The sequence below is a fragment of the Corvus cornix genome, chromosome 5 (genome assembly GCF_000738735.6).
Source record: "Corvus cornix cornix isolate S_Up_H32 chromosome 5, ASM73873v5, whole genome shotgun sequence".
NCBI classification, from domain to species: domain Eukaryota; kingdom Metazoa; phylum Chordata; class Aves; order Passeriformes; family Corvidae; genus Corvus; species Corvus cornix.
The window spans coordinates 40,682,291-40,802,701 of NC_046335.1; the positions used below are offsets into that span (position 1 = coordinate 40,682,291).

At 46.1% G+C, this 120,411-nt stretch overlaps 2 protein-coding genes across 9 annotated transcripts; one reads left to right on the forward strand and one right to left on the reverse strand.

Moving 5' to 3' along the window:
- Positions 1 to 3,732: 3,732 nt before the first annotated feature.
- On the forward strand, positions 3,733 to 24,243 carry SYT13 (synaptotagmin 13). 2 transcript variants are annotated; one of them, XM_010410105.4, is made up of 6 exons: positions 3,733 to 4,263; positions 9,341 to 9,563; positions 11,473 to 11,613; positions 13,139 to 13,452; positions 17,381 to 17,510; positions 18,304 to 24,243. In XM_010410105.4, exons 1-6 carry the CDS (start codon positions 4,081 to 4,083, stop codon positions 18,606 to 18,608), a joined length of 1,296 nt encoding a protein of 431 aa, XP_010408407.1. In that variant the 5' UTR covers positions 3,733 to 4,080; the 3' UTR covers positions 18,609 to 24,243. The 2 variants fall into 2 exon arrangements, with proteins under 2 accessions (XP_010408407.1, XP_010408482.1); XM_010410180.4 differs by having other exon boundaries at positions 11,479 to 11,613.
- Positions 24,244 to 28,547: 4,304 nt separating this feature from the next.
- Positions 28,548 to 77,976, reverse strand: PRDM11 (PR/SET domain 11). 7 transcript variants are annotated; one of them, XM_039551933.1, is made up of 8 exons: positions 77,803 to 77,976; positions 59,899 to 60,017; positions 59,413 to 59,516; positions 58,248 to 58,510; positions 57,274 to 57,341; positions 42,383 to 42,570; positions 38,647 to 39,297; positions 28,548 to 37,808 (listed from the first exon to the last, which is right to left on the reverse strand). In XM_039551933.1, exons 2-8 carry the CDS (start codon positions 60,012 to 60,014, stop codon positions 35,644 to 35,646), a joined length of 3,555 nt encoding a protein of 1,184 aa, XP_039407867.1. In that variant the 5' UTR covers positions 60,015 to 60,017; positions 77,803 to 77,976; the 3' UTR covers positions 28,548 to 35,643. The 7 variants fall into 7 exon arrangements, with proteins under 7 accessions (XP_039407867.1, XP_039407866.1, XP_039407868.1 ...); XM_039551932.1 differs by lacking the exon at positions 77,803 to 77,976 and adding an exon at positions 77,295 to 77,555; XM_039551934.1 differs by lacking the exon at positions 77,803 to 77,976 and adding an exon at positions 77,153 to 77,217.
- Between the last annotated feature and the right edge of the window lie 42,435 nt (positions 77,977 to 120,411).

A 120,411-nucleotide genomic window follows, 5' to 3' on the forward strand; every position in this document is an offset into this window, starting at 1 on the left:
AGGATTATTTCAGTGGTTTGTTAATACTTCACCATCTGGTGGAGGAATACTTCACCACTTGGAGGAAGAGAGAATCTCTTTCTTAAAGCTTTTACTACCTGAGGCAACAGCAAACAAAAGCATAAAGAGTTAGATGCAGTCTTTGCAAGCACAAGCCTTTTACCTTCACTTTTGTTTTCACAATATTTCATTTACTTATTAAACAAAATGCATGACAGCCATATGTGGTCTTCTGTTACTAACTGACTATTTCAGTGCCTGAAGCTGGATGATACAAACACCTTGCAATGATCTGGAAAGTTATTTTGGACCAGCATTCTGTTCATTCTGTCCCATTTCTGTGGCACAGAATCACATAACAAATTAATACAAGTGAAAACAGAAGCTTACACCTTCAGGCTAAATCTGACTGTCACAAGGATTTCCCTGAGAAAAAAAAGAAAAGCCCCAACAACTTTCTTTCCCATTTCCATCTGTTAACTCACACTTCTGCCTGGTGAAATGCCTCAGTGAGAAACAGAGTATTTCTGATACCAGCCCCTGATGGAGTGGAGTAGGCTGAGTCAGGGAAAGTAGTGTGCAAACATCTTTCATTCAGATGTATGTCAGCTTTTCCTTCTGGATTCTGGAACTTTAATTTGTGTCTTCAATTGTCAAAATAAAAGTTGAAAATCCCACCTGCTTATTCAAGTGGCTGGCAATTATATTAAAGGGCTTTTTTTTTTCTGTTAAAGCATGAACTACAGCTAGGCAATGCAAAAGCTCTTGTAATTCTCCATGGGATCTATACTACCTAGTCTTCATTCAGAGTAAGCCTCTTTTATAGAGCCAATGAACAGAAAGGCCCAAAATATCAGCAGAAGAACTCAGAGCAGGAACAAAGAATCAATAGGCTAACTGGTACCTTATATTTTGTCATCACAGAGTATTCCTGTCTGAAATACCAGAAGCTGAAAAGCATGTATATGCTTTTGCCATTATTATACATGTCTTCTATCAGAATACAGAGAAAATATGTGGATAGGATACCAGTAAAATATGTTGTCAGGCCTGAACCTGCCCCTGAAGTCTGGATTGCAAAAACAGGCTTTCATCTTTCTGCCTTGGCAAGTCTCTTTCTAATGGCAGATGTGACAGATAAAAAAGCTATGTGATTCTGGACAGTATCAGTGTAACTGGCCAGTGAGAAAGGTCATTAGCTTGACCCCATTTTATCCCACTACTGCTTTAAAGAAAAATAAGCTATTTAATTATTGCGTGTTGAAACAAGCAAGTGTAAAGATGACTTTGAAACACAGTTATGGCCCGATTATTTTTTGGAGCAGAATGTGCTAAAAATAAGCAACCATGATAGATAGATGCAGTGGCAGTACATGCCAAAGCTACAGTGAAATTATGTATCTGTACATGCATCAGTACACACAAAAATCTGAAATCTTTGGCCTGTCACTTGTAGAAGCTCACTTACTGATAATATTCAGTGTCTGGGGAGAGCTTCTTTGTTTTCCTAGCAATAGCAGCAAAAGGCTGCTGCCTGGCTGTTATTATTAAAATATGATATCTGACAATGATTCTGTACCTATTACATTTCACAGCAAATATGATTTCTGGCAAGGAAAACTTAATCTTCATATATAAGCAGGCAGAAAATATCTCAGAGAGTATGCTATTAAACTATTGTCTTGTGGAGATACTTTGGTGTGACCTTCCTTCCATGGCATGCTGTAAGCAGTCGTTGTATAATTCTGAAAACAGCTTGTAGGAAACACATCAAGATTGCATCTCATGAATGGGCTGAATGCCTTCTCCACTCCAAATCTCTCTCACTGTGTTCTGCCCTTAACAGGACCTTCTTCCTTTTCATGTGGTTTCCACATCTCAAGGGTCTCTGACCTAGTTGTGTTAGATTTCATTAGCACTTCTAGGAAGGAACCATCCTGTGGAGGAAATCGAAGGCATCTAAAGAATGTGTCCATCTTTTTTGTCATCTTTCCCACTCTCCTCACTTCTGCTTCTCTTGAGTGGTGGTAGGAGTCCATAACAACATGGTTCACTCTTCAAACTCAAGATGAGACCTCATGGCACCATGATTACAATGTTACCTGTTCATATGCGGGCTGAATTAAGTAGCTGAGTCAGCAAATGTTTGGAACAGTCTACCTGCGGCAGAGAAAATTCAGATCGGAAGAGGCAAGCACAAGGATGCTGCTCAAGGCTTTGGAATCTCCTGAGCCACAGAAAGCAAAAAGCAAAGGGATCATTTAGTCAGATTTCTCAATCTCCTTTGTGTGATGTTCATCCCACTGCTGCACACAGGGAGAGGTGTGCCAGTCATCCAGCCTGGTGTGCCCACCTTTTGTTCTTGTAAAGATAGAAGACAAAGCTCAAGGTTTTCCTTTTATGGGCTGAGCTGAAAGACCAGTTTCCACGGGCTCAGCGCTTTCTTAGGGAACTGTCTCTGCTTAAGGAGTCCATTGGGACTTGATTCTTGATGGAGGGTCAGGAGGCTTGGAAGTGAGGAGTGAGACGTCTGACAAGCCTGGTAGGGTGAGGAGAAGGGGAATGTGCACTGCAGCCATTAGGATGCTGCAGTGCTACAGAGGAATCTAACAATTAAAGTGAGACTCAGATGTGTGAGGGAAGTTTTGTACCAGAGAGGTGAACATGTCACCAAGGAACAAAGGCTGAATGAGTTGTCATGAGTAAGATGTGAAACCTCAAAGAAAAAAAAAAGTCAAGAAAAATCTATGCAAAACCTGAGCTACAGAAAGATCAAAACCCCTGAATTTCTAAAAATTTCTCTGTACATAGTTAATTTGTTTTTCTGATCCATGGGCATCAACTATATTCCAAAACAGAATGACAAACTCCCAGTATAATCAGTAGAACTTGTTATTTTTTGGAATATTTTGCATTTTGCTTACTAGTTTCACTCTGGCCCAGAGATATAGTGACCAGAATTACAATCACCTTCTGCCCACTAGATTCTCCTTGTGAAGTACCCAGAACAGGGCTGTACACGCCATTAGAAACACATCAAATGATGGCATTTATTATCCTCTTCCCCAAGCTGGGCATTCTGAGAACTAAGGCAAAAATGAATGAGTCAGAGAAAGATAATCACACCATCACCTCAACAGAAAACTGGGACGGACATCCAGCTCTTCAAGTCTATTCATGCAGGTTCTTCTCCTGTGCTCAGCAGCCCACTGCCTAACACCAGTGTGGTAAGCACTATGACTAATATCTAGCATATGTTGTTTGCTTTCTCATTCTCTCCAGAGGAAGCAGCATATGCCCAAGTGTGTCTTGTTTGGTAGGATTTTCTGCTCTTTTTTTAAATAGAGGTGCTGCTCTGCATTTATCCTACAGAAAGCAGCTCCAAAAGGTTCAGACCCTGTGCTTTGAGGGGCAGGTGGTGAGGCATGGGACAGGGCTTAAATCTTGCCTGTGTTTGTTCTGCAGCCTCTGAAGAATGAGAAAGTTTTGCCTGACTTATACAGAGGCTTTACTGTGACTACAGAGCTACCGTGCAGTGCTGTCATAACAGGGCTTCTCAGGCCAGCAGCTTTTGGCAGTCACTATCTTTGCCTTAAGGCAAAAAAATTCAACCTCTTGAGCATATCAGCAAGCCAGCCCCGAGAAATATTGCTGGAGAGATGATCAAACATTTGGATGCACTTTCTGTGAGTTAGCTAGCAAGGCCAGCCCCTTCTGCTGACGTCTTTCCTCTCTATCACACATCAGACTTTTCCCAGTGGAGCTGGAGAACAGGCTTCAATGAAAACTGCCTGTTTGCAGCTCTATGATTGCAGGCACCACAGTTACTATTTCCTCTCCCTGACCCGGAGCAGCAACTCCATCATCAGGATAGAAAGGTAGCTTGTTGCCTAGCAAAGGTGGGATGATTTATCTGTGTGTCTAGATTGGTCCCTTTGCTGCACAAGAGAATTGCTTTCAGACTTCCAAGGAGAATGAAGCCAGGCTAGAAATCGGAGTGGATGTGGGAGAGCTGCTCTCCCAGGGAGTAGAAAGAGTCACAGGGTCTCTGTGCTTTCTGTTCCTGTGCAGCGCAGGACAATGGTTTTGTCTGCTCCAGTTATAGCCCTGGGGGCTACCTTAGGGACTGCAACTAGCATCCTTGCCCTCTGCGGTCTCACCTGCTTCTGCAAATGCAAGCAACCTGGGAAAGGACTCTCAGAAAAGGACCAAGAGGAGGAGATGGAAAATACTAAGCCCAGTGTGCTTCAGCCAGTCCAGCAAGTAAGACACAGTCTCTAATTTACTCTGTGATTTTTCTTTAAATGCAGAGGGTGGGGATGCAACTTCCCTGTTAGGCTACTCAGCATGTGATTTATGCTGCCTGTTTATCTGCTTTCTGTGTTCAGGATATAACAACATGCCAGTGGGAGGAGGAGTGAGGGAAAAACAGAGATGAGCTGGGTACCACAGAATTACCGGAGCAGGAGACAGCTGCCACGGAGCCAAAGAGAAAGCTGCTAATGGCAGAAACAGGAGATGAGGACTGGAAATGCTGCTTAGTTGTTAAGATAGCTCAAAAGAGAAATAATTTCCTAAGAAGAGAAGACTGGATGGTACCAGGTGGCACGCAGCACTGTGAAGAAGAGATGGCTCCTGCTGAGATCTTGTATAGCAGCTATTTAATTCTATCCACAATATCTCATAGTTCCTGCAGGATAGTTCCCTGTCAACAGCTGGTTTCCTGTGAAAACCTTCCCTCCTCCTCCTCCCTCTGCCCCTCTGAGGGGATTAATTATGTGTGAAGTTAAAACAAGGCATTGAAATCATAATAAAAAGCAAGTGAGAATCTAGACTGTGATGACTGGACAATCTCATCACCCAGTGAATTTCTTTTTCACTTACTGTAACAGGATTGTGGAGTATGGATAGTGTCAGGCATCCCTGTGTGCTTTTTCATTCTTGTTAGAATCCAAACAGCCTGATTTACTCCTGAGCTCAGTGCAAGAGAGAGCTAGGGGAATTATAGAATGTTTCTAATATACTTATTAATGGGAATCTCTTTTTCAAAGCAAAATGTTTGGTGATTTCCTTGGTTGAATATGGTCTTTAGCATGAGCTATAGCACTGGTCAGTTTCTGAAAGTATTACCTGTTGGTTGTTGCTCCTGATATTGGGATGTGCCTGCGTCCTTTCCACTTTCACCTAGACATTCAACCAAGTGTTATGCCATAGTAGCCAATTCCAAAGGCCTGTGATCCATTGTATAACAGTCTTTGTTTGCCTTTTAATTTTTTGAGCTGACTATTTTTTTATATTCTTAAAGAGTGTAGCAGGAGTCCTAATTGAACTTCTCTGTAATGTTTGTAATGAAATATTCAGTCGTTCTCTGGCTTCCACTCTTAGGCTCTTAGTAGAAAAGAACCTCGGCATCTTCATGTTCCTGTTGCAGTTTATTCTGAGGAAAAATGACCAAATCTACAAACAGTATTGTAAGAACTGGTACACAAACATAGAATGGCCTTAGCAGATCTTGTGGTTGCTGGAGGCGGGAGGAGTGGTGTGGGAGGATGGCTTCACTGACCATGGATTAACACCTGCACAGAGTTTAGGACTTCTCAAGAGATTGCTGCTAATTCTGAGCCTCCCTCCATAAGCATGGTGAAAAACTCCTAGTACCTATTTGCACTTTTCTAGGATGAATTTCACCTGCTATTCTGTTTGATAGCCCAGTCATGTCCCTTTCAGGCTCCTTTCTTGTCTTTTCTACCCCATACAGGGGATTTGCTAACACCTGTATATAAGAATGTACAATGATGCAGAGATTTTCCCAAGTTTACTGTTAATGTGAATGAAAAATATGTAACTTTGACAGCCACATCACTTTGCATAGCAATTTTTCTAGCTGTTGTCTGCAGCAACACAACCCACAGATAACTTTACCATCAGGCTGTTTCCATGAGTTTGATATTGTAACCTCCAAGCTCAGAAACTACTCAAATCTTCATTTTAACTCCATCCTTGGACTGGGCTTTCTTTTTCTTTTATAGAGCCTTTTGGGAAACATCTTGGGAAAGTGTTAGTCCATCCTGGATCTTGTCCACGGGGCTGTTATCCTGTTTGCAGTACTGAAATAAGCACTAAGTCTCCATATTGTTCAGTTAAGCCTCCAGTACCCAGCAGCTACTCAGTTATAGTCCTCACTATATTTCTACACTCATCAAGTTTTGCCATGACTTGATTCAGTATTATATCCCAACAGGGGATCAAATTATTCTACCTGCCCTAAATGTATCACTATTACCTGAGTGATTTCGTTCTTTCTGCATTGTAGACTTTTTAATTTGAAGTATTATTTCCAATGTTACTGGCTTTATGTTTTTTTTTTTAAAGAAATCTGGCCATATTATAGCAGCTGAGTGAACATTCTGTCACAGAAAGTGCAAAATGTTCTTGGTTTGCATATTCCATATGTTTAGCAATTCTTTCCAATTAAAATAATTTTCTTGCCAGGGACATGAATTCTATGCTGTCACTGATTCAGAATCAGCCTCTATACCTTCAAGAAATGAATCTCAATTTGAGTTCTGAGCTTGTGAAATTTTATTATCTCTATGTTTGTAAATTGTTCTGTTGGGACTTTTTTTCTGACTACATTAGTGCACAGTATGTCCTAGTCAGTGTTTGACATACTTAATTATTGAAGCCTGTCAGGGCCACTGATTCTGATAAACACAGATGATAAAAGGAAGATGTAGCAAGTCTGCATTTTACTCACTTGGCATGTCTCCCATGAGAATGATGCTTGTATTTGCTATAGACAGAGGCTCCCCATGGACATGCCCTGCATATGTGAGGAGGAAGAGTTCAAACACAAACACACATGGACAGAACAATGAGAAACTGCTATAAATTTGCAGAGTCTTAGCCAAGCCTGTAGAATGAAGATTCCTGAGCACATCCAGCAAGGGCAACAATCTGGTGCTTTGAGTGACACTGGGCAGGCACACAGAAGGGTCAGTTGCAGCCTCCTTGCTCCTTTTGGTTTATTTGCTTTCATGCATTTTTGCAGAACTATATGAACCCTTCTGCTCTTGTCTTTATTTAAGACACAACTGCTGAGTTGCAAAGGGAACTTCCATAGGGCACTGCTATGTAACTGGATTAGCAGACAGCACTTGGGAAAAGAGCTGGCAGCAAAATAATAAACAGAGGCAGATGCAGTTGGAAGAGGGGGTGGGCTAGTCCCACTGTGCTTGCATATGTCTCTCATCTCTAACTCTGCAGAGCAGACAGACAAGAGGAATATTTAGACCCAATGGAGTTCTTAGATGCTGTGTGCTGATGGATTTCCTGACTAAATACCTGGCTTTTAGCAAGAGGAAGAAAAGATTGTACTAAGAATACCTCAAATTTGTGTGGTGTTTTTCATCCCAGAGGATCTTGGAGTGCTTCGTGTGCTGGCAGCACAGAGCAATGCAGGCAGGAGGCTCCAGTGTGATGACCAGTGAGTGGTAGGACAGCAGCCTGACACAGCAGCTCCAGGAGAGAGAACAGCAGAGGCTGACCCCCACGTCAGGCACTGTGTGTGCTGGATGTAATGCCTCTGCACTACAAAAGTAACCTGCCTTTCCTAGCTGTTGTCCAGTGACTCCTCACATATTCTGCTTGGTTCGTTTGCTTTAATTTTAGAAGAATGGAAAACTGCATTTAAGGTTTGGATCAGTAACTTCACATTTCCTAGGTATTTTAGGACTGATGAGGCTCACATCTCTGAAAGAGGGAACTCACTTACAGCCCCACACTGTGTAACTTACATAACATCTAAACTCAGCTGAATGCTAGGTGAGGATGGCACACAGTGACGTCTTTCTGTCTCAGCCCACTTCTCTTTCAAAGCCCTTAAAATTAGACAAGACAAAATGCTATGTTGCAAAGTAGACTTCCTAAACACCGGTGCGCTGGCTGCCTTGAGAAGACAGTCACTGACCTAATTAGTTCCCAACCACTGCCAAGTGCATGTAACCTGGATCTCCATAAGCAGAATATGACTAAGCTAACATCCAAGACTGCTCTCTTTCTTCAGCTGTTTCTTGAGAGATTGTTATGCTTCCTCTGGACATACAAGCTGGCACCAGGAAATCCCAACACAGACAAATGTTTCAGGGCATCATCTACATTCATTATTAATAGGAAACAATAAGACTAATGAAAAACTTTAATTAAAGTTATGAACCTTTTCTGTCTCACCCTCAATCTTGACACAAAATAGGTTGGCAGGCAGTAGGCTGGAGATAATCCCACTGCACAATAATCAACCAAAACAGCTATTTTACTTTTTTTTTCCTCTCATGTTTTGGAAACAATAATAAACTTGTTGCAAGGGTTGGAGTCATTTGGTAGTCAGCTTTTGTTCTCCCACATTAATGAATCCAAACATAAATGAATCAGGAATTATTTCAGTTATAAGCAGACAGGATTCTTTCTTGGGACATAAGGAATGTTCTATTCCACTAAAATATTTTTCTTTGTTTTGGGATGCAAAAAAGGCAATGCTTTTTTTGCCAATCTTTGCTTGGACTGCCTGAGCACTGCATCATCTTGCAGGCTCTTCTGCTCATCCCATGTTCATGATTCAGTGAGGAATTGAAGTGTTAAGAACAAAATCAGACACAAATCCAAATTTCAGTCCCGGTGTAATAAGGGGCAGATGTGTGTCTGAGGGTCAGATGGAGCTCTGGTCCACAGAACCAAGAGGCTGAGATGACCACTGAATCAACTACTCTTGGTTTGCCAGTCCAGGGCTCATTTGTTCAACCAGTTCTCCTTAGTCTTATTGCACCATGGTCATACTTGCTCCAGGTGACAATATGATTTATATCTTTGCATTCCTCATGCTTTCTGCATACTCACATAAAATATTCTGGAATCTGTGAGATGGCGGTAGCCTCTTGCTCTTGGATTTGACTTCAAACATTACGGTAAAAATTGCCATATCTCAATCATAGCAAAATTAACTTCATGGTTAATTTCTTTGCTAAGATGAAAGGATTAACTTATGAAAAGATTAACTGGTACCAGAACAGAGGAAAAATCAAATCATAAGAACATATCTTTTTCTTATTGCAATCAAACATCTGTAGAAGAATAAATCTGAAAAGACACACACCAAGTAGAAGGTATCATCTTTGGCAAGAAAGTCTCCAAACACACAGGCAGGGGTTTCTACAAGCCAAGAAAAAATGATTGTAGGACTCACCAGAGGCACTGCTTTTTTCCTATCTCAGCTCATTTAACATTAAGAGAATTAGAGGAATTAGTGTAATTAGTGCAAAGTAATAAACAAGGTTTTAATTTTCAGTTCAACGTCAAGAAAACCGCAGAGCCAGTCCAGCCTCGAGCACTTCTGAAGTTTCCCAACATTTATGGCCCCAAACCAGAAGTAACTTCACCTGAAATTGTTAACTACACACAGTACTCTCTGAAGACCACAGAAGAACCAGCTACCGGAAAACATACTGCTTTGGATGAGAATAGGATGAAGATACAAGTCAATGAAGAGCTGTTTGTTCTCCCTCAAAACGGTAGGAGCTTTTGGTCTTCAGACTAACAATTGCTTCAGACTAACAATTGTAAATCTGTAATACTTCTGAGCATACTGTGATTGTTGTCCAAGAAATAAGTGTGAAAGTGAAGGCATAGGATGCTTTTCACTTTCTTACCATGAGCACTCTGATTTCTGTTTTCAATTCATTTGTTTGATAGAAGGTAGCTGTGGAGCTCATCAGGATATTCTGATAACAAAGCTGCAGTTGTACCTTGTTGCAATTTTTTTAACCTAAACATCTTTTGTGTTGAAGAATCTGGCTCCCTGGTAGCAGACATTTTGTAGAAAAGCACATTTAGTGGTTTTGCTGAGAGCAGTAGCCAGAATATGTGTGAAATATCTGGCCAAAATTAGGCAGAGTATCTCCTCCAGGTCAAATGCTAGCTGTCCAGCAACTGTCCTTGTCAGGGACAGTGGGGGTCAAAGCTTCTAATTTTCTCTGCTCCATTTTTTCCACTGGTTTGGTGAGATGTTCTTGGCTTATTGTAATGTGCAGTGAAACCAGAGGCTGACACCTCAAAGGTTTCTGCCAAACAGAATTTCTGTTTCCCAGCCAGCCCAAAGGTTACCACTCCAAATCCTGAAACACAAGATTTCTGGAGCCTGAGAGAAAATGCAATCTTAATTACATGCATCTGGCAGCAGGTCTGGGTTTCTTCCATACTGATTTTTGACTTCACAGCTGCCTTTTAACAGAGTAATTTACTCTGATGGTTACCACTTTAATAAAACCTTCCTGAAGATTTGCCAGAGAGAAAATGCCATCTGCCATTATTTTTATTGAGTACTCTTTTTAGTTCTTTTTAATTGTTAGACATAATATTTTTGCCCTTCTAGAAGTTCAATTGCTACATTCACCCCTCCATCCTGAGACTGGTGAGTATGGAAAAGAAAGTACCATGGGAAGCAGATGCATTGGAGGAAGAGACTGTCTGAGCCACATCCTTAGGTGTCAGGGAAAAGATTATAGGGTGGAAAAGATGAAAGATGATGGCTGCATTTAGGCTAAAGCTTTATATAAGTGTTGGTGTAAGAGCCTCTCTGCACTGCTAATGGCACAAGCAAGTTTCCTTCCTGCTGTGCCTGATTTTATAGCTCGAGTGTTGCTAAAATTAAGCAAGAATTGTTGTGTTCTCCTTTTGATGCCACAATGAACTGGTCTGAACTGTCTCTGAGATTTTTATGAGGAAATGTGCTGGTCCCACTATTGTTTTCTGTGTGAATCAGAACTGACCTTGCAGATAACAACTTTGGATGACAAAAATCTCTGGCTTCTCTTTTAGTCTTGCAACTTGCTTTTTATCAGTATGAAATACGTACTCAACCCCAAAATCACACACGGAGAAACTGCCTTATGGATTCCAAAGTTCATTGCCTTCAACCTGGTCAGGTGCTATGGAAATAGATGTCTTTTGCATGACAAAGACTTCATTGTTAAAATTTAAAAAGAAAACCCAAAATGTTTAGAGAGGTCTGACCTAATGCAGAGTTGCACAGCAGCTCAAAAGCAGACTCATATTCTCATTGCAGAGAACACGAGATATAATTGAATAATGCCAGTTAAAAGAATATAAAACAACATAGCAAGTAATGAGTGTCGTGTAGACACCTTGTCCTAGTCATAAGGTAAAAGGGCAAGTGTGTCAACTATCATAGAGCACAAGGTGGTGGAGAGCAGAAGTCTTGTCCAAATGCTATAGAAAGAGCTGAAAGTGCAAGTAAACAGAGCAAAAAGGCTGTATGATGACGGAGGAAGAAGGAAAGTAAATTATAGCCTTGCATACAAAGTGCAGGAATAGTGAGACATTTAGAAAAGTAAAGGCAAGAGAAGGTGGATTTGTTCTCTTGGGAAGGGGAAGAGCTGCTTGCTAAAGGGACTGTTTCAGTTCCAGGTGTGGTAAAGGACGTGTGTGTCACAGAGCACCTGAAGCCCGAGCGGGCAGCCAGCTGTAACCAGGCCCCCGAGCTGCACTACTCCCTGGTGTACGACCAACAGCAGGCCGAGCTGCGCGTGGCCCTTCTGGAAGGTGAGGCACACATCTCCCGGCCTGAATGGGGCAAGACACCTGCTGATTACGCTTAGAAAAAGTTCCCCTCCTATCTTAAGACCAACAGGTGCCTCCAGGACCACTGGATGTTTCACTCCTTCTGGGCTTGCAGAACAGGAATACCTGTCAATGTCACTGCTTGAAGAGGGTGTAGCTTGGGAACAATTGTTTGCACAGCTTTGTCAGGAACCAGGATGGGCTCCTTCAGTCCCAGCCAAAGCAACCTCTTTTTTGCATTTTTTCCTTTGGGGCAGAAGGAACGAGGTTACTATCTCCTTCCTCTCTATACCTTTCATTCTTCAACCTAATCCACTCCATATTGCCTTTTCCTCAAGTAAAGTCAAAGCCTGAGCTGGAGATACCAGACTTATTTTGAGGAAAGGCCCTCTGGCAGTGCCTGGCCAGGCAGCCAGGCTCCGTGTCACACTCTGACAACTGTAACAGCTTCTCCACTCAGGGCTGGAGCATCATCAGTTCCTCTGGGAGAGTAAAATAAGCTGACTGAATAATTCATGCACAGTCTAGGTCTCTGTGGAAACCTAATCAAATCACACCCTCTGAGGCGAGCACTGAAAGGGTGCTGAACGGCAGCCACTGCTGTGGGCTTCCTGCCAGCAGCCAGCCCACAGTTCCCCTCCAGGATGAACACCCACGCCAGCTGGCTGCCACCCTGGCACCCCAGTGCACGGGACCTGGCTCTGCTCCCCTGAGAAGCCAGGAGAGCCCTGTGACCCATGGGTCCTGGCAGTTCAGGAGCAGCTGTCCTTGGACTGGCTGCAGTGAGGATGAGAGTCTTGCCCTCAAAGCCATGATATTCAATGACCCCTTGGAGGAGGGTGTATTCCTCTTGCTGTGGAGAAGGCAGTGCAATTCTGTTACTGAAACTGAAGAGGAGTGTGAAATGCCATTCTCACTCTAGGTTTTTCAGCATAAAAGGGACTTAAAATTAGGGATGAATGTCTCTTGACACAAGTCTTTTGGGCTTTGGGATGGCTTCTGATAGATTCATTTACCAGAGGTTGGACCAGCAGAATACAATAACCCTTAGACATCCCACGCTGGCCTGCAGGATGGGTGTGTGCCAAGGGAAGCTATATCCATCTCTGATGTCTGTGACTGACCTTCCTGCTTTTAAAGCCATTGTAAGAAGCCTTTTTTGTGTGCAAAGATAAAAGTAAATGAGAACTGCCAATCCCTGTTTCACGCTGCCTTATTTCAGAGCTGTTCTGCATCTTTCAACAGAATGTGTTTCCTTGAACTCACCTGTTGCTCTCCCAAACACTGGCAGCATCCTTCTGCAGTAGCAGAAGGACAGGGACATTGTGCAGCCTGAGGAAAACACCACAGCGTGGCCTCACAGCTTAATCTGCCCCAATGCAGGCAGGAACAGGGGTCAATGTCTATGCAGCTGTTTTATTTTATGGCTCTCATAAAACCAGCAATGTAGCCACAGATATTTCAGGGTTGTCTTTTGTGAGACGTCCTTACCACCCATCTTTTCCAGCTCTGCATGGCAGAATGAGTGGGGACCAAGATGCTGGCTGCCATTGCTACATACTGGGCACACTGGCGAGCAAGTCTGGTATTGCTGAGGCCCAGACAGAGCTGAAGAAGAAGGTACTTCACACCCTTTGGGAGGAAGCACTGCGATTCCCATTAACAGAGGAGGAGATGCCAGGAGGGACACTGACTCTCACTCTGAGAAACTGCGACAAGTTCTCCAGGCACAGCATTGTGGGGGAACTCAAACTGAACCTTGCTGAAGTGGAGGAATCCTTTGGGAAGGCCCAGTGGGAAAGGCTAAAGAGCCCAGAGAAGGTATGGACTCAGTCTGTGTCAGTAGTTCAGAAACCCTAATGATTAAGAGTTTGGACAAGAGAAACCCTTTTTCTAGATGGCTGCATGTGGGTGGGTGGCTTTATTTGTTTGGAGCAGGTTTAGAGGGGTGATGTGTGACTGCACAGATCACTCAGCACAGCTCTGTGCTGGTCTGTAGCTCATCATATCAGAAGCCCTTCCATCTGTTGCTCCCAATAGTTAATGTGTCACAACTCCCTCAACTCCTCCCCAATTATATGACAATCTGACACTGGCATCTGTAATTCAAATGCTGTGTCTAGAAAAAGGTGTGTGAGCTTCTAAGAATTAGCAACACAGGACCAGAGTGGCAAGAGCTGAAATATCAGAGAGTGCCTACAGAGCCCAAGGGAGGGACTCTGCAAAGCTGGGTGTGGGTAGGGCATACAGTGGCACCCCAAGGAGCCTTAAGCTAGGAGTGGAATACATTGTTAGGAATGAAATACTGGGCTGAAGGACACTTATTCTTACTGGAATCAATCCTCTGCTATTTGTTCTGGGAGATGTCAAAATATCATTCATTGCATAGTGTTGGTTTCCTTAAACATCAAAACCTTTATTTCCTCCCTTATCCACATCTTGCCAGCTTCACAGACAGGGAAAATGGAGGGAAGGGTTCCAACAGTTCTTGAAGTGGGTACAGGGGATGCTTCATGTGCACTAATTTCTTGCATGTTTCCTCAGGAGCCTTTTCCCTGCCATGAACTAGATTATTCTTCTAGCAGCAGCAATTCACTTAACATGGCAGCAGGATGCTGCTTCTGCTGCTGCTTGTTCATCACAAGTGGTACCTCTTGTAGTCTGCTGTGGTATGGCTGAGCAATGCAAAACAACACCAGCACCATCACTAAGCACGATGAAATAAATTATTGCCTGTCACCATCAGGGGTGAGGGCTCTCCACCGAGCTGGCCATAGACACAGAGTACCGAGTTAGCACTTCTGATTTCCAGTGGTGCTGATTTATCTGATAACCACTTGAATACTAATTGGACTGTCCACACTAAAAAAAATCTGTCAGGGACAGAGGCAGCAGACACAAATGCGTGGTCTGAATGAGTTTAGTAAACTTCACACATGAGACTGAATATTTGTCTAATAGCTGTAGCCCTCTAATAGCTGTAGCTGTAGCCCTCTCCCTCCATCCTGAAGCATCTGGTTTTTTAGCAATACCCAAGAAACAGCCTGTTCACAGCAATGATAAGTTGTTACTCCAGTGCACCTGATGGAATCTGGATATACTGGGAATTCTGCCTTGGTCCAGCTTCACAACCACACACAGAAACAGGACAGCATTCATTTCTTCTCCAGGCTGACAGCACAAGGTTAACACCAGCAGTACTGCTGAACAGTGCCCCAGTTTGAGCTGAGGATGTGCAGTGAAAGCTGAATTTGCGTCATCTGGGACCTGAGAGAGCCAACCATTGCACAGATAGCTTATGTATACAGATCCTGAATCATTCATTGAGAACCAGAGAGGGAGGGAGTGAGGAAGAGCTGATCAAAAAAGAGGAGCTATTTTTGACAGCATTCATCCAGGAACAAAGTTACTGAGCTTTGTCAAAAGTGTGACATTTCCTTGAAATGCCAGGAAAGGCAGAAATTTCGTTCTTACCTTCCCAGTAATTCTCCCACACACAAGGGAAGGAGCTCAGAGCAGAGCTTACAGCTAACCAGGTACTGCAATTAGCATTCAGGAATTCATTGAGTCCTGTGAGCAATGCAAAGAGTAGATACTGTAGACTGATATCCTTATCTTGTCTTCCTTCCCTCCCACTGCTTTGCTAATGACAGTGATGATAGTGGGTTGATGATAGTGTGTCCTTGCATAGCAACTTCCCTTTTGTGATTTCGTGGTGCCCTGCACGTAATTCATTGGTGACCCCTTGTTGCTTTTTATCCATATCGAATAGAAAGAAATACTGAAGCTCTGATGGTTGTCTGGATTTGCAGGATTGCAGCACAAAATGTAGGTTATGGATTTAATAGGTAAAAGGAAACAAAGAAAACAAAGCCCCGAAGTGGGAAGGAAAAGTACCTCTGGTTTGGTCTGTTCACGCAGAATTCCAGCAGAGACCAACCATTGTAGGTTTTGTTTTCATGTGGATACAGGCTGGCCAAAAATTTGATCAGCACATCAGGAGCTAGAAAGTCATAAGCACAAGATGTGATCTGAGTACAATGTGTGTGTTTGTGCGTGTGTGCACATCTACAGAGCCCCAACCCCTCCCAATCTCCACTGCATCTGTCTGTGCCTGGAGCTACAGGAACCAAATTCTAGCCACGAGCTATAGAATGGTACCTGCTGAGATGTAGTGGGGATAAATAAACAAACACAGCTTATGACATGCCTAAACTCTGGGTTTGCATTGGGGTGGTGTGCTTGTCCCTCGGTGTACAGTTCTTTTGTAGCGGGCAAACAGGCATTTGAAACTGCCTCTTTTTATGTGTGGGCTTTTTAAAGGTCCACTTAAATTTAAGACAGGATTCATGTAAGTGAAATGCATATGAGCCCTTCATTGCTACCTGAGTGCACAAAAAAAGATTCACTTGGGCTGACTTAGGATTGAATTTCAGGCTTCCTTGCTAATGGCTTCCTACCTGATTTGTGCAGGACAAATTAGTCATTTGAACCAGACAGTGATGACAGCCATGTTTTCTGGAGAGTCAGTCAGCTCAAGGGGAGCATACAGGGGCTTGTCCTTGCCTGTTTCGAATAACTGGTTGAAAACTGAGTTTGAAATATTTATGGCTCACTTAGTAACGACACTGCAGAGCACAGAAATGGCCTGGAGAAGGGCTGTCTGTCCTCGAGGATGTAGAACATGCTAAGGAGCCCGGAATGAATTTGTTGAATTGACATTGGCTTTTTGGGACTCTTCTGGGTCATTAACCTCACACTAAACCAGATTTCTGTCACAAGCTCCCACTCACTGAGAGAATAACTGCTCCCCTTTCGTCCCTTGCCATGGGCTGTCAGCTCTGCACACAACGGTGTGGGATTTCTCTCCTTCCCTGCTGGCTCCCAAAAAGGAAACAGCATTACTCTCCCAAGGGAGAGCAGTGGTGGTGTGACTGTGTCCCTAGGCTTCATCAACAAGGGTTGCTTGTCCAGGGCAAGTGGAAGTAAGGGGAAAGGGAAAGGGAAAGGGAAAGGGAAAGGGAAAGGGAAAGGGAAAGGGAAAGGGAAAGGGAAAGGGAAAGGGAAAGGAAGTCTCCCACAGGGACAGCAGGGAGAGCTGCTCACATCCTGATGGAAGGCAGGTGGGAAGGAAGAGTAATGTACTGTGTCCAGCTCCTGGAGAATTTCAGCTTGGCTGGGTTTTTTTCTCATACCAAATAGGGTGTCAGAGAAGGTGTAGCTCCAGCTCCAGGTCAGACTCAGCCCCAAGCATCACCTCTGCTTTCCCAGGGAGCCCTACACTCCTGCTGGGCAGTGCAGGCTGGAGGCTGAGTCCAGTCAGAGCCTTCTGGGAAACGGAGCACCTGAAACCAAAAGTGAATTATGAAAAGAAGTAAAGTGGACATAAATACAGGGCAGCTAGGTGGTCTCTCAAAATAGGAATATCTGACTTTTTGCATTGTATGTCAGTCCCAAATCTTCTTCTGACTAAATATTCCACTAAAAGTTGACATCACGAAGCAGTTATTTTCCAGTGGCATAAGGATTCAGTAACTCACATTATCGGAGCCTTATGAGTAGAGGAGCCTCTCAGGCATCTTTGCCAGGTTTATTCTCATCCAGCGTAACTGGAAAGATCTCCTGTACAAAGACAGAGACAACTTGGTTGGTCCATCACCTTCCACCCATCAGTCTTCTACTGTTGTTTTCCTACTGTTCTGGCCAAGATTATATAAAAAATTAACCCTTTCGGTGTCTCCATTTCCAGGAGCCATCCACAGGCCATGGGGAGGTTCTGCTCTCTATCAGCTACCTGCCAGCAGCTAATCGCCTGCTGGTGGTGATTATTAAGGCCAAAAACCTCCATTCCAAGCAGCTGAAAGATCTACTTGGCAGTGGTGAGTATGATAGCAAGGAAACAGAGACTGTTGTTTCTGCTGTTATGTAAATCTAGAAAGAAAGTGGGAAGGGTGATTTTTGGCAGGAAAAAAATAGATGTCTGGATTAGAAAGCCAAAGAGATTTGAATCATTTCTAAAAAGTGAAAACCAAATACCGCCGTAATCAATATATCTTATGTTCTCTCTCTCAGTTTGATGTCACCAGTGTAAATTCTCTTGCATTTTTGCGTGCAGATTCAGGCATCACAATATAAAAAAAATAAGGTATTAGAGAATGTCGAAAGGAGGGCCATAAGGATGGTGAAGGGTCTGGAAGAAAAGCCATATGAGGAGTGGCTGAGGTCACTTGCTCTGTTCAGCCTGGAGAAGAGACTGAGGGGAAAGCTCATCGTCATCTTCAGCATCCTCACAAGGGGAAGTGGAGGGGCAGGCACTGATCTCTTCTCTCTCTCGTGACCAGGGACAAGACTCAAGGAAACAGCATGAAGCTGAGCCAGGGGAGGTTTAGGTTGGATATTAGGAAAATGTTTTTCACCCAGAGGGTGGCTGGGCACTGGAACAGGCTCCCCAGGGAAGGGATCACCAGCCTGACAGAGTTCAAGAAGTGTTTGGACAATGCTCTTGGGCACGTGGTGTGATTTTTGGGGTGTCCTGTGCAGGGCCAAGAGCTGGACTCAATTATACTGATTGGTCCCTTCCAACTCAGCATATTCTAGTCTATTCTAGTCTATTCTAGTCTATTCTGTGTTGCATACTCATTAATATGGTGTCTCTCTCCACTCCCTATACAGATGTTTCTGTCAAGGTGACACTGAGGCATCAGTCACTGAAGCTGAAGAAGAAGCAGACCAAACGTGCAAAACACAAGATCAACCCTGTGTGGAACGAGATGATCATGTTCGAGGTGCCTCATGAGCTCCTGCGTGCCTCCAGCGTGGAGCTGGAAATGCTGAGCCAGGATGGAGCTGGCCAGAGCCATGTGCTCGGCAAGTGCAGTCTGGGCTTACATGTCACAGGCACAGAGAGGAACCACTGGGAAGAAATGCTGAGGAACCCCAGGAAACAGATAGCCATGTGGCACCAGCTCCACATGTAGGCTCATCATGGTTACTGACAACAAGATTCCCACCAGGCCTCAGAGGCCGGGGGAATAAGCTGGATTTCACCTTCCACCTTCACCTCCACGAAGTTGCTCAGCACAGCACTCTTACTACACCACCCTTCTCTGATTTTCCCACCCATTCAAGCCCAGGGAACTGTCTGGAAAACGTATTTAAAGGACAATCTCTCACCTAATCAAGTGGTTGTCTCAAACAAGGGGTTGGCAGCCTGGATTGTTTGAATTAATTTTATTTGCCTGCCCACACTTCTGAGAGGTCCCTATTTCTGCAGAGGAGCAGAGGGGAGTGCAGAAGAGCAAAGTTATCATGGAAATGTAAGCCCTTCATTGGCATCTAGCACTGTCACCCAAGTCCCTTGATGAGTGCTGGCTCCATAACCACAAACACACAACTGTTTTACCAATCCCTGCTTTTCATAATACTCTACAAGACTGAGCAATGAAGATCACAGTGCTGTCATGGCAGGCACAAAGAATCAGTATGAAAGAGAGAGGGAAGCCAAAATGCAGTAAATGGATACCCAGAAAAAGATACAGAACTAAGGGAGGGAGCAGAGGAAGAAGAAAGGGCGAGACAGTCAACACCCTCATCCTGTGCAGCCTTTGAAGCAAACACTGCCGAGCAAGAAGTCAAATACCTTCCTTTACTTTTGTTTCCTGGAGAGTTTGATACCTTGTATTTAAGATTAATGAAAACTGCTGAAAACACGAATGTTTCAGGACCCTTTAGCAGAATCTAAATGTATCTTCTATCTTTCTATGGTGTCATCCAGGAAGACCCTAAATATGGACAAAAAGTTATTGTTGATGTTACCTCCAAAAACTTGGACCAAATCTTTCTGTTTACTGCCATCTTTTCTGTTTGGGTTTTTCCCAAGTTTCAAGTATGCTAATTATATTCCAGGCAACATCTAAAATTAGGCAAAACAAGTGGGATCATTCCATACCTTAGCAACTGTTAGATGGTTTTGGTTTGACAGTTAACTGTTGCACTCAAATACTCATACCAGCATTACTCAAAGGCAACTCTTATTAACTGCCGTGTATTTCATCACTTCCAGACAGAAGGAATTCACCAACCAGACAGACTCTCCAGGGCTTGTTTTTCCTGTGCACTTTCAAGATTTGATGTGGCTTAAATGTTACTTTTGACTGTCCTTTTTTTTTTGTGTGTCTAGATGGACTGAAAGTCTGGCGTTGGCAGTGATGATGTCATCACCCCAATAAGCACACTGCTTGTCCTACTACATTTTTTCAAGTAGTAGACACAACTTTAAGGGACTTCCATGGGGACAAGGCATCCAAAAATCTGAAAACAGAACCATATAATCTGTAGCCCTGAAAATCTCAGAGGACTTCATATTTGCAGGGTCAGATTGCCCCTGGTTTAAATCAAAATATTAAGCTAAGCTTTATCTAGTATCCATCCCACTTTGATGGTGAAGTCAAATAAGCCAAGCAGCTTGTCAAGGGAAGGCTGCCATCCTGTCAGCAAAGGGAAAACACCAGAACCAGTGTCTGAAAACTGGCTGAAGCACCAGGCACAATGGGTTATGAACAGGGAAATGAAGTCCAGCTGGAAGTCAGTAACTAGTGGTGACTGGGGCTAGTCATGAGACTGACACCACTTAACACCTTCATAAATGACCTAGACAGTGGGGCAGAGCATGGCCTCGGCAGGTTTGTAGATGATGCAAAACTGGGAGTAGTGATTGATACACAAGGCAGTTGTGCTGACATTCAGACAGATGCTGAGAGGCTGGAGAAGAGAGCTAACAGCAACCTCCTGAAATTCAGCAATGAGAAGTGGAAATTCCTGCACCTGAGGAAGAACAATCCCTTGCAGCAGTCCAGGGGTGAGGGCCAACCATCTGTAAAGGAGCTTTCCAGAAAAGGACCTGGGTGTCCTGGTGGACACCAAGTTGAACATGAGCCAGCAGCGTGGTCTTGCAGCAGAGATGGACAACAGTGCCTTGTGCTGCGTTAAGCAAAGCCAGCAGGTCAAAGGGGGGTGATTCTTCCTTTCAACTCAGCACTGGTGAGGGCACTTCTGGAGTGCTGTGTCTGCTGCTGGGCTCCTCAGTGAAAAAAAAGATACGGAGTTTGTGGAAAGAGTGCAGCAAATGGCCGTGGAAAGAGTGCAGCAAATGGCCATGAAAAGGTTGAAGGGACTGGAGCATCTTCTGTAAGAAGAGAGGTTGAGAGAGCTGGAACTGTTTATATCAATGTGTACCGACACCTGACCTGGGAGAGGACAAAAGAAGATGGAGACAGAATCTTTTCACTGGTGTCCAGTGACAGGACAAGAGTCAAGGGCACAAGTTGCAATGTAGGAAATTCCATTTGAACACATGAAAAATACCAAGAAAAAACCCCATTTTTTTACTGTGAGGATAATCAAACACTGGAACAAGTTGGCAGGAGAGGATGTTGGGGGTCCCCATGCTTGGAGACAGTGAAAATTTGATGTGATACGGTGTGAACAACCTGCTCTAGATTATCCCATTTTGAGCAGGGGTGAGTGTGGACAATTATGATCTCCAGAGGCCCTTTCTATCCTCAGCAATGATACGATTCTGTGAAGATATTGACAAGGTTGATGCACACTGAAAACTGTTATCTTTACACTACTATTTCCTTTGTGGGTGGTGTAGACAGGAGTTACAGGATTATTTTGAAGAGAGCAATAAAATCAGCTTTGAGCAACCAGAGAGACAGAAAAGCTAACTATGCCCATGAATCTTACACCCAATATTTTAGTCTCTGATATTGATCTATTGGCTAGAGGGCAAAAAAGAAAATTGGTTTCTTGTTTTGCTCTATGGGGTTTTGTTTACTAACCAAAAGCTGTAGGATACTGTGAGTAAACTGGACACAGTGGTCTAGTTGATAGTGAATTTTTAGTGCTTACTGTGATCCAGATTCGCCTGTACATATACCTATAGGTTTGGAATAATTATTTCCATATAAGTGCAGAATTTATTGGAATGTTGGCCTAGTCCACATATAGGTTTCAGGCAGCACTGTGATTTTTTGGGGGATAATGATAAGAAGGATAACTTCACGGTATGATGCTATTTGGCTGGCACTGGAAAGCCTGAAGGGCCAAATATTTGCCTTGCTGCCAACTCCTCTAGTTTTGCATCCTGCTTGTTTCACTGAGCCTTTTATAACATCTTGATGACTGATTGTAAACAGCATTATCTGCCTGTGCCCTGGTGATTCTGGCACACCCTGTAATAGATATCCGCCCTATGGCATTTAAAAGCATAGATCCTCAGAATCTGACTTAGCTATGGCAAAACAATGTCCTCTTTTACAGCAGAAAAATATGTGTATACACACTACTTAACCACAAATCTGTCTTAGGAGCAAAGTGGTGCCATCAGTGTTAATGGATGGCATTGTTGCCTCCTTTGTTGCAGTGGGATTTAAAGGGAAAGGGAGAAAGAATGAAAATGCATACGTCTTTCCCGGCTGGATTATTCTTGCTGTCTGGCATTCTAGCCTGGAAAGAATGCTCCTCGCCATCAGCACAGCTTGAACAAAGGCTGCCAGGTGTCCCTGGGAGGCGGCAGTCGCTGGCCGGGGCTGACAGCGGGCACGTAAAGGGGACAAGGAATGCTGTGTACGTGTGGTACCCGAGGGGCAGGGACGCCCAGCCCGGCCTTTTGAACTCTGCTAACAGGAGCTGTGTGTCATCGCATTCCAGCGTCTGCCCAGGGTCCTCGTCCCTGCGAACAGCCTGTGCAGCAATACCTGTGTGTTCCTGAGCCTCAGCACCCCAAGGGCCGAGGTGCTAATCCGTCCCAGCAGACAGATGGCTGGGAATGGTTGTGGCAGGTGACAACGTTATGAAGATAAATCCGAAGTATTTGGAAATGCTATTGTATCAACCAGCTTCAGCAACTCGAGCTGTCAGAGTACCACTGAAATGCAATAAGGATGGAGCCAGACAGACCCACGGTTTTCAGCTCCTGAGGCTGAAAATGCAGGAGCATCAGCAAGCACCTCTTTGTATTAAATTAAAGGATGCTGCTTATAAATTGCATCATAAGAGAAGAAGCAAAAAAAAATCCAGTTATGGCAATTAATGTTCCTAAGCTATATGTGTGACCAAAAGCAGCCACAAGAGTCCCCAGGGGCTAGTCAGTGGCTGGACTGATTATTTTGCCTGTTATAACCATTAACATGAAGAAGCTGAAAGCTAAGATACTGTAGGGAGGAAGGAAAGAGGAAAAAAAAAAAAAAAGACGGTGTGGGGCAGTCTACCTGGTCAGAATGAATGATCCTTTTCAATAAAGGCCAGAGTTGTGAGTTTAAGGACAGGGATTCACAGTCCCTCATCCAGTGACAAAACCCAAACAACCTGATTGCTGTAAAATAGCTTGAGAAATGCAGTTCCCGTGTTGTACCCAGCTTTGCCTGGGAAAGGTGGTCTCCTGATGTGGCCTCTGCTCAGAGGAGGGGACTGAGAGGCGGGAGGAAATGACCTGTGACTATATCAAGGAGTTCCTCTGTTAAAATATAGGCTGTAGCCATATGTTGTTTTGCCTCAACCTGCCCTCAGAGCTAGATCTTCCTCCCCAGAAATTATCTGGTTTGATTATAAGCAATTTGTCCTAGAGTAGAAGGATTAATAAGCACAAATCATCAATAGTCACTAAAATATATGGGATGTTTCAGGCTCATTACTACCCTCAGCACCCTTCCCCGGTCGTAAGGGGAGTGGTTACAGCTGGTGCCCTGTAAGGGTAACATTTTTTCAGTGCAGTTTTCTCCTCAGTTGTTGTCCCAAATATCCTTGCATGGTGATAAGAAACATGTTTCCTTTGCAAAGAGGTAAGGTAATACATGAGAAGAGGTAATGCATCAGAAAGTAATGGAAAATTCCCTTCAACAGGACTGGGAAAATTTTCAGGCTTAACTATTCTCCCAGGTACTGATGGGCTTTCAATACCTTGAACAGCTGTACCTTGCATTTTGCTAGCATCTGTCATCAGTATTATCTGGCAGTAGCATTCAAAACCACTCTTTTTTTTTTTTTTTCCCCCAAAATGAAGTAGGTTGTAGTTTGGGCTCTAAAAATACAGCCCAAGGTTTGCCCAAATTTTCCTGGTATCTGAGATGAGTTGACTACAATGACATTTAATAAGAGCTGGAAGCTAAAGTGGCTTGGACCATGCTTCTTGCACTCTTTTGAAGGTCATTTTGATGTCTGATTGAATTGAAGGACAGAGCTCTGACAGCATTTTTATGTGTTTCAGAATTTACCTAGGTATTAAAATGTATTCGGTTCATTTGTTGAAAGATAAGCATGATGAGTAAATAGTAACACTTGACACTTCATATTATTTCTTCTGTTTTCAATAGGCACAAGAATAGTAGCAAAGTGAAACAGTGATTTGTGGCCTCCAGCATGAGGGGGCTTTTCTGCTTACTTGGTCCTTTAGTGTCCCCGTGTGTTTATTGTACAGAGACAGAAATTGTCAAGACTATATTGTTCTCACTATCCAAAGCACAAAACCAGAGCATGATGCTCAGCCATTGTGTCTAATATTACAGCACAACCTGTAAAACACTGCAAGTAAATAATTCCAAGCTGTTACAACACCGTGTCTGCATTGTTTACTCTACAGTAAGTCCCTGCTGCCTGCAGCTCATGTCAGGGGCACAGAGTGCTGGCATGAGTCAACAGAAGATGCTCTGAAGGGTGTCATCAAGGGATGGGTGTACCATGAGAAGGGGAGCAGTCAGCAATAGAGTCCTATCCGGGGCAAGCACAGGAAATCTATTGGCTTTTTCATTGAGGTGGCAGCTAAACAAAGCTCTAAAGGCTTTCCAGCAGCTGCAAGGAGATTAGGGAATGGGATCTGGGAACCAGGTTCTTCCCAGATACTGGCTGCATCTCTGAAACAAAACTAAGAAGTGAATTTAGATTATTTTTAATTTTGTTTTTTGCCAATCTCAGTACTTTCAAGTTGGTGTTGATGATACTCTGTAAACCATGCATTTGCAAGGAGGAAAACATACTTGGCTGACCCAATACCATCACCAGAATTAGCTGGTTCCTAACAAGACACACAGATCAAAACCTGCAGATGAAAGTAGAAGAAAACAGAGTTTTGGAGCAGGAGCGGGAAGTATTTACCTCGCTGACAGTTTGGGGGCACTCTCCCACCCATCACAGTCAGTGTTAAAGCACAAGGAGAAAAAACAAAGCCAGTCTGCAGAGCCCCAGGCTGTTGCTGACTTCGAAAAGAGGGGTGCCTGTCAGCTGCACAGCGAAGCTGATGACACTGAAGCATTTGCTGTAGAGATGAAGGAAAAAGCTGTATTTTTGCTGCACAGTGAGTTGAACATGGGTGGTGCATCTGCCAGGGACAATCCTTCCTGCCTGGGGGATTCACGCAGGGTTACCCAGAAATTCCCAGCTCAGCATATTGAAAAGCAGCAATAGCTGCCACAGAACCATTCTTCTCTTAACCCTGATGTTCATTGTCACTTCAGATTTATTAGAAGTTTTTTCCCCCTACGGTATTTAAAAATTAAACTGGGACTGTCCTGTAATCCTCTGCCTGCCAAGAGAGAGGAGCACCTAATCCAGCAGCTATGTCACAGCCACTGCCAGTGCTAATTCTGAAGGTCTGCAGCCGGTTCCTCCACTTCCCTGAACCTGATCACTGAATGTGGAATAAAGCCAGCGAGGACAGGGCTCCAAGGTGCCCCTGAGAAAACAGGTCACACCTAAAACCAACACACTACCCAGTTCTCCAGACAGCTCTCCTGAACACCAAAGTGCAGTGGTGCCCTGGAGTGCAGCTCTGCAACCCCTCACCCTCTGTTGCACATGGCTCCACACCCTACACCTGGCCCCTCTGCGAGGCTCTCCCACCCCTGCGTGCCTCCAGAGGTACCAGGAGTGTCCCCAGAAACAGGGTGTCTGGCAGCCATGCAGACAGCACGCTTGTTTGTCTCCTTGATCAAAACAACTTCAAGCAGGAGATTTCAGAGAGTCAAAAAGTCTAGCTAGCACGTATGCTGTGCTGTGGGAGCCTTTGATTATCCTGCAGATATTTTTAGAGCCCTGTGTAAATGAGCTGTGGCTCCACTCGTGTGGCGTATGGCAACAGCTCTGCCAGAAACAGCCTCTGGTCCCCTGTGCCCACCGCTCTGTGCCACCGCAGAGCTGCACCTGGCACTGCACAGGCACCTGCCTCTGCCCTCTGATTTAAACATCTTGGGGGGCACCTGTTTAGACCCACCCATGTGCTCAGCTGCCTGTGCTTTTCCTTCCACCTCAGGAGAGTCAGATAGGGAAGACAGGCCCCAGGAAGCGCTGCAAACCCCCTCTGGTTATGCCTGCAAGCTCTTGGCATCATAGGCTCCACACCTCCTGCTTCCAGGAAGAAACATGCTCAGATTTTTTGCTAAATGAAGTTTCTAGTGCCAGCTGCTAACAACAGCCATCTCCATGGAGCATATCCAGGACACCAGCAGAGCTGGGGAAGTGTGTGTCAGGCTCTAATGCTATGACAACCATCGCAGAGGAATTTTTCAATTTCCTTTTCACTCATACTGACATGAGAATCAGTGGTCCTAAAAATGAAGGGCACCTTTAGCCCTAGATCAGATGAATTTGTGCAAGCTTTCCTTCCTGACAAAAGCTCGGATCATGCAATTTACTTGAAGGGATCTTGCTTTTAAGTCCTTGGCTTGAAGTTACCAGCAAGGAGGCTGATCAGCGCCAAGGGTGACTAACAAGAGTCCACAGCACAAAACTGCCTGGAGGAAATGAATTACAATGCAGCGATGCATTTCACAAGCAGCTCTGACTCTTTACACATGGCTGAGCTGCTGAAAGTGAAGCATTGTCCCGCTTTCATGCTGTCAATTGACCAGCAAAGGCAAAAACCCCAGAGATGAGGTTTTCACTGCTGACTGACAGGTGCCCAGGAAACCCAACTGAAGCTAAGCCCTGACAACCACCAGGATTTTCTGGGCTTGCTTACTGCTCAAAAATAAGCAATTTTAAATCTCTACAGAGAAAGCTGCCAGAAAATGACAAACTGTGTGCAATATATGGACTGCTTGATGAAGTGGACTTCGAGGAAGTCAGTAAAACACCCTTTCCTATTGGACCTATTGGATGACTAATTTGGGGCTATTTGCACTTCTCAGCCTAGAAACTGCCATTCACTTCTACCCCTGTGGCTACTCCCCATTAAAATTTGGAGGCATTCACTCTGAAACCAAAATTTCTGCAGTCCTTCACCTGTGGGGATTTGATGGGTCTACATGCACACTTCCCCTGGGCCCAGAGCCCTTCTAAGCCCAGACCTCACTCAAAGCCAGAATTTCCACCCAAATTTCCCTTCGTTTGCAAGGACTGGCAAGTGGTGCGGCACTGGCAGCCTGCAACCTGAACAGCCTCCAGAGCAACACAGCTGGGCACCAGGTTAAAGCCCAAGATTATGAGCACCCACATAACTGTGCAGCCCCAATAGGGAGCAAACCCCTTTTCATACCGTAAGTTCCCATGGCATTAAACCATTGCTAGAGGGGTAAACTGCTCACCCACTGCATCTAACACTTGCTTATCCACTGGTATCCATTCCCAGGACCAATTGGAAAACTGGGATTCCTACAGACCTGATTAAAGAGCCAGTCCTGTTGATGCTTCCATCCCTCCACACTGAAGCTCAGCAATACTATCAGTATCAACACTCACAGTATGCAGTGCCACACCCAGGATCCACACCGTCAGCTGCACAGCTTGCTCCTGCGTTTTCTGCTTCCCTCCACTGCCACATGGACACACTTACAGCTGAGGGAGCAACTGTTTGTGCTGGAAGGGCTTTGTTTTCTGCCTATGTTTCTCTCTAGCTATAGCTGCCACCCAGGGATGGACTAAATCTTTGCAAGGTTGTCCATGCTTGCACTGCCATGCAAACCTGAGCCGCAGTGAAGGAAGGATGATCCGTAGTCCCTGTGGTGCCTTTGCTGTGAGGTGTATCCCCAGCAGCAGCCAGACTCAGCCCACAGAGGCAATGTTTTCAGCTGTTTGGTCAGCAAACACAACCCACAGCCCAGGGCTAATCCATGGACACATGTACTTGTTTCAGAGGTTGGCTCTCTTGCCCACAATGATTTAGCAGATATAACACCGTCCATGTACAAAATTACTCTTATTACGCTGAACTGTTTTAAAAGTTGCACCTTTAGTTAACCAACTGCAAGCCCAGTGTCAAAGAAGAAGAATCCAAAGTTAAGTCAGCCCTCTCTTTTAAGGACAGAAGAAGCCCAGCTACGCCTGGATTTAGAGCATTTAGAGCTCAAGAAAAGTCTCTCCATCCTTCAAACAAAACCAGACACATATGTGAAGTTTTGTCAATGCACATTACAAGCCCAGCCCACCACACCAAAGCCAATGATAACAGCACTCTACCTGACTAGAAAGGGAGCACAGAGCCTCAAGGGCACCCACTCTGCATCCCTACCCAAAAATAGCATGTGCTGACGCAGCTGCGCCAGCGCTGACCCAGAGCAGCCCTGGGCTGCTGGGAGGTGGCAGCTCCTGGAGTGCCTGCTGCAGCCTTGGCACAGCACCGGGATAACCCAGCCCATGGGGAAAGGATGCAGCTCCATCACAGGACATGCTGGACTTGCTCACCAAGGGGCGGACGTCGAGGGGCTGCAGTGACACTCAGCACATCAGGAAGCCAGTCACTCAGGAGGGAGAACTACCAGCATCTCAGGGGGCTGCAACTGATCCTTCTGGATTAATCAGCATTGGATCTGCTCCTTACAGTCCTGGGCTGGGGGAAACGGGAGTGCATCAGCTTAGATGCCCTTGGTCTGGGAAAATGACATTAACCTCCAAGAACAATTTAAAGAATTAGCAACCCAACTTGATAAATTTAAATGGTTTTTTTTTATTAACAATCATTTTACATTACAAGGATAATATGACAAAAGGAAAGTTCTCGTGTACATACTATGATATATCAACATAGCTCTATTCGTATCCAGTGTCCTAGGTCCTTTCACACAGGTACTATAAAGCATAGTCTGTAAAGTAATAACATTTTAATGTCTCCAAAAGAGTGATATTAACATATTAATACATATGTAGTAATAGACGTCTAGATATTTTTCTCTCATTTCATAAGTGTGTGTGGTGAGTGAGTGGGTGGGTGGGTGGGTGAGAGATCACTTGAAACAGTTCAGTAGGGCTGTGCTTGGATGTGGACACGGAGAGGTTTGAGACAAAACCTCGTTTTCTGGAAGTAGAAATGCCTTTTTGCTAACTGTCGGGTGAGTTTATGAGGATGCCATGACTGGCAGAAAACTCCGTAGCCCTCCTGTAGCATATGGGACATTACAGCATATGAGACATGGTTCCCCCGTGTAGCCCAGCGAGCTTATTCGACATGAGGTGCAGTGCATGGGAGCCCCTCGCCGGGCGGCAGCACCACCAGCAGGGTGGGTGGGAGGTGAGGCCGCGGGCTGGGCGCATGCGAGTGTCAGTGGCATCGGAAGGAGGGGCTGGGAGTGAGAAAACTGTCTCTGAGGTTTGTGAGGAACAGGTGCCGAGAGCTCCCCGCCGGCGCTGCGCGGCTGAGGGGCTGCGGCAGAGCGGGGAGCCGCCGCCGGGCAGGGGCGGCTGAGGTGGATTACCAGTTGTGTGGAGGAGAGAGGCCTGGGAGAGGGCACTGAGGTGTGTGACAGGGCTTGGGGGCAGCTTGCACAGCGTCTGCTCGTGCAATACCAGTGTAACGAGCCATTCGGATGTTGGAATTACAACTCACCCTCCTCCCGACCGAAGCCAACAAATAAAACAAACGGCAAGGAGTGCAGCGGTTGCCAGGCCTGGCGCAGAGCTGCAAAGGCAAACCTCCACGCTTTCCCTCCAACCCTTGTGGGGAAGCAGCTCGCTGACTGACCACCTGCTGCCAGACTGGCCAGAGGCACCTCTCAGGTCCTCTCAGGTGTCAGCCAAAGGCTTCAGGATGCAGCAGGGCCAGTGTCCTACGAATGGCTGTGCGAAGGGAGGGATGGAGGGATGAGACAGCTGTCCATCCCACAGGCATCAGCAGATATTCAGGGAGGGCTGATGCACTGCCCAGATCCACCCCCATCCCAGCACAGAAATGCTGGGCATGGGAAAACAGGTGTCTCTTTGCATGGGCAGGGTAAGAGGGCTGCACCCTTTGATGCTTCAGCCTGGCAAGGTCTGAATGCTGTATGCTGAGGCCCAAAGGCACACATCCGACACTGACCATGTCTTCCATACAATCACATAATTTCCTTTCCTCCAGAAAGCCTCCCTGGGCCCCTGGCCAGGCAGGCTGCTCATGGGCTGAGGAGCGGCTGTGAGACCTGAGGGAGCGGAGTGGCTCCTGCAGCAGAACAGCGGCCAGCCTGACCCAACAGAGCAGAATGCGCCTTCCCAATGGGGATTGCATGCTCTCATCCTTATCACTCCGACTTCACGGTTCCTTCTCGTTTCTACTGTTCCAGCTCCATACACCATCCCTGCTGTCTCCAACTGCATGGCTGTAACCCTTCCTGCACTCAGTACCGCCCTGGCTCTCCTGCTGCCTTTACTGCAGTGCCACGGCTGTGTCGCTGACCGATGCCCGCAAGTGCACCCATGCTCTCGCTGGTGCCGCGAGTGCCGGCCAGCACAGGGTCTCCCTGGCAGTGTGTCGGCGACTGCCGAGGAACGCCAGGCAGAACAGCAAAAAGCCACATCTCCATGGTGCCAGTGCCCGCAGTTGCCAACCGCATCCATGCAGAGAGACAAAAGTGCATATGAGGGTGGGATATGTATCCGTCCAAGTGCGAACACACAGGACCTCAGCAAGAGGCTTTCTTGGGAGAAGGACACTCAAGCATTTTCCCTTGCCAAGACATTCCCCTATTAAATAAACCTTATTTATCACTTGGTTAACATACCAACAACGAAACCCTTGCCCTAAACACAGCCAAGCCCCTCTCCATAGAGTGCTACACATGTAAATGCAGGCCTCAGTGTATGGCTAAAACCATCCCAAAGTCCAAAGTTTTCAGTGTTACGTGCCTTGTGCTAGAACACAGGGCCAGCCTTACACAAGGGTGGTTGAGTCTATCTCTATATTGTATCTTTATATCTATTGAAAACATAGAAATATATAAATATATAGGATTTCATTTATAGATATATAAGCATGTGATTTTAATCTTTTTTACTGTGTGTATATGTACTGGGATGTGCGTATATACAATATATAGACCATATGCGTATGTACTGTATACATACACTAGCTTACATGCACACACATCATACGTGTCTCCAAGGGAGACAGGAATTGCATAGGCATTACTGCATTGGATACAATGGCTGGGGGATTAACGTACCATTTCTCTGCTTTTAAGACCTCTTTTGACAGGGCTGAGAGGGGAATCTGTGAAAGCAGAGGCTGTTGCTGCTTATTTGCAAGCCAGCTGTCTGGGCACTGGTCAAACAAACAGCAATCCTCATGAGATAAGAAAGGAGGGGGACTCCAAAGACCCCACGGGCCATCTGGTTGAGTTTGTGCTGTGAGAAAGAGATGGACCGAGCCTGAATCATGTCTGAACAGTCATACCAGCAAAAGCTTGATCAGCACGGGGGACATCACTGCAACTGGCTCAAGTCCCAAGGCAGACAACACATGAGGACCCTGCCCACCGTGTCCCCTCACAGCCCCCATAACTTCTATGTGCTTTTGCTGGTATGGGAAGAGCTTTGGTCTCTTGTGAGGATTATCCCTGCTGAGGTCGGTCTCGTGGCCGGAGGGGCCGGACCCCTGCGGACACCGGTGAGCCCTGCAGAAGGACATGTCTAAATGTGCTTCACAGATTTCTGCTTCACAGCAGGGTAAAAGAGGCAAGGAGCCTGAGCAAAAAGTGGGGAAGGGAAATTGGCAACCAAAAATCCCATGGGCTAGAAATACAAACCCGAGGGTCTGGAGAAGTGTGCATTATTCACAGTCAGATGCCATAGCTAAGATGCAGGGGAAGGAGACAATAAAGAGCTCATTTGAGAGAAACGGAACCCTCTGTCTTTGCAGCCTAACCAGTTTAAGGTGCTGTGAGCAACACGTTCAAAACAACTCCTCTCACTCTCTCGGCACAGCAGGAAAGGCATTGATTAAACCAAACACATGGCAATCTTGGAGCCACAGAGGCCTCCCTCAGCACCCCGCTGAGCCCTCCCCAAGCCTGGTGTTGCCTCCTGGCCTCACTGCCACCAGGCTGGGCCCAGGCAAACAGAAATGCACCTGCTTCCGGGAAAGGTTGGGGAGCCCTGGGAAGCCAGGGGTGCTTTGCATTGGTATTCCTCCCTCCTCCCTATCTTGTCTATGCTGGTAGTCGTGTTTCCACAGACTATCCATGAAAGTAAGAGCTACAGATCTGAGATAGGCAGGTAAAGCTGGAGGGAAAGCTTGCAAAGCACCTGCATTACCTTAGGACAAAGGCCAGGTTTATTTTCTGATGTGCGGGTAACAGGGAATTGTGTTGGAGGAGCTGGGATGGGCTGGGCCGGGCTAGCTCCTCTGCCAAGCTCTTGTCTACCTCCATCACCAATGTAAGGGGTCTCTGAGCTTTCCCATCACGGATATCCACAACATCCAGTGGCAGGGAATCACCGTTTGCAAACCAAGTAACTTGCTAAAGAAACAAGTGCTCTGCCTGCGTCAGCTGGCTGCCAGAGAAAAACCACCGCATGCTGCACATTTCACTATGCTATTAGAAATAAGAGCTGCCAGTGAAAGGTGTCACTGATGAGAGCAGGATTTGCAAGAACCAAAGGGAAGGAGTGACAAATTGGAAAAATAATTTCTGAACAGGCCTCTGGCAGCTCTTACCTTGCCATTTCCTCCCCAGTGGCAAAAGCTAGGAGGCTTGGATCAGGAGTTGTAAACAGGCCTCTCGGGCTGCTCAGCACAATCCCTGGGGGAGCATTCCTCTCTCCAAAGGTGTCTGGAGACTGTCCCCAAATGTTCCTTCCCTCCATGTGGGCCAGGCACTTTCATGGGCCTCCGTGCCAAGGAGCTTTTGCTACTGCAAACAGAAAGGCAGGTGATTTTTCCCCTCCACCCACGAAGAGCTATGGATTTCTATGGATTCTATGATCTATGTTCACCTTGCCCATCTTCAGTCAGAAACTAATGGAGCAGCAATTTTTCTCTTTTTTATCTTTTTACATCTCCTCAAGTTTTAAAAAGGGAGGAAGCCTGCCACCTCCCTGGCAGCAGTAGCTCCATGAGCTTTGTGGCAGCACCCTGAGCAAAGCCAATGCACCAGGCCTGGAGAGCTACGAGCACCTTGTGTATAGAGGTCCCTACTTCATGGTCAGGCAAACAACCACCCAAGTCTGCACAGCTGGCAGAGGGTTTCCAGTTTAATTTTTACTCCTCTAGATGAATGCATCAATTTGATCACATCGTTTCTAAGGAAATACAAGAAAACATGAATGCTTTCTAGGTGTGTCGTATCAATGCCCTGTGTTGCAACTGTGTGATGCCCTGACCTAACTTGTGACATTCCCATGAGGACCATGAGGAAGAGCACCCAGCGCCTGCACCCCTGGCGGCAGTTTGGCAGCAGGTGGGTGGCCCTGGCGCAGGTGCCCTCTCCTGCCTGAGCCAGCCTCAGGCTGCAGTGCTGTCAGAGGTAAGGCAAGGGGTAAGTGCTACAGAGGGTGCTGACCAGCCCTCACTGCTAAATTCACAGGGTCCGCTCTGCTCTGCTCGGACCGTCTGACTGAAGGGCCCCGTTTTACAGCAAAGGGGCGTGTCAGGACACGAGGACAGGCCACCCCTCGTGCTTTGGGTGGGCTCAGTCCCTCCTCAGTCCCACAGGGACAGAGGAAAACACTTCCAAAACCCTGACCAACACCAGTCTAGCTGTTCCTGTGGGGTGTGAAAGCTGAATCAGTCCGTAGTGGCTTGGCTGCACACCTCTGCCAGTGCTGGCTGTGAAGTTCTGCTGAAGGCAAAGGGGTTAGCAGGAGGTGAGTGAGACCTAGGTAGAAGTGTGTGTTTTCCTGGGGAAGACAGTGCGTGAACCCTGGCAGTGAAAGTGACTCAGAGAGAGATCGGTTCCAAACATGCTACATCTCCATTGAAAACAAACAAAAAAGTTTAAAAAATAAAATAATATTATATATATATATATATATATATTTTTATATAAATGAAAAGCTATCAACTAGCAGCAACGGTTCTAGAGATATCTTAGCACCAAGACCAAGGGCAGGGGGGTAACAGGAGAAAGGAAAGGTTCAGTGTTGCTGATACCACCATCATGTTTCCAAACAACACAGCTTGGCACAAAGCTCATCCCTCTGGGAAGTGAGAACATGTTGGCTTGGACACCTTTTGGCCAACACATCTCACTCCCACGATGGTCTGGTCAGGTTGGTGCTGTCCATGCCACATCAGCAGGGCAAGGCACTAGCATCTGTGGAGTTTTTGCACCTTTTTTGTTTGTGTGGTGTTTTTTTTGGTTGGTTAGTTGGGGTTTTTTTTGTGAGTTTTTTTCTCTTTTCTAACCTGAAGTGATATTGTGTGGATGCCTGGAGCTTGTTTACTTTAAAAGAATAAAACAAAGAAGAGCCCCAAGCCCACAAAACAATCTCTTTGTGATGGAAGGTGCAAGTCCCCCATTCACATTTCAGCTGGACTCTGCATTCCTTCAAGAAAGGAAGAAATATGTCGCAGGAAGAAGCAGAACATCCCTTCTTCCTGCTGTCATCAGTCTGCTGTGCTGTGGAACATGTTACCTTGGTCACAAGAGAATAAGTGAACCTTTGTAGGACATCACACATGAATATAATCCAAGATAATCTTGCATTGATAGCTCCTGCCACCAAACTGCAGCAGGTTTTTCTTTCAGTCATTCCAAACAAAACAAAACAAAACAAAACAAAACAAAACAAAAACCCCACAACAATCTAGGATTATAAAGACATAGTATAAATAATGTAAATTAGAATATAATTTTTTAAGCCTTTGAATCTCCGCCCAGAGGTGGCTCTTGACTCATTGGCTGTCTAGCTTCCACAGCAGCCCTGGTTTTGAATGAATAGTTGTATATATATATATATATTTATCTCATACAATATAAAAATATAAATGCAAAAATTTCCCCCTGCCTTCTCTATTTTGCTATTTTATAGTCTGCACATGACATCATGTTATAACATACGTATGATAGACCGGTACTATGGTTATCATAAAAGGAGCTGAAAGCCAAGTATTACTCTACAGCCCAAAGGTACGGAGAACTGAGATAGCAGTATCACAGTTTAGTGGAGGCATTTGTTTCTAAATCAGAATAAAAACCCAAAATCATGCCCCCAGCCCTTCTCTCCTGTCAGTAATCTCTTGAGTGAAGAAAGCTTCCACTCAGCTGAAGAGAACTGGGTGGAGCTGGGGGCAACATATAAACATGCAGGATGCTCTGTTGGAAATCAGAAATCTGATGGTTGCCAACAAAAAGCTCAAATGGCTCAATAACTGGGCTGAACAATGGAAAGAGAGGCAGAGATTGAAACTGAGGGGAAAACAAACAAACAAACAAACAAGCAACCCCAAAACAAAACAAAACAAAAAACAACCCAGCAAACGACAACACACATACAAAGGAAACTGCAGGGAGGATGAGGCTGACAAAAGACCCGTTGTCTAGCTTATAGGTTGTTGGGTTTGAACATGTAGAGTATGGCCCCAGCACATGCTTCTAAAGAATGAAATGTTGCCACCTACATTGCAGCTGCCATGGTTGGAGACACCAGTTAATGTCTAAACGTTGTCTCAATCTTTAAAATTCTGCTTAGCTTCTATCAGACGCACATCGTCTTAACTTTTAAATTTTCAGTGTGGGTTTTTCCTTAATATAGATAATATATATTTTTTATATAATATATCAAAGTTTAGAGTATAGTTTAAAAAAATTATCTGATCTGAGGCATTCCTTCCTAAATATCAGGGTAAAACTCAGAGCCGTGGTCCATGCTCTGCAACATTGGCTTCTGGTCAAGAGATGACATCCTGCTCAGCATTTCAGCTGAGAGCGCGTAACTATTGCCTGACTTCTCCTCAAACCAGCTATCGAGTGCCCTTTTGCAATCAAAGTTGGCAATGGGTGGCCCGTTAACAGCAATCGTCAACAGGTCACTGAGTTGCTCCAGCGTGAGCCGAGAGCGGTTGTTCTTGCGCACTCTCTGCAGGGCGGTGCGCCCCTTCTCACAGCAGGCCGAAGAGGTGGGAAGGACTTTGAGGATCTGAACTATTTTATTTAGGAGGGGAAATCTCTGTTTGTATTTACAAATGTGACTGAGCAAGTCTTTAAAACCATTTTTGGTATAATAATCCACCTTGAGTTCTCGCCACTCCATCAGCAGACTCCCTCGGGTGTCCATCCCCTCTCTGCAAACCTCTCTGGAAAATGATGGAACTGTCTCCAGGTGTTCAAATATTTGTACCATATCCTCCTTCCCATAGCTCATGAGCTCATCAGTGCTTCTGGGCCAAGCTGCAAGGTCAAATACCTGACAGGCCTTCACAAATGTCCGGCTGCGGGAATCGAACCTTTGGGCTAGGATCACCTGGGTCTTCTGGCAGATCTTTTCTCTGATCGACTGGAATTTGGCTTCAGCCACCCGTAGATTTTTCACAGCAATGCCATTAAAGCTTTCACGAAAGTTTTCCTCAAATTCCTGCAAGTACTCCCCAGGGGAGTCTGCTAGCCGGCTGATCTCCTGGATGGCCTCCTCTATCTTATCGTCCACCTGCGACACAAGAAGGTACTCCCCTTGGAAGACATAGGCAAGGCGTGAAAGCACAGCAATCACATCCAGCAGGAAGTAGATGAGTTTAATCGACTGGTAGTCCATCAGGAACTGCAGGAGGGCCAAGGCAATGGCAGAAGCATCTGCCCTTTGGGTCTGGCCACTGACATCTTTGAGATGGGCCACAACCTCAAGGTAATCCTTGATGAGAGCGTTGAGCACATTCTGCTCCCCAATGATCCACTTCACTGCTCGAATGTCCCCCAGGAACTCAGTCTCCTCACACAGAGTGGCAGCAGTGACCCTTAACTCGCACATGAGGCGGGGAGAATAACGATAGAAACTGAGTAGTTGCTTCAAATTGTTTTCAAGCTCCTCCAGACATGGTAGTTCCTTCCCACTGATGGCATCCAAAATTTCCAAGTGGGGCCTGTGCACCATAAAGGGAAGGCAGAGAAGCCAGGGCAACGTCTTTCTGATTGTCATGAACAAGTTGGCTCTCAGGCTGGCGGTAATGTTAGCACCATCAACTCCCAAGCCAATAGTTGGCTTCTCATCCTGCAATCGTATTCCCAGGCTGGAAAAAGCCCGATCTAATGCTTGGAGGTAACTGTCTGTTGTAGAAAAGCCCAGTTCCTGAAGAGACAGGAATTCAGTTGCTGGAGGCCCATCGCTGCTCGTGTACTGCACATAGACTGCAACCGTATCTGCAAGCAAGTCATCACTCTGCCCATCCAGAATGATGCTGAGGAAGGGAGACTGACGGATGCGTTCAACCAGGTCCTCTCGGAGAGCCCGGGCTATATGGTGAATTAAGATCTGGCAGTCTCCTTCATTCATGTACTGATCCACCACCTTGAGCTCACACTTCCTCAGCAGTTCTGCCAGAGGCCGAAAGTCATAGTAGGGCCTGCCCTCCAGGGCCAGGTGGTAGGCTGTATTGAAGAGCAGGGTCATATTTCGGCACATCTCTTCTGTCTTCTCTGGGTGCATCCTGAGCTTGTAAAGCTGCAGGCACTTCTTGTGGAGGTTGCTCTGGCTGTGAAGCTTTATCGTGTGTATCTTGAACTGCTTAGAGCCAATGATGAAGGCTGAAGTCCGTGAGGATTGCACTGTGTACTGCCTACAGACGTGGCACCACATCTCATTCAATGTTGGGGAGTACCGCAGAAACCAAAACTTTTTAAGCCACTCTTGCTTGAACCGCCGTATCCTCCGGCCCGTCGCAGAAGACATCTTGGAAGGCTCATCTGTAGCAGCAATCATGTCATTGGAAACTGATTCATCAGCAGAATCCACCTCTTGGTCATCGTCCTCCATGATGGTGGGAACTGAGATGATGCTTTCTGAAGCTGTATCAAAAAAACAGAAAAAAGGAAAAAAATATGGTATTTACGAAGTTGCTGAGCTAGAGAATCATCCTACTGGTGACAGTAGAGCATTGCCCAAAGAGCTGACCACAACCTCTCCTCTCCTGCCCACAAGACATTATGGATAGAATTTGAATCACGACTTTGAAAGGAAAAGAAATCAATATTTCTGCATAAAATCTTTGTCTCCAACATGCCACACTGAACAGAAAGAAAGGACATTACATCCTGGCCACTTGAACAGTACACTGTGTGACCCAAATATTCCTTTTACTGAAGGCTCCTGGCTGCTTAAGAGCATGTTCCTGGAGGAAATGAAATGTATCTTCAGAAAGGGACACGTGGTTGTGTTAAGGCAGTGAAGGAAACAGAGAGAGATCTCCAACAAGGGACACAGCAGGACATAATTTCATACACAAAGAGAGCACATTTCAGCGTTACCACAGAGTCATTCACACTTTCTTGGTAGCATGCGAGGCATTGTGGAGGGGCTTCCGCTGAAAGAGAATGCATCAAAAATACAGCAAACAAACTGTCTGCAATGGAATGTCTTTTTTATTGGCAGTGCATTATTAATTACAATGGCAACAAATAGAGCAAATTGTCATACAGAGTCTTTCCCAGACAGTGTTTTCCACTGTACCCACAGCATCAGCTCCTGGCCCACCCAGTCAAAAAACCTCACGAAGAACCTTCCATGGAACCACAGGTTCACCTGAATACTCAGGGCAAAATGCTTTATATGGGTACACAGCACACAGGCATCTCATTACTCTCCTTAGGCAGGGTTTGGAGAATGCTCTAACTCGGCAAGGCTTACCTGTGGGGTCTGAGAACTCTTGGAGCTCGGGTACCTGGGGTGGTAACATGGGTGGCTCGGGTAACTTCCCAGATCTCAGCATGTCTAACTCAGCCTGCAGCTCCCGGATTTTCTTCTTCAGCCGGATACAGTTGGGGCAGAAGGACGTGGTGGGGATTTCATGGGAGTTGCCTTGTGCAGAGGCCAGTGACAGCTCGGTTGGGCTGTCTGCTTTAAGTGACAGGGGCTCTTCTTCCTCGTCTTCAAGGATGCTCATCTCCTTGGCTGAGATGAAAGAGGAACTGTGAGGGACCTTCCAATCCCTCTCGCTCTGGTTTCTGCTGAGGCTCAGGGAGCCGTGCTGCATGGCACTGCCACACTGCTCAAAGATGTCTTCAGCTTGGTATTTAGATGCTCTTCTGAGGGAAAGTGGTGTACTTGTTGCTAACTGGTTCTCTTCAAACTTGGCAGACTCCAAAGAAGCCTCCAGGACATCTTTGAAGATGAGGTCAATCTTTTTTTTCTTTGTTTGGGGGTGGGATTCCCCCTCGTCACAGCTGCGCTTGTAGGGGCTCTTCCCCTGCTTTAAGGTGGTGAACTGGAGTGCTGCCCTTGCATCCTCTTGATTTTCTACATTCTTTTCTGACTTTTCATTCTGTAACATTTTGTCTCCTAGAATGGAAAATGAGGGGTGGGGATTATCACTGGGAACTGAGCAACATCCCTCAATCTAAAACTCAAACAAAAAAGAACAAAAAGGCAGACTGAATCCCTGCAGGTCTGCATGTTATGTTACAAGCCAGGGAACTGACACAACTCAGTGGAAACCGAGGCTTGCAAGAGGAGAAGCCCTGCTAATGGGCATGTCTGCAAAAACAGAGACAGTCCTGGGTAGCCACAGCAGAGTAGAACCCACACACTTCAAAGAGAAGAGAAACTACAGGCAGCTTGTTTAACCTAAAGGTATAACCAACCTGCGTTGGAAGAGGACTATGAGGTGAATGACTGATCATGGTGGAAACTATACCCAGAGCCTAAGTGCCGTTTTGGCTGGCTGGAAGTCCTGTGCCTGTTTTGACTTGGTAAAAGGTATCAAGCATACAGCAGTGCAGCGAGAGATTTACACCATTTCATGACAACCCCAGAGCCTGTGCACGCCATGGCACAAAGTTTGCAAGCCCCTTTACTCTCGTTCAGTTTGGAGGCTGCTCCAGAAATGCAAAAGTAAAAGAGTAAAAACAACTTGCACACTTAAAACCTAAGGTACACATTGTCAACTGAGCTACAACGGGTGAATGCCCTCCAAGGATGGGACATTTAGCTTGTCCTGGTGGAGTCTGAGAGTATGGCCATTCAGTAATCAAAAAAAAATATTAAAAGCAACCTCATACAAATTATTAATTGCTTAAAATAAAGGGAATAGCCAGATTTCCTTACCTGGAAATTCAAAAGACGATAGGTTTGGCTCAATTTCCATCACTCTTCTATCTTGTAAATAACTTCAAGCATTGATGGCTTCCCAAACAAGACGCTGCTTTATGCTGATTTTTGGTTTTGTTTGCTTAAAGTGTATTCACGCTTTCATAAGAGTTATGGAGCAAAAGCTACCATTCCCTCTCTAAGGAGAGCAATGCTAAGAATGCAGAGAAGATGCAAGACTCGAAACAGTTAGAGTAAGGCACTGTAAAAAGGGCTGGCCTGAATGGATGGGATTTTGCATTGGGTTGGGATGCTGGCTGGGAAACCCAGCCCCTTCTTTAGTGAATCCATAACAACGGATCTCATTTTCAACACATTGACGAGAATTTCTACAGACAAAGCTTTCAGTCTCTCTCTTAGTATTTCCCCTGTTATGGACTACAGCAACTACTGTGAGAGGTAGGGATTTAGAGAACCGGTTCTTCTTTCTCGGTGATTTTTCCCCCAACCAGCCGAGTGCTTCAGCCCTATGGAAAAGCTAGAAATCACAAGACGATCCCTCATATTATTGGTCTCAACTCCAATGATGAGGCGGGTCAGAAACTATCAACAGAAACAAAACCCAGGAACCATGTTATTTTTCTGTGAGTTAGTAAAGTGTGCCACTTGGCTTCATTTGACAGACTCATCTGCAGGGATTTAAAATCTTTTAAATAGAAAGTGACTCAACAGATTTTTGTGCTGCTTCCTGACCACCTCCCAGTCCCCTCCCAGCTGAGGCTTCGATGTCTCTTGCAAGTCTAGCATTGGCCCAGGTGATGCTCCGCTTTAGCAACATCTCTGCGCCCCTTTTGTGAAGGCAGGCTGAGCCCAGCTTGCAGCAGGATGAGCTCACCGAGATGTCAGGGGGTTTCCGGAATGGTCTCTGCAGCCACATGAGTTTCTACCTGAGGGTGCATTAAACTGTGGCAGGTTCTGGAGAGTCCTGAGGCAGATCTTCACCGCTTGTAGCACAGAGCAGGCTGTGAGTTACTGCTGCAGCTCCCACAAACCATGACACCACAAAAAACCATGACTAAAGGCATGTCTGCATGGCAGGGCAATAGCTCATAGCCTTGGTGCCCCAAGGGCACAGACTGTCTCTTGCTGTACTTTCAGAAAGCACTAAGCCATCTGGATGACTAATGTGTGCATGTCATTGCAGCAAAATCACTGCAGCCTATACCTAATCACTCACTGATGTTCATTAACATAAAAAAGCAAATCCATACCCATGTTAATTCAGAAGTGGGAATTGCCCAAGTACAGCCACCAAGATGTAACACTGCAAGTGCATAACAACCCTAAGGTGATAGAGATAACCACCTTTTTCAAGACATCTTGTCAACCCCACAACTGAAGAGGAGACACCTTTTACCAAGTCAAGGCAGCAACAACAGCTGTGTAATAATATACTCAGGAATTGTAATTACAAAGTTATATTTAGTGTGGCTGCCCCTCGGAGGCCCTGCCATTCTGCATCTAGCCTGGAAAGAAATATTCCTAATTAACTTCAAGTATCAGCATTGTACAGATGAACAGATGCATTAAGAATTTTTGCTTTCCTCTAAAGCTTCCTATATTGCTGACAATACATGGGCCCAAAGGACTGCTGCATTTGTTTCAACATTTCTACTCTTTAGATAACAATTTTTATCCAAGGAAGAATCAGTCTGACAAGAACAAAGCCTCCTGTACGTTGTACACACATTCTAAGGTTGTGAGACTAAGGAGTCTAGCTGATGTCGCGCTGATCCCAAATTATCTTTCTGAAGAAAGAGGAGATAAATTAAACGAGGAAAATGGACAAACACACCAAGGAAATCGCTTTCATATGCACACAAAACCAGCCAGGGCTCCCTCAAACAGGCTGCTCACAGGAGCCAGAGAAAGCAGCATGTTCAGAGGAGAAACCTAATGCTGTCTTGTAGGATCATCAGCTTGGTAATCTTCAGGCCAGAAAGTCTTGTGACAGGGGCGCTCTGTGATCCCTGGGCGTTGCATCAGGCCCTTGCAGCACACACACACACAACATGGCACAACACAACACGTGGCATGACACATCACAGCACAAATCTTTCTTTCATGATCTCTGTGACTGTGGTTATCTTATTCTCCTTGTACACCCATCCATCTATGCCAGGCAAAGCTGGGGGCTATCACCCAGAGGTGCTCTGCTTCTAGAAATGCAGCTCTCCTCACACAGCCTGTGCAAAATCTACTTCACCCACCACACTTGGCCCAACTCTGGGGCAGCCCAAGGGGATCAGGAGAAAGGATGGAAAGGGAAGGGACTCACCACTTGTGAAATTTCTGTTGATGGTTTCCTGGGACATACTGTGCAACCGCTTCATGTAGTCCTCACTGTACCAGACCCGCAGCTTCTCCCCAGGGTGGATGTCACGGCAGGCACGGAAGTAAATCCTCTCGCTGTGCTGAAAGGCCATCAGGTTTTGCTCCCTCTCCTCCCGGGAGATGATGACATACCTGAGGGTGAGGAGACAATGCAGGTGTGAAGCACAAACTTCTCTCCTGTGCTCCCCCTTTCATCAGAATGACAACCATGAAGAAGCCAGAATGGCCTTCAGAGAGAGCCATCAACACAGCCAGGCTGGAAAGCATGGAGTTATAAGCAATGGTATGCAGACGAGCATGGACACCCAGGGAACACTAAGCCATTGGGGCTGTTTCTTGCTGGGGAAGGGATGACAAAAATGCACATCCAGCCTGAAAGGATGTCTGCCAGCAAGGGTGACACAGACTCTCCCAGGCAGAAATATCTTTGCCTAGTGATAGAAACAAGGACTTCTGGACTCCCCACCATCACTTCACATCCCAGGGCTTCCTCCCTTGTTCTCAGGAATATCTGGAATATGGCAGGGTTCCTCTATCTGTCTGTTTCCCCAAAACAATGCCTTCCTTTTTAGTTGGTAATAGATTTGCTTGCTTCTCTCCTCTCAGACAAGCAGAATTGAGATTCAAAGGACAGAAACATGGGCACCTAATGTGCATGGGAGTATGTGCTGGTTGTCCAAGGACATGCCAGTCTTGGAAGGTTTTGCACTTTGGAGTTCAGCAGGGTGTGACAAAAATACAATACAGCTCTGCAACTAGAAACCCCAGCACCACATTGTGGGGATCTCCTAGCAATGCTGACAGAAGGATCACTTTCAGGGCATGGGATTTATTTTCCTGATTTAAAACAGCTACATTTCAGCTCAGAAGAAACGTATTTATTCCCACTCCAAGCAACTGGCCCTCTGTGCAACTTGCTAAGACAGAGATCTATCACTAGGGTCATATTATTTGCTCTCACAATCCTCTTGTTCCCGCTAGAGGACACGAAAAAGGCTTGGTAATACTGGTTCCAGCTGCCACCAGCATGAGCTTACACCATTTACCCAGGAAGGCGGCCCCATCATGGCATGCGCAGACCCCAAAGCAGACCTGAACAGTCCATAGCTAAAGCTTATTTCTCCTCTTACGCCATTTGCCTCTGTTATCCAGCACTCCCTGCTGCAGCAACCTCAACAAAGGCAAGGAGGCTGCAGAGGAGCATACGGCTCCTCTGACATCTGCTGCTGCTAGTCCTGGCCCAAGTTCCCTAATGTATATACAGGTACTTGGCTTAGGAAATCTGTCAAATTTTTTGAATATTCTACCTTCTCTAGCCATGTGAATGGACAGATAAAGACACAAGACCACCTGTATGTGATCACACTAACCCACACACACAAGGTCACAAACTTGGTGGAACTTCCCACAAAACACAGAAAACAAGTCTGCAGTGGCAGTGTCTCAGGCTGCCTGAGGCTCAACCAATTCTGGTTTTAATGTTAAGTGACTGTGCATGTGCCTGCAAGCAGTTGTATTTTTCCTAATGTGTGCTACCCAGGATTCTCTGCCATCTTCAGTAATTATTTAAACAGCAGACTCTAGTACTGCTAAAATCGGCTTTTATTAACCCTTATTTGCTTCTGATCACAAAACAAAGGAACTTTTAAAGTACCAGTTTATGTGCTTATTTGAGAAAGAAGAGAGACCTGGACCAGTGTGGTGGGAAGGTCCTGCAGTAGCACACAGCTGCCAGGCTGTTGCTTTTGGGTGTTAGTGATCGCTCCTCAAAAGGTGTATCAGGCCTTCAGCCAGCCAGGAGATACACAACCCTTGAGACAGACCAGTGTGCTGCGGTCAGCCTGATGCCCTGCAGTACAGGAGCACAGGAGATCCAAGAGGATGCTCTCTCCAGTCCAAGAAAAATGTCAGGATGCTTCCTAGCACCAGCTAAGGAGAGACCCAGCTCTGCATCCCACCGTCCACAGCAGAGCAGTGACAGGATCAGGCTGCCCCTGTGAAGTTTTACTAACCTAAAGTCGCTCTGAGATCCTTAACACAACATACATGACCTGTATGTCCACAGCCAGTGGCACCGAGGAATCCATGGAGCAGTGGCAGGATGGTCGGGTGCATTTCCAGCAAACTGCATTTGACAGTGAGATGTAGAAAATACAACTTCAAATGGGAAGGGGAGACCCTCATTAACTATTCCCACCAGGGCTCACTTTTATTATGAAGTATTTTGTTAAGCATGAGCACGAGCTTTTCCTGTTCACTGCTCTGCTTCTGCCTCTACAGCCCTCCACATTTCTGCCCAAGTATCCTTCAGCTCTGCTGCCCACATCCTGTGGCTCTGGCTGCCTCCTGGAGCAGCAGGGTGCTGGGAGGAGAGTGCAGGCTGGAGGGCATGAGCTGCAGCACTGCTGCAACCCTGCAGCAAATGCTGCCTGGCTGCTCATCCAGCCTCCTGCAGCCACTGGCACTGCCAGTTTCATCAGGAGCCCTCAACAGAGAGTTCTGGCATAATCCAGTCACAAACATGTTTCTTCACAGCTGTGTGCAGCTAGCAAGTGGTTTATGCTCCTGGAGAGGAAGCTTTCCCTCTGTGATACTTCCCTGAGGTAAGGTAAATGAAACCACACAAATGAACCGATTTTGAAGCAGCGCTGCCCAGCCCCAGGCTCGAGTTTCCCCGGAGGCACAAAAGACACAGGTTACAAAGGACTAAATAAGCCCCACATTCCAACTGTTGGTCTGAGACACTTAGTGCCTGCACACCACAGCTGAGGGGCAGATGCTTTCCAAGGATGGAGAAAGTCATTCCACAAAAGGGCAGCCAGCTTGGTGAACCAGGGGCACAAACTACCAGCTGAGGAGAGACTGCATGATCTGTCTTCACTGACACACATCCCAAGGCCAAAGTTCTCAGAAGAATCCAACCCTTCATGCAAAGACTGCAAAGTGCCCGGTCCCTGTCCCAACGCCAAGTGCTCCATTTGGATTGAAGCAAGGAGGCTACCTTGGTTTGGACACCCAGGACAGGCATGGTTAGGCTGACCCAAGCACTGCACACTGATGGGCAAGGCCCTGCTTGCAGAGCAGGTTTCCCAGGGGACCGTGATCCCCAGAGAAGGAGCAGTCATACCGCTCTTGCAGCAGACCCAGACACCCTCAGCTGCACCTGGTCCTGCAGAGAGGCATTGCCACCAGCCACAAATCCATCATTTTGTGTCCTGTCTAGTCCTTGCGACAGGCCAGCCTCCAGAACACCAGAGATTCTGCCCAGGCTACTCAGGACCAGACATCACACCAATGGAGACCACTTCTGACCCACCTGCAGCTACTGGGGCTTGGATCAACCCCACAGCTGTCAGATGCACAGCTCCTTTCTCTGCAGGACCACCTCTCCCACAGACTCCCTAGCTACCAGCAAATAAAAATCATTTCATTTTTCCTAAGCCACAGCCCACTCGGGACACCTAATTCCCAAGTTTTGGGATGGCCAAGTGAGCATGCCCAGAAAAATGTCAAGGTATTTTTTGGCAGCTGGGATCATTCCTCCCCAGGAGGGAAACAGAGCCTCTGGTGAGGATCCAGAAGAGATGGTGAAGAGGGAGGAGACCTCTGCAGCTGGAGGGAGGCTCAGGCTTCTCCCCTTCTCCTCTCCACTATCCCCCTGGACTTGCCCCATGCCTCCCTGCTGCCCACTCCATTGCTCACCCTCCATCTGGCCTTGGGGGTGCTCTGGTGATGCCCTACCAGGGCAGAGCACTGCAGGGAAAAGGCCACCGGCCTTTCCCCAAACCAACATTGGGTACAGAGCCAGGGCAGGAGATCCCATGCAAGAGAGCAGCTGCCAGCCCAGGCTGATGCCATGGGATGCCATACACGTAAACCCTGCCTCAGTGCTCTGCCAAGTGTCTCCAGGAGACCCGTATCTGCAACAGGCCTGTTACCAGCTCAGGCAAAAACTGTAGAGAGAAACAAATGACTCAACAGCAGCTGTGTTAAAAGTGTTATATATTTATTGCATTCTTAACAAAAATACTTTTAAAGAGAGAATTTTTTCAGCATGTACAGACATGGAGATACTGGGGTTGAGCACAGTAGTTTGCTTTGACACAGACACTTACTTCAACAGCCAGTTAACATGATAGGTGCAGGAAGAAGTATCCTTTGCGAGCCAGTACAGAAAAGCCATTCCACCGAGAGGTCTACACAGGGCAGGAGATATATCCCCAGATCTGGGCCAATCTGTAATAGTCCACAGAGGAAACTAGGGGAGACATCAGGCAGTTTATAGTAAAAAGTCCTTTCTCCTGACCAGTGCCCAGCCTTTGGGGATTTGCACTGAGGGCTGTGCATCCTGCACCAGGATTCCCTCTCTAAACACATCTGTGTGGGCAAACTGATGGCAGCAATGATGCTAACTCTCTCCAGTGCCCAGCACCTGCAGGAGTCTCCTCCTTTGCAGACCTCAGGGTTCCCAGAAGGGATCCTCCTGAACAACATCAGAGGAGCTAATCTTACCAGTATATCCATAGGAGGACATCAGTAGAGATCAAATATTATAAAAATATAAAACACTATTATTAATGTATAGCAGCAGCACTATATTGACTCAAAAAGCCTTTAACACGTATCACCCTTTTTTCAACTCTCTCTGATTCATAAATTAAATCCACTTCTGCCAGATTTCCCAATCTCCCCTTCATCTGAAGAGAGACTGTGATTTTTGCAGAATACAAATGTTTCAACAGAAGTAAAAGGACATCCTCAGGGGAAGGTGAGCAAGTTCTGCCCTGGTCTGGTATCAGCACTGTAAGGAATGTCCCCTGCATGAAACCAGCTGGGTCATTCCTCAGAAAGGAGGGTTTTTTTCTTTGCCACTACTTCCCTGAGCAATCTTTTACTGCACCACTAAAAATAAATTACTTGAATTAGAATTACAGAACATCTTAGGAAAAAAAAAAAAAAGGAAAAGCATGTCAGGAATTCCTGAATGCCTGACACAGCAGATATACAATGAACTTTTCAGGAAAGAAGCTAGTGCACTATACTTTCAAAGGAAAGGCCACACAGATTAACGATGACCCTTGAAGATCACACAAAACAAGCCACCCTTCTGCTACACCGCGCTGCCTACGTTCAATTCCACGGAAGCTTCTGTAACTTTTTTGCCAAGTCTGTAGCCCAGCCATGGCATGATGATGTACACTCATACTAACTGGAACAGTTTCCTGCAACCAACCTCCAAATACAATAGGACAGCCTGGAGAGCATGGTGTGCTGTGTGGTTAACACCTTGGCCCTTTTCCCTGCTGAAGATTACCATGATAATGGTCCAGGTTTTTCCACAGATGGGGGCAGCATGCGAGATGCAGATGTGCAAATTAAGGAGAAAATAGACATGTTATAAAAGAGCTACCACATATATTATCACCACCTGAGGTGACACTACTAAAGCCTAGTTCCAGAATCAGTGTTGTACGTGGGAACCTCACACAGCCCTAGAGCAATTCAAATGTTACAACACAGTTCTTTCTTGCATCTCTATGGGGAAAGAAAGCAGTACAACACCAGTATGTCTAAGATTTTAAGCTATGTAGCTGTGAATTTAGATTGTAAACTCTTTATGATAGGAGAACACAGTACAGATCCCACCATAATAAAACTAAGTGCAAAGTAACTGTACTGAAGCAGACAGAATTACAGTGAAACAAAACCAAACTGGCTTGAGGTCAGAAGCAGGCCCTACATCTTTTCTGTGCAGGCTCTCACATTTTGAAGGGGTGGGGTGGTTCAAAACTGAAGATTTGACAACATGCAAGAAAATTATATGATACAATTCTCTTTAAATGTTGTCATATGATGAAATAATTGTATTTTAACTGCAACTGTAAAAGTTAAGTAGAGGTTTCAGACTGGAGCAAACAAAGGTTAAACTCTTTAACACAAGTGCATGTGGTACTGTAGGATCCAGGCCTATGCCATAGCAGCCCTTTTCAGCAATCTAAAACCCTACAGTGCTGAGACCCGTCCTCAGAATTGTGCCTTCTTCCCTTCCCTGCACAAGGTCTGCTTTTACACTCCTCTCCCCAAACCTGTAAGTCACAGTAAGCCCCGGAATAGCCCACTATTGCTGAATGAAAGATAAAAGCAACAATCAGTAAGAGTTTTTAGTCATAAGGCTGTATTTCTGCACATACTGCATATACTAACATTCAGGAAGATGATGGGAATGCAGTAGTAGGGTAAATTTGTGAGCTGATTGCAAAGGGATCTCTGTCTCAGTAAATAGTATTTCACAGGCATGGGAAGAGATCCAGATAATGATTTCTATTGCATCTCTTAGTTTATAGAGCATTTAAAGCATGGGGAAGCCAGTGAAAACTCCTAATCTCTATGAACCCAAAGATGTCCTACATTCCAAACTCTACAGTATTTGAGATTCCTCTTTGCGATTGCAGAGGGCCAGTCCTACAATTAGCTGCCATATTCACACTGCTCTGTTAGCCAGCAAGGGGATGGATGGGTTGGGTCAGCTGCTGACCTTCCCCACAGAATACTGATACACATGGAGAAGCCATCTGAACATGCAGCAGCTCAGAAAGGGACATCCCTCTTTACTTTACATGACACAGACTAAAAAGTATGTTTTCTTTTTCGTGACCTGGTGGCCCGTGCAGGAGTCATCTGTTTTAGAGAGTTTTGGTTGGACTCTGCACTGGGCTCAGGGGGCTGTTCAGAGCAAGCTGCTTGTAGACAGGACCCTGGCATGACACTAGGATCCTGTATCCTATGGAAAGCCTGGACCCCATCACGTATTTCTGCCAGCGTCTGACACATCTGGCCAACCTGGCTGGTGAGGTCAGCCACGCTCTGACTAACAGCATGCATGCTATCTGCCATGTCCCTGTGAATGGCCACCAGCTCCTGGCAGAACTGCCTGAACAGGTCTGTTTGCTGTGCGTGGGAATGGAGAAGCTGGCGATCGAAGCTGGAGAGGGGCGGGCTCCTGGTGCGGGGGTGCGGGGGTCTGCAGGCCGAGGTGGTGCGTGGGGATGGACAGTGCAGTTCCTGCCTTTGGCTGGCAGCTTCCAAGGGCTCTGATGAGGAAGAAGTGTGGAGGAAGGAGGGCCCGGAGAACTGACTGACACCTGCACCAGCCCTCTGCAGCGAAGCGAAGTGGTGTTCCTTAGAAGTGCCTGGCATCTCTTCATCTTCATCAGCTTAAACAGAAGAGGAAGCATGAATTATTAATGTGAAATCCCTCTCAACACTGGCTTCTGTTTCAGGATATCTCAAAGAACATAGAAAAAGGCTTTTCCCCTCCCCCCAGTCTGCCAGTTCAGACAAGCCTGTAGTTTCTGACGCATAACTCAACATGCAAGTGCTGCAATGTTAGCACTGGGTGACAAGATTAGCCATAAGAAACCTGAAGAGTGGGTGAACCCAAGCTACTGTGGTATTCTGTACACAGCATTGTCCATTACTAGAATATAAATCCATTTCAGACAGTAGCAATGACGCCTCTTCCCCAAACCCATAAGTAGCTAGCACAAATATTTTGGAGGGACACAGACTTCTCATGCAAAAATCCTACTCCCCTGTCATTTCTTACATGCTCTGCACTGACAAGAGCAGAGATGTTGCATTTGCTGCTCTCAAAGTGTGTCCTGCAAAGCCACCATGTGGCTTGGCATCACTAAGACAACCAGGCAGTCAGGCATAGCAGCAAGAGGACCCTATGTCAATCACGGAAATACACTTGATGCAAAATCAAAACTAAAGCAGAATGCCACGGGAAAATTCTCGTTAGTCTGATAAATATCTAGTGATGTGCCAGTTCACAGGTACAGGCATGTGAAGAGTAAGAAGAGACAAGGTTTCACCTGGTGCAGCTGTCCACTATTTCCTTGCATAACCTGTACTCTTTTTACCTCTGAAATAGTGCAACTGGCTTCCAAGAGAGATGCAAAGAATGACCAAGTCCCACCTTGTCAGTTCTGGCAGATTTTGTCCTTGCTTTCCCACTAACAACTTCAGATATGAGATCAGACCTAGTGTGGCGGGACAGTGCCACCCATGAGGTATTAGTTGACCCACTCCCCAAGAAGTTACCCCCTCCTTCTCTCCTCTGTACCCCTAAAAGCTCACAAACAAGAAGTTGCACCTCCACAAAAGAAAAGTGTCTGTACAGAACCATGGAAAGAACCTGCACAAAGCAGCTTGTGGTTTAGCACTGGAAGGTATCAGAGAATTGTGATGTAAGATTAACTTCAAAAGCAGGGCCAGCAGTTTCTTTAAAACCAGTGAAGAAGGAGTCATTATTGTCTACCTTTATCACAGCATTTATGCTGATCCTTCAGACCACTACGGAGAAATCATTAGTGGCCCAACCTCAGCAATAAACACCAGTGATCACTGAGACCCCCAAAGCTCTCTTGGAAGTGATCCATTGGTGACTGGCAGATGACTCTCAGTTTGGTAGCATTGCTGTTTCATCAGGGTGAAGATCTCCTAATTTTTTCAAGCACTTTTTCCACAGACTGGAGGCAGTCATACCTCAACTACAGATGCTCCCTCACTTGCAGGATTAATTCATACTTACAATCCATTATCTACACTCGGAAGACAGTATGGAAAAGAACTAGATAAACAGATAGAGATGATCTTAACTTGAAAACGAACCATCTCAGCACCCCACAACCATCAGAGCAGGCTGTCTTGAAACCAATCACAGCAGAAGGACCTGTCTTGACAGGCAACCCAGCATCTCACACAACACACAAGGCTCTTCTGCGTCACTGAGATATGCAAGCATAAGACAAAGAGGTGTTAAGGCAGTGATACTTACAGCTCGTTGACAGGCTGTCAACCACGTCCAGATCCGCTCTCCGGAAGCCGTGCCTCTGGTGCGATGAATGCAGTGCCGACTCGATGGCTCTCTCATGGGCGGTCAGGACGATGGCCGAGGGCCGCCCCGCGCTGCCGGGGCTGGAGAGGGACCTCTGCATGAATGCCAGTTTGTCCTTGGTCCTTCTCTTCATGTCGTCCCATCTGTGTTTAATGTCTTTCACAGACCTGGGGACCTGGCTGACTGATGTGATCTGCCTGGCTATGCCTTCCCAGATCTTGTCCCTGTCAGCGTGGGATAGACGCATTGTCTCCCTCCCAAACAGCATGGCTTCATTTCGGGTCACCTCGGTGACCAGAATGTCCAGTTCTTCCTTGGAAAACTTGGGCTTCCTCTTTCGTTCAGCCATGTTCCTTGGGTTGAACATCCCACAAAGCATAATTGGGTAAAAGGAAATCAGCGCAAAGCAGTCCCCTGCATCCAACCACATGGCCAGTGCAGTACTGGGGCAGAGGAGTTTGGTGGGATGCAGCTCCCCTGACCCACAACAACCTCTCAGTTTTCCTCAACTGCACCAGGAAAAGGCAGCCATTTTGTTTTTAAAAGGCAATTTTCAAGCTTAAGAAAAAAATACCAAGCAACGCTAGTGTGAAGGAACCCTCTCAGCTTTAAAGTTAAAATTTAATTTTACACATCGGCTGATGCCCTGACTTACATATGAGAATTTCAGTTCAGCCTCATATCACTTGCCACGGTTTGTGCACAGAAAAAAGTGTGAGAACTCGCAATCACAGCGGTGAATTAGCTTCTAATGTGACACTGCTTGAGACGTAGAGGAAATTTAGAGGCCTGAAACATATCTTATTGTTCTACCTGGCACAACATGCAATAGAAACTTTCACACCACCCTTTGTGTTACAACTTGCAGGATGTCATAAAGAGGCCACATCAAATTGGATTTTTTTAAGGGTAGGGAGGTTTTGACTAGACTGGTGGGCAATTTCTGCAACTTGCTTTTCCTAAGGAAAGATTTTTTTTTTCAGCATTGGGGTACTCCACATCCAGCACTTGTCTGCTTCACAGCAAGCTCTTGTTTCACCCAGAAATGGCTGCCATTTCCCATTGTTCTCAAAAGGAATGAGGCCACCCACTTGTTTTTCCTGGCTAGGCTTTCCATCACTACCACCGACATGAGCCTGCACCCAGTTCCAGGTGTTTCAAATGAACAACTTGTAGCCTCAGCCCATTGAGAAGAGGAGGCAGCCATCCTGAGAACAAGCAGTTTAGTCCAAAGGAGGTGTGTGTTAATTTTTCCAGCCACAGTCAAAGAAAACTAGAAAAATAAACAAAGCATTAGTCCTAACTACGTTTTTTTATTGGGAAAAAAAAAGAAGGCAGCAGATCTATTCAATAAGGAAGGAGAAAACAGACCATCTGAACCTACAGAAAGGTGCTGACCCTTGCCATTCCAGCTTCTTCTTAGTGCTGCTAACACTGTTTTTAATCAATCTCACTGACACTGCTGCCTGCCATCAGGGCAAGCGTCAGTTCGGTTAAAGCCGGAAAACCAGTAGGAGAAGCTGCTCAAATCCAGGCCACATCAGGGACAGCTGGGACCTAAGTGCACAGATGCATTTCATGGGAACAAACACAAATGAATGCTTGAGATACTGTCTTGGTGGAGCTTCATTTACAGAGGGAAAGAAGGACTGTTTAGAGAAGATGGTAATGAAATGATGGAGAGCCAGCAAAGCACCTGCCACTCTGAACCTCAAAAAACCCCAACAAAAAACCTTACCAAACTTAAAAGGAAAAAGGAGTTCTCCCAGCTGAACACAACAAGGAGGGAGAAGGCTACACAAAACATCGAGCAAGGCAACATTTACAGTTTGACTTTTATCACATTCAGCAAAACTGGGCTAGGTGTAGATCCTCGTCTGGTACGCATGACTGCACAGTATCATCAGTGCCTCCATGAGGTGGCAACAGAACTCTGCTGACAAGCTGCTCTGGCGAAAGGGAGTAACAGTATTCTGCAAAGTGGCCCTGGGTAGGGGTGAGTTTGCAGAACAGACAGCTCTCTCTGGAGCCGCAGGGTCACAAAAACTGGTGCCCCCTCCTCTCTGCTGAACTCACAGCTGCTGTCACCAGCAAAGCTGCACTGATGGGGAATTAGAACCCTTTTTGCTCTTCCCAGACAGGATATCCCATCAAGTGCACTTAGGACAGCTTATGGTAGGCCTGGATATTCAGATTTCAGTGTTTCCACTCATGTGCTCCAGTACAACTTGGGTCAAAACAATCTAACTTCATATTCCAACAGCAAACTTGCCACACATTGAGTAATGAGCACTGGCCAGTTTTAATCACAAATTCAATTAATGTTAGGCTCCTAGCAGGCACATCAACCTCCTCCTTATAAAAATGCAGACAGTATTACTATCAGAGGGATCTTTTTCTCCTCTAGCATGCAGTACGTCCCTAAAGGCAGTCACTGATATTTACAAGTACCTCTCTGGTGATGCCATGAGGGTTTTAGCAAGCTCCAGAGCAGCCCCAGCTGTGAGGTTGTGAATTCACACCTCAGCCCAGGTCAATCTGAAAGTGCAAGACACATTGAACAGTGGGCACTTAATGATCACCCCACAAAAATATCAATCAACTCCACTTTCCTTGGCCTCTAAGAAACAAGCATGTAATTTCTCCCAGGGCTTTGCAGTAGTTTTTGGTTCGTTTTTTTTTTTTTTCCCCAAGGATCACAGCCCCACAGTACTTTAGGATCCCTCAACTCTGCATAAATTTGACTCTCGAATCGATAAGAACATTTGCTCCACTTGCTGCAAGGTAGCAGAAATCAGTTTATGAAGTTCAACAAAATCACATCCATAGGCTGGTGGCTTTTACTCACCCTGAACACAAGGGCAGTCACAGTAACCCTGACTGTTTTTAAAATGCTTATTTTTAAAAAGGTCCTGTAAAATTGAAACAGCAGCTCAGTACTGAAAAGATTTACTAGTCAAAACTGGTCCTGCTTTAAGCAGGCTGTTGGAACACTTGACCAGAGCCCCCTTCCAAGCTCTAGTGTTGTATGAAAATCAAATCAGAGACACCTCCATTATAAGGAGTTACAGAAAGATTTACAGGACAGTCTGGCTCCCCATGACCTCTGTTACTATGCTTGGAGAGGAAAGGGGGCAGAAAGGAAGGCAAAGGAGAAAGTGAGAAAGTCTCGCTTCAGCCTTTTCACATTGGTTAAGGCAAAGGATGAATCTAAACTGTGCCAAAAGCCTAAGAATTCAGGTACTCCCATGTAAGAAGGGCTACAGACTATAAATGCTCAAAATAGCCTGGAAACCCCAAACGCGAAGCACTACACTCCAACAGTTCAGTTAGGCACCACCAGTTTGGTGGTATGTTCTATCCTACATCTTGTTCTGGGCCAAGTGATACATACTCAGAAGGACTGACTTTCCTGAACTTTCTGAATTACTTTCATTTTTTGGTCAGATCCATTATTTTTAGAGGACACAAACAACTGAGTAAGAGAATTCCCTCAGAAGTAACCAGGAAAATAGATGGTTCTCCGCAACCCTTCAGAAGCCCCAAGAACTGCCATCAGCAGCAATTTACTGTTTGTGTCCAAGAAAGCATTAGTTTCGCTTGAGGTTTGCTGCGATCCATGGTAATCAGCCCCCAGAAAAATAAAAAGAGAGGAAGATGTTTGCACATGTTGAAGTCATGGAGTTTCATAAGGTATTGCAAGCAGTAGCACTTTACTCTGGACAGAGAAGAAGGGTGCATTACCCTTGTGCCAGCAGCCAGCTTAGAAGAACATGCTCCCAAGCATCAGGACTTTGTCTTGACTGACTGACTGATGAGGGAAAGAGCAAGAGGATGTTACCATTGCCACGCCATCTGCTGCACTTCCTACTCCTTCCTCCCTGCCATCCACTGCCTTGGGTAAACAGGCACTTGAAATTAAACCAGCAAGTGCTGCAGTACACATATTGTCCTCAGGCAACATGAAAGTGGACTCAGATGTGGTATTCAAACAACAAAAACAATAGCCAGATCTACAGGAAGAGAGAGGAGTCAGCCCAAGCTGCCCTCCCTGTGCCATACCCACCTACCCAGAAGGTGAGTGGATCTGCTTTGCAAAGTACACCATCTGTGAGTGATAGCAAAGAGCACCATCTGAAAAACAAAAAGAGCGCTGTCTACAGCGTCCTGGAAGTCAAGTGTGGTTTGTGTGTGTAATCTCGGTGTCGGGTGATGTTCTAGCACAGAATACTGAGTACACCTCAGTCTGAAAGATGCTAACAAAACCAAAGCTTTTTGATGACCTCTACTGCCACTTGAACTGTCAGTCAGACTCTACGTAGTGCTACTGTTTTCAAGAGTAAGATCGGGAAGGTCAGTAAGACTGGTATAGCCTGCACAGGCCCTTTGATATACCCTTCCCATGAAGGGTTGCAAACATCCCCTTTCCACAAAGCCACAGCCCTTGTGCCTTTCAAGGCTGTACAGAATGGCCCAGACCACACTCATACTGAGACTGAACCATGGCAAATACAAGTTTAGGCAAGAACATCCTGCTCTTTTGTGTTAGGACCATGAGTAGTGTCCATTTAAATTCAGACATCAATCTTATGTTCACATCAGTAGGAAGAAGAGCTCATCATAGAATTTTTGCTTCCCAAGACTGTGTTTTGCCCCAGCTCCACTGTAATGCAGATCACAAAGATCCAGGCCTATGTAGAAAGTCCTCACTCTGATTTTTGAACTTTGCATTCTTTACTTCTGGATATCTACCTACCTATCTCTTCACTGTACCACTGCTTCTTTTTGAGTGATGACTCCAGCCTCAGCCCAGGTCTAGTATTTTATCTCATCCAGTAGTGAACAACTGTAACAGCTGGAAACCTTATGTAAAAATTAAATCCTTTGCTGAACTTTATGAACATAAACATCAGAACGGCTGCTATCCGTGTGAAGACTGAAACGGCCAAAAGTGTTGCAACCAGATATGACCAGTTAGGTCAATCTTGCATTTACCTGTACTTCGTGCTTTTTTTTTCCCCTTGATGAGTGACAACTGAAAATCCTAGACATCCAGGCCAACAAACCAGGTAATCCCACTCTGCTTTACTCTTGTAGCAGATGCATTCTTGACAATAACCTGCTTCCAAAATTCACTGTGAAAGCAGGACTGGTCTGACGGGCCTCATTGCAGCAATGCCCCGTTCTGGCAACTCGTACATGTACGAGGCCTCAGTGACCTACGTTTTGCAGATATACAGCAATACCTGAAACACTGCACCATGGTCACACACGGTGCCCTCCTGCTGCAGTTCCCAAACCCACAGCTGCAGCTCCCGAGGCCAGCCGCACTGCCGGCTGCCCTGCCGAGGCGCGGGGCCAGCAGAGGGAGCGCAAGCACTCGCGTCAGCTCTGCCTGCAGTCGCCCAGCTCGCCCTCCTCCTCGCACAGGACAGCTGACACTGCCAAACCACAGCCAGCACGGACAGCTGGTTCAAATGAAGCCCAGAAAGAAAACAAAAGAAAGGCACCTCTTTTAGTATCTGTCAAATGAGTAGGGACAAAACCCCAAAGAGAATCAAATGTTGCCTTGGGGGTAATGCAAAGCATTTAGCAAATATTTGAACATAACATAAAAATAAAGAATAAAAAAATGGAATGAGAACTGTCAGTGCTTGTAAGTGGATGAATAGGATCATCTTTAACATTTATCCTCATTCCAGGAAATAGCCATCCTCCATATACATATCCTCGCCTTGTTTAAAACCCTTTCTTTGAATCTGATACCAAAACCACTCATCACAATAAACACTGGAAGAGCACAAGTACACCATTTGGAAAATGGGTGGTGACATTTTGGTTTGGTTTTCCAACACACAAAATAATGAGTATTTGATGGCCTCTCTCTGGAACACAGAGCCCCAAAAGGGAAGGCAGAAGAGAACTGGACTCACCTCATCCAGTTTGCTTTGGTTTCATCTGTTCCATCAATGGATTTGTAGCGGTTGTTCTTATCAACGATCTGTGGGACAAGAGAATGGATGCAGCATGTCAACCAGCTGGTCCAGGCAGGAGAAGGTCTATGAATCTCAAATCACTGCTTCAGTTCTAGCCTTAAGTCATGGTGTGAAACTCTATGTTGTGAATCTCAGCTCTCCCGGTATTACAGGCTGCTGACCTGGGTGAGTGTGCAGGGGCTACTCTGAACTGACTGAGAGGCATTTTTCTATGTACAAATATCTGTAACAGAACTGTGGATGGAGCTGACAAAATCATTAACAATCCTGGGATATAAAAGATTAACTTCCCTATTGGGAAAGGGCTGAGACACACATTTATCTTACACACACAAAAGTGTGAGAAGCATTTCATATCAGCACCTGTCAATTTTTTCCCCAATCATAACTCAAGTTCCACATTGCAATTCTCATAATCATTAACATCTTTTGATCCAGTGAAGTCTCTATCTCATATGCTAACCAAGCCCTGTAGTATGAGGGGAAAAAAGTTTTGGTTCTGGAATCTGCACGTAGATCAGTTCCTGATGGACTGGATCTCTTTTCTGGCCTCTTGGCCACCCCCTCTGCTCTCTTGTTTTATGAAAATCAAATCAGAGACACCTCCATCATAAGGAGATACAGGAAGATTTACAGGACAGTCGGGCTCCCCCTGACCTCTGTCACTATGCTTGGAGAGGAGTTACTAGGCTGGGCGGGAGTGCTAGAGGCCCATGAGAGAGCTCTGCAATCTCCAGATCATCTATCTATACCCTTAACCTGCTATTATTTATGGCAGGTCAATGCTGACATAGTGCCCACGTGGCCAGCACAAGACCTTTAGAGAAGGGGGAAGATGGCTAAGGTTTGGCTCCACAAGCTCTGAGCTGCATGGCTGATGTGTCACTTAGTCGGGGAAACTTGTCACTCACCAGCCATGAGAAGAATCCTGCAGACCTGTCCTGGCTAGAGATCTGTCCCTCATACGGCCCAAAGATGTGACCTTTGGGGATCACCTCGTTCATACAGCGCACGTCGTTCTCCCCACTGGGCTCTTTAACCACCTCCATTCCGGGTGGGATGGTCAGCGCTGCCCGGTCAGGAATGCCAACGGGCACTGGAGTGTCAGACACAAACACTGGGGGGCCATGGTTCGGACACTCATCCACAAAGTACTCCTGGCAGGACTCACAGACTGCAGATGAGAAGGAAACAGGGGTTAGGTCTGGCAGACACGATGCACATGATGTACAGGCTCGGGCAGTGCACAGGATGCACAGCACTCAGAACTCAGCTCCCTGTCCTTCCCCTGGCCCAGCTGAGCCCCTTCCCCAAACTCTGGCCTACACACACAGAGATGCTTCACTGGCTGCTCCCTTGTTCTGCCACGCCTCTCAACAAGGGCTCTGCCCCAACCAACACCTGCACCTGCGTGAGCCCTGGTGCCCTGCAGGTATCTGCCACTGATGGCTGAACACACATGGAAAGGCCCTGTCACTGCCTGCAGAGACAGAGGCTGAGGGCTCCCTGCACATCCCTGGTTAGCAGCAAGTCCTCCAGCCAAAAGGTTTGATTCCCCACACACCAGAGGGGAGCTAAAACAAACATCTATGAAAACAAATACCCTCATCATATAGCCTTCATTCTGTGCTTGGGAGAGAGACAGCATCCCAGACACCTGTCCTGTGTCCAGACAGGGACGCAGGTCTACCAGTTGGTACTTCATAGGTATGCCAACATAAATGGTACCAGTTTTCTTTCCAGAATATGAGGGAAAGAGTTTTCATCTGCTCAAAGCTCCCTTGGCAGTTTCTGAATTCAAGTCTTTGGGTTTTCCAGACTCTCAGGGTTTTCCGATGTGTGTTTTCATGTTCCCAGCTTGCTTTCCCCCTACCTCCCTACTTCTGCCTAGTCCCTACATGGACAAGCTGCTTTTGTGCAACAATTTCCCTACCAACCATGCCAGTCTTTTCAGGTGAGAATGCAAATTTGTCCCTGGCTTTTTTTTCCCCCTGCTTCCTGCCCCAAACTGACAGCGGAAGACCAAAGTCTACAAAAGCAGCAGTAGTGCTTTTCCCTCACTCACAAGACACTTACACCAGAAATCCACTTGCTGAAAGCTCTTGGTCACGATTACATCCCGTTTCCCTTTCAGTTTCTTGGGTTCCATCTCCATGGACTGTGGGTCAGGCCTTCCAGAGCTGAGGAGGGAACAAGAGAAGGATGATGTTAACCTAGCAAGATGCTGGGACTGCACACAGAGAGAAGCTGAAGCAATGGGGCCTGACCAACTCCTTTAGTCCCACAACTGTAGCAGAGAAATAACTACATTTGCCACCCAACCTGCCAAAAGCTGGTATCTCAGATCCTTAAGGCTAAAGCCCACAGCAGGTAATGGCTGCAGCTAGAGTAGGTGCACATGAGTAGGTGACCACCCCTGTCAAACACCCCAAGGCAGACCTCACAAGGAAGGGCTTTAATAACTTCAAAAAGCTCAAGTGTATTCCTCAAAACCACCTTTAAGCTGGGAGGGAGGTGGAGAGAAGGGGTTAGAGTACATCAGACCGAAGCTTAGCCACATACCAAGGCTGTCCATACTCCTGGTCCCGATGTGGAGAGCAGGCCTCTGTTTTTATCGTTACCATCTCCCCTAAGGAAGCCTGGGTCTGGATCAAACAGTCCTTCAAGTTCTCACTCATGTTCTGAAAAAGAATGAAGGAAGGGAGGAGAAATATGAGTGGCTGAGAAATGACAACCTTGCTCCCCCAGGAACCACATTTTTCCCCCCTAGGCTGGGATGTAGGCAGATCAGGCTCCTTTCCGGCACCAAGAGTCGCCATCACACACCAGAGCATCCACGTGTGCACATAGGTGGAAACCCGTTCCTGCACTGGGGAGGGAAAAGCAGTTCAGCTGCAGGTCAGGTGAAGAGTGTGAGACACCACAGAGCAACCTGAGGCATGGAGAATCTGAAGTATGCTTCACAGAGCCCATTAAAAACACACATGGGATTTCCAACTGCATGTGGAATTTAAGACTGATGGGTGTGATATGTCATGGGAACATAGAGCACCACTACCCCAGAGAAGGTCTTTGAAGGACAAGAAAGAGGAATGCAGATTGGGGCATTGAACCAGGATCTGCCTACAAACATAACATATGCCATGTGGGAACAGACTATAGTGTACTACACCCCTGCAGATGGAGCTTTCTGTGTGCTCTGGACACCTCTGACAAACAGGTAAGTGCCTACAGCGCCCTTTGGGACTCCACCAAGATTGCACAAATCATGCTCTCAATCTTCCTGTCCTTTGCAGCAGCCAGAGCTGAGCCGCCACCACCACCCTTCTGGCATGCAAGGATGCTGCAGTGAAAATGCCTCTCCCTCTGCTCAACACAAGAGCCAGGAGGCACTTCATAGAATCACAGAATCATCAATCATTTAATGATGTTTAAAGACAGCAAGCTTCAAAACAGTAACACTTCCCTCCCTCTCCCATCATGGGGTGGTGCTGAAGAGAAAATATAGATAAGTCAAGTGATAATAATTTGGAGTGGGTTTAATTTAGATTTTTGGAAGGGCCACTAAGCTTAAGAGCATCCCAGCTTGAGAAAAGGAATAAATTAGAGTGCTGCTCATTTCTTCATTGCATTCATCTTAAGACTTCCTGCAAGGCACACAAACTGTCTGCTCTCAGGCACCACACCAGATCAGACAGATGTCACAGCTGCTCCCCCCAAATCCCCTGTGATAGCCCCTTCCATGTCCACTGTCCAACGACATGCTCTGTTATGCTGCATACTTGCAGTGCTGACAAAGGGGCCTCTGCAGCTGATCTTCTGTCAGGAAGACTGGTGGAAGAGCCCATCCCCATCATGACTGGGCTCAGGGCATTCCTAAATTCATGTTCTAATGTCACAAACCCTGAAGACAGGAATTTTCTTATTCCACACACACTTGTATGGGCCTGAACACCATGGAAGTCTGGTCTGCATTTCTGCCCTATTTACAGCAAGAAAGAATGCCATTGCCAACCTCTCTGGCTCCTCTTTGTGCCAGGGGACAAATGATTCGTTTTTCCGATCCAACTTCTCACATGCCAATGTGCAGCCTGAAAGACGTTTATCAAGCCTGTATCAAGGAGTGTTACTTAATACTCATATAGTGGTCTGAAAGCAAAGCCTCAGCGTAAGCAGAACTAGACACATGCAAACACATGCACTTTCAAGCCTTTACAGGATGGCCAAAACAAGACACATTTTCTTTCAGAATTACCACAGCCATTCAGAAGGAAAGCGATAATAATGCCAAAGAAGGGCTCATTATTTTGGCAGGCTGAGTCCCTTGTCCGCGCTCCCTGGAGCAAGAGGAAAGCTCTCCAGTCCTGTACCCATGCACCAGCCAGTGCTGCAATCTAGGCCTACCTGCCCTTCTCAAAGAAAAAGTCTTTTCTGCAAAGTCTGCAGTACAGCAGCTGAAGAGGGAGAAAGCTTGGGGAACGGGAAAATGTTAAAAGACATGAAGAGGTAGGTGCTGTCCCAGAGCTGGTTAGCTGTGGGGCCTGCACTGTCACAGGAGAGGTGGACGCTGGCTGTGGGGCAGATGCTCTCGGTCAGAACAACCACCTGTTTTGGAAGCCTGGCAGACAGGACACCTGGAGTTAGAATACTCATATCCCCCAATCATTCAGAGGAAAGAGATGCATACATTTGTCTCTGAAGATAAAATGACTTCTCCTTTCCCACTCTTGCCCCATGGAGACTTACAGAGTGAGAGGAAACCCTGTGATGACACAGTCTGACCTCCTGCCAAGGAAGGTCACCGTGCTTCCTTCAGTTCTGGTTAAACTACTGCATAGCTCCAAACAAAGGGAGAATAAAAAAAAAAAGAAACACTGTGTTTATTTTATACATGAAGCTCTGTGTTTTACTGTGTAGCACATTTTGCAGCCCTCCCCTGTCTTGGTCCTCCCTGAACTCTCTCCAACTTATCAGCAACATTCCTGTGCAGCGTGCTGGCACTGGCGGGAGCAGCACCTTGCACCGAGATAACGCGCTCCCTGCCACGGCTCAGGATTGCCATGTTTGTGTCCAAGTGCCGCATTTACTTTCTGGCCACTGTGCCCAGCTGGGGCTCTGTTTTCAGCTGGGGTTCTGTTTGCAGTGAACCACCGTGCTGCTGTAAGAGCCCTTGCTCCCAGGCCACCACACACGCTGCCAACCCTCCCACCTGCTCTGAGAATAGGTGACTGCTTTAAGCCTGTCACACAACTCCTTGTTGTCTCACCCAGCACACACGCAACCCCAAGTTCATCACTAACTTGCCTCTTTTTGCCCAGATTCTATGTTGCCCACAAACACAATCCAAATTAACTTAGTGCCTTTTTTCCCAGGACATCCACAGTCTTAGAATCAAGAGAACCATTTAGGCTGCAAATGACCTTTAAGATCATTGTGTCCAACGCAAATCTAGCTCTGCCAAGTCCACCATTAAATCATTTAGGCTGGAAATGACCTCCAAAATCATCAAGTCCAACCATAAACTTAGCATTGTCAAGTCCACCACTAAACCATATCACTAAGTGCCATAGCAACATGTCTTTTAAATACCTTCCAGGGTTGGGAACTCAGCTACTTTCCTGGGCAATTTGTTCTAATGTTTGGTAACTCTTTTGTAATATCCAATCTAAACTTCCCCTGGTGCAACTTGAAGGCATTTCCTCTCATCCTATCACTAGTTAATAAGGAGAAGAGACCAATTTCTGCCTCTTGATTAGCACTGACCAAAAAAATAATTCCCAGCTGAGACTACTACACTGCCAGCAATGGGGCTCCTTTTGTTTTAACACTGTGACCTTTTATTTAGTCAGGTTTTCCTTTATGCATTGAATCACAGAACGGTTTAGGTTTGAAGGGACCCTAAAGTTCATCTAGTTCCAATCTCACTGCAAAGACAGCTTCCAGTAGATCACGCTGCTCAAAGTACTATCCAATTTGACCTTGAACATTTCCAGGGATGGAGAGGCACAGCTTCTCTGGACATGTCCCAGTGCCACACCACCCTCACAGTAAAGAAATTTTTCCTGATATCTAATCTAAATCTACCCTCTTTCAGTTTAAAGCCAGTCCCCCTTGTCCTATTGCCACAGGCCCAGCTAAAAAGTCTGTCCCCAGCTATCTCATAAGCTCCCTTCAAGTACTGAAAGGCAGCAATCAGGTCTCCCTGAAGGCCTCTCTTGTCCAGGCTGAACAATTCCAAATCTCTCAGCCTGTCTTCGCAGGAGAGGTACTCCAGCCCTCTGATCATCTTCACTGCCCTCCCTCCTCTGGACTCGCTCCAACAGTGCGTGCGTGACACACTGAATCATCCCATCTATTTACTCCCATGACTTGTTGGACAACTTCAGTGCATTAAACACGCTAGACTTACCAACAGTTTTACCTTTATCAAGTAAGATTATAGCAACACCAGAAAATCATACTATGTTAGAAAAGAACAATTAAAAAAAAACCTGTACAGGCTGACTATTACAACTAATACCCCATTAAATCAGGACCAATCCGATCCATATCAGCTACTACGTTATTTTACTGGAAGCAAACATCAGACCACAGGTAGCCTAGTTTAATTTGCCCAGTTAAACTTGAAATTGGCCTACTCGCTTATCAGTAATACACAGCATTTCTTTAAGTCTAACTCATTATGCATACTTTTTAAAAAAAATTATTTTTAAATTAGCATTCATGGCCCAGAGAGCACTGCTCAGTCAGGCCTTTTAAAATCCCTGGATCCAAGTTAGCCAGAACAGCAAACTTTAAAATGTATTGCTGTAGTAGCTGCTATTTGGTAATTTCCCAAGCTACTGCTACAACACAGAGCATTACACTGCTGCTGTAACTGGTACCATCTTCCAGCTTTTCTTCCAGAAAAGAAACATATGACATTTCTCCAATTCCAGACCTCAGCAGATGACTGTGCTTTTAGAACTCTTTTAGCTTCAGACATATTCAAAGTGGTGTTTAATTTTTCGTAATTTCACTGCTCATTAGTTTCTCTTTCTTGCCATTTCTCCTCCCCCTTTAGCTTTCCACAGCTACAAGAGTCTAGTTCACATTCTGGAGTTTTCACTCCCTCCCCTTCATTGTTTTGGGGTTTTCTTGGCAATTTTCATAATTGTGTTTGTTCTAGCACCTAAATATGAAGAGCCTCTGAAGATTTCAGATGATGTGGAGAAGCACCATGTAAGCATAAGCAGAGCAGGCTCCTTGGTTACTGCTGAGGGTATTCCCAGGGGGTAGCTGGTCTCACCTGTGTATGTCCCATGCCCACCAGGACATTCAGCCCCCCCAGTGCTCAGTGGGCACACAGCCTACTGCAACGTCCTCGCATCACATCAGCGAGGACAATCCCTCGGTGAGAGGGATGCTGTGATGATCCAGGTGCTGTTTGCACACAACATCAAGCACTTTGAACAGCAAAGGCAATTGTGCACAGTGGTCCTCAGCAAAACCAGGACACCAGCATGACTGCTACAAATCCCAAGAGGCATGCCTGGAACATCCCCATGTTCACAGCAGTGCCACATAACCTCTCCTGTTTTCTTTACAAAGTAGGCAAGGACCTGTCACATTTCTGCATGACACATGTTAAGATCTCCAGTGGCTTTGCCATATTGCTCAAAATCAGGGAATTAGAAAACACTAGAACATCTGAGCTATTAATCTCTAATGCAGGAAAAAACCTCCAAATGGGGTTAAGCATGAACGAACCTGTGGATACCTGTTCTCAAGCATGCCGCCGTTATCACTGCCCCTCTTGTAGTTATTAGTTAACAGTCACAGACCCTTATCTGCATGGATCAGCCTCCAAAACAGAGCTTTAATTTTACATTTTACTGGCAGGTTTCCCAGACTGGGACATTCTTTCATGTGAAACAGCCATATAGGAATCCATTCCCTCCTCAGCACACAGCTCCTTCACTCAGCTTCTCACTGCTGCCCTTCTGCAGGTCATCCCCTCTTCTTTTAAGGCAGATCTTGCTTAGCTTGCACCATGTTTTAAAGTGCAGGCCCATGGTGAAAGATGGGCATAAGTTCATATGCTTTTTCCACAGTTGCATATTAATATCAGAAATAGTAATCCAGAACAGTCAGCTACTGACGAGCTGACAACAGGGAATAAAGCGCAGCATTCAAGGCTCTGAGCTCCCCCCCCCATACAGCCATGGAAGACCCAGGCTGACCACTCTCCTTGAGGTGAATGCACTTACCAAGGTCCTCGGCCATACCAACCACTTCAGGCCACTTTATGAAGCACCAGCTGGCTATGCAGCTCATGCTTGCAGCCAGTGCAAACTCTGAAAGAGCAAAGATCCCACAAAGTAACAGGGAGAACCAGTTTGCTCAGAGGAGGACCACTGTCTACAGCCAGATATAAGCCAATGCTCCACGGGGAAAATTGCTTTTGCCTACACAGTTGCCACAGCACTTTCCCCACAAAAGTACAACATTTCTGTGAGTGAAGCTGTCCTCCACCTGGGGTGCAGCAGAGCAGCGTCCTGGCACAGCAAAGGTGGGTGGCAGCAGGGCAAGACCCCGTGACCTGCCTCCCAGCCTGCTGTGAGGCTCAGGCTCTTCTCTGATGGCCACAGAGCAAGGCTGAATGCAGCCAGCACACCTGGCAACAAGCTGAAGGCGTCACAAATTCAAACTCAATTAGTGAGAATTATAGGTCATGCATGAGGCAGGATTTGAGCAGCCATTGGCTGTGACTAGGACTTGTTTAACTCATTGTCAATTACCCCACTATACCGAGGAGCCATAAATCCACCAGAAGTATGAAATACTTTTTTTGAGTTTCAAATTCTAAAAACACTGAAGAAGGTCAGGACTACAAGAAAGATACCTGGAAACACGACCAGTTTTTCTGCAGCTTTCTGAAGAAGCCTGGAGAGCAAGCTTCAAAACCACAAGACTTCAACCTATTTTACAGCAGGGAGGGCTGAGAGTTGCCAGTGGTTTTAACCTGCCCAAGAGCAGCAACTGACATGACAAACAGGATGGGGCACCACAACACCAAATTCCCACTGCCATCCTGACTGCAGACAAGTTAGGAACAGGGAAATTCCAGTTTGCCAACCTGGAACTCCTCCTGTAATCTCAAATGGATGCAAGATTCACAGTCACTCTTACATGGTTCATTGGCAAAACATGTTATCAAAACCCCCCATGATCTACTTCATGACAGACGTGTTTCAGAGGGAGAAGAAGACAGAAAACCTCTGAAATAACTCCTGAACCAGTCTTAAGTTTGCTTTATGATGGCTTCTAGAGAAGATGCTCTACAGGATTTGTCACAAAATTCCATATTACGGTCAGTTGGAAGCATTTGCCCTTTGTTGATCTCACAGTAGAAAGAGGATCCATGTGCTGGTCCATGTGCTGTTATGGATCAGCACGAGCCTATTCAAAGCAGGTATTACATGATGCAACTTCTATGTTAAGTGTTGAGTAAGGACTCAAACAAGCAGGATGCTGACAACGTAAAGCTCCCATGCAGCCTAAAAGCTTCTGGAACAGTGCAACATGCCACAGAACCAAGGCAGGTACTTACTGCAGCTGAAAGGATTAGGTAAGTGGCTTGCATTTTTAAAATACATGGAAATGTCTCATTTTTGCTGTACTCAGCTCCCTGCATTGATCTCGCAGGTTCACAGTTTAAGGGTAGAAATGACAATCAGGACAATCTGACTGACACCCTGTACATCCCACTCCTTTACTTTTAGCCTACAAACAGGACAAAAACTCCATCTGAGATTAGCATGAGAAGAGAAGCCAACATTTCATGAGTTCATCTCAGTTGTTAATCCCCATCATAGACAAGTCATGTGTGACTCTCTCTGGTTCTGGGCACCAGGCAGCAGTTCTTTCAAAGGGCCCTGGAACCTGATGGGAAAGGCTGAAATACCCGGCATGCTGGGATACCGCTTTGAGCAACTGGAAAGAATTGCTTCCCAGGTTAATGGCTGTAATAAACCTCACCATCTTTGGTCAGAACTGCCAGTTGCCCTTCTTTGCCTTTGGCTTCAACATAAATATATACTTACATTTATAAAGTTAAAACAAACATACACAAACCCCCAGTACTAAAACTAGATGTTATTTCACCATTTTTCTCCCTAAGGACAGAATAGGAGTACAACTAAGTGCAGCTGTAAGCCTTCTTCCTTAAGGCACTACTGAAAGGTGTTTGGATAGCAATAGTGATAGGCACTGAATAAAACCACATACATAGCAGCGCCTTGGCTATGCACCCATGCAGTATCTTTTTAGCTTTCCAACAATTTTCATCATTCTTCTGTGTAACTCATCCAATTTTCTCGACATTACTTCAAGACGCTGGCACAAGAAAGCCACACTGATGTAAGACTGAGTCTGAAGTAAATATAAGGTTTACAGACATAAAACAACCTCCTCACCCTGATTCATTACCACCCTGTTTGTGTCCAAAATCATGGTTGTCTTTTCCAGCTAGAACCTGGCACAGAAAGCTCCCCAGAGCCGCCTGCCCATTCTGACCCCCATGTTCTCACACGGGACTGCTCAGGACACAAGCCTGCCTTCACAGATCACGTTCAGGACATGCCTTTCCAGGTTCATAAATCTCCACTTGTCTGCATGAAAATGATTTGGTTTCAATACCCTCATTTACCTAACAAACTGCATTACACCGTCCTGCCCCTATCAACAGCTACAATTCACCAAACATGTTTCATCTACACATTTTGCCAGTGATGAGTCATGTCTTCTTCTGCATCACTGATTAAGTGTCAGTCAGATCTGGCTTCTCCCTTCCCCTTATCTGAAGAGAAGGGTCATCAAGTCTACTTCTTTGAAAACATAGCTCCACATATCATGTTGCAAAGACTCTTCTGTAAAATGATCAAGCTCTAGCTTAAAATAGCTGGATTATTTACTCCCCTCATCTAAGGTGGCAATGCCAGAACTGTGATCTTTTGATGCTGAAAAGATATTTTCTACGTTCATCTTGAAGTTAATCCTCAACCAGTTGATTTATTAGTGTGCTAGTACTGTCCTTTAGCTTAGAGTATCCTTCAACCTCCTTACTGTTTATACTGCCACTTCAGTTTATTTATTGGATGCTGGCTCTCTATCAATCACTACCCTCACTTCCTAAGCCACTTATATTTTATTGATATTCTCTGGCATTGGATATTAACTCGGTTCTCATACTCTGAGTTAACTGCCTTTTATATGTAAATATATATCATATATAGAGATCTCTCTTTAAGCCAAAGGTAATGTTCTCAAAGAACAAAATCAGACCTTTTCAAGGAGTACAAGACACTTTTCATGACAACAATTTTCAGGCATAAATAATTTTATATTTACCCAGGATTGATGTCATGCTACCCAGCCTGTATTTTTCTGGGCCACCCACTTGGCAATTTTCGAAACTGTCCCAACACAAGCACTCAGTCTCCTGCATTTGCTGTGATCCACCAAGACTGATTAAAAATGAACATGAGAAGCTAGAGACCTCCTCTCATTCATCTAGTGCTCACTATATTTCAAGGGAATGTACTTTTTTCCTTAGCACAGCTGCCAGCAAAACTCTGCTCACCAACAGGACCCCATGCTAGGCAGCTCCCATATGGGTCCCTGGATCCCTGCTTGCAGCACTCAACTTCTGGATAATGAACTTATCCTTCCCTTGCTGCTGGCCTGGATGTCAGCCGCAACGGCAGCCAAGGGCACACAGCTCAACAAAGGGAAGCAGAGATGTGAATTTACTGCCCAAATGACCTTTTACTCTCATTCATGGACAGACAAAAAAGCTGGAGTGAGGAAGTGTTTGGTAGGCACACTACAGGCTGGGCCACTGTCACATTCCTGCTCTTCTGCTGTGTTGGGAGAGGGAAAAGACACTAGAGTGCCCTTAATGTTTTATAAGGCACGTGCAGGAAACTCAAGATGCCCTAGTCATGTCCTGCCAGCTTCACTGTGCACCTGGGACCCTGCCACATAGCACTGAGCACCTGCCTGCCACCCCCATTGCCCACAGTGAGGTCACATGCACCCAGAAGACACCTGCACCTGTGCAGGCTGGTCAGCCTAAAAGTTTTTGTGGGTGAGCAACACTAGTGATTCATGTATTTGAACAATGATGGAGGTAAAAAGGGAAAGGGAAGGGAAGGCGTGGGGGTGGCCAGGAAGCAAACCCCAGACACTAGTTTCTAAATAGCAGATGTGGCTATTCTGGCTAGCAAACTTCCACTTTAATTTCTAACCCACAGAGATGGGAAATGATTCATGAAAAATCAACAGGATAAAATTAGCTGGAAGGCAGAGAGATAATTCATGCAACCCAACCGTCATGGGCTGTAGTGCCAGCACTACCAGCACTGCCTGGCATTTCAGCCTCTGGTGCCCTTCAGTGACTGGCACTTGGCCAGCAATCAGCTCTACATATATTTCCTTAGTGTCAAAATTAGCCCCTCTGAAAGCACATCCATCTTCTAACAAGACGGCCTTTCACTCAACACTTTTCCAGAAGTTCCAGCTTTTCCTTTCTTTAAAAAAGAAAGATTACCTGCAGTATGGTGTCTTTTTGTTCCACTGGTGAATGTTTAGTGGTGTCAGAAGACCAAACTGGATGGACAGGCTTGCAGACACATCTGTGAGACACAGCCAAGCTATGCACTAAAATCAAACTGCCCCACCGAGTCAGAAAACTCAGCGCATTTTGCCAGAGCTCCCTTTTCCTGCACAAAGCCAACGACACACTCAACAACAAAAATGAATTGCTGGTCCGCCTAAACATACATCAATGATTTTTTGTAAGACTGCTGCTAAATTCTGTCAGGAATCACAAAACAAGACTTCACTCTTGATACAGTCACATGACAGAAAGTTTTTTGATCAGACTTGTATTACGTACAAATCGCAACCCAAAGCTCTTTATCCCAAAGGCAGATGGGGAACTTCCACTCCTCCAAGATACCTCCGGACTTCCAGAAGGCACCCGGTTATTGAACAATGCCCATTCCCACCACCCAACTCAAAAGCTTTAGGAATCAAATGTAAAATTGTAAAGCCTCTGGAGTACCAATACCTCTAGGCAGGCAGTCTCAGGTGCTGGGGAATCCCTATTCCAATTGGGACCTATGGGAACAGATGTAAAATAAAGCTAACATCCTGCTTTGGCACCATTTATCAAGTTGGTGCCTGTTTCTGTGGAAGGATGTTACAGGACAGTTCCCCTACGCTTGTTACAGTGGTTTCACTCTGCTCGGACTTCAGGACACAGCAGGCAGCTCCTTTCTTTTTACTTGTTCAGCAAAAAGGAAAGGAGTACGTGAGAGAAAATGAGAAGGTAGGAGCAGATCTTACTTTCACTTGTTCCCAAAATTCTGACAAACTCGCTCAGTCCTTTAAAAGCACTAACAAACACAGCAGGCAAAATGAGAACACATCAACTGTTCCACAAAATGCAGAGGAAGCAAAAGCAAGAGCAGTATTTATTTCTCCTCATTTGTACCCTCTTGCAGGCCATTAGGAAGATAAGATCTCACAGCACAACAGACATTATTCAGAACTGGTAAATCTGTCTACAGGTTAGGGACTCATGTTACATGGCTTGGATGAGTAGTGGTTGAGCATGGGTCACACCGACCCCCTTTTCCTTGGGGCAGGCAGCAGTCCAGATACTCCCAGTGTCGGATCTGCCAAGAAACCAGATATCCGTGTGCTGAATTCACCACCACCACAATTTGATCTGCACATTCTCTTCCATACTGAGAGAGGGGTGTTCAGACCCTGTATATCCTAACACAGCTAACTAGAAAAAGTTTTCCAGCGGGGGCCAAGCACTTCTGGTCCATACGTGCAACCTCAAGTGCGTCCTCTACATAAAGGTATTGGGCCGCACAGAAATATCTGGTCCTTTTCACTATGGACATTTTTAAAACATTGATTAGCAGAAGCATGGAAAGAGCCCATGAACTCATTCAATTCCAGTCCAAAAAGCAGAGGGAGCATGTCAGAGTGACTTCACATGTGCAAGTCACTAAGGGACTACAAATGTTCACCAACTATCCTAGAAGAATTCAAAAGCGACATCTCAATACCTGACTAGGAATGAGACCTGGTTAAAAAAAACACCCAGGCAATCACCACTTAACTCCATTACGCCTAGAAAGGCTAAGTTAGCATCTGATTTAGCCAGTGCTAGCTCTCAACACGTCCAGGAGGTGCAATCAGTGGATCCACAGTTCTGGAGGTACCACCTCTGCACCAGCAATGCAGCATTAGTTGGTGGGACTTTGCGCTAAGGGTCAGACAGCTCTACACCCACACAGCGGCCCTTCACTACTTGAGGTAGAATTTTCAAGGAACTAAGCAACTTACAAACGCACCATACGTAAGAATGTTCTCTTTGCAATCAGAAAAGGAAGAGAAAATCAGCAATTTAAAAGTATCTATTCTTCAAAATCAGCAATTCAAAAGCATCTACTCTTCTTCATCTATTAGTTCAAAAGACTGAACTAATTTGATCTTGGAAAAGATAACCAGCAAGCCTAGGTGTGAAAAATGACAACTATAGAACATATTCTATTGTTCATGAAAGTATGTTTCTGTGTCATCAGCACTGATTTTTTCTTCAGCCAGTTTCCAAGTGTTTTCAGTAATTTCCCCTGAATGGATAAAAAGAATGGACTCTGCAAACTGTGGCATATTTAGCATTCTCATTAGCGTTTCCAAGCAAGGAGTCTCCAATTCAAAGAAAGCAGCAGACCGCATGAAGTACTCCAGCAGCATCAGAAGAAAAGAAATTTATAAACCCAAACAACAGCAAACCTCCTTGGTATACACAGACATGAGGAAGTCAAGGTTTATACAAATGAAAGGTGTAGAGGAACATACTGGGAGTGGAAAGGTAGTTCCAGTCAAACTTAGGACATCTTTCAAGGAAGATGCTGTGAACACTTAGTTTGAGTCTGTAGTTGAAGGACCACATTTAACTCCACCCAGCATATTATGGTGCAGTTTATATGATACATTTTCAAAATAAAGCTTCATTGTACTAAAACCAGAATGTACTGAAAAATATTTCATATTGATTATCAGCCTGCAAATGACTGATGGTCCTGACCAATATCAGCTCCAATTAGCAGCCTTCAACACTCTGAAACACTCTGAAAGGGTGTTAGTCCGGGACCATTGCAGCTGTGCGCCCCAGACGCCCTGATCCATAGTCAGGAGCCTGGAGCCAGTGCTCTGCAGCCCACAGAGATGACCTGGCTTGCGGACCAGCACAGGATGCTCAGTCCCTCAGCTCCCCAGTGAGCAAGGCAGGAGCTCTGCTGGCTCTCAGGGAAGCTAATTACAGCAACCCTAGAGCTGCCACGTGAGATAATCCCCCACATCACCTCCCATGAACTTTTACCACCCTGTCCTTATACATCTCCCCCACTACCCACAGCCAGGCTTCCATGGGCAGGAGCCAGCCCCAGCTGACAGCAGCACAGGCAGCAAGGTGAGTGCTGGCAGTGGCAGCCCCAGTAGGGCTTGATGCCAAGGCTTTAGAACAGCAGTCCCTCCTCCGGGACAAGTCACTACAGGTGAAGGAAAACTAGCCTTGCTGAAAAGCCAAAGCCTAAGGAAGAGAGAAGAAAGGGGTCAGAGAAAGAAGCCATTTATCAGAGCATGCTCAAATTGGACAACTTGGCTTATGACTGACCCTTCTAATGGGCCCCTTACTGACGGCTGTCCATGAGCGAAGGACTGCACTGAAACAGTTCTGCAGTACGCATTACTGATTGACTGCTGGAGGCTGCCAGTTTCTGCAGCTTAACCTTAAATTATATGTATAATGCTTTTACCTTCTGACTGTAGAGAAACTGTTCTGAGCCAGAGTACTGCCAGAGTACTGCCTCCCAGCCTTGCAGAGAGAAGCAGCCTTTCAGCAACAGCTCTGAAGGATACAAGCTATCCTGCCCTCACAAAGGGAGCAATGACCAAGAAACACAATAGCAAAGCTTTAAGTGACAGTATTTTTAAGTGCTTGACTGTCTCTCTGCAGAAACATATGTTCTTGCACTTTTGTGAAGAGCTTGGGATGGAAGTTGGAAAAATGCCTGTGCTAGTACCACCTTCACTTCCAGCTGAACTTCAAAGCCTATGTGCTGAGGACAGTGACCAACTTCTAAAAAAACACATGGAAAATGTGATTCTAGTTGCCAAGTCAAAATTTACTCCTTCATCTCTGCTTTTTTGCTCTCAATTCTCTCTGTCTTTTCTATCACTATTGTCCCTCATGTGGTGGACATTATAAAGAAAAACTTCTCTGACATGGGATACTTGCGTTGCCCTCCTTATCATCCTCTCCATCCACCTCAGCTGCTCCCACCTTTCAAAGATGCCACAGGACTGCTCTGTTTCCCATTGCTCTTTGGCCTCTTGTACCTGCAAAATTCTTCTCTTTCCAAAGCACTTTTCCCTCATCTTCTTTCCAAAGATGCCATACAGAGCAACACGAACCTCTCACCTTGTCCTCTGCTTTTCTTAGGGTGGTTGGACTTGCTACTGGAATCCACTTGCACAGACAAGTTTAACTAGCAGGAATTCCTGAAAAGCCACATTTTACTATGTAGCTTTAGAAGGAACATGGCTCTAGAGGCTTTATTTAAAAACACCTTTGGTAGCAGAGAAGAGGTCACAGGGAGAACAGAAAACCCTGTGAAATTAAAGCCTTCTTTACTCCACTACTGCAGAGGGGTCACTGCAAGAGGAGGCATTAAAACTGTCTGCAGCTGCACAAGAGCTCTGGTCCAAGAAACTTCACCCACTACAAGAGACCCTCAGGCAGGAGTGCTGACGCGCTTACAATGAGAAATGCCACAGGCACGAGAAGGGGTGAAACGTGAAGCAGCAAAGCCAGCATCCCACAGCAGGGCTGCCCAGTTGCAGGCCAGCAGGAATTCTGCCACTTGCTCAATGCCAGTGGATATTGCATGTGCTGATTCCCCTTCATCGGCCACGCCTGTGCCTCAAGCAGCTCTCAGCCCCGGAGTCTGAAGGGTCTCTGCTCAGGTGAGAGAACAGATCAGACAACTCAGCACTGACACAAGGAGATACATCAAGCAAACCCTGATGTGCATCCAGCTGACTCCAGATTTCTTGAAAGGCCAGAAAGCTGCAATGCAAACTGAGGAATACAAGTGATGTTTGCTTGTTTCGGCTTTACTTAGGAAAACCACAGGTCTCAGGTACACGTTCCCAGTGCAGACGAGGCATCAGAAGTTCCCACCTGCGCTCACTCCCTGGGAACAACAGTCATTACTTCTCACAGGTACCCAGTCTTATATCTTCAGATCAAGTTTTAGCAGCTTATTTCTTTGTTCTAAAGGTCCCCAAGTTAACCTACAGTATTATTATTTGATTATCAAACAAAAAACAAACCCAAACCATTTTGTATTTGGGAATACATTTAGTTTCTCTGTGCAAATTTTCACATCCACGTACCACCGGATTGGCAATAATGACTTTAAATATGCTACACCAAAATGTCACAAATACTAGGCAGCACTTTAAGAGCTCTGGGAATGGTTTAGTAGCACTTATAGATGAACCAGCAAGAGACAGGCCCTACTAACAGCAACATTAATAATAAAGAGCTAGGTAAAAGCATGCACTTCTCCTGCATAAATGGACATGGGGAAGAAAAACCCTTAAAACCCCACAGTTCTGCTTGGGAATTAACCAGCATGAGAAAGGAGTTACTAAAGGAAAAAAGAATATTAAAAAAACCACAGAAGGATAAAGTGTACATGGCACTCTCTATAAAAAGACAAAAGACCTCTCTTGCCTGGGCTGGTATTTCTCCTCAATATACATACTTTTATTCCTGACTCAGAGTGGCAACTTCCACTCTGCATACTACCTGAGTCCCCCTGATCACAAAGCCAGCCTGCTGCAGGGCAGGAGCCTTCCTGCTTCAGGCTCCTCGTGCAGTGCTCACAACCTTTACACTGGTACTACCAATTTCAAGCAGCTCCCTCACTGTCCAGCAAGGAATACGAGCAACAAGCTGCCCCCATCCCATCCCAATAAGATGGACCTTGCACCAGTTCATGAAAAATCAGGTTTCAAAGAAGTTCTTGCTTTTGCCCTCATTATTTAAAATCAGGTATTACCTTCACAATAATCCTCTCCTTTACTTGTTAAAAAAGTGCAAGTAATTGCTATCAGTGACCAATAAGGCTCACAGTGAGAATGCCCCATAAACTGCCCCAGAAAGCACCATGCTTCATGCATGGTCCACAAAGATGCTAGAGGAACAATGTATCCCAAAACCAGAGAGCTCTGCACCAAAGCCAGCACTAAGTCAGGAGCCTGAGGACCTCCTTCATGCTCCACAAACAGCTGGAAAGGAGCTGCAGCCTTTGACTTGACTCCTGGGCAGGAGGGAACGACGACTTCCCCTGGTCCTGCTACTCCATGCTGCAGAGAGATCGGTCGATTCAGCATCTAGCCAAGAGCCAGGGCAAACTTGGGCATCTCCCATGGCTACCTCAAATCCTCCCCGGTAAGTGATTCCAGCAGCCAACCCCTCCTTTGCTAACACAGTCCTTGGCCACACCAATAGCCCTGACACTTGAACTCTTTGCAGGCTGCACGTGTTTTAAGAACCCCACATCACTCAGCCCTGTGCTAAACTACTCCTTCTAGAGCAGGAGCACCTTTGGTCCAAACATTCCTTGCAAGAAGCAAACACCCATCATCTCAATACTTTTGTTTCTGATTGCAGCTCGCACTTGAAAAGCAAAAGCACAGTGTCCTCATCAGGCATGCTTGTCTGTTGTTGGGTTTATACACAATTCATTAGAAAGTCAGGAGACTCATTTCCCTTTCCACTTTCACTGCTTATAATCTTGGTGATTAGACAAACGGAAATTTAGGGGACGTGAAGCCCAACCCAGGCTGCGAGCATGTGCTTCGCCAGACTCAGAGGGAGTTAAACCTCGCTGGCAGGACCGGATCCAAGGGGCTGCTGGATAGTTGGGGCTGGGACTCCTTTGCTGCCTAACAAACCTCTGCACACACCTGCAGTGCTGGAAAACAATCCTATCTTACGGTTAGGTAGGTATTTTTTTAACTGGTTCTGCCAGTTCTCCTCCCACTAATGAGAGGCATTAATCACAGGAAAAAGAGGAAGCAACATTGAGCCAACAGTTTTGCCCACGGGCCAGCTTTTTTTTTTTTTTTCAGGGATCCGAAAGAGGACTCTGGAGGCATCTTCCATTTCCCTCTGAAATACGACAAGTGATATCGGACCATTTGCAAAGAAGTTTGAGAAGTTTTGTAACTAAAAAAAACCACCCCAAACCCACAGAGGGGAAAAGGCCCCAGAATATGCAGCTGGAGTTTTCTGCGCGAGTTGAGAGAGCATCCCGGCTGCGCGACGCAAGGGCAACTCTGCCCTGGCGCAGCGCACGGGGCGCGGGCGATGCCGCAGGCTGTGCGCCCGCTGCCGCGGTGTCCCCGTGTCCCGCGGGGTTCCCGGGTGCCGCCGCCCCGCGCCGCCCCGCCCCCGCGTTCCAAAGCGGCGCGCGCCCGCCCGCCCCCGCCGCCCATTGGCCGCCGGCCGCGTCAGTCGCCGGCCCCGCTGGCGGCCGCGGGCGGGGCGGGGGGCCGGGCGGGCGCAGCCGCGGCGCGGGCGGGAGCGGCGCGGCGGGAGCGGCGGGGACGGGCCGGGCCCCGCGCAGCCCGCCCCGAGGGGGAAAAGCGGGGCGGGGGGAGGGGGAGGCGATACCTGCGCCCGCGGGTCTCCGCCGCTGTCCCGCTCGCTGCAGGCACCCCCCGGCCGGACCTCCCCCCCGGGCTGGGACGGGCTCCCCCCCCGCGCTCCGCAGCCATTTTCGTGGCCACCTTGGCTACCAGCGAGGCTGACTCACCTCGGCACTGCGGGCGCGGGGAGCCCGCCTCGGCGTCGGGGGGCCCGCTCCGCCCGGGAGGGGCGGGGGGAGCCCAGCTGGCTGCGCCCTCCCACCCCGCCGGCCCCGCTGACTAGTCCCAGGCGAGGACGGGTCCCGGGGCCGGGCCGGGCTCGGCGGAGGCGGCAGCGGCGGCTCCCTCCCTCCCGGCCGTGACCACCATCTTATTAGCACAGGAAATGACATGGAGAACGGAAGAGAGGGGCGTTCGGGGGCCGAGCCCGGGGACCCCCCGAACCGGGGGGAGGCGCCGCCGGCCCGCCCGGCCCGGCCCGGCCCGGCCCGCCGAGGCTCTCTGGAGGCCGCGGCATTCCTGCTTTCCTTCCAAATACCCGCGGGTGGGAAAAGAGGAGGGGAAAAAAAATAATAAAAAACAAACCCCAAAAGCCGCATAGAGCAGGGGAGGGAAAACCACCAAAAACCAAGCGCAGAAGACGCCGAGCAAGCCCAAACCGCCCGCGGTTCCCACCTCCTGCTCCGGAGCCTGCGAGTTCCGCGCGGAGCCGCCGGCGATCAGCCCCCGCGGCCGGCCGGGGGCTCGGGGGGGCTCTGGAGGACAAAACCCGCCCGGACGGCCCGCGGGCACCGCAAGGGGGGAGCCGCCGACCGAGGGGGCCCGTCCCGGAGGAGCCGCCGGGCTCCCCCCGGGCGCTGTCGCGGCCACCACCTGCCGCCGCCCGGCAGCCGCCGCAGCGCTCCGCGGAGCGGGACCCGGCCGCCCGCCCGCGCCCTCGGGGCCGCCCGCCTCCGGGGCACGGCGGCCAGACGTGACCCCCGCCCGCGGCCGTGCCCCGGGGCTCCCCCGCCGGCCAGGACCAGGGGCGGAGTTGCTCCGTACCGGGCGCCTGTCCCACCGGCAGCACCCCGCACCTCTGCCCGCCCGTCGGGAACCTCATGCTCTTCTGCGGGAAAAAAGTGAATGAGAAGACGCGGTGTCTCCCTGGCGCTCGGACCTTGATCATATTTCAAATTACCCCCCAAAAAAGTAACCCACCCAACGGCAACAGTAACAACAAACCCTACCCTCCAGCTCTGTGCAGAAATTGTGAGCAACATGACGGATGACAAAAAGTAGGCACAATTTAATAAACAGAGGAAGCATGTCTCACCAATAAAACAAATTCTAAATAAAACCATCTGCAAGCATTAAATTTGAAACAATGCACACTCTTCAGCTGCTTTGCCAAAAGAGGCACAACGGGGGGGGGTAAAGAGAGGGATGGATAAATAGCCACAATTTTCCAGTTCCTTCGGTTGACAATGGACTTGTATGCAAGCATGGCTGTGGTGACAATGTGCCGGCTTGGATTCTTGGAACTACTTGCCTTTTTCTGTAGCCCTGAGAAACAGCGTTTTCTGCAGTCCTGAGAAATAAATTCTTTCTTGATACTCTCCACCCTGAAGTGCCTACCATACAAAGTTGGTGCAAAGAATAGAAAAATTGAGTGAGGACAAAAAGTAAAGAAGTACATAGCCCAAGCAAAACCAAGGCCTGCTTCTGCCATCCTTGAGCTGCTTCCACTGCTCTCACTGAGCCTTGTGGGGTGGCAGAACTTCAGGGTTAGGTCTTGATGTATCACTTAATTTAAATTGTCTGGCAAAACAAGGAAGGTAATCAACTCAGGTTCAAAACAGGCTCACTTTGCAAAAGCAGCCAGTGTGGGACAGATGAGTAATCAGAAGTTCAAGTGAGTATCAGTCATCAGATCTCCAGCTGTAGTTTGCTTTTTGTTCCCCATTTCTAACCTCTGGGGAGAGGATTCCTTCTGAAAGGAAAAGCGTGCGGTGTCATTTTACCCCTTCCAGTAATTGCAGATAGATGGACTTTGAGGCACTTGCACTTGCCTTGGAAAGACCATAAGCTGTCAGCACCTTCAGACTCCTCAGAAATATTAGAGATCCTAATAGAGCTGCCCTAGTTTGCAGTTTCTGTCTGTGTGCTGAAATGTGTGAGAACACTCAACTGGCAATAAGTGCAACAATGGGTTTGTAAATATGATTGATGAATGAACCAAGAGAAAAAATAATAATTAAAAAGCCAATAAAAATCATGTGAGTAATACAAATGCACACTGAATGCCAGGCTAATTTGGAGTAATAGTTTAGTTGTAGCTATTGTAGACAAAGGCTGCAAGAGGAGGCTCAAAGGGAGGCATAAAGCTTTTATTTATAAAGAAAATTAAATATGTAAGTACAATATAAATAACAGCTATTATGTCTTCCTGTAAACACAGGCATGCTAATTTATTGAGGGAGTTGCCTTGTCTTAATGTGTGCCGGTTGCCTTTATATGTTTAATAGTCAAGTATGTTGGGTTTGTGTGGCAAGGTTTGGGTAGCGGGGAGGCCGCAGGGGTGTCTTCTGTGAGAGGCTGTCCCAATGTCCAACAGAGCCAACTCCAGCCAGATCCAAGACGGACTCACTGCTGGCCAAGGCCGAGCCCATCAACAACTGTGGAAGCACCACTGTAGCAACACATTTCAAAAGGAAAGGAAAAACTGCAACAGCAATTGCAGCCAGAGACAGGAGTGAGATCATATGAGAGAAGCAGCTCTCCAGACACCATGGTCAGTTGAAGAAGGAGGGGAGGAGGTGTTCCAGGTGCCAGAGCAGAGATTCCCTGGCAGCCGGTGGAGAATACCATGGTGAGGCAGGGTGTGCCCTTCGGCCCATGGTGGTCCATGGTGTAGATGGTATCTACTTTTACCTTCTGCAGGACCCCAACCCAGAGCAGGTGGATGCTCAAGTCAGGCTGTGACCCTTTGGGAAGCCCACGCTGGAAGCAGGCTCCTGGCAAGGCCTGGGGACCCGTGGAGAGAAGAGCCCACACGGGAGCATGTTTGTTGGCAGGACTTGTGACCCTGCAGGGGACCTGCACAAGAGCAGTTTGTGAAGAACTTGAGCCTGTGGGAGGCAGAAGCAGAGGAAGAGTGTGAGGAGTCCACCCCCTAAGGAGGAAGGAGCAGAAGAGAAAATGTGGGATGAACTGACCACAGCCCCCATTCCCTGTCCCCCTGCACTTCTGGAGGGGAGGAATTAAAAAACTCAGGAGTAATATTCAGCCCAGGAAGAAGGGAGGGGTGGGGGAAGGTGTTTTAATATTTAGTTTTTATTTCCCATGATGCTTCTCTGATTTGATTGGTAATAAGCTAATTTTCCCAAGTTAGGTCAGTTTTGCCCTTGACAGTAATTGGTGAGTCATCTTTCCTTGTCTCATTTCAACCCATGAGCTTTTTAGTAGTTGTACTCTCTCTCCACTATCTAGTTGAGGAGGGGAGTGATAGAGCTGCTCTGGTGGACACCTGGTGTCCAGCCAAGGTCAACCCATCACATCAGGAGATAAAATCCCCACAAAGAAGATTTTGTATCTTTTTTATCTAGAAGCAAATTATGGAAGGAAGACAGTGCAAATGTGTACTCTTTCTGCAAAAATGTTACCTTTGGGGCTTGAAAAGGCTTCCCTTCTTCAACAAACTGCCTCCTCACTTATTAAGAAGACATAGGATTAATTTTTTTAATGAGTACATTCAACCCCCACTCCACCACCCACAGCAAATCTCCTCTGTCTGCAGGCTGTCAGAATAAAACTTTACAAATGGCAACATCACTTCAGAATGACTGTCTGATTAGGTGTTGACAGAATGACTGTCTAATTAGGTGTTGACTTTCCAGTATTATACTGTCAAATCTGTTCCTCCATGAAATGCTGGATATTCTCCTGCAGAGGCAAAAAGGTTCTTCTGCTGACACTGAACTTTTAGCCAATGGTATAAAAAATAATGCTTGCAAAAGTGGATAAAACTGAATCAAGCTTGTCAAAATCCACACTTAAATGGTCTTCAGAGCACAAAGTGCTGGGATTTGGCAGGTACATCTGTCAGCTGCAAAAACTGACCCCTGCACCAGAAGAGTCTGGATGTATTTTGTGGAATGAGCTTACCTAAAAATACCCAGTGGCTCAGGCACAACACTGCAAAGAGGGTGGAAGTCAGGACATGTGCTGGAGGTGGGGTGTCTGGCTGTCTTCAACAGGGTGCCTAAGGAAAGGTAGAAAAGCATTTGGGTTCTTCTGCAAGTTGTAGCACACAGCAGCAGCCTTGACATTACTGAGTATTCTCTCATTTAAGATTGTCAACATCCTACGTAACCACATCAATACAAAGAAGCTGGCATCTGCTTCCCAAGCTCTGAGAAACTGGCTGCTTGGGGCCAAACTTCATCTTCCTCCAGGAAAGGTCACTCGGTTGCAAGCAGAAAGGAAAATCCTACTGCTATTATACAGACAACATTTCTCCTGCAAACAGAAAAGATTCAAATTTGCAGGACCATGGTGCTGATGCTCTCACTCAGTGTGTCGTTAGCTGTTAAACATCTTTTAGCATTAAAAACTCTGGTAATAAGCCACACCAAAATCAAGGACGCTTCTCTTCCACATTGATAGGTTGTTGGATAGTGAAGGGAATGCAAACTTTTCCCTTTGAAAATCTGAAAATGGCCCACAAAAGAAAAGGAAATTACATGGCTGAGAAGGAAACTCGGCCAGAAGCCCATAGTTACAAATTACTGTAGCAGGGTGGGACAGGCTCCGAATGAGGTGCGGGGGAAGAGCTCTTTGAAGAGCACGTAACTGTGCAGAGCTGCAGCTTGTGTTTTTATTTCTGCTGTACAATAGAAGTGGTGATGACCTTCACCCAGCAGTGCTGGGTGTTTTTCCTCATCATGCTATATGAGTCTTCCACTGTTACTGGTAGAAGAATAGGAATCCTTTAGCAATACAGTGCTCTCCTTGAAGTTATGGGTTTCACTGGATTAAGCCTAATGAACCGTTCTCCATGGATGAATATTGCTGAGTTCAACTGGTAAGCAAGAAACTTCTGGATGCAACCTTCTACCCTTTGCTCTTCTCCAGGCTTGGCAGTTGTGCTACTGCCTCAAGGGCTGAGCCTGCCCGCCCTGTGGCCACAGCAGCTCTGATGCTAGCAAGAGAGCAGGAAAAGGCAGTGTTAGGGACAATGCGGAGGGAGGGATGATCCTGCCTGGGGTTTAGAATAGTGTATGGAGTCCTTCCTGGGAATGATGTAGAGCTGTATGGGAAATTGAGGGTATGGCCTGATGGTAGAGATGCCGTGATGGCAGCAGGTAGGTAGAGCCACTCCAGCAGTCACAGTCCCTCAGACTGCTCACTCTGAGCTGGATGCCTAACCCAGCAATTGCCAACATCAGCAAAAGGAGGTGGTGGTGGGACTGTGCTGTTGGGGGAGAGGGGGGAAGCCAGACCTTTCCCTTGGCAGCAGCAAGCCAGGGAATCAGCCTTTGCATCTGCACCTCCGAGGCAGTGCTGCCTTTAGGATTTCCTGCTCTGTGGTGAGTGGGTGCTGCCATGGCTGCCCAGCCCTGGCTGTGCTGACAAGGCTGTTCATAGGCCCTGAGCTGGGGAAGAAGGCTGAACCGGGTTAAAAATAATCCACCAAAAAAAGAAGAAAGCTGCTTGGTTATTGTAGTATTGATCCATGCACGTGGATTGCCTTTTACCCAGATTGGTGCCCATACCTCGGGCTGCAGGGATGGCAGCAGGAATGAGCAGTCAGACTGTAGCCAGAAACACAGAAATTTAATCCCTTGCCCAAGACCAGTCCTGAAATCTTTTGGACTAGAGGAGGCACATGCAAAACATTTCTCAAACACTAGGATCTGAGAATTTGTGCTGGTATGTTTTTAATGAATAACCAGAACTGCTTTTCCATATGAAATGGTCTCTCTGTAGTTGGCCCAAAGACTGGAAAGCAAGGAATGTCTCTGCTCACAAGCACTTCAAAACTCAGTGGTTTGTTTCTAGGCATCCGTCACATGTTTTGGCAGTCCATAGGAATGTGCACTTCTGTATATCACAAGCAGCTACCCTGGCTTGAGCCAAATAACTTGTGCTTAACTATAAAGCTGTCTTTAAGAAAGACACTGAGTTCTGAGGTACAGAAATCAAGAGATAAAGAATTTCTTTCCCATTGTCCTCACTCTCCTCATTATAAACATGGGCTTGGATTCCCTGTAAGAATTTGGCAGCATCCATCTTCTAGAAACTGGTTCTTTTTATTGCTTTTCTTTATGCTTAGATACATTCTTGTATCTTCTCCCTAGGAAAATATTATCTATGCTGTCATCTAGTCAATTCAAAATATTTCTTTCTGAGTAAGTTAACAAATTTGTCTCTTTAAATTTCTCAACAAAAGATATTTTTACCAGTCCTATATTGTTTTCCTGTTTTTCCTGTGAAATCCGCTCAATTTTTCAACATCCCTTTTAAAACACGGTTGTCTGAACTGCCCCTGGCAATATAGGATCCATTTAACCCAAAATACACATATATATTTATATAAAAATATCTTTACAGCTATGCTTTCAGGATCACCACGTCTATCGTTGTGTAGGGACACTACAAGTTTCCCATGAAAGTGTCCTTTTACCCTTTCAAGTGTTGCTGTTACCCAGAGGGTGTGCCATCACTCCTTGGGAATGGCCTGTGCCCGCAGTGCCAATGCATGGCGCTGCCCGCAAAATCCCTTTCTGGGAATGGGCCCCTGTTTCTGACATGAAGCACTCTCAGATCAGATAGCACACCAGCTTCTCTTCCCTCGTTTGCTCATGTTGATGTCACCTGTGAATTTTATCATCAGTAATTTTATATTTAACTCTCTGGTATAATACTGAGTAGGTTAGGTGTAAATACTTCTTAGAAAGTCCGTTCATTACCAGTTTATCTATTGCAGTAGCTGGAGGCAGATTTCCTGAGCAGGGGACATAATTTGAAAGAGGTTGTCACTTCAGTCTTGCAGTTGACTCTGACTCTGCATCTTGAGACTCTACCCACTCTTCTTACCAGGGAATTGCAGCTACTCCCTGCTGCTCTGAGGAAGGCTGGGGTAGGCTCTCATGATGCTTCTGCATTACAAGAGGATGGCCCTTGTCAGACATCTCTTCCAGTTCAACTTTAAGACAGCCATATGGAATGCCTCCTGCACACATCATTTATTACTATTTCGTTTTACTGGGAGCGCAGGAGTGTTGCTGTTCCAGAAATGCTAACACAGTATGTTACAGACAATCTGTGTAACAGTTCCCCACTAGCTGATGTTGTCCTTAGCAGGCTATTTTGTAAAATAAGTCAACACAAACGCTCGACCAGAGCAGAGAGCTCCAAAGCAAATAATTCCAGCAGATTTTCACAGGCGGAGCCTCTGCCATTCACTGTTGCACCGGCATATTATGTTACAGGCACTACATCAAGAGAACATGATCTATAAATCTCAGGATTGTCTCTTCCAAATTAGAGGCATGTAGATCAAATTTAACTCTGAATTAAAATTTTAAAGTAACTAAATTAATCTACATCAAATAAATACTTCCATGTGGTTTTGAAATCCTAGAGAAAAAAAAAAAAATATTTTTATACCAAGTAAATTGTTGCTTGTTCTGTTGCAGTTCAAATCATTTCATGTTGTTCTAATGCATCAGAGTCTGAAAATTATTGTGACTGGGAGCTAATAATAAACAAAAAGTAAAATGATTGTCCAGATCTTCTGGTCTGTAAGGAGAAAAAACTCTGCAGTCTGCCAGGTCTCCTGCCTAATCCCTTAAGGATTAAGGTGTGTTAAGTGTGTTAAGTCAAGAACCCCTTTTTTGTGTGTGTGTTCTGCATTTGATTAGCACTTGGGTAATCTTATGGTCTCTATGTCTTCCATTAATATATGTAATAAAAGGACTAATACAAGTGACAACAGTGACCATGATGCAGGGTAGTTTCAAAGCCAACACATTACTTTATTAAAAGCATGAACATCAAAAGTGTTCAAGGTGAAGAAATACATCAAAAAAGGCCCACTGAGCTGAAAACAGTGTTTCCATGGGTATGACTTGCACAGATAAGAGATTTCAAAAAATCAAAAAATACTTTTCTTTTTTAATGAAGAAAGATTATTTTCTCATTTTCTCTGCCTTCTCCTTTTTATGATGAAATCTTTATCTTTTAGGTGGAGGTGAAGTATGATATGTTTGCCCAGTGAAAGCTTTAGCTTCCCCCAAAGGCTGATTGCTACTTTCCTTAAGCTTAGCTTCAGTTAAAAGGCCATTTAGTTATTACAAAGTGTCAAAAGTGTTTCTAAGAACAAGTTCAATAAAAATACATACAAACTAAAAAGGAAATCAGTAAAAGCTCTGGATTTTGCTCTTCTACTGTCGGAAGATTAAAAGCGATCCAACACTTTAAAAAAATTCACCGAAATGGATTTTTTTTATTTTGATCAGTTGTAAGAACATCTGGGCAAAGTAATGCTTTAAAACATGGGGTAGATTCCACGAATTTTCCTGCTAAGAATGTTTTCATTTTAAATTTTCACTAACAGTTTCCTCCGGACTTGTTGGAATATCATTCGTGTCATGATCTCTTCCAGTACGAGGAAGAAGTAAATTGGAGGGTGTTTTTCTCCCTCAATTTCCTTTGTGAACGAGTCAGTACATGTGTACACTCCCTCTGGCTGGGTGGTCTATATGCGCAGATAGGCACCTTCGCCTGTCGTGCGGGTCTTCCAGGCTTTAAAGGCGAGCTCAGAGAATGCCCAAGCCGCCCCGCAAACCCTGGCAGGTTTGAAGTCTCTATTGGCTTCAAGTCACGTTGCTGTCCGGTGAGAAGGAGCCGGGGCACGCTCGCCGTGCCGTGTGCGGCGGCGGACCCGCCATGGGCCGGCTCCGCCCTGGCCAGCCCGCGACGGACCCGCTCCGCCCTGCCCGACCCGGGATGGACCCGCTCCGCCCTGCCCGACCCGCGATGGACCCTCTCCGCCCTGCCCGACCCGCGATGACCCGCTCCGCCCTGCCCGACCCGCGATGGACCCGCTCCGCCCTGGCCGGCCCGCGATGGACCCGCTCCGCCCTGGCCCGACCCGCCGTGGGCCGGCTCCGCCCTGCCCTGGCCAGCCCGCCATGGGCCGCTCTCCTTCAGGGCAGCCCCTGGGCGGGCTCCAGCCCCGCCGCAGCTCGCCCCGGCGCTCCGAGTCCCTGCCCGTGGGACGGCGCTGCCTGTTCCCCAGCTGACCCTGCTGTCCCCGGGGCGGGATGGATGTCCAGCAGCCCGGCTGCCGCTCCCCGCCCTCTGCCGGGCGGCCCGGGGGCTCCGCGACCCGGCCGCCTCCGGGGCTGGGAGACAAACACGGCAACAGGTCGCTCAGACAAGCTGCGGATGCCCCATCCCTGGGAGTGTTCGAGGGCAGGTTGAATGTGACTCTAAGCAAGCTGCTGTAGGGGAAGGTATCCCCGCCCATGGCAGTGGGATTGGAACTAGATGATCTTTAAGGTCATCTATGCTTCTATGAAAGCCATTCTATGCTTCTATGAAAATTAGCCATTCATTTTTACACGACCTAGATTAAAAACAATTTTGTTTTGGGCTGCTACAGAAATTTAAATGCCAATTCCCTCTAGGCCACTCAGTTGCCATCACTACCAATAAACAAAGCATAAAGGAGGTAATGAAGTGTTAGAAGATGAGTCCACTCACTTTATGCTCCATTAGGAACACATTAAATGTTTGCCAAATAATTAAAAAAACCCCAATATTTTAAACAAAACTGATTTTCTTAAGGTTTCCTGAAACTGATCTTTCTTCAGCTTTCATGGAGACTCTGCAGGCGGAACAGAAGCTTAAGAGTGGGAATCTTACAAGGCTTTCCATGGAGCTCCTTCTTCATGTGAAACACAGCAAGTAAATTGTAGTATTCTCCCCACAAAGCACAGCATTGTTTCTTTTGCCTTTGACAAATCAGTAAGTGCAAATTGGTTTCTGAATAAAGCTGTGTCTCTAAATGTGAAATTTTCCATATTTTTCATACCAAAGCTCATTTTTGAGGAAGATAGCTCCCTGATGATCCAAACCAAGGCAGAGCAAGATGGAATTGTTGGGAAGGTATTTTCAGATTGGAACAGCCTGTATCAGAGAGAGAACAATGTAGAGCGAAGGAGCGGGGAAAGAAAAGCCCTGACAGGAAGGTGTGGGGTGTGGAAATACAAGTATCACATCTCACAGTAATGCTGAATGCCATGAAACCCCTGTCCACCCAGCACTGCCAATCTCTCAAACAACCTCAAAGTCTTCTGGATGGCAGTCTCAGAGCTCCAACTCTCCACATGGGCATATGGGTCATGTTAATACAGCATTAACCTTTTCTACGTAACTGAAGCAACCCAAAATCACTTCTCAAGTTCAGAGGATCATAGAATCATACAAAGATCATCTGGCAAAAGCATGACCTAGACAAGATGGTCCAGCACCCTGTCTCCCCGAAATTTTAATTTGTTCAATATTGAGGAATCTAACAATTCCTTGGGGAGATTATTCCGGCGGCTGGTTGTTCTCATTGTTAAAAATTTGTCCTCTTGTGTCCAGTCAGAACTTCTCCAGGAGTAACTTGTACCATTACCCCTCATCTTTACCACGTGACTCCTTGTAAAAAGGCAGTCTCCATCCTTTTTGTACCCACCCTTTAAATATTGGAACATTGTGATAAACTCTCTCCTAAGCCTTATATTCTCAAGGCTGAACAAACCCAATTCTCTCAGCCTTTCCTTACATGGCAAGCTTCCCAGTCCTTTGATCATCTTCATGGTCCTTCTCTGGACCCTCTCCAGCCTCTCCACATCTTTTTTGCATAGTCGGGGACCAAAACTGAACACAGTATTCCAGGTGTGGCCTGGCAACCACTGAGTAGTGTGGGATGATTTCTTTACCTCTGCTTGTGATGCCCTTGCTGATGCAGCCTAGCATCCCATTGGTTTCTATGTCACATCATCGCACTGCTCACCTGCATTGAGCTTCTTGTCCCCCAGGACACCAGGTCCTTTTCCACAGACCCCAGGTAGATCTCAGCCTGTGCTGTATTCCAGGATTACGTTTTCCCAGGTGCAAGACCTTACACTTGTCTTTGCTCAAGTTGATTTGTTCTCTACACTTCTTCTGCTTTTAACTGGCTCTGTGCAAGAGCTGCTCAGAAGGTTTGGGTTTCTCCATGATGCAGTCACAGCACTACAGATGGTGCCAAGTGGAGGCTCCTGAGCTGGCCTGGAGCTGGCTTACTCAAGCAATGGAAACAGCCTGTGGCAATGCAGATCTCAGAGTGGACCACTACATGGCGATCAGGACTAACACTAGCTAATTATTTTGAAGTTATTTCCAGTATCTTTATACTACAACACAGTCACTTCTATGCCATCTTTCTCTATGCTATGTGAACATCTGTTATGATTTCTCATGTACCACAGCCTCTGAAGTGGTCATTCTAGTTTTAAAAACAGGAGAATATGCACTGTATTACATCAGACATGTGGTGCCAGTATATACCAGGCCTGTGCTGTTTTGCAGTTTAAGTTGCATGGGTTATTTGTTCACTTTTTACTACTGGAAGTGAGTTTTAGGAGACCTCTCTATCCGTGGGAATATAGATTCATTATGTACTTGGCTTTTCTCCACTTCACTGGTTTCGTTCTTTGCTGTCCAGAGCTCTGTTATGGCACTGTTTCTCCAGCAAGGGGCGTGGAAGATCTTTAGCTGAAGCCTGAAGCTACTTCAGTGGGGCTTGCTAGGTTCTTGGCAAAACTATTTCTTCAAGTCCAGAGTTGGCATGTTTCTGTGCATCTCTGAGCCACCTAGAAGGACTAAATCAAATGAATGCTCAAGATATGCTGGCAGACTGCTCTCTGATCCCCATGCGATAGTTTACACCAGTTTGGGACAAAGAACAGCAGATTTGGAGTAGGTGTGAAAATAAAGTATCCCTCTTTCAGTACTGTTTATGCATTTGCAGGCTTCCTCAGTACTTGTGGGGGTGCAACACATTCCATTTTGTAAATGTGTATCTGAAGGCACAATTTCACAGACAGTGGAACTGAAAGATGGCATCTTTCCCCTCATGTTCTCAGCAGCAAAGTGTCCCTTGTATCCTCAAAGCAGCCTCAGTCCTTCTCAAGGTGGTGTCAGTGAATACAGCCAAAGCCCTGAATGTTCCTGCTTTGATCAACATGTCATGGGAGGTTTGTTTCAGATTTTCCTTTCTTTGCATCCTTCCAGTGCTCCAGTGAGACACACGTGCTGGAAAAATCATCACCAAATCCAAGGACGCAGGCATGCATGTGTTGCCTGCTTGCTGGAGGCACCATCAACAGAGTGTAGTGTGTATAGTTCAAACCTGGCTGCTGGTGCAGGGGTGATGGGTGATGAGGGGACTGTGAAAGGGTAAAGCATGTCTCTGCTGAGCAGTTAGAATCACCAGGATGGGTGGCAGAGGAAGGAACAGCCTCAACCCATGTAGTGAGTTGCTGGTGTGGTGTTGCTCAGTGAGGGCTGCCCCAGAACCTGATGAGTAAATTAGAGCCAGGGTGTTAAACTTCTGCATTTCTTCTCCCAGCTGTGGTATCCAAAACACGTGTGTAAACATGTAAAGGAATTCTGATCCATGCTACCCTGTAAATCTATGCAGTGGAAAGCAGAAGGTTTCAGCTAATGGCAGAGCTGACGTGTCTGTGGTTGCGACTGGTGTTACCACTTTACAGTTACCAGAGTAAATCTCACCAGCCCTTTTCCAGCATGGGGAGAAATTTTCTGTTATGATGCTTTTTCATTAATGCTATTCAAACTTGGATGGAGAAGCTGAACCTGCCCTTTGCAAGACCTAAACCCTCTCTGAATTAATACTGCTCTCCCCCACATGGTGATGTAGCTCACACCAACTGTCTGCTTTTATGTAGCCCCAAAAGGGGGACTTGCTGCCCAGCTGCTGAGAGAGGAGGGGCTGTGCAAACAATACTGCTGGCAACAATAAGAAGCACTGGGACTGACTGAGCTTTGCTCCCCCTTGGGATCAGACCGTTTGTCACAGTTAAGTGGGACACATTTCTCACGCTACTGGTGCCTCTGGAATGGAGGGATTTGTATTGTTTGCTGAGATTCATGTGTTGGGCACTGGCACTGCCTTAGGTTCAGCAACCCCTTGCATTTAATCTTTCTGTCAAAAGCTGACAAAGCTTTTTCCCCAGGCCCATGTTTATCTCTCCACCTGGAGCAGCTGATGTAACGGGTAGATAAGTCATCCCTCTTACTCAGGACAGAGCAGGGAAACTGCATTCAAAGGGAAAATATGATATTTGGAGCTCAACAAGAGCAAGTATCAAAAGAAGTGGTAAGTGTACACATACATGAAAGAGAGCAATGGATCTTGTTTTGCAGTCACACACACACACACACAGATGATTTGCTTGCAGCATTCCCAGTGCTTAGGAGATTTAAAGTTTTTTCTGTGAAAGTGTATTAGCATACCTCTACGTGCAGCAATTCCATTAGCAAAAGCTGCTCCTGTTATCATGGCAAAATGAGGAGAGGACTATCTTCTTTTTAATGTCTGGGTTCACAACTCTGCCTCTTCTGTGGCATATGCTACCTCAGAAACTGAGCAGGGAGAGGAGGTGGTCACTAGGGGTTCAACTCAAGCAGTGGAGTAGAGATAGGCAAGGGTTAATCTCACCTGTCTGGAGCTGCAGGCTAGGCAGTGAAACTGAAGGTAATGGGTTTAGCTGTATTTGTCTTTGGTTTAATCACTTGACCCAGGTTCAGACATTCCACTTTATGAGGGAATCTGCAAAGTCAGATTCCTGTGATAAAGGTGATGGGAAGAAGAAAAGGATCATAGGGAAATACAAAGGCCCCTGAATGGCTTGGGAGACTGCCAGTCTCAATAACCAGAGGAAGTCTTACTGCTGAAGGAAGGTGAGACACTGAATTTCTGGCTGTTCCCTGAGGTGCTTGTGCACCAGCTGCTCTCGCAGCAGAGACTGTGCACATTGACATGGGACGCTTAGGGTTTCCTCAGTAATAGAAACCCAAAATCCCAAGCTGTCACCATGCCTGTATCCTTCCAAGGACACAGAGTGCTTTTTCTGCTGGCTCATATCATACAATGCTTAAAAAAAATCTGCCTTCTTCAAATGCACTTCAGTAACATCTTGAAACAGAGAGAGCCTTTTGAAGAGCTGCTCGGGCAGAAAAAAATTCCATCTTTTGAGCTGCCCACATTTCCAAGTAACTGCAGATCTGGCCATTATCTTGCACAAACACATGCAGGATGACCCAGCAAGGGCACCCTCTTGGCAGGATCATTCTGGTTTATCAAAGCCTGTGCCTTTCCACTGGTCACAGCAGCGCTCTGGCAGCCCGTCACTGTGTCTGTTCATGCTCTCACCAGGCTGTTCACAAATACTGTTTTCCAGTCATTCTCTGTCAGTGTAACCAGAATTTATGTGTGTAAATCTTCATTATTTACCAGCCTTCCAGGCAGTGAGAGCTGAGAAATTTGCAGACACTAACTTTAAGTTCCTTTTTGGATGGCTGCTGGAGTATGGGAGAGCAGCAGGTCAGGGATGCACCTCCCTTGAAACTGATGCCTTTTCCTGGTCTTGAAATCAAGAGTCAAACACGGTTAGAAGGGAAAAAGGGATTTTACCTTGGTATTTGTTTTAACGATCCTTAGGTGCACCACATCCAGGTGGAATGCACTGAAATGCACACCACAATGCACACCCCTAAAAGATCTGGTGTAACATTATAGGTCTTACTAATAAGCTTATCTATAAAAAATTCCCCAATGAGAGGCTTGAATGAGCCCCCCTCCCCAAGGAACCTTCCCCCCCTGGACGGTTCTAAGTTAGTTTACAGAATGTGTTCTGGAGAGGACCTTGGGGTCTGGGGCACACTGATCTCTAGCTACGAAGCTTCTATGATGTTGAGTCTCCTAGCTGAACAAACAAGTCCAAGAATGTAGGCAAAAAGCACTAAGAATAATGAAGTTGTAAAAAGGTGTAACAGGGGTATAAAAGAAAAGGCAAAAAATCGTCATGGCATCAAAACCACTTGAGATAGCGGACATCATGTTGACCATTTTCACCATGGCTGGTGAAAAGACTTTGAGATCTGTTGGTTTGCAAAGCAAGAAATGATGGGGTATAATTTAGCCAGTTCAGTGATGGGCACTGTTCAAGGACAAAAGTACATTTGTGACTCTCCCTCCTCCAAATGTCATCAGACACAAAGTACCCTGCTCTGTGCAATAATAACCCAGCCTCATGTGCCTCTGCCTCGCATCCCTCTCCCCAGCAGTGGGCTAGTGGCCTAGGGGATGAGTGAGACAGCTTTCCTCTTCCTCTGCCTCTCCCTCTCCCCTTCATCTCCCTCTCTTCTTTGTGTCCCTTTTATAATTTAGAAGTGCTAATGGAATGATGCCTCCCTTACAGTTTGCAGACAAATCTCAGTTTCCCCAAATTTTATTAAAAATTGACATTAACTATTTACAGAGGTCTTCAGAGAGTTTTTAAAAACCTTTTAAATACTATTTGACCTTCTGAATAGAAACCTTTTGAATACTATTTAGGTGTCCTGATTTAGAAATATTTATCTTTTGTAAAGTATATTCAGTAATTTTTGTTGTTAATGTAGAGCAGAGTAGAATAATGCATTAATCTCATAGGATACTAATATGGCACCTGTTTTTTTTCATAATACAGAAGATAAATATTTACTGGACATGGCTGGGAGGTTTTGTGCAGGAATATTAGATGCATAATTACCTTCATCTGATAAAAGATCTATAACCATTTTAGGATTTCTTCTGTTCTTAGAACAAGCTGCTGGTGCATCCCATAGGAGAGCAGCAAGGCTTCCTGGAGGGCTGGGGACAAGTTGTGTAGGGTGAGGAGCAGCTTTAACACTCCCGGTCATCGAGGTCTGTGACACTCACTGCATATGCTGCTTCTTGTGGCCACCAGCGGCAGGCAGGCTGTGCTTCTACTGCTCTCTTTGCAGGTGGAGCAGTGAGTCACAGACAGGCAAAGTGATGTGGCCGAAACCACAGAGGAAATCTGCAGCAAGATTTTTTCCCATTTTGGCTGAGTCCCCGGCCTTGGGCTGCATAAACATCCTCCCTAATGTGTGAGCAGAGATCCGTACGTGTGGGCACCTGCCACTGCCCATCCTCCAAGGCAGCCGGAAATGCACAATTGCAGCACAAGGCTCATGTTCCAGCAATCAAATAAAATTCTCTTTTCACTCCAATGGCAAAGGGATCTGTGCTTTTTCCTCCTGTCAGTACCAAGCCTAGAGAATACAGAAAAGTCCTGGGTGGCTGGTTTTGTTGTAAGGCAAAAATGTGGGATGATTATTATCTTGGGAAGAGATGAGGAGGCCTAAATAAGGTGTCTGAATTATTCAGCTTTCTCTAATGTAAAGCGAGTCATTCTATTCTGCTTCACAGTCATCTACTGGAGATATTCTGGGATTAAAGTGGACAGAAATTTTGGCCTTTACAGTCTCCTGTAAAGAGAAGCTCGGATATGCTGTGAGAAAGAGCTTGCCAATACATGACACAAATGAGCATTTGTTATGCCCTGGAATGCCTTCTGCCTGCAGGCATGTGAAAGACCATGGTCTGCTCCTGTAGGACCCTTGGCAGAAAGCAAAGGTAAACTATGCCAAGGAAGTGCCTGAATTCTCTGTGTAACTGTCCACCCTGGCAACTGAAGATATTTAGGGGCCACAGATCAGGACTGGTGGAAAAGTGCAAAACACAGTGTGGAAAACATTGAAAAATGATCCATTCTTTGAGGATTTAAAGAACTGTAAGGAGGAGTCAGTCTGCAGGGTGATACCATTTCCTTCTCGGGAATGGAGGGGAAGGTTTTCTTTGATCTGATCCACTTTCATGAAGAGTAAAGGGATTTAGAAGCACTTTCACCCTGCTCCTACTGAGTGAAATTTTTGCAGAAGGTAGAAGAAAGGGAAGACAACTATTGCTGACATAGGTCTGGAAACTAATAGAGGGGGATGGGGCTTTAGCGGGAAGCAACTTGTAAAAATTCCTGCAGCAATATCAGCAGTGCACTTTACCCCCTCCTGAGCAGTTTTCTGATCCTCAGAAGAGGATCAGAGTCATTTGCTGAGCTGGGCTGAGCCCCATGAGCATCCCTGCCACAGTCAGGCAGTGGGACTGACTTCAGTGGGTCTGCTCACCAGCGGGGAAAGGATGCCAGAACAAAGCCTTGCTGTCCCAAAGGGAAAGTAGGAGATGCACTGGCACTATTTCATCCTCTGCAGCTGGAACACATCACAGTGGCTGGCTAACAATACTCGACAGAGGTTCAGAGCAGAGCATGAGTTAGATCTCGCCTGTGGCTGATATGAGAAGTGGAATTTAAATGTGGCTTCTTGATCTGGAATTCTCATCAGACAATCAATTCTTGTGGGAAATATAATAAGCCCTTTGATGACTCGTTATTCCAGGTCTTTTTTGGTGATATTCAAAGGGATCCAAGGGATTTATCCTCACAGATACCATTAAATCTGCTGCATAAAACACAATTACAATTCCCAAGTAGCTTTGAAATTTTCAGGCCTTGTTTCATCCACAAAATGAAAAACCCCTGTTGGGCAGCCTGCAGTGAGTAGGTGCTGTGGTGGAAGCCCTGCCAGCAGTGGTCCTTGCCCCATCGTGCCTTGTTGTGCTTGGGGGCAACCCATCAGAGTTCCATTTCCACCTGCCTCTGCTGAGCTGGTGAGTCATGCCCAGCTCTGTGCCCAGTAGCATCTGACAGCGAGGTGCAGCGCTGAAGCCAGGGTGGAGAGGTGTGACTGGCTGCCGGTGTGCCCCGCCTGGCCCTGCAGGGCTGGCAGGAGGGAAGATGCTGTGCCCTCACACGGGTGACCGACCCTGTCTGCAGTGGTGGGTGTGTGCCCGCAGTCGGCGACCTCTCTGCATCTCAGCTGCCTCTGGGAGCTCTGTTTCCTCGTTTTCTTCTCTCCCTTCCAGGCAGGAATGTGCCATCTCTTCTTGCTGCTGTCTTAATATTTCTCTGACCACATCTGCATCGCTGCATCCTTAGGAGCTTCTTGACTCTACAAGTTGCAGTGTTAATTTAAGTCATTTTAACAGAGGTAATTAAGAGGCAGTGCCCCATGGGGAGCAACACACACCTTCCTCAAACTGCAGGGAGGCTCTGGGCTCCTGCCCAAAGCAGCGACTGCCTGTGTGTGCTGTGAGCATTAGGTGGTGACAAAGGAGTGATGTACCTGCAGGATTCCATGGTACTGAACAGATTACACAGGCTAACAGAAAAGCCTCTGGTCCACAAAGGATTTCTTTCCCAACTGTCCCTTTTACTCATAATATCGTCAATCATGAGGTTGTTGGTTAGGTGTTGTCAATCCATCAGCCAGCAGCAGTCCCGTTGCCTGGGTCCCAGCAGGAGAAGGTTCACAGGTGTCTGTCCAGAGTCTCTTGGACTCACTCAGATTAAACTCTCTGGGCAGAGGTCACATAGAGGTGTGAGGGAAGGGAGAAGGAGGGCTGCTGCCATGCCGGCAGCCTGGACTAAGCCTAGAGAGCAGCTGAAAAGGCATTTCAGGGACAGACATATGAGGTGAGATGAAGAGAAGCCAAGCCAAAATGCTTGTGTAAGCTATGGCTGAGCACCAGTATAGTATCCACCAGCTTATGGGACAGTAGGGGAGGAGGGAGAACATCTAGCTGAACTGAATGGGAACCTCCATCTGGAATTGACAGCAGTAAAGCAGGGAAATACATGGAAAACTTAGGGAGGAACATATGGATGCTGGATGTGTGGTTGCGAGACAGTATCACAGGGATAAAGTGGGAAGCCAGATTTCAAGTATAACTGAAATAGTGTCAGAAAAAACGAGGTGGAAAAATAATCTCCCTCTGTCTTTTCTGAGGGAAATGGCCCAGAAGGAACCTCCTAGGGCTGTTTCATTTTCACCCCCTGACAAAAGATTGTATGCCAATGCAGTAGGTTTCCTCTGGGTAATCTAGATGGGGTTTTTTCCATTCCCAGTCAACACATAATATGTAATGGATCTAAATATAATATATATAATGGACTCTAAACCTCAGGGGTCCCAGGCAGACCTGACTGCCCTACCATCGGGAGCCACATGCAGAGGAGGGCCTCAGACAGGCTAGGACTTTGGAAAAAACATGTCCTCCAACCCACACTCACAATCCCATTGGCCTTGGGTACACATAGGGACTGACTACTCTCCAGTGCCCTTGCTTCCCACTGCAGCTCAGAGGGAGGGAGTTTGTGAGACACAGTCTCTGCTCTGCCTTGAGTTTCTTTTTTGAAGTCAATCAGTTTTCCCATAAGATCAGAGGTGAAGGCAGTCACATCTTACCATGTGGTGATTTCAGAAACAGATGTATATGTTTTTAGCATCAGGCAGATAACCAAGATAAATCAAGCCCTGACAACTTTATGACTATATATTCATCTAGGTGCACTTAAAGCCACCACAAGAAGCTTCTTTGTTCTCCTGCACGAGACTCCCTGTTGTCCATGTAGTCTTGCATCCACTGCAGCATTTTCAGTGTCTGTGCAATGTTTCCCTGGGGAAAAGGAAGTGGACATGTGTGGGGGTGGCAGATGGGGGTTGGGGCAAGTGTCCTTCCTACAGGTTGCCAGTTGTCCTCCCTTGGAAAGTGGCAGCCCTTCTGGGCAGAGATACAACAAAACCTGCCTTTTTAACAGCAATTATGGTGCTGTGGGACTGCTCCTTCTCACTGCTGCATAAGACCACTGCAGGATGCTCTCCTCACTGGTTAGGCTGCAGAAGATCACTGTGAGAGGCTCTCCTCTCTGCTGGGGCTGCAGAAGATCAGTGTGAGGAGCTCTCCTCTCTGCTGGGGCTGCAGAGGATCAGTGTGAGGAGCCCTCCTCGCTGCTGGGGCTGCAGAAGATCACTGTGAGAGGCTCTCCTCTCTTCTGGGGCTGCAGAAGATCACTGTGAGATGCTCTCCTCACTGCCGGGGCTGCAGAAGATCACTGTGAGAGGCTCTCCTCTCTGCTGGGGCTGCAGAAGATCACTGTGAGAGGCTCTCCTCACTGCTGGGGCTGCAGAAGATCACTGTGAAATGCTCTCCTCTCCTCTCTGCTGGGGCTGCAGAAGATCACTGTGAGAGGCTCTCCTCACCGCCGGGGCTGCAGAAGGTCATTGTGAGAAGCTCTCCTCTCTGCTGGGGCTGCAGAAGGTCATTGTGAGAGGCTCTCCTCTCTGCTGGGGCTGCAGAAGATCAGTGTGAGGAGCTCTCCTCTCTGCTGGGGCTGCAGAAGATCAGTGTGAGGAGCTCTCCTCGCTGCTGGGGCTGCAGAAGATCACTGTGAGAGGCTCTCCTCACTGCTGGGGCTGCAGAAGATCACTGTGAGGAGCTCTCCTCTCTGCTGGGGCTGCAGAAGATCACTGTGAGGAGCTCTCCTCTCTGCTGGGGCTGCAGAAGATCACTGTGAGGAGCTCTCCTCGCTGCTGGGGCTGCAGAAGATCACTGTGAGGAGCTCTCCTCGCTCCCCTCCCCCCCCCAGCAGCAGTGACAGAGTGTGGTGTAAGGGGACGCGATGGGAACTAGGACAAGAGACAGAGCTGGGGCACAGGTTGTTGTGAGAACACAAGTGAGTTACAGGAGAGGTGGGTGAAATGTGAAGACTCTTCCTGCAATTTGACCTACATTTGGTGCCTTTAGGGACAGCTGATGCTCTTTTTGCCTGTTATTAAAGAATGTTGCTATGGGAAATTCTGTAGCTTGTGCTTAAAGGCAAAGCTGCAGAAGCAAAGCTGGGAGCCAGTGCCATATGGGAGGAGACCCCGTTCTGCTCCAGGGTGCACCTCCCCCTGCCCCTGGCAGGCCCCAGTTTCCCATGGGCTGCTGATGTTCCCCAAAGGCAGACCACCCCTCTCCTTGGCTCCCCCCTCCCTGTAGTTGACACTGAATCCTGAAATCCCCTGTCTACCAAAAATGACCCCTGATGTGCAGCAAACTCAGCTCCCTTGCCCTATCATGTCTGCTTTCCTACATGGTTATACAGCACATGGAGCACTGCATACAGACATGGACCACAGCTCCTATGCCCACTGGCCTCTCCTGCCTCTTCGCACACAAGCATGCTGCACGTGGAGAACAGCTCTTAAATTTATTTAAAAATACCGTGAAAGAAAGTTATTCTCATCCAGAAACTTTCTAGATTTAGTTTGTGGAAGGTGCATCCAACCTTGTGCATTAGATGTGGTGAGGAAAACTCCAAACCTGTTTTCCACCCAAACCCTACTGAATGAAACATGGACCCTTCAGAACAAAACCCAACAAACCAACAACTAAAACACTGCAACAAAAGCCCTAAAGCCCAAGCAGTTCTATCTTTGAGCATAATGTGGGGAAAATGTTCAGAAACTCTTGGAATATATCTAGCAGGAGTTACTTCCTGCCTGAAAGTTGATACCAGAGGCATGAGATTCAATATTAATCTTCTGTTTGTTATTATTCTTCACTTTAAACATTTCAAGCACACAACTAGTGAGGGGAAAAAAAATGCCTATTGACCAGTTACACATCTGCAGTCACGAACAGCAGTGTATGGAAGCAAAACAGTATGAAAAGAAATGATGGGCTGAAAATGATTCAGCCAAACACTTATGTAGAGTGCTGTTAGTCTCAGGAAAGAGAATAGCTCTGAACTGGAGCTCCATTCCAGTATTCCATCTGCCTTTGGGTTAAAACACAGAAGCACAGACCTGCAGCAGACGTTAGGGGGCTTGCCTGCTCTGATGGATGACACCCTTGTGTTCATCTGTTCGCAGTTTATTACAGGTCATGTGTTCTGTGCCTGGGTAAGAGCCGGCTCCCTCACATTGGTTGCTGCATTCTGGGTCCAATGGGGATTTCTAGGTGGAGGGAGAAATCACACTGAGCAAGAGAGAAACTGAGTTTGCAGATGTGAAAGAAGGTATGGACAAGCAGGGGTGGGGAGGAGGTGGGTGGGAGGTGAAGGAGCTTCATCAGAGAGGCAGGGATTTTGCTGCCAAGGCAGATATGGGGAGGCTGCTGAGATGAACAGGGAGAAGGTGCAGCACTCAGACCTGGAAGAAGTCAGCTTTCCTTGAAAACTGCAAGGAGATGGTGTGGAGGTTGCTGCTACTTGACGCTACTTTAACTTTTACAAAACCTCTTTTTCTCTTTGCTTTTCTCTTTGCAGTTCATGTCAGCATTGGTTACTTGCACGTCCAGCACTGCAGAGTGGTTGGACCAATGCAGTGGGGGAAGTTTTGTGGGACACTTGGAGTCCTTTCTGAGAAGGCTCAGCAAAGGTGATGCCCGAGCTGCCGGGGTGCTGGCTGGCTGGCAGCTGGTCTCTCCACTGTCCCCTGCTCTATCCCAGCAAGCTCTCATGAGCAGAGACACCCAGATGGGGCAGCCTTGCTGGCTTAGGCAGGAAATCTGGAGCTGAGGAAGGAAACCAGCTCCATGCCTAGGCACTGAACAAAACAGGATCTGCTTTTGAGGCTTCCCTGGATCTCCCCACATTGGCTCAAACTGGTATATCTGCAGACCAAGACTGTAAACCCCACAAGAAGGAAAAATTTCTGATACTTCATGTTTCCTGTCATGTAGAAGGCCTGCCACCACCACACACTGTGCTTTTTGTCCTGCCCAGGTGGCTATCATGCAGGCTGCCAGCCCTCAAACCATGCTTCTGGAGGCATTTTACTGCAACTCCACCTAGACCTGCTCCCACCACATTGTTTGCCTTTAACTCCAACAGAGGCAAACATTTGGAGCTGTAGTCTATCCTTGAAAGATTATTCTCTTGCTTTGCTCTCAGAGAATTTCAGAGAAGAAAGTTCCTATATACTGCCCTGTCCACGCCTTTTAGCACTGCCATTACCTGCAGTAATGTCACTACCTACTGGCCAATGGATATAATCCCTTAACCTAATCACAGAATTTCTGTGCACAATTAAAACACTGAAACAAGAAGACTGTTATAGGAATGTGTGGCTTCCTCTTTCTTCTAACATGGAGACACATTGAGCTTATTGATGGAGTAGTTTGTGGGGCTTGGGGTCAATGAACATCGCAGGACATGGCAGGAAGAGGAAAGAAAGGAGCTGGGTCTGTCAGCAGCACAGTGAAAGAGAGGAACACTTTCTTGTCTTCTCTCTTCTGAGCTGCAAGAACACCCAAATACAAAAGCAAAGGATTCCAGATAGAAACCTCATGTTTCTTTCCTCACTGTGGGAACCCCTGTGAGGAAGGAAATAACTTTATCCCAAGAGCTGCTAGAAAGAGCCCTTGGGGCAGTATTTATGCAGCAGCAATATCTAGACCTCCACAGGAAGGGAAATGTACTGCACTCAAATAAAAGTCTGTGCCCTAAATTGTTCCCTCCTGAACAAAAAACAAAGGCATATATGTGATGCTGAGCTGAAATGCTGGATGATGTTTCAGAAATCATTTGGAGGGGAGACATGAGGATTATTTACATTGACGTCTGCAACCTCACAGTTCCCAGAAGGCCAGCAGCCTGCAGCTGGGTTGTCTGCCTCAAAAATAAACCATGTTACACTCAGGCAGACACACAAGAAGGTTTCTTTACTCTTCCTGCATTTGTGGGTAACACTAAGCAGTACAAGAATACAACATTCTCATATCCTAGGAAATGTCTGTGGATGTCAAGGGTCTAAATTATCAAACATCAATATGTTCCATCTGAACATTCCCACCTGAGTGCTTGGCAGGTCTGACTACAGCTCTGTCAAGAAATGTGGTTTTTCCACTCTTCCCTGAAAGCATACAGAGAATTTTTTGGCTGTGGGGTCCTTTCATTTCATTTTGTGCTGTGTGCTTGGAGCAGTCCCTGAAGCCTTGTCTCAGAAGCAGCCATTGCTCCTGTTCAGTGCACAAGTGGCACAGCAGAGCCTCTTTCTGCAGGAGCACTGGGCTCACAGAGGTGCTCACACAGTGCTTGCTCCAATCCCATCTGAGATGAGGGGCTCTTTCACTATGGCTGTTTTCTGCAGCACAGAGCAGGGCCCCACTCTTGGCTCTGTGGCTTGGCTGTGGGACACACTAGCCTGCTGCAGATGATATGAGGGACAGCACAAAAGGGAAGGTTATGGGCTCCTGCTGGTTTGGGTTATTGAGGAACTGAAAGCAGAGTGGAGGCAGAATATGCTGGGAAGACTCAAGACTCACTGATTGGCACAGATGCATCCTCCAAATCTTGGCAACTGAACGGGCTTGTAGGTGAACAGTCTTGATGGAAGAGGATCTTCTACAGCATCTTCAAATTAGTAAATCACTGCAGTGAAAGATTTTCTTTGACTGGCAGAACCTCTGTAGCTTTGGTGTTTGCTGTTCTAAATTCAGTCTCTTCCATCCTTGGACGTTTAAAAAAAAATTGGATCTGCAGGAAATGAAGCTAATATTTCATTTTATCTGCCAGCTTGTTCTACAAAGCAGTGTGTGAGAAAAATAAATGTGACTGGACCCTGACCTGCCTCGCAACAAGTCTGACCCTCTCCCTCCACAAACACACACTTCTTGATGTGTTTGTTTGGGGAAGAACACATACAAAGCCAGATGAGACCAGGGAAAAGGATTCATTCATGAGGAAGGAAAACAGCTAATATTCCCATTTCACCAGGGCTTTTGAATAAATAAATAGAGCAATTAATAATTAATAGATTTAAACTCAAACTCCTTACTCCAGGCAAAATTCCCCTTCAATGAGCTCTTTGCTAAAGCACAATATAGGTCAGAAATTCACGATCTGACATGAAGAAGATTTTAAAAAATAATAATTGTGGGCTGATTTTCTCCCCTCCCAAAAGAAACATTAAGTGAAAGAGTCATGTGGAAAGTAGAAGTCTGTATTGTTCTCTGGATCTTGTTCAATGCTGGGGAAAGGAGGAGGCTAATGTATGGTCTGTGTCTTTCTTACACATCTTTGGTTCAACAGGCAGCAATAAAGGTGTCCAGGGAAGGGCATCACGAGGCCTCCTGAGCCTTACTTTGTATAGGGCAGGGAGACAGTCTGTAGGAGGGCTTCCTGAGTGGGGAAACCAGAACATGGCTGGACTCACCACTAATCCCATGCACAAACACAATCTACAAATTATCCACAGATATCTCTGTGCTCACTGCCTAAAGTGATGGCTAACAGCTTCAGATTAACAATTTGGCAGACCTGGAGCCTTCTTGTGAGAGAAATCAAAGCTCCAACACATGAATGGTGTGATTCAGTAGATTTTGAGGGCCCCTTGCTCACTGCTACCTCCTTCTTACATGTTTTTTTCAATTTTTACCCTGGAGAGGGGATGCTACAGTCTTAGGAGAAAAAATATGCAAAACTGAGTCAGTAAGAGAGTTTGAATCATCAGTACTTGGATTTTTACTAAGGTTTTTTGGGTTTTGTTTTTTCTCTCACCTCTTGCTAATTTCTCCTAGTTCTGGATTTTCTTCTGCTTGTCAGCTAAAATGCCATCCAAGCAACCTGTGCCTCTTCTGGCGGGATTTCATCCTTGGGTTTTGCTAATGTCTGTATGATGCTTCTACCCAAATTCATCCACACTTAGTCTCCCATCCTGTCCTGCTCTGCTGTCTGCTCCCTGTTTTGTTTCCCCAGGACTTCTGATGCTTCTGTTTATCCCACTGGGGCTGTCTGTCCTTTTTCTGCCTAAATGCTTTGCTTGTCTATTTCTTGCTGGTTTCCAGCTCTCTTGAGATATGTACAGAGCTGCTTTCCTGAGCTCAGCCAGGAGCCTTCATCTCCACACAAATGCACCCCACAAATCACATGTCTTTTTGTTTGTAAAAACAGCAAGTGAACAAAAAGACCAAACAACACACTGGTGACAAATCTTTAGTCAGCAGAGATGAAAGGAGACTCAAAGCAAATTCTACTTCTTGTAGAATCAGACAGGTAAATGGCAACAGAAGAAATTCAGTGCTATTTTTTTCTTTAGAGACCCATTGCAGGAAGGCACTTCAAGTGTTTGTACACTGTAAAGGTTTCCACATTAACTCTGTCAGATAGCAGAGATAACATAGCTCAATGTATGGCAGAGAGAGTTCAGAAAGGCCTTTTTGACCTGGGTCAGCAAAGCTAACTCTTGTAGGCTGTGAGAGGAATGGATTGGAAGCATGTTCTGAAACATTTCTCAGACATACATGCTGAAAGGGTGGCACGTATGTTTAAAAAATGACACACAAATTGCCCCAGGGATGTCTCCCTGCTTTGAAGAAGGCTGTAAAACTGCTTTCATTTCATAATGTACGGGGCATGAAGTAGCTCTCTAAACTTCATAAACCCTATTATAGAAGTCAAGTGGGCTAAGGTTTTATAGCAGGCACCTTCTCCATCTATTTCTCGGCCAGGAGTGAGCCTTCAGCACTGTTTTCTCACCAGGCTGGGGCAGAGGTGATGGCCAGGATGAGTGGGGAGAGGGGACTGAGTCCTCTGAACATGCACCCACCCTCCAGGCCTGGCAGGTTTGGAGGGATGGTCCAGCTCCATTGCAGGAATGAGTACCCTCAGACCAAGATATCAAGTGGCAAGTGACAGCACAAGGGGACAATATGCAATGGCAATATCTTTTTCTCCAGCAGAGTGACTCATTCAGCCATGGCTGGCAGCTGGGGCTCATTAGTTGCTTTACCTATTGAGGAGGCAGAGTGATCTGTGATTTGCTGAGGAAATATTAATTGCATAAAAAGATAATTACGGAAAGGCAATTCACTCCATGAAATTAGTGTTTTGAGAAGGTGGCAGCTCTAGTGCTGGGGCAAGTGGATAATGCAGGAAGCAGCAGGTGTTACAGTACATTGAGCAATTAAACACACGCTCCTGGCTGAGCTGTAGTCACAAACTGAGCAGCCTGTCAATCGCTCGCCCCCAGCACGCTTGAGATGTCATCTCCATGACAGATTCACTGCCACATAAACACAGCCTCTGACACTGGCCTGCATCAGTGGATCATTTGGCTTTCAAGCAGAGTCAGGGCTCTCCAGGGCAGCTCTGGGGACCTGCTGCTTTGAGATGGGCTTGGCCCCGGGCTGGGTGATCCCCAGCTGCCCTCAGCTGCAGAGGTACAGCCAGTGTCTGGCGGCGCAGCAGCTGCAAGGGCCTGGCTGGTCGTGTGTCCCAGATGTCCTCTAGACACGCGTCCCCTCTCCTGAACACAGTCTCTTTCCATGGCTGTGTGCAGCCAAGCCCCACTGCTGGGATGGGCACAGCCAAGTGCCCAGCTGGGATGTGGCTGACCGGAAGGTCGGGATGGTCTCTCAGTGGAGTGTGGCTCAGTGTCTCCAGATGGGCTCCCAGCCTGGTAGAAGGGTTTGGGCCCCATGGCTGATGGGATGCTCTGGTGATGGTGGGGAGAGGGTAACTAACACTGCCTGCAGTGTAGCCAGGGATTCTGCCTGCTTTGGCATTTGGGCCTTATGCACAATCTTCAGAGAAAGAAACAAAGCAAGTTTTACCCACTGAGGCCTTGCACAAAGCAGCAATGCTTTCATGTGCAGTGAGACTGGTCATGGTAGTAACAACCCTATTCCAGAGGCCTTTGTACCCGGGACTCAGGAGTGACAGAGGGGCAGAATTACAGGGAACCAAAGTGAATTCAGAGTGGCACAGCTGTTGGGTGGCTGCAAAATCCCAAATCCTATTGTATTGCTTCAGCCTTTGTGTCACTTTGTGATCCACTTGGGTTTCATTAGTAAAAATATTCTCCTTGCACATAGAAGACAGAGGCTGCGAAGCTGCAGAGGAGCTGATTCAGATGAGAATGTCCCAGCAGAACAATTGGTGCTATTTATAAAAAATGCACTCTTTGCAGCGTATAATTAGAAGCTTTGCCTTCCACACACAAATTTGAGATAATGGCTCTGAAAGAAAGTGAAGGAAATCCAAACAGAACAATTTCTGTCCTGAAACTCACTTGTTAAGAACTCCTTCAGCTTTTCCCCACACTCTCATCTAGATATCTCTCCATGTCCCAGCTAAATGACTAGTGGCCTGGGAATGTGGAAGCACCACAGAATGTTATAGAGGTTTTGCAGTCAGGAAGGTAGCTCAGGCAGGTAGGAGTAAAACCTGTGGGTTTGTCACACCCCCATTCTCGTAGATCACTTTTGAAAGACCCACCTTTCGATGACAGAGCTGCCTGGAACAGAGGAAGCTGCTACGGCTGGAGATCTGGACTTCCAAGCTGGACCAAAATGTATTTTCAAAATTTATTGTGGAAAGGCAAAGCCCAGCTGCTTCCTTTTCTAACTTTAACACAGAAATAGCTTTAATTGCTAGGTACATTTTAGAATTTAAAAATACTGTATCTCCATAATGTTAACACGTATCATAGTATGGATTAAAAACATTCATTCTTGACAAACTTTCATATGCGTTGCTATACGTGCACACAAAGTGAATTACTAGCTAAAACTTTTTGTAAAGATAGCAAGGTAGTTCACGAAAATCAAAACATAATGAAATCAGAAAGTTGCTCATGAAACCCTTCTTGATCCATATTTTTCTTAAAACTGATACTAAGTATTCTCACAAGATATCTTGGTTTTCATGGGGCAGCATCTCCTGATGCTGTGCTGTCAGCTCTGCTTGTCCATCCACAGCTCAGCAGCAGGCCCAGCTAGCGCTGCCAGCCTTGCTGCAAGTGAGGAACCTCCTCAGCAGCTGTCTGGTGTTTTGGGAGATGTCTTGGCCCTGCACCAAGGGAGGAAGGGAAGCCAAAGACCTGGGCAGTGAGCTCTCCCACCAGCATTGCGGCCTGAGCTGATGCTGGCATGGTGGGGACAGCCACCCTGATGGGTAGGAGCAGATTTTAATTAAATCCTGTCATATGGCAAAACTCCTGGAGTCCAAGCACCAACTACTTCTTCATCTAGGCGGAGAGCAGCCCATCAAAGTACGTGAGATCTCAAGTGGACGTGTGGGGATTGCTGAGTGCATTTGCTTGCCATATGAGCTCTCTCTTTACAAATTACAAATTAATGGAAATTAAATTATTTTAATATATATATCTCATTGTTTAAAAGTGATATAAAAATTTGCTTTAAAAGCAGTAAAGGGAATATTCACAGTCCTCCTGCAGGGCAGCCCTTTCTTACTCCTATTTTGCAGAGAGATGAAACGAAGTGCTGTGGATCAGCATAAGTATCTGGTTTGGAGATCAGACAAATAGCTAGATGCAGAGCTAGAAATAGAAACCAGGAAACTTATTTTTCACTCTATGCACAACAGTATCATCCATTCTCCTCATATGGGAAAGGGAAACAATGAAATTATCATGGGAGTGCTGCGAGTATTTGGAAGGTTGGAAAGAAAGCATTTCCTTCCCCACACAGCCCTGTCTTGGCTTCCCTTCTCTGCTGACCACAGTGAGCTGTAGCAGACCCTCAAGTCTCGTGTCCTAAGGAAATGTATCATGTGCATTCCTGACACTTACCGGCTGCCACGAGCTCCTCTCAGCTACAAGGCTACCCTAATGGAGCCTTCCAAGCATCCTTTGGGTGGGAGATGGAAGATCTGGTTGCTCACCAGCTGGGGACAGCATATTGAGCCAAGCAGTGACACGCCCTCTTGCAGTAGCTTTCTCTGAAATCAGAACATACCCAACTATTTGGAGACATGTTCATTCCTGACCCCTCAGCTACAGCATCACAGCAGACTGGCTACCACAAGATTCCTGAAAACTGTCCTAACTCTTACAATCTTTTTTTTAAAAACAGTCTTACCTAGTTGCTGGACATATGGTTCAAAATACATGATTTTCTGTGCTCTGCACTTTGTTGCTAGTAATTGTTCTTCAGAGTTCATTCCTTCCACCACTGTTTGCTGAGCTCACAAGAACTTGCTTAGGATCAAATGATAAATGTTTAAAAAATGTTTCCATCAGCATGGACTTAAATTTGGCAGGCTAAATCCTGACCAGGATAGATACAGGATGAAATGGCAGGACAGTCTGGATATGGATCAGTCTTATCCAGGGAGAAGGCTTCTCCCACTGCAGCCTTCTCCTGCCTAGGACATAGCAAGCAACCCACTAGCAGGACAATGACGGCAGTGTAGCCTCTGTATCTGCAGACAGGCTGCTTCTGCAGCCTGGGACCTTTTTTCTAGCATGCTTGTTTGACCAGAAGGAAGAAGCTGTGGATAGGAGTGGGGAGTCACCCATAACCTTCAGCATGACTTTACTTGTTTGATTTAGCATGGATAATTCCTTAGGCAACTGCTGATCAATGGGACCTGCTTGCAGCTGGGCCCCTTAATGCTGTTCACTTTTCAAAGAACTGCAGTAATGGAGTAGAACAGGCAGTAATGAAACTCTGAAGGACCCCAAAGTAGAGCTTCTTTTTCTCTCCCTTTAATTGCAAGGCTAATGTTCTACATAAATATCTAGCAGCTGGTTATTTGTGTATATCACTTTGAAAGCCTGGCTAAAGAACAAGAGAGAGTACAGCTGGGAGTCAAAAAAGCTTTCAGAGGAGATAAGGCACTTTGCCACCAGCACATCAAGGGAGGGGCATTCAGACAGCAACATGATGTTAAAAGATTAAGTGCAGAGAGTATTAAGTTCATACAGAATTTAAAGATTTATTAAACATACGTATCAGAGGCAGCCACAGCACCAGTTTTAAGAGAGAACTCCTGAGATAAAAGGTAAGTACAAGTGGTATACAGTGCTCTCTGGTTCCATGAGGAGAAATCAGTCAGACACTGCTAAATGAAAAAAAAGCATGAACCTCTGAAATGAGCTGAGCAGTAATTGCCTAATGCCAAAAAGACAAAGCACAGAGTTCTCTCCTCTATTCTCTTTATTATTTATAATTAACTTTTTGCTCAAACCTGCAGCTGTGACTGCTCCGGGTACAGAGTCACTGTCTGGGAAGCAACCGGAGGCTGACATTTTAAAGGCAGAAGGGATCTGAGCTAGTCCCTGAAAAGCAGGGTCTCTGCCTCTGTAGACAGTTCCTCTGATTTCTCATGCAAATGTATGGATAAATATCCAATTATCCGTATCTGACAGACAGGCATGTCTGTATGAATAGAAACATGCAGCTGTGTGCTCATCTCAGGCTCGGTGTTTAAAGACTGTCTCCTGCCTCGAGGAAGTTGGCATTCAAGAGGAGAGACGTGTTAACCCCCAGACATTAGCTGAAAAGCCACAGAAGATCTTGTGAGCCACCTCCAACAGAACTGGCTTTCATGGACACAGGTGAGTAGAAGATCAGCTAATGGTCCAACAGCACAGCACACGGAGGAGCAGAGGGCAACACATGGCACATGGGACACAGCAAATTCATGTGCTGAGCTGCCGGGAGCCAGTGCAAATGGAGGCTGTGTGGCTCAGCAGTGAAGATAAGAAAGAAAAGTGAAAATAATCACAAGTAAAGATGTGAAAGGGAATCCTTGCTAAAGAAGGAAGTCTTGGTTAAACTCAGAAATCAGGTTTTAGAAAGGGATCAGCCACTGCAGATGAGAACCTCTGCAGGCACATCAGTCAGAGGAACCCAGCTTTGATGAGACTGGGTTTTTTTATGGTCTTAAGATATAACACTGAATTTTGAACGCCAGATGATCTAATTAAGTATGTTCCTGTCATTTTACCTTAGTCCAAGTAATGAGAAGAATATGTCTGTTGGTACTTGCCAGCCAGCCAGATCTTTTGACATTTTTCTCACAGAAAATCTTGACTAATCTCTTTCTCTCACCTCCCATATTTGTGCAGTACCTAAATTCCATTTAGCTTAACTAGAGCAAGGGTGGCCTAAGATGCCTGTTAAAGTTACTCATTTCTGGCAAACCTCTACTCATATTCATATCATGTTCTATTTCCAGTGATTATAAACAATTTCCTCTCTAACACAGGACTGTTTGACTATTTATAGACCTACTAAAAGAGTTAAAATTATCAAAGGGCCAATGCTTGAGAGGCAGGACATGATCAATCGCCAGCACCAGTGCCAGGGCACAGAAAAATCCGTGAGAAGATAGCTTGAAGATGTGATATTGGACGAAGGGAGTTTCCCACCAGCCATTTCCAAACAGGGGTTTTACTATCCAGATGTGAGCCCCTGGTACAGATCTTCCTTGGTGCCACGGGACTTCCTTTCTCACTCTTCAGAGAGGTGGCTCTGAGGCTTGCTCTGCAGTGCAAGTGCTGCTGCCCTTGTTCATTGTGCAGGACTTCACTTTCTGGATAACTGTATTCATCCCTTTCATGTCAAATCCATCTCCTTTTAGTTATGTCCAAAATGGAGAAATTCTTAGGCATTTCCTAGCCCCCTGGTGTCATAAACTCAGAAAGCTGAATGGACTTAGAGCAGCATAAGCTAATTTACAAGATCCATTTACTGGCACGAGGTAGTTTCTTTTTGGATTTGTAAAACCCCAAAAAATTTCAAAGGCTTTTTTCCCCCTGTTTTTAAATGCTTGCCAAGTGGTCCTGCAAACACGTTGACATGGAGGCTCTCAACACGGACAGTCTCTAACTGTGCAATTAATGACTTTCAAATATTTGCACTGTGGGAATGTGGGAGTGCTATTGTTTTTCTTCCCAGGCAAGCATGATGTCCACATCACTCAACACCCCCTTCCAAGGTTTTTGGAATAGCTGTGAGAATGTGCCCGGCACAAATAGCTGCATGACATTTTTATCTAGGCCAGATTTACTTTATGTGCTTTCTTCAAATATTTGTGTGAATAGATAGACAAATGCATCAGGAATGTATGGTAGGGAATGAACTCTTTTCAGAGGAAAACAGTGTCACAGTGATACTGCAGCTCTTTCTGCTCCAACCTGCCCCACTTACCTCTGCAGCTCATCTCTGGGTTTTTAATGGTCTTGGACAAGGCCCCATAGCTCAGGTGCTTTTTTCAATGAAAAATGAGGTGGACACCACTCACACATCTCACAGAAAAGCTGTTTGCCTGCAGTCTTGGATTTTTCTGTGACCATGTGTGCCCTGCCAAGCATTTTCCTTTTGCTTTGTCACCAGACTAAATGCAGGCCAGTCTGACAGTCATTGCCAGGGCTAACAACGCTGGGACCTTTCGCCTTTCCATGTTCTTTCCTCTGAAGGGAGAGGGAAAGGTGGAAGTCTCCACAAGATCACCATGAGGAAATGCGCATAGCATTGTCCCACTCCCATTTCCACTGACAGGGAAGGACATGCAGGTTTCTTGAGCAGAGGTCCTTCGTGCATGGTGAGAAGGTCAAGGAAAAAATGGATTTATTTGTTCAACATATAAAGGTATGAAGTTGAAAAGCCTAAAAAGCAGAATTCATTTTGCCTGGTGAGCACGAATGCACCCAAGAAGTAGCAATACCTGCATCTCCACCACGCTTTTGCCCATGATGGTATGACTTCCACCTTTCTGGAAAAAGAGGTGAGGAATAGACTTGCTTAAAGGCCTTTTAATCTCTGATCTTTGTTTTGAATGACCTTCTGGGCTAGTTTTGACTCAAGGGATGTTATAAACTGTGAAGTCCTCCTCTTGATGGAGGTAATGGAAAAACAGTTTGTGCCAAGCAGTACCAAACAGACTGCACTGAACAACCCAGAGACTTCTCTGTGAAACCAGCAACCCATGGGGGAAAACTATTGACACCTGACTTCTTATTTTCTGTCATAGTTAGCTCTCCAAATGTCAGTGCCATCCAGTTTGCCAGCAGTAGCACCACTGCGCTAAGAACTAAACTGGGATACTGATTTATACAGTGAAAGCTCAGGGTGGAAAACAAAAACCCTTCAAACTGTATCATGGTTTTATCCAACCTCAGGAACAGCCAGGGAAGTTTCACAGTCAGAGTTAATCTGACACATTTTTTTTGATCCATCCAAAGTCCAACTTGAATTTGAGTTTTGCTTTCCAAAAAAGGGTTGTGTTCAACAATGTGCCTGTTTGAGTAACCTCTGTAGACAGGATGTGAGAAGCTCACAGGTAAATGTTACAGAAAGCCCAAAGCCCTCTTTGCACAGCTATTCTTAGCAGAGACTTTATTGACCCAACATAATCTGTATTGCTTAAGATGCCAGTTCTGGTAAAAAGTGCTAGCCTGACAACTGTGGGGACTAAAGGTTTGTTTACTCACTGAACCAAGAGAAAAAACCAGCAGCAGAGCATACTTCCTTCCCAGAACTCCCTGCCAACTTTATTCTTACTACCTAACTTTTGTATTGAAGCAGGTTTTAGGAGCTCCAGCCAGGAGTTCCTGCTGCTGAGCACTGTAAAAACAGACCACTTCTTCCATTCTAGCAAGCAAGACCAGGACAGTAAAGCACTTTTCACTCCCATGAGACTTCCAATGAAAAGGCAGCTGCATTCTGTGGATTATCACTGCTCCAACCAAGACCTGCAAACTCATTTTATGCAGGGAATGGTGTGAACACCTGACATCACCTAAGCACTCACCATCTCCTTAGGCTGCCATCAAAATCCTGTTTAAGGAGGACCCTGACCTAAAGATGTGATATGTTTCTGAGTAGTACATGTGGTTTACCAAAAGAAGAGGAGCAGCAGAAGGAAAACTAAGAGAAGGGGATAGTTAGTAGAAACAGTGCATTACTGAGACATCTGCTTGCCACAGGGGCAGCAGAACAGGACAAACTTGTGGAAATTGCCTTCAATGGTCGGGGTTAAAGCTGAAGAACCCAACAATATCTTGATTTGGGGGGAACTCCAGTAAAAGGAGATGGCATCCCCATTTGAAGTTGATTCAGTTCAGCACCCAGTGACAAGTACAGCCCTCCAGCAGAGCTCACTCTAATTGCATCCTATTTACAGATTAATTGCCCTATAAACAGACACACACATACAGCATAAGATAATTTGGATCTGTAATTATATGCAATTAGCAACATTCATTGCTCCCTGCTCTACTCATCCCTAATGAATGGCCTGTGCAAACAGCAGGCTTGGTACTGGGACAAATTTAAGTGTGACATGGGCAAGGGTAGTGCCAGAGATCTGCACCATTTGTCACAGAGTGAGGAAATGGAGGAGTACCAATGTCTAGCATGAGCAATGAGCAGATCCCCGAAGCCTGGGTAGGGGACAGAGGAACAGTGCATGACCAAAGGATTCAGAGGACTCAGACTCTGCTTTTGACCTGGCAGTATGGTTTCAGGAAAATAATTTGGGTATTGTTACGCATCAATTTCAGCCCCTACAAGACAGGGCTGGCCTCCTCACTTCTTTGAAATCCAGTTGGGACACAAAGAAGAAAATTTTTATGAAAGAGCTGAGATATTATTTTAACAACCCACAAGGGATCCTCATATATTAGAGTCCAGTAAATGCTTTGAAATCTTTGTGGATTAAAAAAGATCACAGATATATCACTTAAAGGTTTTACCACTGCACCTGATGAGAGAAGCACTGGCTGAAGAGGCTGAGGAACTTCTCCATGTCAGAAAGGTTAGGACCAGATGAAACCACATGTGTCTGAGACGTTGGCAGCAGACCATAGGGAAACAGGGACATCATCACCTCACGCTTGTGAAACAAAGCATTTAATGTTGGGAAACTATGTTCTTTGTAGCAAAGAAAGCCCTTCTGGGCCCAACAGATGGAGAAAATGGAGTTTTCTGTCCCTAGAAGCTACAGTTCTAGGAAACAGAGCTGGGCCCTGAGTGAATCAAAACTGTGAGGCTCTCCAGCAGATCTGTCATTTGCTAAACAGTGATGATAATGGTGAAAAAATATCCATGTTCTAAAAAAATCTACTGCAAAGAGAAACCACCCAGCTGGGCTTCCACTCTCTGTGTGAATTCAGGCTGTGGTATTATCTGGGAGGATGCCTTCTTGCTGGCAAATGTTAGCCAGTACCTGCTGGAAGGGAATAAAAGCAAAACATTTTTTCTGGCCCGGCTCTCCTGGGGAGGTGTATCCTCCCAGGAGTGACTCAGCAGCTTAGCTTGGAATTGCTCTTTTGCTGCCCTCCATTTTTTCTTGCATTCCAAGGAATGCAGGTCATTTACGTTGGCCTCCCTAGTCCAATCCTTGCAGTGTTTGTTCTCTTTCCCTCCCAGAGGACCATGTCCCCCTCTGGATTTCCCCATGCCATCAGGGGCAGAGCTGTTGCAGCGGGCTGGCCGTGCTGCTGCTTCATCAGAGGGACAGCACTCAGCCCTGGTGCTCCTGCACCAAGAGGGTGCCTTGTGCAGGAGGCAGAAAAACCCCACATGTGCCATTAGTTTTGAGGAATTAAATGTCTAGGAATTAAACATGAATTTCTGGTCTCTCTTGTTTGATTAAGGTTAGGAAATATCTCGGTGGGGCTGGCATGCTTTCCCATACACAGCCTCTGGCAGCTAAGAGTTCTCTATTGTACTCAGTAGATTAGTGCCCTTCCTGCTGGCTGTCCTGATCTGAAAACTTGTTTAATGCAATCTCCCCTCTGATGCCAAAGTTCCCTGACATTGGGACTTTCTAGGTCCCAGGAAATTTAAGAAAAAGCAGAGGAATTTTTCCACCCACGCAGAGCAGAGTGTGAGCCATGGGTGGGTGGGCAGCAGACTTGGCTTTGGTGGCTTTGGTGGCTTTGGAAGACAGTAATGCATCTCCGTGGAGAAACGCAACTCCGACCTACCCGGGGGGACCCATCCTCACACTCCCTTTGAGGAAACACTAATGGAGGCTGCCTCTGGTTCATGTCCTTTCTGGCATGTGTTTATCTTTTTGGACCCCTATTCCCATGATATTTCCTGCATTTTTCTGCGCTGTACAGAGAAGGTTTCATTTAGATATCAGCCTCACCCTCCCATCACACCACTCTTCACATTTCTGCTCTTTTAAACCAGAGAGCCCCATGTCTTCTGCTGGTGCCCTGGATCACCCCAGCAGGCTGCCCAGTCCCAAGAAACACAGCATCACAGCAGGCCAGGCTCTCTGGTGCAGTCCTGGCAACCCAGCAGCCTGCTGCCAGCTCTTTCTGTGCCAGGAGTCCTGCACAGGGAGGCGTCAGCCAGGGACAAGCCTAGTGACCTGGAGCAATGCAATGCTGGCCCTGCTTCAGCTGGAGAGCTCAGCAGGGCCTGGCTCTGGATAATCACAGCAACCTAGGCACAGCCTCTGGGCTCAGCAAATGCTGTATTTAATGTGAATAAAATAATTACAGGACTGGCACTCAGTGCAGTTAGAAAGAAAAAAGGCCGCATGCACCTTCAGTGTGTGTTACCACTGAGGAGCACTGTTTTCATTAGATTCCTAATTTAAATTTTCTTTAAATTCTTCTTCCAGCCCTGGAGCATTTGAGAGCTTTTGAGAACTAGCAGTGGTAGGAGAGAAGGGGGAAGAACTTGAAACAAATTCTGTGCTGGGCCCCAGCAGCACTCTGGAGCCACATCCATCTCCTCACTCCACCAGCAGCCAAACCTCTGCTTGGGTCTAGAGGGAACAAGAAGAAGGGGTGTATTGTATGGCTGCCTAAAGGGCAAGATCCTTTTGGCAGCATGAGGAAGAGAAGCAGCCCATTCCTATCTTTGGCACTAGAGCAATAGAAGGGCCATACCAGTAGAGACAGAGAGAGAGAGACCTAAGATGGCATTTTTAAGTCCCCTGTCAAAGACAGCAGTTGCAGTAAGCAAGACTTTTCTTTAAATTGCCAGTAGATACTGAACTGCCACATGATGAACAGTTTTTTGCAGCCTGTGAGCATGGAGGATGGCTCATCAGAGCACGTCTGTGGGTTGCAGATGAGACAAGTGCTTTGCTGAACTTAGGAGATCTTAGGACCTTGGCTGCATGCACAGAAGGAGCAACAATTTCAGGGGCTTTTGCAAAATAGCACCTACAATAACAAGCATTTTTCCTTGTTCTTTGCAGAGATGCACAACTCTTCCAGTGTATGAAGAACAAGGCTACCCTGTAAGTCCTAACAACATCCATCAGGAAGGATGATACAGTAGAGCATGGAATAAGAGTATGTGGGAGGAAGGATGGGGCACAAAGAGATCCTCTACATAATTTTTAAATCCAGGCACATCAGATGTGCTGAAGCAGCTCCTTACATCCAGGGAGATGCAACAGCTGAGCAGGTGATTAATGAGGCCTCAGCTTGGCTGTGCTGAACATTCTGCCAAGGCGTGGGAAGGCACGCTTATCGGCGAGCTGGGGTGGAGCTGCAAGGAGGCAGCTTTAAAAATCTGTACCATTTGTCAGCTTGCTGCTTGCTCAGCCTTGGCAACTCCTCCCTGTTTGGGTTGCTCCAAGCATGGGCAAGGGGATTGCAACCATTAATTTTGGAAGGTGCTTCGGTAAAAAAAATTGATCATTAAAATTATTTTTTTATTTAAAAAAGATAATAAATTTCACAGTAGCTCATAACAGCACCATCAGCAAACACATTAATCCTCATGTTCCTTGGAGAGGAGCAATGACAAAGATCAGTGAGCCAGGTAAGTTGAAAGAAAGCTGAAAGAAATTAACATAATATAACATTGACCTCGAGGAAAGTAGAGGGAGAAATGTGCCATGGCAAGTTACAGTGCATAAGGAGGGGAGAGAGAGTGCTGACTGAAGCAGCACAACAGGCCTTGGGAGAACCATAGCAACAGAAATAGATTGAGGTGATAAAGCAAGAAATGCTTCACAGGGAGTGGTTTCTCAAGGCAGAGAGATGACTGAACAGGACTGAACCAAGACCAGCCAAAGAAAATCTGTTTGGAATCTGCTGGCACTTGCTTCAGAAAATAGACCAGTGGAGGTCAAAACAGACCTCTTACCTCGGTTCAAATGAACCTTGACATGTCTGGTTTTCTTGGAGCTGGAACAGTTCAAAAGTTAAGGCAGCATTGATAATCACAGTGCTTGGCTCTAGCCCTAATTCCCCCTGGAGTGCATATTGGGCGATAAGATGTAGGGTCCTGCCCGCCTGTGCCATTTTATTGTCCAGTTTCTTAGGCAAGTAATCTTATTAGGCTATGGCAGAAAAGATATGAAAAGGATAATTAATTTTATCACATGATTTTGAAATAATTCATTCACTGTTTTCTATATTTATAGACTCTTAGCCTTTAAACCCAGAAGGGACAGGGCAATTCAGCCTAACCACCTATTTATGCAAGCTGGCCAGACTGTCTTACCAGCAATTTCAGTTTCAGATGGGTAACATTTGTTTAAGATCCACCGTCTCTGATTGCTTTCTTTTTCTCAGTCCCCAGTCCATTGCAAGAACTGTTCTAACATTCAGGTGCAGCTTAGAGCCAGTTCAAGCTGTCAGCTGACAGGTAACCTTTTCTAAATATGCTCAGGATTGCAGTAACAAAGTGCTCAGCAAACAATATTGTCATTGCAAGGTGTTTTTCCATTAAGATTGCTTCAACACATTGTTAATGATGCCATCCTTGTGATCTTGGTCAGGCACCGTGTTGGGGGGAGGCTGGATGCTATGCTGGTAATGGCACAGGTGCCTTCCATTTTCTGCTGTGAAGCTTTCTCCAGACTTTCCATTCCCACCTCCATGTCCAAAGAGGATAATTTTGGTCTTGCAGGAGGCCTGAAAGAACTACACCACTGAAGTTTCTGATCCACGGTGGGGATAAGTCCATCCATCCATTCATCCACCAGGTATTTAGAGAGGCAGGGTGAAACTTTGTTCCCCTCTGAACAGGAAGACAAAACTGCTCCCTGATTTCAGCGGCGCTAGCAAGATGCACAACCCTTAGTTTCAGTCAGTGGTAAATCTGCCTTTCCCGCAAGGACGAATGGGATGATCCATATAACCTGTGTAGTTATTGAGGACCAGAATATGTGCTGTTACTAGATTGTAAAGGATAGGGTGAGAGTGGGCTTTAATTGTGTTTGCTGGCAGTCATCCCCACATGTTGCGTGAAATAAGATATTAGTAATGCTGTTAATCTGCAGTGACAGCAATCTTTTTTTACACTGTGCGCTGACTGCTCACAATCACTAATCACTGGCACTTGCTTTTCTCCAGTTCTTTCCTTTAATGACCAATTAGCCTGTACAATGGTGGACCCATGGTGGATATAATTTTTAGGTGGATACCTATGCCATACCACTCAATTATTGTAAAAGCTGCATTAACGGAGTTAAATTATTAAGAAATATTTCCTAGTGTACAAAGTGGCAGCTGTTCTGGGACGTGGGGAATTCTCCAGGCTCATGAAAAGCATGTGAAAATGCAGCATAGGTCCTCACTGGAGAAATATCTTTGGCTGTCTCTACTCAGCCTCTTAGATAGCTCTCAGGCTTGAAAAGTAATCTTAAGCTTACATGTGCCAGAATGGGGAAAAAAAAAGCCTCAAAACTTGAATTCAGAGCTTGGAGAAGGTGGTGGCACAGTAGTCCCCCAGGTGCTGGCTGCCCATGCGATGGCATATCAATATAAAAGGAGTCAGGTTGGTGTCCAGATCTTGCTTTGTCTAAATTAAAGACATCTAAACAAATAACTGCAGCCATTTTGTCTTTCACAGAGCCAAACTAGATAGGATGGCCCTCTTCTTCCTCTTGCTGCCCCACTGTTTTGCACATGCAAACAATAAATCTAGTGAACAAAACTGCTTGCAAGTATGGCAGTTCCACTCAGATCTAGTTCAGATCCTGCAGAAATGTTGTAGAATAATTTTGTGGAACTCTTTTCTTCTGTGTGCTTTTAGCTTCATGCTTATACGCATGTATTTGATCTCTTGTACTCTTAAAATATATCAGAAAGACTAGGAGACATTACTGATGAGATAGATGGCAGGTCTAAATTGCATTATCAACACTGCCTTGTCATCCACCATCTGGGTAAACTAACGTGTAATAGAAATGGAAGTTTAAGTAAAAAAATCTGTTCAAAGGATTCAAGATTTGCCTCTCCAACTTTACAGACAAAGCAGTATGTTAAAAACTAGTGAGAGCAGTTTATTTTCTCTCTTCAGAAACAGAGTTCAGTGGGATGGTCTGCAGGCAGTATGCCTGAGTTCAGAATTCTGTTGAAACTCAGAGCAGGGAAAATGACCCTCAAGGGTCCCTTTCTGCTCCCAAATCAATTGCTCAGCTCAAATGCTGAGACAGGCTACTGGATGCAATATGAATGCATTGAATATATTGTGCCCAACTTCAGATTTTGAAGGTCTCAGAAGTTTCAGTTAGTGAGGAAGGAAGACATTGCCCTGTGCTAGAGGCAAAAAGCCTTGTAGACACAGTTCAAGAACTCTCATAATCCTGAGATCCTGGCTTGTTCAGTGGCTGCCTTTGCCTGTGACAGCACTGGCATGAGGCGTGAGGGCTGCCACTGCCAAACCCATTGCAGCGAGTGCTGATGTCTGGGGAATTTTCTCCCTCAGACCTTATATTTAGCTATAAATAGAGAACAATGAAAACAAAATTTACAGGGCATTTTCTTGGTTCTTAGCTGGATGCCTTCTGTCTGAACAAATGAAGACCACCCAGACCACAGTATTTTAAGCAAAGTTTGTTTACTTCTTCATTGTGCTGGAGGCCTGAATTGTGCTAGATGTACTGAAGTGGTGGGCGCTGACTGTATCCTGCAGCTAAATTCTTTCATAATTTCTTGGGAGATGTGCTGGGCTGGGCTGGCTACAGGTATAATTGAGGCAAGTTTGCCCTGAACCCTTGGCAGCACCCCACTTTTCTTCTGCTTAATCTGTAATAGTGTCCATCAGCTGCTTTCCACTCTCTGCTGAGAGGGGAGGCTGGTCTGAATGCAGGAAGGGTCACAGGAAATTTTAAGCAACCATAAATCCGCTGGTGGAAGTGGCTGTAGGCAAAGGTCTCTCTGTGGCTGCCGAACTCAGAGCCCCTCTGCCAGGGGGACATACACAGTCCCTGCTTCTGAATCAGCTCCATCAGCTCCTGAGGTGGGCAGGGAGGGAGAAAACCAGACACAGTGGATCCACCCCGTACACACCTTGAGGTGTCACCAATGGTCTGGGACATTCTCTTCTGTACCCACCTGAGATATTTCCTTGGTGGTGGTATTTAAATGTCAGTCTCCTGGAGTTTCATCCTCCTGAGGCCTACAAGAGAGAGCAGGGGGCTGGATCCTCAACACAGGGCTTCCACACAGAGCACAAGAGCAGAATTTTTGAGATGAATGCACAATTTCTGTTGCGGCCATTTGAGGAGAGTGGTAAGTAGTGCAGTGCTGGAGCAGGTTGGCTTGTTGTAATAGTTGTGAAACCTCCATCCTTGGAAATAGTCACAACTTGGCAGAACAAAAGGCCCAACCTGAGCTGGCCCTGCTTTGGATGAGATGATCCTCAGAAGCACATATCCTCCCAAATTATCTGCTGGCACTCTGCTGTCGTGTCAGGATGACATGGCTTTTGAAACAGCTGTGAATGTTCCAAACAAAGGCTGGGCAAAGTGTTTGAACATAGGCGTCCAAATTTACATTTCTAACCTTTAGGTTAATAAAAGTGACCAAAAGTGCCAAATACACTGATGTAAATAGGCTCTTTAAACAAAAAACATTGCTACTTTTCACAGCTCGCCTTAGCCTTTCCTTTGTTTCATTATTTTGTGTTTTTCTTGTAACTTAATAGTGAAGAAATCCAATTTATTCACTAGAGCTGACTAGAAAGAAAGGCTTTTTACAAAGGATCAAATGCAGATCTGTTTAAAGATTTTTAAAAAACCAAAACAAAACCAAAAAACCAAAATCATAGCACCATCCCTTCCCCCCAAACACACCACCAACAGCCAGGAATTGTTAATTCTACAGAAGCATCCAAACAGCCCAGTTCTTAAAGCATTTATCTCAGGTATGGGCAAGCCAGAGTTAAGATTTTTACTCTTTCTGGCTCCTTATCTGGTCAATGGTTTTAATTATATTTGTTTTGGCTTAGAATAGGGTGAGTGTATCCTGAGATCTGCTAGGGGCTTAGGGTTTGAAGGACAGCTAGAGGAAAAAGCCAGCTTTGTTCTCTAGCTTTCATCCAAAAGCATGCTTGCTTGAATTCTGTACCAGGCGTAGCTGGAATGAAATGCCAGATCTGAGCCCATAAACCCGAGAGCTGAAGAAAGCTCAGTTACGCTGGTAATTCATTAGCCCCCCTGAGACAGGAACACAGGCTGACCAACAGAACTCCATGTAGTGGTTTGGTCCAAAATACTCATTACTGTTTACCATCTGTGAGATAAGAATTAGGAGAAACGCAAAGCA

Coding starts and splice junctions, on each gene's coding strand:
- SYT13 (XM_010410105.4), top strand. CDS start 4,081: ATGGTTTTGTCTGCTCCAGTTATAGCCCTGGGGGCTACCTTAGGGACT. Junction 9,564..11,472: donor GTTTGTTCTCCCTCAAAACG/GTAGGAGCTTTT, acceptor GGACTGTTTCAG/TTCCAGGTGTGGTAAAGGAC. Junction 17,511..18,303: donor GAAAGATCTACTTGGCAGTG/GTGAGTATGATA, acceptor CTCCCTATACAG/ATGTTTCTGTCAAGGTGACA.
- PRDM11 (XM_039551932.1), bottom strand. CDS start 77,519: ATGTCATTTCCTGTGCTAATAAGATGGTGGTCACGGCCGGGAGGGAGG. Junction 57,342..58,247: donor CAGGATTCTTCTCATGGCTG/GTGAGTGACAAG, acceptor CTTGTCCCACAG/ATCGTTGATAAGAACAACCG. Junction 37,809..38,646: donor AGAGTTCTCAGACCCCACAG/GTAAGCCTTGCC, acceptor TTTTTGATACAG/CTTCAGAAAGCATCATCTCA.